The 119,869-nt window shown below is 38.3% G+C and overlaps 1 protein-coding gene across 1 annotated transcript; it reads right to left on the bottom strand.

The window, feature by feature from the left end:
- Positions 1–7,316: 7,316 nt before the first annotated feature.
- On the bottom strand, positions 7,317–70,163 carry IMPG1 (interphotoreceptor matrix proteoglycan 1; the record flags this gene model as incomplete). The annotated part of the gene is made up of 18 exons (XM_080615914.1): positions 7,317–7,348; positions 7,661–7,842; positions 7,942–8,118; positions 9,985–10,195; positions 12,918–13,137; positions 13,919–14,460; positions 30,270–30,780; positions 31,621–31,697; positions 33,151–33,404; positions 34,767–34,787; positions 36,803–36,861; positions 39,912–40,058; positions 41,576–41,667; positions 42,670–42,737; positions 45,573–45,601; positions 45,815–45,981; positions 51,743–51,976; positions 70,097–70,163. 18 exons carry the CDS (start codon positions 70,161–70,163, stop codon positions 7,317–7,319), a joined length of 3,090 nt encoding a protein of 1,029 aa, XP_080472040.1.
- Between the last annotated feature and the right edge of the window lie 49,706 nt (positions 70,164–119,869).

Here is a 119,869-nt window from a genome sequence, read left to right as displayed (position 1 = left end):
TCATTTCAGATTTTTACTGGGTTTTTTTACACATCAGGCAATATTGAGCTGCTTACAGATTGTTTCTATAGTCCTGTCTACAGTGTCAGATAATTATGCTGCTGCTTGATTTGGAGAAGAAATAAAAGGCGTGGGGAGAGGGTTGATCTGTAGGATTATAGTGTTCCTAATGCCCTTCTGATCTGTGGTTATAGCGAAGCATTTAATTTGTCATTTTAAAGTGCAGTGATGAGGTAAACATGTTGGCTTGGTTCTGTGTGTTTGATTAAAAGGAAAAATAATAATTCATCCTGCCTCAGTGAAGCTGCCCACCACAGTTGCGATCTTCTGCATGAAACACTCCTCAAAACACAGGAAAGGTAGAAAACTACCATGTGAGACTCCTCCCTCATTAGGTGACCCAGGAATAGGAATTTCCTAGAGAATGTGACTTCAAGATCACAAGGTCATTAAATACTTGTCTTTCATCCACTGATAAGATTGTTTTTCTTCACCTAGTTGAATTCTTTGGGGTTTTCTCCAAAATCTTTATTTAAAGTATTTAAATGACCTCCTAATCCTGTACTGAAAATTAAAATAAATAAATAAATAAATAAATTCCATGTTGAAATATCGGTTGTATCTCTCTTGCTGTTTTGTCCTTAAAGATTTAAAGCCTAATAAATTAATGGTAAATGAATTTATGAATAGGATAATAGGATTTCTGGGCTTTTCTATAAGAAATTTACGGTACTTACAGCTAACTGTAGTAGAGATTTCGTCTGTACCTTCGAAGATAAGTGTTCCTTTAAAATAACACTCTGGTATTAAAAAAGCTACAGTTTTGCTACCTCATTTCTCAGTATTTGTTGAAACAAGTATCTTCTAACTTTCATTACTGCTTTTGTAACCTTTGTTGCTATCACTTCCAATGTATGTATCACTTGCCATGCTGTGTTTTATGTGCATCATTTTTCGGTTTAGATCATGTGTCATCCAGTTACCAGTTTTGACTTTAGCATATCTTCCTGAGCTGGTTTGAAGATCTGAAAGCATAGAGACGAACGTCCATCTCCCTTCATTCTGTGTTCTTACTGATTAATTATCCTCCAAGTTGAAAGTTTGGGGTTTTCAATTTGTTTTGAGTTTTTTTATAAACCATTTAGTATGTCTTCACACTTTTGGTCCTTGGTTCCTCTAGTTTCCTGGTGTTTGCCAGTTTTAGTAGCCTCCAAATAACTGTGTATCTTATCTTTTGTATCACCTCCATTCTTTTGCCGTTGAAAATACAGGTACCAAAACCATATGCATCTTTTCATCATCAGGCTTGCCCTTCTTTTCCCTTGTCTTTTTTATGTTTCCTCAATATAACAAGAACATGGAACTGTTGAAACAAGTCCAGAGGAGGGCCACAAGAATGATCAAGGAGCTGGAGCACCTCCTGTATAAAGAGAGGCTGAGAAAGTTGGGGCTTTTCAGCTTGGAGAAGGAAAGGCTATGTGGAGTCCTCATAGCAGCCTTCCAGTACCTGAAGGGGACCTACAAGGATGCTGGGGAGGGACCCTTCATCAGGGACTGTAGTGACAGGACAAGGGGTAACGGGTTCAAACTGAAACAGGGGAAGTTTAGATTGGATATAAGGAAGAAATTCTTTACTGAGAGGGTGGTGAGGCACTGGAATGGGTTGCCCAGGGAAGCTGTGAATGCTTCATGCCTGGAGGTGTTCAAGGCCAGGTTGGACAGAGCCTTGTGTGGCATGGTTTAGTGTGAGGTGTCCCTGCCCATGGCAGGGGGGTTGGAACTAGATGATCTTAAGGTCCTTTCCAACCGTAACTATTCTATGATTCTATGACAATCAGTGACAAGTGAAACCACTTATGATACTTTGAGTTTGTGTGCTGCAGGAAAAGCTTTATGTTTTATTCAGACTTTGATACCTGGGAAGATATAATTTTGTTTCCCTTTTTCTACAGCTTTCAGCTGTAGCTTTACATACATGTAGTTTTAAGGTAATGTGATGTGTTTTAGAGTGAGATTAGATACCAGTTCAATACCCTGTGGAATTTTCAAGTAAATAGTTTTATTAGATTTTATTGAAATACAAAAGGCGTACATCCAGCAAATATATTTGGTAATTAATAGTTGAGAGTGATAAATACAGTCATGAATAATCATTATTAAAATACACATTTTAAAATGACTAATTTTTTAATCCGACTAGTGATAACTAGTACAAATCAAAATACACTAAACACATACAAAAATACATTTGTGGTGAAAAAAAATTGAATGCTTTCAGCATTCTTAATGCATTCTTAACTTAGGTGAGCAAGAGTGAAAAGCTGGTGTTTGTTGGCAGGGATGACATCCAGTGCGCTGCCAGAAGTATTTGTAGAATTTTATTCTGAAGCATAACTGTGTAAAACCACATTTTAGGTTTCAAAAACTCAACCTTGTGTTCTTGGTGCATTGCCTTCATTTATACACAATCACCAGCTGTGGTGGTTTTGCAGGCAGATCTGTGCAGTTGTTTAGAATTGTACAGTTCTTTTGAGCATAGGTAATACGGCAAACTAAAGATCAATCTTGGCTATGGTATCTGTGTGGTATGAAGCAAAAAGAATTGTCACTAAAATCAGCTGCTATTCTGAATGCATGGAAGTTTCCCATCTGAATGAGGAGCTGTCATCCAGCTTAGTCATGAACTTTGTAGAAGCTCAGTTTGAGCTGTAAGTACAACTTCTGGTATGCACCAAGCAGCAAGTAGTGCCTGGGTATTGTACAACACTGGTGTAACATAAATACAGATATACTCAAGAAAAAGATGTTCTAGGTAAAATAATACTCGAATCAGGATTGTGCATCCATAGAGCATAAATTACTAAGCCTATAAAATACTTAATGGCCACACATTGTCTGCTTAGATTCCTCCTAAAAAAACTAAGAGTAACCTCTCAAAATCATTTGTGTGTATACCAAGTTCAAAGCATGCATGCTCATGCACAGTTCTGTAACCTACTTCCTCCTGGGAGGGTACTTTTGAATAGAAATCTCGAGTTCTGAAAAGGTGAAGCTGCTGGTGGTGTGCCTCAGCTAAAAGTTTGACGTATTAGGATAACCTGGCAGTTTAACTGTCACCAGAAATTAAACAGTGAAGTGTGTATGTACATATGTATAAATAATGTGTTTTTACAGAAAAACAGGAATCTGATGTTCCTAGAAGCCGTTAAAAAATTAATCCCAACTTCTGTGAGATTTGCAGTGTGAGCGCTGTAGAGAGACAGAATGACGTTCCCAAGCACTTTTCATGTGGCCTTGGGTCAGTGTTTGGTTCACACAGCTCTTGGTTCTGTGTTTGCCTCTGTGTATGTAAGGGAGGTTAAGAAAAGGGCATAGACATGAAAAGTTTCATCCAGTTTTACCAGAATGGTTGTGACATACAGTATTGAAAGAAGCAACTTCTGTGCAAAACCTGTTTCTAGCACTTGGCTCTTACATAAAAACACCAATAAGATGTGCAAGCAGTGGAGGCTGAATGTTGGTGTCTTAACACTGGTGACTTATAACTAGGCAAAGCTGAGACATGATCAAATAGCTGGTCATTTGGGTCATGTTATTTTTCTTTAATAAAACTTTTTTTTAAATGTGTACTGATTTTAGAGCCAAAATGTTACATCTTTAGGAATCCTTGAATTATTTTCATATACGTAGTCAACCTGAAGTCCAGGCTTGAATCATGCAGATCTTCTTTTCTTTAATACCTGTAAGACAAACTCTGATAAGACATTTGAAAAGCATTTTTTAGTTTGAAGAGGTATTATTTATTTACTAGTAATAGGCAGGGTCTCACTACAATCTGTTGAGATAATCTCCAGTTCATGGTAAGGAGAATTGAATTAATCCTGAAGTTACTTTTTACATACCAAAACATACCACTACGTACCACTGAGCTCAGAGTAAAATTCCTGTTTTTCCTCCCTGACGTAACCATGCTGTGTTTCTGTATAAAATAACAAACAAGTGCTGCTGATACCTGAATCTGAAGAACATATTTTTGACTGTAAAGTAACTAGAATGCAGCGTGCTGCAAAGGAAGTTCCATCTAAAGTACCTGCAAGAGTCACAGTTACAGCAGACCTGGGAGAAAATAATCTTTAGGATGTTTGGTTTCTGCATGTCATTTTAAAGTGTCAGGGTGGCAACTGTGCCATGCAGACTGGAAACTGGTAGAACCTGACACGTGGTGTTCTCAAACAAAGAGCTTAGCACTTCCAGCTCTGCTCTGCACTTCAGGTCATCTTTCCCCTGTATTCTGGTAATGAAACACTAAATCTCTGATATTGGTGGGGGAGATCTAACGGGTTAACTTGTGTTGTGGTATTATTGTAATCCAAAATTCCAATTAGTTTGATGACCCAAGTGACTGACATGAGGGTGAAACAAATGGCAGTCTTTGGCTTCACCTCAAATATCATTTCAGTCATCTTTCTTGGTGGCTTAGAGTCAGTTTTTCAGAGGATCATGCTATGTGTCAGTTACTGGTTTTCATAAGCAAAGAATGATGTATTTTATGTATTTCTTGGGGAGAATCTATAATGACTTTTAAACTTCATCTGAATTAAGTCAGTGAAATGGTCTTTGTCCATGCCAATTAAATTCAGCATTATGAAACAAACTATTCTACCAGCTTTATTTCCAAAGCTTCTGGACTATATCATGTCAAATACTTCTTGGTCCTCTAAGATTTTATCTAAGGTTGTTAAACCTGATTTTTCTGTGGTATCTGTTGCAGCACAGTTCTTTCACAAGCTTAGAAAAGTTTGTGAAAACTCTTTAGATGAGGTGCTTTTTCCTTTCAAATGTTAGATCTGTTATTGAATTTTGCCAGATAATGCCGTGAAAAGGAAACCTACTCACGCGTGCTGTGTACAAGCACAAGTAAATGGTGTTTATACAAAAGCATCTGATAGACTAACTGAACAGTAACAGACTTTATAGACAGTTGGACCTAAGAGCCTTAGAGCTGTAAAGCAAGGAGCTCTATTTTTCAGCACCTTTGTCACTGAACAGAGAAGGTTCAGCACAGTCACTGACAAGGACAGCAGGTACTGCAAGAGAAAAGCTGTATTTTGAATGAAGTTGTGTCTTTGGCTTCCACTTCAAAGAAGAAGAGAGCACATGTGTAGGTGAGGTAGTCAGCAGAAAGTCAGGTTGGCAGGGTTTTTGAGAGCTTTAGCATGTTTGACTCCCAAATATATCAGGCCAACTAGATGCGGACTTGTTGGCCTTATGTCTCAGCCTCAGTGAACTGATTCACTTGAATAGCTCATTGTCATGTTCTTCTTTGGCCCAAAGAAAGATGACTCACAGTTGTTTTATACCTCATATTACTCTATTGGTGGAATTAGATGCACCAAATTCTCAGACACCTCATCATGTGTAGAGACAGCTATGGTTTTCAGCTGTTTGTAAGAACTTTTGTTTTCTACTGAGCTTAGAGAAAAGGAAGAGCAAGTTCTTCACCTGGACATGAAACATGCTTGTTAGTTTCTGATGACTAATTAGGTAAAAATCCAACCAAATAAACTCCCTCTGATAACCAAGTTTTGCAGTGGTTTCCATGTAGTGACCCTGTAATTGAACTGGAAACATTTTTCATGCTCAGGAAGAAACTGAAGGTTATTTTGGCTTCTGCTGGAATGTTATGCTTATTTTCCCATACACCTTTATAAATACAGAGTTGTATTTACTGTAGATATGTCCTAAAAAGCTGTCCCTGCTGTCATTGCACATTGCAAACCGTAATTTAAAGACTGGAATTTTCAATTTAGCCTGAGAGTTCTAGATATCCACCTCCTCCTGAAAACTGAATTCAAGAGCCCTGTTCTGTTTTTAGGGAGTTTTCTCAATTGTGGTATGGCAATGGTGCTCTTTGTTTCAGCTAATGAAAGCTGTGTTGCACATATGTTTTTCTTCCTCTACTGAATTTTTTCACATCATCAGAAATATGTTCAACATAAGGACTCTGATGTAAACACCCATTTTGAACTTAAGTAATGGTGAAAAATGGCCAAAACCACCTAATGTTTTTAAAACCCATTTCTATTTTGTGATTGCCTCACTTCTCATTAATTTCCTTACTAGATCTTGCAAAGAGCTTTGTCAATATGCTTCAGACAATTCAAATAGAGTCTAGATGACACAGGCCCAGTTTTCTCCCACAGATGAGCCATTTTATTCCTTTCATAAAATATGTAATGCTTTTGTAAGTAGTAATTTTAAGTAGTTCAGCTGGTGTGAAAGTTGCTTCACAATTACCCACGGTCACATTTCTTTAAGATGGATATAAAGTACAAATTGCAACCATCTGTGCTTTTTTCTCAGCAGTGAAGTCAATTCATTCTTATCCAAACTGCTGCTTCCTGCTGACTTGTCCATCTCTATCTCTGTGTTCCAGTCCCCACTTTGTCAGCTCAGTCTGTAACTGTGACCTGAAGAACCTGAGAGACCAGACCTGGGTATGATGAAGATCAGTGAAACTGAATCTTTCCACATGGTATCACTAGTTGTTCCTCCATTTGCATATCAGCTGGCTCAAGCCAAGAGTTCTGTGGATGGGGTCTCCCATAGTCTATAGCTAGTGCCATGGCAATCCTATACTGATACTCCTCTCAGTAATAATGGGTGCTAACAGCTGTTGTGAAACCGTTTTGCTGTAATTGGGCTGTGATTCAGATAAATGAAAATGGTGAAGTCAAACCTTTCTGTCTTTGAGAGAGCATACTCAGATACAGCAGGTTTAAGAGACAGTCTGGCAATTTTTAGAGACTTTCTTGACCCAGCTTCCCCCATCTCTCCTCCCTGACCTCAAAGATACAAGAAGTTTCATGCTGCAAAATGGATGTTTGAGATATGAACAGTATTATGCTCGAATTAGAATTCCTACTTTTTCAAACTCTGTGTAGCTTAAACAGGCAAAATTGCCTTCAGATGATCAGTTATTGCTATTTGAAACCTCCCCTTTGGATTGCATTTTGTCTTGGTTTGTTATTTTAGATACTCGTTCTTCTTTTATGTGGATCAGTGAATGCCACATTATCAAATGGGTTTATGGAAAGGAACTTTGTTTCATAAAAGCATGTAAGAAGGGATTGTTGTGGTCATATCAAGCATCCAAAACCGCTGAGCTTTCCTTTGTATGGAATTAGTATAAAGAGGCTTCCTGGTAACACTGATAAGCAGGAAACTGAACAGATTTTTAAAGCTCTTGAAAATGGTCACAAACCTTGGTTTTATCTGGCTGATGCTGGAAATGAAGAATTTCAGAGACTAACTTGTCAGTCTTGGCTTCGTAACCTCATCTGGTGACCTACAGCAGTTTAAAACAAAAACACTAGATTAATTATTTCACTAAATCATAAAGAGCACTCCAATAAGCCGGGCCACCAAAGCCATGCAAGAGAGCTGTAAGGAAAGCAGTTCTACAGTCCTGTTACAAAACCTATGCAGCAGTAAAAGTGGAAAGCAAGTAAATTAATTAGTATTTTTAGTCCTGAAATTACCAAGCAAGAGATTAGAATTGGATTTGAGTCAGTTGTAGAGTTAATACATGAAAGTAGACCTGTTATTTGAGGTGGGGCTGTTTGCTGCGGGGTAAGAAAAGCATTTCCATGCATTTTACCTCCAGGCTGAACTGTGTTTTCGAGTTCGGGTAATGCTTCGTGATCAATAATCTCTGAGGAACTGAGACAAGCACTTACACTGCAAGCCGTGTGACAAAAGCTAGTTATGGGTTCATTGTGCTCAAAAGCAGGATTAATTCTTACAGCATTTTCTGAACTGCAGCTGTTGAGAGTAGGACTTCTACAATGCAGAACGGTTTTGTTTAGGTAAGAGTTTAAATTGCAAAAGAAAAAAAATGAATATTTTGAAATGTGAAGAAAAAGATCGTGAACATCTTACTGCAAATTAGAGTTTCTTTTGCTTTTTCTTCTTAACTTAATAATTAAAATGATGACAAGAAAAATGAGGCTTAGTAAGCCAAGGAGGAGAGGTTTAAAAATGAATGGTTGTGTGGGTTCTGGAGCAAATTTTGCACAGCGCTGTCCTTGGTAAATCTCGTGTCTACGTACAGGGCATCTAAAATAGGGAGAGGAAGAGAAAAATGTGCAGAACTTGGAGGCATAACATACAGAGGACCTCAAATGAAAACAAAGGAAAATCTGCAATTAAATATAAGCACAGTATCCCCAATATGATTGTGTCTGTAGCAAATAATGTGTTAATAAAGGAAAGATAATATTCTTAAATCCATGACAGTGAGTGCTAAATAAAAAGACACTGATACATTCTTTGGCAGCCTACAATTTTTAAGGAAATTCTGCATTTGGAACATCTCTGACAAATGTCTAGCCCCACAGGTGAAGTTGAAATAACATTTGTGGTTTAGAACTGTAGAAGTTAAGTGTGGTCTTGAGGAATGTCTAAACACATTTTTGAGGCTTATAGTCTGTTTATTGGTGATCTTAATCTGAAATAAGTGCTCTACTACACATAAGTCCCTTTAAAGTAAAGGAGAAGATACCCGTATTTTACATGAGAGCACAGGGCTTCCAGTTAGTGGAAAAACTACTGTGGTTCTGAATAAATTCAAAAGCAGAACAAGTGCTTGACTAAAGCAAATAATAGGCCGTAATTTTCTCTCTGCACACTGTACAAGTTTGCACAAGCTGTCAGTCTGTGACTGGTGGCAAGTTTGTAACTTGCTCTAATTCACAAAATATTTTATTTATTGTATTTAATACTTTCATCCTTCTAAATGATGGTTTGGTTATTACTGTACATCAAGTCAGGGTTTTTCTGAAAGGGAAAGGTGTTGCTTTCCTTGGTCTTGGAGGAGTAGGTTTTATAACCCTTGCTACTTCAGTAAAGTTTGGAATAGGACCTTGTTAGCACAAAGGCACATCAGCTGCACTAATGTGACTCTGCAAGTCAGGGATTTAGCAATAACTGTGGTGAGTTCAGTATAATCTATTATAGTCTCTGTGATGCCCACTGCATAAAATGAATTGCAGCAATTCCGTTGCTGCAGTGAAAATATATGAATAATTTGCTCAGTAGTTTAATTTTTTGACGTTAACCCGAAGTACACTTAAAGATGTACCATTAACCTGGTAGTGCCAATATTAAGAGAGAATAAACAAGTGCAAGAATTTTAACTTCTCTCTTGCTTATACATGTACCACACAGTAGTTGTCTACTACTGTGTAGTCTAGTAAATAGTTTCACAGCATGCTCTGGGGAGTCCTATCTTTACAATGAGATGAAACCTGATGCTTTGAAAAGAAAATTAATATTTTCAAGTACTGTGGTAGCTCTCAATATTGGATTAACATCATTTCATGTAAAAGTCATTATGGAGCCTGTAATCCTAGGGTATATTTGCAGTTAGGAGGAGCTGCTAATCTTCAGGTCTTTCCCAGAAAGCCCTGCAAGCTGCCTCAGCCTTCACATGCTTAATTGGGTGGTCTGAAATCAAAACAGGGTTTATAGGTGTGCTTGTAAGAATATTGATTTCCTTTTTAGTATGTCTTAGAAAAATGTAATTTCTTGAAATACCGCTGTGAAATCAATAGCAATGTGAACGTGTTATTTCATTTTTCCAAGATGTATTTCAAAATCAGAAAAGAATGCACAGCTTCGTATGTGTCATCTCTGCCAGTGTTTCTGAATTCCTAATAAATTTCTAAAACATCTCTAAAAAATCTAGATTGTAATGTCCTGTGCGTACTAATAGGAAGAAAACGATTTGTTCAGAGCTAGGCCATTTATACTGAAGAAGGGAAGTGCAATGTAGATCAAAGTGTCTGAATGTTGAGGTCCTGGCTTATTACCCTTGGCTTATTTTCATTTGCTGTTGAAAAGTGTATATTCAGCCCTACTTGTTCGTGCAATAGATATACCAGGGTCTGTTAACAGAATTCAAGTTAAGTACTATTTATTTACCTGCAGACAGCTCCTCTTCCTGGAACTAACTCACATTTCCCTCCGTTGACGCAAAGTTGAGGTTCCAGCTCACACAGGCTCTGGCAGGGTAATCCATCTTGACTCGCGTAACCAGGTTTACAGAGGCAGTCGGCCTCTTTTGTCCACTCATTCATTATGCATTCGGAAAACTTGTCACATGCCATGAATTTGCATGGGTCTGCCTGATCAGCTGTAAAGGGTGGGTGAATCATTAATGCATTACCACAAAGAAACATGGCAGGCTTTGAGGCAGCTAGAGAAAACAATTCACATTTACTGGCCTCCTACTTGTGCATGGTAAGAGGATGTAGCCTAGCATAAAAGGGCACACACTGTTCTTTCTGTAGGTGACAGAGCGGGCATGCAAGCTTATATTTACTTACAATTTGTTTACTCCATCACTATTAAGCTTTGATTTTATTTTCATCTCACTGACAAGAATTTTCACGTTCAGATATTTTTATTATTATTTTACTGTAAGTGCTAGTTTTATACTCATGGATACTATGCTGCAGCTTTGCCTATGTGTTAGAAATATTTTCAGCTGTAATGACCTTAAACACATAATTTAGGACATGACAAGCAGAAGGGATTTGATTATTTAATATTGCACAATACTGTGAGGACTGCAACCTAGAAACACTGTCTAGAGAAAGTGCATGCTGTAAAGGCATGTACATGTAAACTCTAAAAGTGGGCATCAAAGTAACACAATAACTTACAAAATAACTTTATTCCCTTGTTTATATTGGGAAGGGGGAAAGAAAAAATTCGGGTACTTTGTTTTGATCATGGCTACTGGATTTTGGGTATTACATAATTTAGTTTCTAATGAAACAGAAAAGCGGATATTAATTCTTACAGATACTTACCCCACACAGAATTGCACTTCAATCAAAACCAGAACGCTTACAAAGGAAAAATGGTTAATAAAAGGGTTTGTATGATTAAGGACTTAATTAAAACAGTGACAGCTGCATTAATTGCATGCCTCTTGTAAGTCTCTCCCTAGTGTCAATGGTCAGTTTACCTTTATAGTATTGGAAATAAAGGTTGATACTGCTAATAAGGAGACATGGGCTCTGTCGAAGCATTACCCAGGGTACTGTATGCTGCGGTCCTGCAGTTTTCAGAAGCTGAAAGTTCTCAGTTCATTTCCATTTGACAAGTAGACCTCGGTGTGATTATTTCACTAGGTTACAGGGTCATTTTTTCATGGTAATGTTTCGTTTTCCTTAACAAAGCATTGGGCTACTTACCTGCCATACCTTGTCATCTCTTCCGTGTTTTCACTTTGTTTAGATTACAAAAATAGTGCATGCAGGTATTTTTAAAAACCCGCTATGTTATTCTTTATGGCATTACTTATGACCAGTGCTGTCAGCCCTTTGCAGATGCGGAGCCTTGATACATGTTTTGAACTGTCAGTTCCCATCAGTGTTTCAATTTAGTATAACGTTATTACCACTAGATGGCTCTTACTTTCACAAGAAATCGTAATTTGCTTAAATTACCTTAATTTACTCAGCAGGTTAGGGTTGGTTTGTTTGTTTGTTCACTGGTTTGTTTCTTTGTTTTGTAAAGTAAAAGACAGTAGGTCTTTGAAACACCTGTATGGGAATATACTGGCTTTCTAAACCTAATTTATTCTATTTTGATATTTTACTACTGCTCATAAGCCTTGAAAGAACAGCTCTTCCAGCAAACTCAGTGTGAGATCGTTTTCTGGAATTAATGTTGAAATACCACACCAGTAAAGCAGATGATATGGATGAAGGTCAAAGATTTTAATTTTTTTTTCTGTTTGCATTTTATAAGCTTTCTAATTCTAACATTTATTTAATGAATACTCGCTGCCAAAGCAGAGAACATGCAGTACCTCAAAGTTCACTCTTTCTAGTGAACTCATTTAATACTTTATTCAGCAAAACATCCATTTATCATGGGCATATTAGAAAGTTTGAATACTGTGGCTTGTTAACTTTCTTTACCACACACTACCTATGCTCTTCGTGGCCACATGGAGATAGGTAAAATGAAAATAGATTAGAAACTGCCTACATGAACTGTAAATGGATTTTTGCTCTGGAGTAGTCGGAGATCTGCACATAAAAAGACAGATTAACTAAAACTGCTAAAGGCATCTGCATGGTAAGGTATTGGTAAAGTTGTTCTCCATGCCCATAAAATTAAATTCAGCCCTGGAAATTATTACCAGACTCTGAAAATAGATTCAGACTTCAAATTTATAAAACAATATAGTTTGTGAAACTTTAAGTATCTGACATTACAAGTGTCCAGATGTGTTACAGACTTCTTACTGTTTAAGAAAGACTACAGACTTATCTGAAAGGTACTAAACCAGGAGGGATTCTGGAATTCCAGCTCTATGGAGTGCTGCAAATAATAGTCATGCTCTTGTCAGTGAGCATTCGTACAATCCAATTACTCCTAGAAATTATCTCCTTCTGTCTTGAACTCTGTAGCTCTTCAAAAATAGATTTAATGACTCTCTAAACTATGGTTTGCTTACAACATTGCAAAAATCATCAGAAATTATGTGTAAATACTCAAGTGCAACATTTCCATGGGTCGCTTCTGTAAGCTGCACATGACTTCTTCATACCTGCCTTTGCCCAGCCCTTATTCTAGAGAATTTTTAGTTCACTCTGTTTGGCTCTGAAAAGCAGTTGGTGTATATGGGCAGACCAACTCCTCCACCTAGCATTTCATTATAGTATGAAAATATGTCTGTAGATAATTTGGGTTTTTTTCTTATTAATCCTGATCACTGGGAGTCTCTTGTTAATACCGTTATTTCCAAAACAGTGATGCTTCTGAAGCTGTAACAATCTGAAAAAGATTATCTGCTTGGTTTTGGTTTTGTACATACGTTATTACCACAATCTTACCTGGCTCAATATCCAGGGAATAGCTGTCAATCTCCAAATTGAGGCGCTGGGCTGCAGCATCACAGAAATCTTCCAAAACACAATGTACTGCTTCTGTGATATTGTATGGCACTGTCCTGGCAAATTTCATTTTGCTATTCACAATCACACTTCCATTCCTGAAGTTAAGTATTTCCAGTTGCTTAAAACCTGTGAGGTTGGACTGAAGATATGGAAGTAGCTGCAAAACAGAAAATTGTGTTTTATTTTAACTTCCTGTTAATGTCTACCCACTATTAATTTATCTTATAGTAACTCTTTGTTGTTGAGTAAACACATCATGCATTTTTTTGTCTGAATTTAATGTAATTGTTAAACTCTACCACCAAATCCACTTTTCTTTTAGCACTGTCTTCTGACTTTTGTGTCTTTCTCAATAATATATTGAGACGGATGGACAGTGATTTTCCGTGTAACAAAATTCATAGCAGCTGGGGATTTTATTCATCTGGAAGAGAAAAAAATCACCTCACTCAAAAGCCAACTTTAATTATTTTCAAGCGTTCAATCCAGGCAGGTTAGAGCATAACACAGTAGGTGCATTACTGAGCTGACCTTCTGCCCTATTGTACCCACAGAGAAAATCCGGATCTAATCCCATTCCCCCTGCTAAACTATGATATGTTTTAAAAGGCCTGTTTTTAAATGCAGCATGTAGACACAACCCTTAGATGTAATCAGCACTGCTATACTGTTGATGTGAAGCTAAGAAAAAGACAAATAAATTACATGCCAGGCATATATCTGGAGTCTCTCGAACAAGTAGAAAATTTCATGACTGACTTCATGAACTTTCTTCATACCCTGAGGGCATCCTAGGCTTATGGAGCCTTTCAAAATACAGCTTTATCAGACTGAATTGTAGCAGGGTCTGATATTATCAAAGTGCTCTACTCTTCAGTATATTTCTTTAAACTGTGCCTGACTATTGCAATATGTTGTTCAAGTTGATTTTCACCCACCAGTTGCATGAACTGTTGTTCTAGCGCTTTGTATTCTGTCGAGCTCCTATTGAAGAGGTCATCAGAAAAGTGCATGTTGGTTACCCTCAGGCTGAAGAATACCACTAGCTCTTTGCCTTTGGCTGCAGTTGTCATGGAGCTGGTAGTTACATATTTCAGTGTAGGAGCTGGGGTGGCTTCTGCAGGCTCAGTTGTCAGCACTGGGATATAACCGCTGCCATGCTCCACTTCATCCACTGTGGCTGTGCTCATCACACCGATGTGATCTAACTCTGCAGCAATATCATGCACTCCTGTCCCAGGCACTGTGGAGTCTGGTACCTCAAGGGCCTGTTCAATGATCTCTGAGAGGCTGTAGGATGGGCTGGTTGCTGAAGGCAGCAGTGCTGTTTGATCTGATGGTAGCACAGCTGTAATAACATCTTCAGGCTGTGTGGTAGAGAGATCACTTGAACCAATAAAGAAAGGCAAAGTTTTGTAAGTGCTGGCTGGCACTAAAATGTCATCACCTGATGATTCTGGTTCATCCATGATCTTAACTGCTGCAGAAAAACAGGGAGAAAAGAAATAGCTACTTGAAAAGCAAGCATAAAAAACATCAAGCATGGAAACAACATGTTTATTGTATTCCACTGAAGCATTTTAAAAAACAAGTGTTAACACTACCTAAACATGAAAATTGTATTTCCATCACCAAGGAAAGATTACTGGAATAAAACAACTCATCCACATGAGGTGGATTGAGTAATGAGATTTCTGTGGGAGCTCTGTTTAAATAATAATTACACTTGGTAAGTATTTCCCAAATCTCTCCAAAGCACATTCTTGTTTTGAAGGTACCTACTCACACTGTCAGTTTATACTGACTGAAAGAGTAGATTGCATCTTTGAGCTGTCTGCTCAGATCACTTGTACGCTGGAGTCATTTTGTTCCCCTCTGCAAGAGGCTGAAGCTATTATTTGCCAGTAGTCATAAACAGTAATCACTGTTATGAAAAACAGTGCAGCCTCTTCAGATGCAAACTGAAGAGAGCAAAACTGTGTCAATTTACCTAAAAGACAGCAGTACCAGGGAAAACAAATTTAAACCTTAAGAAACCACCTGTTGCACGTGAAGCAGCCATTTAATCAGATGCTGAACTCTTGAGGTCCTCATGGAGGCCTGCTGTGGAACTAGGATGTGTGGTAGCTATAACTGAAATCCAAATCTAAAGCTTGATGTATGAGACTCTGAATTTGGCTTGCAGCTATCTGGCCACAATGACTTCACAGAACACTGTGGCCTTCAAGCAACTGTCATCAACCCAAGCTGACAGCTAGTCCTTTTCCAGTGATATAGTTACGTGGGCTCTTCACGTGGGACTTTCAGCGGCCCCCTCCTGGTAAAATTCACTTATCAGTTGATAGGAAAGAAGTTTGTCTCCAATTTGAACTCTTCCATTCCATATGCACTAATTTCCTCCTCTCAGTGGCCAGTGAAGGTAGTAAAGGAAAGCAAACTTCTGCATTGGGAATCGCCTCTACTGAAGATGTCAACTAACCTGTCCATGGCGCATGAGTTTCCCATGGATGTTCTTTGTGTCTCTTTCAGTTTCCTTGCTTCTGAACAAACAAGGTCCAATTTTTTGCTCACTGTATTGCTGATTTTGGGAACAAATTTGTATCTTCAATAAGGAAAAGCTTAGTACAAGATAGCTGTCTATTTTCTTGATGCTTAATTTAACAGCACATAAAAACTCTTTCCTTTCTCCCTGAAGGTACAATACCTTGGTCTAATGTGGATTATTTTCTATATAGCCCCATTCTGCTAAGCTGAGCCCCCTTCTCGAAACATCAAGGAATCCTTTTAAAGCACGGTATGTGGTTTTACTAGAATTAGACGCTCAAAAAGAATTTTCTCCCATCTGGTTACCACTTTGCATAAGCTTAAGTTAAGAGATGCTACATATATTTTTAATCCTCTTTATTGTTTATTTTATTATGTGTGTTATAGTGTGTATATATATATATGGTGATTCAGTGATAGAAGTATAAAGAGATAAAATACATGCTAATAAAATAAGTTAACATGAAAATAATAAATAGTATAATATCAATATAAATATAAAATAAATATTTATAAATAATAGTATCAATAGTAATAAATTAAGTAAAACACATAATAGACTGACCAGTGGTTATACTAGTAGAGTAGGTTGTGAGAGAGCTAGATTTACTTTTTGGTTCTACTTAAAATTCCTGCTCGGGAGTCTTAAGGATACACCTTCAGGTGGTACTGAACTCTCTTCTAGAAAGTATTTAAAAATGAGATGCATCCTCTAAGCCAATAGTTTTTTGCTCCCTTTTAAGTCAATAACGAGATATTTATCTCACTTGAAGAAAACCACCCAAATATTCTGCATCTTTTGGAGTGCCTTTATATATCTGTTGACTTCAGAACATATACAGCAAATTTATGAATGATGCCTGCTTTTCCACTTACATAGTCTCTGTTATGTAAATCCATCTCTTCAGCTCCTTGTGGCACTATTGTAAGGTCAGTGATTTCTTTGATGTGCTCTGATGTATGACAAGGACTACTGAAGTTTTTTGAAAATGGGAAACACTTTCCATTGTGCGGTAGTTTGAAACCCCGAGCAGGGCAGTGTGGTTCTGGCCCTGGAGAAGGCTCAGTGCATTTTACTCTGGAATACCACTGACAAGGTGTTACTGGAGAGTTGCTCCTCCTACTCTTAGTTCTAAGGTTTTCTCTTCCTCACAAGTGTTTTGCATGCCTCAGATAACAGAACTAGACTTTTTTTGTCTGTTCTGTGCAGAAGTGAACTTCTAGAAACAATATTCTGAGGCAGAACTCCTCAGGTAAAGCAGTCTGGAAGTAAAGTTACTACAGCTGTTTCTACTTACGCAGTCACTACATCAGTAACTAGTGCAAATGTTATTTTGTGATGTTCTTTCAGATGAGTTTATTTGCATATAAATACCTGGTTTTGATAGGTATTGAGTAATGGACACTAAGGTGCTGAGGAGTATAAGGCAAATTCTTGCTAGAGCAAATTTTAATCACAGCAGCAGTGCATGTTCTCATAGCTACACATAAAAAAGCATTCTAGAAACAAGATGTGCACTACTCTGACAGGGGTAATCAAGGAAAGAACAACTTCTACTTCACTGCTTTCTGGATGCATAAAACATTGCAACTGCCTCACAAGATGTTCCCCCTCTTTTGAAGACCAGGTTATTAGCTCCTGTTACATGTTCCCCTGTTATCTTGCAGCTCAAAGTTGGGTAGTCATCAAAGAATGTTCCCAAACTGTCCTGGGCAGCTGCCGCTGATGGACAAACATTTTGTTATGCTTTGGCTCATCAGAACAAATCAGTAGGCAGTGGGTGCAGCCAAGACTCTTCAGAGACCAGGTTTTAGGGGAGACAACTGCAAAACAATGGAATCCCACAGGGGGTACCTATTTTGCCTTTAACACTAGCTGGCTGATGGCAAGTTATTGAAGATCACACATCTCTGTCAATATTTAGTACCTCTTTCCCGTATGGGACAAGGCAAATTTTTATAGTCAATTGCTTGCATGAAAACATCTTCCCCCAAGAGCCTCACTTTAACTGGCAGAATATTTGGAAACCAGAATGATTTAGCTGACAAAAATTTCCACTTGATAAGGGACTAAATTTCAGCTATTTTGAGTTTGATATGTAGGATTGAGTTCTAATTCATATTTATCAGCAGTGAATTTCTTACCTTCCACATGATGAGCTCCTCCCATCCCTCTACCACATCCCCAGTGGCTGTGCATGACACAAAATATGTTAAATTTTGTATGCTTATGTACAAAATAACGAAAGAGCCTAGAGCACTGGGGATTCTGGAGAAGATGCTGAAGTACACTGCTAATATGGAGCATCTGTGGGATGGGATGCAGAAAAAGACCAAGCGGTGCATTCTCTCTTACTGCAAGGCCAGACTGTGCTGATCTGGAACAGGACCACAATGTGTGTACAGCAAATTCCCATTCAAAGTAGCACAGTTGTCCAGTCTCCTTTTATTTGTTGTAATACATAATTTGCACTGCTGACAGTGTAATACAAGGCCTACAGTCCTAGTCCCTCCAGCCCTAGAAAGCACCCAGAAAAGAATACCAAATTGCTGTATTGTTGTGCATGCTGCATAAAACACCAAATGCTCCACCAGAGCTTGATGCCCTAATACTTCTTTGAGAACTTGAGATGCTTTTCTCTTGTCATGTCCTTGTGTTTCTTGTGTAATCAAGGATACGGACAGATTAGAGAAGAAAAGCCTAGCCATGTTCTCTGTTTACAAAGCTCTTGATGTTACTTGTTATGCTGTTAGGGAGTGAGAGTCACTTATTAGTTAAGGAAACTCAGAACAGATTTCTTAGCATTAGTGCTTGAGGCATTAATGCAGGATGATCTACTGATGGGATGAACCTGCAGCTTCAGAGCAACCTTCTCTCAGCATGACAGCAAAACACATGGTCATGATTGATAGTATTTGTCAGGTACATTGTATTTTAGAAAAAGGTAACTACAGGAGAAAAAAAGTGCTGGAATGGCTTTGAAATTACAGCAAGTTTGAAGCAGAATAAACATACACATTATGCATTTGGCAAATAGCCGTGTATATGTGTGTGTGTGTGTGTATATATCTATATATAGAGAGAGATAGTCTATGCATAGATTATAAAGGTCTTCTGGCATCCTCTTATTACAAGCAAAGTAACTTGAAAGACCTTGGGGGGGCATACCAAGATGATCTCAGTGCATGTATCACCTGTGTTCATATGTTGCCATTTCTTATCAGTCACTGTCTCTCCAGCTGAGATATGTAAGACAGTGACCAACCATAGAGGTGGTGTTAGACTTTTGCAATGTGAAAGTAAATGGGCTCCCCGAAAAGGCTTCTGAGTGCTTAGTGAAGCACAGCACCAGCCCTGAACGCAGGGGTTACTATCCCCTTCTGTTGGTTACACGTTTTCTAATGTGTCTCACGTTACTGTTCCAAGACTTGCAACTTACTGAATTCAAATATACCCCAAAACTAACCATATTACATCGAGGTTAAACAATAGAATGGAATTAAAAATGTCTGTCAGCAATGAAAAATTCAATTTGAACTCTCAGCCACCACTGACCCTCCCAAAGAGATGTTCACTGAATTCTCCAAATGTTTTTTTCATATTACATGGATAATACTGTACTGAAGAGAGTTTAATATCTGAAGTTAAACTGCTGTTGGCAAAGATGTATAAACACTGAATTAAGAGGCCGCTTCCTGGGTGCATTGCTATATTAAATCTTTCTAAAAAGAGTGCTGCATGCAGGCATTTATTCCCAGCTGAGGGAATAAAATACATAGGTTTGACTTATCAGAAAGAATCAACTGCCATTTCAACAGCTTTATTTCATTTCAGGTATCTAATTAGTTGGTCCTCTTACATTTTTTTAAAGTGAGGAAACCTTTTATAATTGACCATGAATAAGGAGTTATTGTTGGGGAAAGGTCAAATTGTCATGAGACATTTTTCTAGTGGGTTTGTGTTAATAAGCAGACCCAGAAGATTATGTATTAAGAGGTCCTGGTATTTCATTTCACTCATGAGCTTAATAAGCATTGACATTTCCTATTGGCAATAGCAAATTTTCCAGTCCACTGACAAATATTTTTCTGTATATGAAGGTTACAGTACTGCAATGTGCATATATATATATTTGTATACATGCTGGCTGAAGAAATAACTAACAAGGGAAAAAGTGTGCAATGAAGAGACTGGTCCATAATGCAGGGTAAGAATCTCCTTATAGGCGGCTATGCTGATATAAATACCAGATGGACTGGTACATCAAGCAGCTGGATTCAAATCTACATTTTTTGTTGGTGCTTGAAATGCCACAAATCCCTGAATGCAGGACTGTTGTGTACAAACAAATAGATGAAGTGCTGAATTTGTGTTTGAGGTCTTTCATTTTTAACTAGGACACAAGTAAGATGAGGATTAAGAGATTTAAGAGTCTCATTAAGCCAGCATGTCACAACAAATGTCTTGCAGCACATAATTATTAACTTTGTTCTTTTTAACTGTAAAACCAAGGCGGAAAAGCCAGAATGATCTACGGCTATCATTCTGTCTGTCAATATGAGCTCCCCATAAGCCAGGTTCAGTGTCCAGTGAAACCAACAGACCTCTTTCTCCACTGACTCCAGTGAACCTCAGTGCACTGGAACTCCATCTCTTCTCTATCTCCAGTCCTAAAATATCTTGCATCTCTTGACCTTTTTTCCTTAGCATCCTCACTGACACTTTTTGAGGAGCCTGTGTTTTCACAGGACAGCTTGATAGCTGCAGCTCTAGCTTTACTTCTCTGTAGTGCTCCGTGTGACTTAAATAAGAACTCCTCAGATTATTCTGAAAATTTTCTTATCTTGCAGCTGTGCTTTATCATCATGTTCTCACCACCAAAGGTGCAATAAATGTCATTCTGACACGCTGCCACAAGAGGATAAAATCCTACTTAGTAATGATAATTTTCTTATTATTCTCAGAACAATTCAGTTCTACCTGACACTCTGAAAACTAAGAGGATAACATAAAATTTGCAAAATGCATACCTGAAAAGCTAAAATACTGTGAATTCAGGGTGTTGAGCAGCTACAGCTTGCTATTCTCTTGTCTATGTTAATTATGAAAGAATCTTCCAAGGGTGCTTTAGCTGGGCTTTGCACACTGGCATCAAGGCTCACCTTCTGTTTGGTAAAACTGGGTAGCCTCTTTTACTGATGCTTAGCTGAGTAATTTGGCCAGAGCATCAGACTGTGTTTGATTTGGAATGTTTGCTCCCACACAAAGTTATGATATGGCCCTCATCTCACGTCAGTGTCCTTTTTTTTTGCAGGTCAATAATGTTACACACTTCTGCAATGTCTGAACAAATGAAAAGCAAAGAAATCTTCACTTGTCCCTCAAAGACGCATAAAGATTTAAAGTAAATCATCAAGGACAAAGCCAAGCCCTGACTACTTCTACTTTCCTGCAACTTTGCTCTCAGTGCAGCTAATTCTGCCTGAGAGAAGCAGAATGATGCAGCTCATAAGAGTCTGACTGCCCATAAACTTTTCACTGGTGTAAATTAGCTGATCTTACTCAACTCATACAAAGTTTTCAGTACAAAGAAAGAATTCCCTCTATGAAATTAGGGTTAATATTTTCGTTGACCCATCTCTCCTTGGGAAATGAAAGCTCCATTCGGAAGTCAGTCAGTAAGACATCTGCCTTTAGCAACTTCATGTTTGGACACTGTACCTGTAAAAGCCCTCCAAAACATCAGACAAATTATTTTTCTCTCTGATTATAACTTTCACATGCACTGGCCAATGCATGGCTGAAAAATAATAATTCACCTTGCCATTATCTGTTCTGTTAAGGACTTTCTTTACTTCAATTAGCTATCTGCTAATAGTTTTCTCATTAAAGGTTTTTGCATGTTTTTTGAGTAAGCCTATTTCTTTAAAGCTTTGAAATAATGCAATAAATAGATAATATATACTTTTTTTTTCTTTTCCAGCTTTGAAGTAGCCATTTAAGCACAACAGGTGGAAATACGATAGATATACAATTAATAGAGAAAGCTTATTTTAGACCTGTGTCAAATTCATGTACTGACAGACTTGACTATTAAGCTTTAACAACTGTCATTGGCATTCTCCTATTTCAGCAGTTCTAGAGGTTTCAGTATTTCAAAACCACAGAAGTACTTTGAACAAGACAGAAATAGCTGGTGCCTAAAGCATCCCCAGAACTCGCAGTAGCAGTGTCTGATTTCATTTTGCACTGAAACTATGCAATGGGAGTATCTGCAGAAAACTGGAAAACAATCAACAATAATCTGTTAAACCTGGGTCTCAACCACCATCCCACCACAATTTCTCCCCTGAGTTCAACAGCTGTTGCACTTGATTATGGTGACAGTTCTTCCTCTCAGTTAAGATTCAGAAACATTCATTTGCCTCTTCCCTTCTCTGACTATAGCAGAAGAAAAGTCAGTAATTCCATATTGATTGCTTTAGGTAGTTAACGGTATTCACCCTTGTAATTAAAGTCAGATTATGAGGTTGTATTCCTGCTTTTTACATGAAAACTGTACAGACAGGTGTATAATAAGATACCTTGTATGGACAGTAGGTCAGTGGTTGTTTATTTCCATAATATGACAAGTCACTTTTACCATGTAAGAACTTTCACCTCATCTGCTACTGAGATCGTCAGATGAAAAGACATACTAGTGCTCAAGTGCTCTAAAAGTCAGTTTTCTAATAAAGTCCCTGCTAAAGAAATGATTCAACTGGGGTATTATACTGTAGTGAAGGAAGGAAATTAATAAGTGCATTTACAGTTTAAACGTGTAAAAATGCCAGAGACTGCTGGGACTGTTATTTATTGTAGGCTATTTTGCATTGAAATTCTGCACAGTTTGCTACCATACTAAAATTATATTAAAGTATATCTTAAACAATTAAAACATGAAGCTAAACTGAGAATTCTGAACTTCACTGGTGTTCACATTAGTGAATTAAATAGAGAAGAAATTGAGAAGCGTTGAATTCGCAAATATTAATACGTCTACATAGCAGTGAAGTCAAAGCTGAATATGAAATATCTCACTTAAGACCATAGTTGCAGAAGGATTAGCAGCTCTTATTCCCATTGTTGATTGTTCTACGGTTAAATTTGAAAAATTTATTTCATGAGTTTAAAATAATGAAATCTGTGTGAAAATAACCTAAACCTGGAAACATACAGAAGCATCCATCTAAACATTGGAAATACTCCTGCCATGCCACTGTACTGATTTTGGAGCACCATAAATGGAGAACCTGGAATATTATTTTTGATTCATTTTACTTTAGAATAATTAGAAACAAAATGTGACAGGTTGCAATATCTATCCTTTGGACATGGAAGCACCCTCCAAATCCCTGCCCTCTTTCTCTATTTTTCTCCACTGTGTGACAGGAAAAAATAAAGAGCACAGTTTTGTAGGCAATGGGACCATAAGACAGTGTTGTGGTACTGAAATTTATTAGTTTGCAAAACAGTAAAAACAAAATAGAAGTCACAAGATATAAATTCAAGAGATTTGTTGACCCAAGGACCTAAAAACAGAAAAGACAAACATGACATTAGAAAGTTAAAAAATGTGACTCTCTTGAAATCTTGTAATCAGATGAGCACTTTAAGATTTGTCCTGATGCTTCCAGGCATTCATTCTCCTCAAGCCACACTACTTTTTCTTTTTTTATTGGAGCTTTGCAGTATCATATAGGCTACTCTGCTTGAAAGCCCATCTTCCAAATTACATGGCATTAAAAATAGGTATTAGAGGAATGTTTGGCCATAAATAAAATTTTTACTGTAAACTCAGTTATCTGTTATTGGCACCACAATTCCGCAAGTATTATATTCTACAATACTTCAACTTAGAAAGAAAAAAATCCACCAAATGGGGAAGAATGAAAAGGAAACCTAAACATAAAATGAACAAAAAAGGAATCTTTTGCATCCAGGGTTGGTTTAATCATGTTCTTACTGATGCAGATAATGATCTTACCATTCTACAAAATGAAAGTGAAACTTCTACATAATTCTAATTTACACCTGGATATCACTGCTCTAAATTGTGTTTAGTCCTGTCCTTTACATACCTTTCTGTAACGTTGCATTGATAAAACAATGTTAAGAACTTGTTGGAAAGAATGCATTTTATCTTCAAGCAGAAGGCAGAACTTATTTCCCCTCTACCCCTCCCCCCCCTTTTTTTTTTAATTGCAGTATGCAGACATATGAGATTTATCCTGGCAGGAGCCTTGCACATTCTAGATTTTCACAAACGCAAACTCTATTGTATTTAGTATAAATATTATTACAAATATGTCTCCTTTTAAGGTTTTTATGTATTTTTGTTAGTTTTAAATACTATAGCATCTTTCAAACTGCAGAACAAACACCTTAAATAGATATTGGCATCAGTGCCAGTTATGTGAGTCATCTCAGGTGTGGTTGAGAAAAGCAAAGTTGGAAGGCTAAGCCCTCTCTCTAGGTAGAGATATATAACTCCATCTAGAGATGTGATTCAGAGCACCTAAGTTACAACTTGCCTATACTAGTCTAATACAGGTGGCATGAATTATCTGCTAACACGCAACTGACTATTAAAGATTCCAAGCTGAGCTCAGGTGGAGTTTCTGAAGCTGGAAGGAAATGGAATCCCTCAAAGTGAGAACTGTAATAATTATAGAAAATAAAATATCTGGTACCTTTTGATCATAATACATTATTTCTCAAATCCAGCATTTCTAGGAAGACTAAAAGTATTAGTGAGGGAAATGTATTATTTAGGGCATGATACTCTCAGCAGTGCCACTCTAACTGATATTTTTTCCAACAGGACCACGTGACATCTAAACTTAATTAGTTTCATTCATTTATGATGTGGCAAAGGGTAATCTTACTCCCCCAGCTCAAAAGTCTGTATTATTTGTTTTAAAGTATTTTTATTATTTTACTACTCTATTAGTCACAGGTTTTTATATAATTTTATTCAAGGCATTAATATATTAAAGTTATTTGTGATACTGGATTTTGAAATTCTGAACTTATTTCTGGCCTTTTTATATTCAATTTTTATTAGAGGATTAGAATTAGTTTAATCATGTCTGAAGACAATAAACTTCCTCAAAGAAGTTTCTAGCCCGTAAGTTCTAAAGAAAATTAGTTTTCTGGAGCAAAGTGCAACTAGACCACATGCAACAACAGCTGCATGCCACTCCTGGAGGAGAGCTCCTTCATGCACAGTGACAGAGATGAAGAAGAACTATGGGTGGTTTGTAGGCTTGTCAGGTTTCCAATGTTATCACATGGCAAGCACACCTCTCCTCTGAGTGTGGAGCCTTTGTGACTACTCCTGTTTTCATAGGAAACAGACAAGAGAACTTTCCCGTTTTTCCACTTTAGATCTAATCTCTGAACACTGCCAGAAAGGTGGGTTTTAGCACAAAATGGGATCTGAAACTGAAATGTATGAAAGCTTGCATTACGTATGTTACATCTCACTCATGGTGGAGGGCTACCTACAACCAATATAAAGCTTACTTAAATGAATTGATTTTAAGTCACCTGTATTACGGTGAAATTGGAGGGAGGGAGACGATGAGTTTGGAGAGAAATAACATGAACACGGAAGGGGACAATCCTCAGGGGAATGCTAATTATAGAAGAAGTGAAAGCATTCAGGAAACTAGTACTGAGGGATCGTTAGCGTTGAGAGTCTAAAAGGACACGTGAGGTTCATGAGAACCTCATTGCAGAAACAATGGAGTTGACTAGCAATATGCAGTGATGAATGTCTGAGAAAAGCCCCAGGTGTGTGTGTAGAATATGAGATTCTGGTCCTTGTGGAAACGATGGGATAGCAATGCGTGTCTGTGTCTAGGAAAGGGACTTAAAAATAAGAAATATGAGTGAACAAGTGCCAGAACACTGAGGTGCATCTTGCTGCTACCTATATAGGTGGAGAATGAGGTGTTAAATTTTTTCATTATACAGGTAGCTCAGATTTGCCTCTGGATCAACAATTTTCTTGCCAGGAATATAAATTGTTTTCTGTACTTTACACAGTAATTTCAATGAGTCGCTGGAGTTACCAATTGCATATAAAGATTCATTCCATTTGTTTTGGTTAATGTTTACACATTTATATCATGTATTTGGGGATGTATAAGAAATCATATTTGTAGGAAGCAAAGCTTAACTTTAAATTAAAACTGAAGTGATTGGATAGCTTAATAATTTAAACAAGTGATGTGTTAAATTGGGAAAATATTTAGCACTGTTTCTCTTGTATATTTTTTTTGGATTAGCCATTTCATTTTAGCATGTTTAATTATGTTTTAAGATGTGATGCAGGTTTTGTTCTATTCACATTGTTCCTGCTGTACCCCCCATCGTGACAGTTGAGCAGTAGGCTATCATTAAATTTTTGCTATACACTAATCACTTACTCCAATATGTTTAGGACTCTTCAGGATACTTGTAGTATTCTCAGTGTGCTATTCCAAATTTATCACAACAGTGAAAACACTATGCATATTTTCTTAAATCTGACATATCCTAATATGGGCCTGCTGAAACTTTAGTGTTCAGCCTCATCTTCAGTTCACAGGTAACTTTTAGGCTAATATCATACCTAATGCTTGAGAAAATGACATGGCTACACCTACCTGTTTACTTCTCCAACCATTGGACTGAAGCAGCACCTCCATGAAAAGCATTCTTTGCACATCTGAAGCAGCAAGCAACAAGTGAAAGGGCACATAGAGAAGCTGTTGAGGGAGAATGTTAAGAAAATCCTGTCAGTTTATGAAAAGAAAACATAAGAAAAGCAGAAAAACATGCAAGGAAACAGAGGAGTTCTTTACCTTGTATAACCATAGATGTGGAAAACTGCCCAGTCTTCCTGTCACAAAGGATGGGTGAATTCCAATCCTGGGAACATCCAGAGTGGTTCTTGCAAGAAGTAATGGGACTTTCTTTTCCATCGTAATGCTGGTTATGCCAAACAGAAAGCTATGCTAAGTACAGATGGCGCTTAGGGAGCTGGGGATGAACCAGTTGCAGAAAGAATCCCCAAACATCCAGAAAACAGTTTTTCTACAGATTGCTTAGAAATTGTAGTGAGTGAGGAGAGCACAACTGAATTAAGTGCTGGTCAGTAGGAAGACATGACACAAGGCTGTGTGAATATATGAGGGTAATTACAGAAATTAATGAGGCTTTTATCAGTTGCACATACAGAAATGTGACCGCCATCTATTCCTTATCAGTCAGTTTCTCACAGGAAAAAAACCTCTGTGATACATCCTGCAGAGTCTTCTCTTAGAGTCTTTCTGGAGATCTTGAGAATGATCCAGGCTTGTGAGACTGAGATGCAGTACAACAGAGCAGCTGCAGTGTATTACAGCTACCTTTATTTTGTCGTATGATTCTGGAATAACTGCTCCAGAAATAATGCTTCCTCCATGATGGTCAGGAGATTTACCTGTGTTGCATATTTGTTAGTAGCTACAGTTAAAACAAATTCAAATTAAAATTCTCTTTACTGTTTAGGAAATAGAGCTTTATCATTTATTGTAGTTGCAGACTTCATGAACTCTTTTATCACTTTATATATTTGTTTGCATTTGTTTTACTGATGAAATGTTATTGCTTTTTGAAATAACTATCTAATACATTACACAAGTGTCTTCCTTTCTGAATGGTCATACTGTTTTAGATAGAGTCACAAGAAGATCACAGAGGCATAAAAGAAATTTAACCATACTGAAGACATACTGATGAGTTAACTCCAGAGGGGGAAAAGTATGAAGAAGAGAGATGAATGCTAGAGAACAGTGAAGAGGTATCATCTCAGACAGTAGAAAAAAGCAGAGGTTTTGCAGTGGTTTTAAATGAAAAATGGAAAGAGCTGAGATTTTGCAGGAGCTACAGCAAACCTTTCTGAGCAGTCAAATGTTTAAACCATGACATCTGATCTAAGCATTCCAGAACTTTTCAGTAAGAGGGTTTGTCTCTGAATTCTATTGTAAAATCTCAAACAGAATTTGATATTCAAAGCTTAGGCTTACTTTAAAGCATCTTCCTAGTAGTTCTGGGCTACTTTGAGGAGTAGAGTAAATGCCATCACTATTTGGCCAGCTTGGCTGTTTAATCCTCACAGGCCTGCTCTTTACCTGCATCACAGACAGCATCATTGTCCTGAACAAGCACAGTACCATGTGAAAGAAGCTTCACAACTGCTTCTGGCTCGTTCCTCACACTGGTTTCCCAAGCCTGACAAATCCCATCCTGCATGTCTTAGAAGGATACTTCTTGTTAGTTCGACTCTTCATCCCTCACCTGTTTTTTACTTTCCTTTTCCTACATATTGTATGCAGAACTTTGCGTTTATTTGTTTGTGTAAAGCTGAGTCTGGTTATCTTTTAAGGGGCTGTGAAAGAATTTTTTTTATTGCTTTGATCAGTGACCTCACATAGGCATAATTAAAGTAGTTGGTGTAGGTTACAGACATTCAGTGTTCATGAGTCTGTAGCAATGTTCAACCTACAGTGGAATACATGATAACCGATGCAATAAAGTCCATCTGTGAAACACAGTTGATGGGGAGACCTAAAAGAATCTCAGATTGTGTTATTTCTTGTAGCCATGCCTTCCTTTCGTGGTAAAGAAGAGTGAACTTAAAGTTCTAAACATGTGATGAAGAAAATTTGCTCTACTTTCTGGACTGAAAGGTGAGAAAATGGCTGGGAATTAATGGAGTAGAAGTGAAGGCAGCTGTTCAGACCCTAACTCTCTGTCCAGGCTCATACAGAACTAAGTAGTTCGTGCTGTTTCACACCAGCAACAGTTAAAGGTTTGGGTTTTGTGGTTTTTGTTTGTTCGTGTTTCAAAAAATGCTACTAAGAAACACAGCTATGAAATGCAGCCAGGCACAATGTGTGAAATATTCTGTGCCTAATAGTGAGGAATTTTGCTTGCCATATTAAAATTAATATCACCAACACTGTTGAAATTAATAAGACCTCTCTCATAAATGTTGTTAAGTCCTGAATTTCCGGATCAAATTCTATCAGTTCCTACGAAATATGCAACATTTACGGAAAGAAAAAAATACAGGGAATGCTGTACTCAGAACTGTCAGACATAAAAAAAAAAAGCTATAAAGGAATTTTAAAGAGTATACATTATTTACTCTTCTCTAAACTTAGTAACTAGATTTTTAACCTCTCTCTTCTGTTAAGCATGTAGTATGTTTCGTATATTACAAGGTTTTAAACAAACATAATAACTCCAGCTTTGTGTCGTTGCTAATAAGGTGTCCTTTCTTTTTAGACAGGGAACAATTATTTTTCTCCTGCTACTCAGCTGCAGAGATAAAGAAGAAATTCTTGTACTGTAGTGCTTGTTTTAGACATAACTTGTGTTCAGCGAGGAGGAACAAGGCAGTGGGCCTTCTCTTGGGGGAGTTCTTTTTTACGGTTCTAGTCAGTTTGTTCTGTCTTGCAGATTTACAGGTTCCACCCCAAACGTGCAACAAATAATTTCTTATAGTGTTTAAAGGGTCAGTACCAGCTGTTTACAGGAGCAAACATGCAGTTACAGAAGATCCATACCTCTTTAAGCAAACAATTCCATGCTGTGTGGGCACAGGCAATAATGGCTTTAGGAAAAAGAAAAACCTTGATGTAGCTTTTTTTACTGCATTTCAAATTATATGAGAAAGTTTGGAGAAAGTTTGAAGTAATTTGTGTTAGTAAGCAAGTGGTGAACTTTCCATTTGTATAATACTTGCTAAAATTTCCTTTGGTACTGATATTTGCCTGATGACATTGAAATTCGCTAAACTGTTTAATATATTATCTCTGAGGATCATTTAATAATCCAGAATGTAATCTTCATTTTGAACTGACATATCAGAGCCTGTGCAAGACTCAAATGAACTGTGGTCCTACACTCTCACTTCGAAACAATCAAGCAAGCTTGAACCCTGGGGCCAGGGAGAGGTCCATCTCCAATATCCTTCCTCCCATCCAGTGAAAAACAGTGAGGCAGTAACTGTAATAAATTACAATAAGGAAATTCTGTACGATTTTAGGTCTGAAGACAATGAATAAGACTAATATCTTCAGAAAAAATTGCTCTGCATTTTTGGTAAGACTCTGCTTCTCTTCAGTCATTTGGAGCTCTTAAGATACAAGCTTTTTTCAGCTTAATAGCAAATTGCAAAATAGATATGCGACTTTATGTGGGTTTTATGACATCAAATCCTTAACCCAATGAGTGAACACAATGAAAAATGCCTATAACTTTTTTCCTCCTGCAAATGTAAGACTTTTCAACAGTTATAATGGATGCTATTAATAGGTATACAATGCTGGTATTTGAAGGTATGATATACTTGTATCAGTAGGACTACAAGAATTTTTGCCATAATATCCTGTACAAGGCGTGCCTCATCTTTAGGCATTTGTTGCTGAGTTGTTGTTGGGGTTTTTGTTTGCTTGTTTGTTTTTTTCTTTGACAACCCTGAAGTCAGGTACCTTAGGATTTTCCTCAAGTAAGCATCAGAAATGTGAATTTTCACTTTTGAAAGTCCAAAAGAAATATCTGTCACAGCTGAAAGGAATGATTACTGTACTTATATGAGAACTCTATGTATATTAACTACTGGATCTCTTCTACTCTCTTTTATAGAAAAATCTTTTGTGTCTTACCTTGTCCAGACAGACTATCTTGGTCAACTTCTTTGAAAGGTGGTCCTGTTGTATCTTCAGGTTCAGTTTTCTCTTGCAGAAGACCAGGTGGGATAAAGCTACTTGTGGTATAAACTGCCTGTGTGGTGGCCTGCTCTACTGGAGACTCATAGCCATCGGTGATTAAGTCACTGCTAGCAGAATCATCTGCTGGAGGAGGCAAATAGGAATCCTCTGGTTTTGGAGGACTACTAGTGCTACCCAGAGCACTGAAAGGCACTGTGAAACTTTGGTGGTCAGCAGAGATACCTTCTGTGTCTGGAGTAGATTTCTCCTGAAATGGTTCTCTGGAAGGTTTGGTAGGGAACACAGGTTCAGATGAAACAAAATTGTTGAAATATTCAGGATCACTGACGTCTCCACTTAATACAGGGATTCCAGTTGTAAATTCACGGAACAGGATGCCTCCAGTTTGGCCCACTGTTGCTGTGCTGGGATAGCCCAGCGGGAGTTCCACGCTCATGGAGTCCTCCTGAAAAGGTTTATAAAAAAGCAGCTTTCATTATTATGTTTAACTTACACTGCTAAAAGCCACTAATAATCTTTAGCCACAGGAACTTGCAAACAGCTAACTCAGCATGAAGTCATGGGATGTATGAAATGTTTGGCATGCGATCCTAATCGCATTTCCTGTAATTTAAAAAATGGTCAAAGAAAGATGGCTTTCACTATCCCTGTCAATTGCTCTCTTTCTGTCATTGAAATGTACTACTGAACTGGTGAGACAGTGTAAACTTAGTAATTACAACACGAAAAGATAATCAAGCAGTAATTTTCACCTATAAATGCTCTAAACAATACAATGAATACTACAAATAAACATTCATCTTTACCACATTATAAAAGGCAGATATGTATTTTAGCAAAAGATCCTTTTTCTGTATATTTATGTACATTTTAACACTGTTTAATTAACAGCCTTCCAGTATCTGAAGGAGGGCTATAGGGATGCTGGGGATGGATTAGGGACTGTAGTGATAGAACAAGGGGTAACGGGTTCAAACTTAAACAGGGGAAGTTTAGATTGGATATAAGGAAGAAATTCTTTACTGTGAGGGTGGTGAGGCACTGGAATGGGTTGCCCAGGGAAGTTGTGAGTGCTTCATGCCTGGTGGTGTTCAAGGCCAGGTTGGACAGAACCTTGTGTGGCATGGTTTAGTGTGGGGTGTCCCTGCCCATGGCAGGGGGGTTGGAACTTGATGATCTTGAGGTCCTTTCCAACCCTAACTGTTCTATGATTCTATGAATTTCATGTTTTTCCTCAATACATGGAGAAATCAATAAATAAACATACCAACCAGTATTAACTTACCAAATCAGGGCCTGCCAGAGAAATAGTGACCATGGCCTGGATATCATTATCAAAATCACTAGATGGTCCAATAGATTCTGGATAAAAAAAAAAAAAGAACTAAATTAGATAGTGCACAATATCTCAGCAGTGGCACCCTGAAAACTGATCAAAATGAACTCAGTAAAAAACAGTATTAAAACTGTCCTCCATAAAAAAATTACTTTTAAAAATCCGTGCTAAGAGAAAAAAGGCATACATTTCCATTTAAGCTGGAAATTATGAGGAAACTAAGAACTTCATATACATTATTCTTTGTACTCCTTTATTTAGAATAAATGGGATAGGTCTGCAGAAAGCTGAACCATGGATGAATACTTAAAATCAGCTGAAGTGTGAAGCACTTGGTTAAATCCACTTGGGCTATGATGACTCATTCTGTTGTGTTGTTCATTAAGCATAAATTCTTTTCAGTTTTACCCAAAGTCCACACAATTGCTACACTCAAAGTTTCGGCTTTAGTGCCCAGTGGTTCCCTTCACCCTCTCAAAGAAGCTCTTTAAACATAGCTGCAGGCAAGCTGTTTTCTAAAACTGGTTATTAAAAATAACTAGTGGGAGAAAGTTGATTAAAATTGTTATTATTAAAGTGTTCTATAGCCACTTTTTCCCCCCCCCTCCTTATGTCTTTTAATCTAAATTAAAAGATGAGATTTTATTCTTACTGAAAACATTAGTTCATTTAAATTTGTTTCTTTTTTTGCAAGAAAATGCTGCTGTTTGTAAACGGAACACTTTACAATTTGGTGTGTGGTTTAAGATTGTTTTGGTAAACATACATATGAAAAAATATTTTAAATTATTTTCCCCATTTTTAACTCACCTCCCCAAAACTAGGGCTATGTTAGCTTTGAGAAAGATCACTGATGGACTAAATGGGGGTATTTATTAAGCGGATTACTGAACAGGATGAAGCCTTTAAATGTTCTGCTGGAGGTCTTCATGGCCAGCTACACTCCCTCTGTGTTTCGGAGAGCAAAATGCAGTTTTATAGTATGTTTCAAACCACCGATTTTTGCTTGAGATCAAATGCTCCTTAAGGTGCCTGTTTCTCTGATTTCACTGGGATGTTAGATGCCTTCCTTACAATTGAGACTTAGCTTTCAGAAAGCTATATTTATACTAGAGGAAACCCTCACTTCTTATCTCATCAAGGAGACCGGGAAATTAAAATGATACTGTGAATATACATAATGTTTCTCACTCCCCACCCCTCCCTTATTTTTCTTAGCATGCAAAATATCCAGCTTTTCTAAACAAACAACCAAGAAAAGCGGATTCTCCCATATGATTGGAAGTTAGGCTGTATAATTATAAAGGCATTTTGCTATGAAGTTTAACTTAGATCTGTGCATCCTTGGGACACTGCAACACTTAGGAGAATGAGATACATCAAATGAAAACTACCTGTTAGAGAGCAAAGGAGATCTTATTGAAATTGCATCAGTTTGAAAAGGTGAAACTTGTGGCTGGCACTGGCCTGCCTACTGACCATCAGTAAACTGAAGTGTTCCAAGGTCCACTGGCAGGGATTGGTCTTCATGGAGTGCTATGGCAACCAGTTGCTGGAGGTCTGTTACTGTGAGTTTAGTTGCTGATATCTCCCTCTCTTCCTTTGGAGAAAGTGGAATTTTTTCATTTTCAACCTTATTAGATCCAATAGTTGAGATGTCACCTGCTGTTCTCCTGATTTCTGAGCCATCTCTCTCAAAGTTTACCACATATCGCGCTATAGTGCTGCTTGATCTGCAAGAGGAAGATGAAAAAATGCCCAGTGCAGCAAAATCAGTTACTGGCAGAGGGTTGATTTTACAAAAAACAAACAAAAATACACGTAACCAGAACATATTACACTCTGTACAAATAATGCAGATATAGTTCTTCCTAATGAGGTTGCCATCTTCAAATTACTTTTGTAATGCTTAAACCTTTTTTTTTCCTATGTGTAATTTTTAATTAAAATTACAATAGTGAAGAAAATTATAAAAATGTTCTAACATAATCCAGTTTGATCTGACCACCCAGGGACCTGCAGAAATACTAATGTAAATTGAAGTCACAGATTATTGGTTCAAACAGTCGTAAATGCATGCTGGTTTCACTAGAAGCCATAATCACCTATTAATTATGCAGGAAAGGGATTAGTTCATAAAACTACAGACAAGCAAAAACCTTATCACATCTGGGGCTTTTCTTTTTTTTTTTTACTCTTTTTTGAAGAACAACAAGAATGTTAACTAATATGGCAAGGAAATCACTTTTCACAATGGCAGTTAGTTTTCCAAGTCCAAATAAATGGATATAGCTTCTCTCTAGAGGTCCTCGTTTAACAGAAGTCTCAAACTTTCACCATTATTAATAAATCAATTTACATAAATGCTAAATTCACCTAATTGGAATGAAAAAAGGAGTACATTGGAAAACATTTGTACTCCACTATGTTGCCTTTTATGATATCAAATAACTATATAGAGAGGAATCTCACTTTACGTAGTATGTGCTATGTATTGACGTTTGTACTGCATTTCAAGAATTCAGGAAAAGCATTAGACAATTCTTCCTTTCAAACTGCAAATTAAAAATTCTGGGAGCTGCTGGACAAATTATTCCTCAGCAGCACTTTTAAGCAACAACAGGCTCTGTAGCTGTTTGCATTACCAGTCAAGAACTCCCTGCATTTCATCAAGCTAGTAACTGGTCTCTTTGCCATTCTATCTGGACTGATAATGGAGATAACAAATCAAATTTTACATACTTACTGAAGATAATGTGTATATGGGAATACTAGGAAGCAGCAGATCAAAAATGAAAATTTAAATATTGTTTCCCTATTTATTTTTTTCACTTTCAGTTTATTACTGATAGAGATCTGTACTCATCTGTATGTTAATTTTCTTAGATTAAACACTTTCTTTCAGAGGGATCCTGACAAAATTTGATTACATGAAAATTTCAAATTAAGGTAAAAGTTATCCCTGCTGCTTTCTATCACAGATTATGTACTTAAGCAGAACACAGTCAGTTTGTTACATCATTTATTGATGTATCTATTGACGTTTAATAGTCTATAAAATGATTAATCTTAATTATGAATTACAGACAAATTACCCATCTTTCTCCTTCTTCTGTCTTCATTTCATCACATAATGAAGGGCGTGATAAAGGATTGCAAAAGAAATAAAAAAAGATAAATTCACGTATACCAGGAAATCAATCAGTCGTACATCAAAAAACATCTTTTGACAATTTATCTTCTATGCGTCATCTATAATTTTTATCTCTGTGAAAATGACAGCCTACTTTCCATCGTTTAGCTGTTTGTCTACCAAACAACAGGGATCTCCATGTTCCGAATGGGGAAACAGGATTTTTGCTTTACTTTGATAGTTTGAAATATCTACTTTCATATTTCCCACTATAAATGGTGCAATTTGAGCACTGCCATTGTTAATCTGTATCTCTGTGGTGGCAATGAACACCTGTGACAATAGTAGCAACTATTGCCATTACCACATATAATGCCTACTCAGATCCTAGTCACAGGGGTAACTTGACCTAATAATTACCTCCAGAAGACATGTCTATGTTGACTTTCCATTATATAGTGCCATTATTTTCCATGATGAATTCTCTAGCATATCTCTGATGTTCTCCTTCCACATTGTCTCAGAGGAAATGCTGCTAAAATATATATAGTAATATGGCTAAGGGAGAATGGACACCATCACCTATCTTTGCTGACCTGAAACTCTCAGGAGCTAACTAAATTACTAGATGATGGGAAACAGTCCTGGTCTTCCACACTGATGAATGTACATTCATATCAGCTCCTAATCCAAGATACTAAACAGAAATGGATCTCTGATCTCCTGAAGTCACAACTTGAAGTGGTGAGGCACTGGAACAAGTTGCCCAAAGAAGTGGTAAATGCTCCATCCCTGGCAGTGTTCAAGGACAGGTTGGACAGAGCCTTTGGGCAACTTGGTCTAGTATAAGGTGTCCCTGCTCATGACTGGGGGGTTGGAAATAGAAGATCTGAAAGTCCTTTACAACCCTAACTATTCTATGATACTATGATTCCAGGAGGTTATTTATTGCAATGTGTAACTCTAAGTTATTACTGCAGATTTTCTCTGCTTGCTCTGCAGTAGCCAGTTTTTTGTTTTGTTACTTCATAATAAAAATGTAAGCAACTAATTTTTACTTTATTTTGCTTTTCTCTGTCCTTTCCTCCAGCAATTTAGAAGAGAGAAAAGCTAGGAAGGTGCATGCTCTTGTCTAAAATTGGATTGCAATATGAAAGTTCTTCAACATACATTAAATATTACCGGAAGCACTGAATGATCCTGATGCTGTGCCAGAAGCCCATGTGAATTTATATCTTTTTTCCTGCTCTTTATTAGCTTTCAATTTTTGTTATTTCTTACTGTTGGTAATTTGTTTTTCCCTTGATTGTTTACATAATGTGCTCTTATCTATGGTTATGCTTCTATATGGTTAGAAGCATAACCATATAAAATACCTAGGTTTTGATTCCTCTCACTTTCCCTGTAGATTCCCTATTGAAAAAAAATGCACAGTAGCTTGTATTAGCAGTAAACATACAAGGAAGCTGAAAGTAAAAGAAATGACAAGATAGAACATGAAGTTATTAAAATATGAATCCATTTTAATTGTTTGAGACACCGGGGAAACACCTATTGGAAAAGTTTTTATGTGTGTAAGCATGGATCCTCCTGCAACTTTCAATTGCTAAGGCACCTTCACTGAGATCTATGAAGGGCACAGCATCTGCACACAAAAAAAATAGCCACCTTAATAATCATACTCCTAGCTCTTTTTGTCTTGTCATTTAAGAAAATCCTTAATACAATATTTCTAGCAAACAATTTCAAAGGATTTATTAATTACTTCACCCATCAGGGAATTAAAACCAGTTCTACTTAGTAATTCAAAACCTCGTAGTCTTACTTGGAACATGTTTGCATTTCCCTCCACATTGTCTCTGGGTTGTTTCTAGAAAACTATTTTTTGTTTACAGCAATACACCCACCACTATTCTATGTCTATCCATGTTGGAAGGATAGAAGGAAGAGGAGAATCCCAGCAGCCAATAGAAAAATGAGTCCCATTTTCTTACTTACTTAAATCCTAACACGTGGATTTCTTTGAATCCTGGAAGTTTCTCAAATATTTTTTGCATCTATAGAAAATATTAAAATCATTAATACGTTGTAAGTTCTACTGTTAAAAAGCAAGCACAGGTGGACTATCTGGACAATATTTTCCATATTTCAGAAAGAGCTTTGGGAAACAGTCTCAGCTATTGCCCTCTGTGGTATCATCATTGCTGAACTCAAACACAGTATGTAATTTGTATATGCTTCCTGTATTACCTGTTAATAGGCAAAATAAAGTATGAAATGCATCTTTTTTAGTAATGTAATTATGTAAATAAGTGATAATCTAGTTTATAATAAAGAAAGTCAAACAAAATGAATCAAATATTTTTCTCATTTTCAGCAGTTTTGGTCTATGAATAATTTTGTGTTTCACTTCACCTTAACTGTAAATAATTAATTATTTAGAAATAGTAACCAAATACAGGTGGATTTAGATTATTTGTCAAATCATTTCTAAATTAAGCAGTTATAACTGTCTTGTACAAATAGAATAACTTTGTATATTTTTAATTCTGATGTAAAAAATGTGCAGTTACATGATTTGAATAGAAGAGATGGTGTGAAGAATAAACAATGAGCAGAAAAGGTGAACTGAGTATACATTTTTCAGAATTTAAGATAATAAATGTTTTTATCAGCACCTCAAAATTAGCAATGTTTTGAGACCCAGCAGATTGATCTAGTCTTGTCTCTTTTCCAACTGCAGCAGCATTTATGCAGCTAAGTCAAATGAAACGTTTTATGTAGATTTACTATGTGAAAGGAACAGGATTTTTTTTAAATACATAGTTCCACAACTCTTTTCTGTTTCACTTTCTGGTCCTGATAAGTACCAGGCAACAAACACATCACCTAAGCCTTTCATCTGCAAGCAAAGCCTGTGGGTTTAGGGGAATTCAGCACTTGAAAAGAAGTGAAAAAGCCTTTTGAGGAATCAGGTCCTTTTAATTCAGCATATCATTTAAAAAGTGCATGAACTAATGTGGTGATCTTTCCTCTTCCTTGACGATATTATTCTGTACAAACCCAGGATACATTTAAAACTCATTCATTCATGCATGAGCATTTGTCAGAGCAGGTAGGGAATGGGTGGCCAAACCCACAGGTTTCTTTGCATCTCTCAGGTTAAGTGAAGAAGTAGCATAAGATCAGTGTGTTATCACAATAACACGTATCAGCCACACCGTATAAGCCTAGATGTCTTTTTTATTACAGCAAACAGAAGAGACTGTAATGGCTAGCACAGAATATAGCCCGCCATCTGCCCTCCCCATGTCCATCTCTTGGAAGAGGACAGCAGGAAAGGAACTGAGGTAAATAGTTCATTTTGAGCTTGGTCTGACTTAGTAAAAGTGGTGCAGAAGTAGCAATTAGACTGTGGGAAGATTTAAAATGTTCATGTGACTAATGCTCACTTAAAATAACAGAGATTAAGGCCCTCAATCACTAGGATGCAATCAGTTTCCCTAAATTTAGACAAGCACTATCATTTTAAATGCTTTAAGGATGTCTTCTGCTCAGTTGCTGGTTCTAAAGAGTGCAGCTCTGTCATATTTGAGAGGCCCTTGCAGATGTATTGGACAACCTGAAGCATCTTAAATGACACCAGATATCCATGTTTAGGTAAATGAATATCCTTTTAGACATATCCTGCTAGCTGACTATTCTTGGCCAGTCTCTTCTTGCTTCTCTTTATATCACAATGAATTTGATGCCTTTTTTAAAACTGTATGCATATATATGGCTTCCTATTTCCTGCTTTTGACAAATTAATCTCAATTTACTGAGTAGTGTAATGCATCTGAATCTGCATTCCATTCTCTAGGTGATTTTAAATGTATGTTGTGGTATACAGATGTACTTCTGAACATTTGCACTCTAATGTCTGCTGTTACTGTTACTTCTTGCTGCATCCTGGAACTAATTATAAACTGAGCTTGGAATTCAACAGCATCAACATTCACAAAGCCTTCTCTGGAATTTGTACAGGAGCTCATGTAGCAGGACAAGGTTTTTATTCTGAATCTAATCTCCTCTTTCTCACCTTTTGATTACATTTGTAAAACTGTCTTGTATCAAGATTGCTCTCTGCCTCCTCCATGGCCTATCTTTGGAGGAAAGCACATCGGGTGTATTTCATGTTACTGGACTACAAATAATTTTCTCTTCCACATTGAATGTCAAGAACTGCTTTGGAACCTTTAAAGTGGCAGATAAAATTTGATGACAGTGGAAAATAATTAAACAGTCACGAAACTTTGCATTTCTCCCCCTCCACTTAATGAGGTAACTTAAAAGCCAGATTGTGAAATTACATCATTATATGTGTAGTAAACAAAATTGGCAGGCAGTTCTGTCGAAGGATAATCTGGAAATCTCCAGAGAAGGAACTTTTTATCAGCTCCGCCAAAACGTCCTTCAACATTTTTCTATGCATATCTGAAACTGAAGCAGGATAGTTAAATAGCTTACACTAAGGAATGCTCATGAAACAAATAAGAAGATGCAGTTAATTTTACGAAGACAATCTTTTAGAAACCTCAACTTATTAACTGCTATCTATTAAATTGACAGCTGAGCAGTCAATATTATTAATTATATGAAAACACCGCAGATGTTCCAGTTCTTACAGAAACTATGGTAATGCAGAACAAAATGACTGGAAGTCCTTTGAAGAATAGTTCAGACAACAGTAGCTAATTACTTTTAACATTTATATTACATTTCTCTGTAGGTTTATTGTAGAAATTAAATTATAACAAAGTACTGTCCATGAATTTCTGATTAAGCCCAAATGATATTCCTAAAGTTACTCTGTTCATCAGTTATCTGAGCCCCTACTGCTGACAAAGATATTGACTTGTTAGCTTTGTGGCTGAACAGATGGCCTAAATGAGGGAAAAAGCTGACTATACTTGAAGGAAAAGTGAAGGTCTTAAGACAACAATAATTACCTATTTCAAGTGAGGGCAGTAGATTCTAATTCTGTTTCACAGTGAAGGTAGTTTCAGAATATGAATCTCAGCCAAGGTACAAAGCCAGCATGTTGGCATTCACTCAGCCTCCTTACCTGTAGCTGAAATTTGGCAGCTAGTTGTCTGTACTGTGGGGAGTTGGGATCATTAAGTTCAGCTGTGTACTCCTGATCAGTGAGAGTGATACTGAATTCTACCATTTGCTCCACAGGCAGTTCTGGGACTGTATTTGTTCCCAGCTCCTGGAAAAAGAGTGTAGAGGAATTAAAAGGAAAAAATTAAACTAGGTATGTTTTTTCCCCAGTATTTAATAAGTGGAAGGGTTACCTTTTAAACCCATCCCCAAAATAACTTCATATATAAAAATGCAGCTCATCAGTTAGAGAAAGTGAATTCTGTAATGTTCTATCACATAAACAGAAGATTAAGGAATATGCACTTCATTGTACAGCTCCCCTGTAGCTTTTGAGGAGGCAGCCTTTCAGGAGCTGATCACGAAGGACTAGGCCAAGGAAGAATGAGAAGACCAACAACATGAGAGAGCTGATTAATCCCAATCTCCCAGTACATCTCAAATATCATAAATAAGTGATTTTAAAACCATATTTTCCCTTATATTCTACCTGTTCTTTTGCTCCAACAACTGTAATACAGGTGGGTAACACACAGTTGAGAATATTAGCTTTATATTGCTGTCTTAAATTCTGAGGTTGTAATTATTTTGAACAGTAAAAATAGCATTTATATGGGAAAACTCCAGTGCAATTCTTGTGCCAAAGCTGAGAAACTTGTAGAGGCAGGATGGAGAAGAGTGGAGATTTGCCGGGGTGCAATGGATAAGGCTTTGAGCAGCATTTCTGCCCTCAAATTCGTGGCAGCAGCAGCAGCATCACCAAGACTTTGAGTTCATCCAAGCAGGGAGGAGGTGACATGAGCCTCTTCGTACAGCCAGTATGTACAAAAGAAAAAAACCCAACCCTGGAACAACTCTCCAAGAAGCTGTTTTAGCAGATAAAACATCTAGAAATTGAGAAAAGGCTCAGAGCAAAACCCAGAGGAAACACAAGAGGCAAGCTTCCACCTGTGGCTCCTCAGCAAGAAAGTCCACCCTCATACCCTGGTAAGACCTTGGTCTTTCTCTAGGGGAAGGTTCTAGAAGGTTCCCTGAAGCAACACAGCTGTGCTGAGACCAGGGCCATCTCCCTGTCACCACAAGGTGCAGCAATTAGGAGACGGAAAATAACAGCCCTTCCTATCATCCCTTCCCCTGCCTTAGACATAACCTGTGGTTGCTGCTATATAATTTTAGATGAAAAGATATCTGTGCTGTATGGCTCTTGTGAGGAGATTTTTGTGGATGTCCACTGTTTGGCAGCTGGCTGCCTGGCAAGTAGGTCCAGTACCATCTTCTGTGTTATAAAAAGCTCAGAAGCTATTAGTTTTTACATTATCTAATGAGGATCAAGGTCATAAAATGGTGCAAAATAAGTAATGGGCCTTTCATTAAAAGAATGAAGGCTTTGCGTAAAAACTGTTGTAGTACTTTCATACTTTCTACCGTGTATGCAAGAAACATAACACGCTGTTCCGGTACAGAATGGATGCTAATAAAACCCTCTAGTCCTATTAGCAGTAATAGAGAGGAGCAGTCAGGATTTATACGTGCTAACTGTTTATAAGATTTCCTTCTCTTTTCTTCTAGCTAGCTCAAAACCAAGAGGTAAGTGAAAAGTGGAGTAGGAAAATGGACTGTTCTCACCTTCACAGGAATCTTTGTGTCATTAACAATTTCATTGAGCAGTGTGCCATTAGGTGCAGTTACATTTGGAGTCATGGATGTGCCAGGGAAACCTGGGGGGATTTAAAACAAAATCAGGCAAGAACAGGTTTGCACATCAAAAGTCATTATCTTTCTCTGTTGGTCAGGTGTCAACTCATTGAGAAGCTTTTCCTTATAGAGGATGTGTTTGAGCACAAGACTCTGCTAGTGAAAGGTGCTCAGGACTTATGGCGTAGGTGAAACTGCTGCTTTTTATATAGTAAACAGCCTTTCTTTCCAGGTCAAAATATCAGTAGTATTGTATGTGTGTGACTAAAGGCAAAAATGGCATGGACGTCAATGAAATAATGTGAATTAAATTTGATAATTTCCTGTCATATTGTGTTGTATGTCACCAAATGTCTAAGCTCAATTTTGCCAATTGAGATCTTTGTCTCTGTAATAGCCACCTTTCTTAAAGGCTCAATTTAAAGCAACAAGAAGCTTTGACAGAGTTTTCCAGCTAGGGACAAAATTACTATGCTGTTGTTTTTAATAAGATTCTGTCATATTTTCCCCTCAAAAATATGCATGCAGGATGTTTTGTCCTTGAACCAAAATACTTATATTTACAGAGTTTTACCATTGCATAAATTTATAATATTATTTTTAAGAACTATAGTACACAACAGTTTTGGTAGGTCTATTTGGAATAATCTGCTCAAATGAGTGTCTTGACATCACTGTGACTTTTTGGCTTGTTTGTTTTGGCTAACAGTGTGGCAGCTGACACTTTAAATGTTATTTCATAACTGAAGCAAAATTAGTTCTATTCTCTACAGGTGAAAGTGGGAAAATGGATGCATATAAAGACTGAAACAAACTTTTAATGCTGCATCTGAGTAGCAGACATGGTGTAAACAAATAAAAAATGCTTCTTATAGCTTATTTTGCTAAATCATGTCATTGTACTTTACCCTACTTGTCCTGCTTCTACTGCATTCATTAAATTACAGCCTTCTAAGATCTGTGAATCACTGGTTTTAATAATTCTATTTAATAGGCAGGCACACAGCAAGCAGAATTGATTTTACCTGTAGGAATGGAAGGAATGTCTTCTATCTTTTTGCCACCTGTTTTCTCTGTGGATATTTCATCTTTCCTATCAATCAAATAGAGAGGAGTGATTTAAAGATCAGCATGCTGTACTAGCAATGGCAAAGGTGTAAAAAGAAAAAAAAGAAAGAAATAACCACTATATTAAGTGTACTTTAAATGAGAGAATTTATTTCTAATGGAATATTTGATAAGCTCATTAAATAGGCAATGAAACAGTAGACCATGTTTTATGTTTAACAGTTTATTTATTTCCTTTCCTTTTCTTCAATATGATATTTGATTTTACAGTGAATAAAAATACTGATTTGATATATTCCTCCACCAAAGACTACCAGTCCTGTCAGGAGTCTGCTCGTAAGGTTTCATGACTGATTTTCACCAGCAGTTAGAGGGATGGTGTCACAAAGATTAAATCATTGCAGAGGGTCTTTTTCTCTCTTTGAAGTCTATGAAATGTTGACCACTGACTAAAATGGAATCAAGACTTCTAGTACATTATCTAAACAACAATTGTTTCCTTTGCTGTATCTCCTCCTATTAAGATAGTTTAATGAGGGCTACAATTTTAAAACTAATGGACATCTCATGGTTTCAAGGGTGTCTCGTATGGTTTGGTGTGAGGAGAGGATATGTGACTTATTTTTCATAGAAACATTGAACAGTTAGGGTTGGAAAGGACCTTAAGATCATCTAGTTCCAACCCCCCTGCCGTGGGCAGGGACACCTCACACTAAGCCATGCCACCCAAGGCTCTGTCCAACCTGGCCTTGAACACCACCAGGGATGGAGCATTCACAACCTCCCTGGGCAACCCATTCCAGTGCCTCACCACCCTTACAGTAAAGAATTTCTTCCTTACATCTAATCTAAACTTCCCCTGTTTTCGTTTGTCAGCCTGCATTATAATATCATAAGAATGCTTCCAACTAATGATAGTTTCAAATCAGATTCCTGGATGAAGATTATTATGAATTTTAGGAATGTTTATGATTGGATCTAGATGTAATATTCATGGATTAATGCCTGCCATGGTCCCCATGGTAGGCAGCTGAAAACTCAAGAATATGGTGGGTGTTATGTACAGATTTTCTGCCTCACATCACAGGATATGTTTTTGTATTGCTGATATTATTTTCTGTTGCAAGCTTTATAGTCATGTGCTGATGAATAAATTGTGTAACTGAAACTGTTAACTTGCCTGAAAAGCAGAGGTGGTATGTATACATAAATACATTTTATAATAGATGTGTTAAATTTTAGTGCAGGTAAGTCTATAGAATAATTTCTGCTCTAAACCCAAAATGTTATTAATTTTTAGCTTTTGGAAACATTTAGAGTCTTAGATTAGAATTTTGCTATTTTTTTTCTGGAATTGTTGGGTGACGAATTTTGGCTGTTTCAGGTTCTCAGTAGTGTGATAAAAACCCCACAGCATGAAAAAAATAGCCCAATTGTATAAATACATGAGGACAGAATTAGGATTTCTATAGAAACAGTTATTATTAAGGCAATGCACTCATGTGGTGGGTTTGTGAAAACTAATAGGAGTGAAGGAACTAAGGGCACTGCAGATAATATATTATGTTAACTGAGACAATGTAAAGCTTGTAGCATAGACAGAAAAGATAGCTGGTCTGTGTTTCTATACAGGACCAAGCTAGCTGTTTAATAACATAAAGAACATGAAAAAACTGTATTTACCACATCCTCTGGATGCCTTGTGTGGTGGGAACTAAAATATTTGCAGAGTTTTCACAATATTAACTAATTATGTGTTATGGCTTTAACTGGAGACTGATTTCTTTAAGTGGCATCTACAGAAGACACAAAATGTTTCCCAAATCACAGAGTTCTAAAGATGAAGTCCAACAGTGCATGATCATGGCTGCCTGTATTTCCAGTTAGAATATCAGTAATTTCATAGAATTTACTTCACCTTCTGAACCGTGTCTAGGGAAAACTGTACTGTACACAAAGAGCACAAGAACTGAGATCAGTCACTTCGCTTACTGTCTTGCTGCTGGTGTTTGCACTAGACTGAATGAAAAGACCTCCCTTTGGAGTTCTGGGGAGTTTAATTAGGCCCTGCATTATTAAAAAAAAATTTCTGAGAAAGAATAATGCTCAAAGCTCCCATGTCGTGATGAACAAAGATACATAATGCCTCTGTGATCATGAGACAGTGTAATTAAGGAGCAGGAAAGATTATTTGCTGCGCCCTAAAATCTAAGAAAATTCAAAGAAAAAATAATGTAAATCAGAGAAACTGTGGACAATGATTTGTCTGGCTGTATTGTAGTATTTACATTGCAAAGTGACAGAATTCAGTATTGCAACTATAATCCTGCCATTCTCAGATTTCTGAGCATTGCCAGGAGCACTTTTTTCTTTTTACAAGGATTTATGGAATAAAGCATCACCTTAATTAACACTATGCTGATATGTAAAAATATAGGGCAAAGATAAAGTGAAGGCATAGTGTTTTTATATTACTGCTCAATGTAACCTCCAGATAAACTTTTATTAAAGGCTGAATTTCTTTTTCAGAATGATAGATGTTGTGGGTAATCTTTTGTCACACTCCCAATCAACACTAGTCGAATGCATAGCCCTTGCTCTGTCACTGTTTCATGCTCACATTAGTCAAAGAAGACATTCTGTAGGGTCTCAAAGTGAACAGGCAACTCAGACATTTGTCCACCTTCATTATTTGTTATTCAGTCACTGTGCACCATGATACCTACAACACAGCTCTCACAGCACACACTAAATACATCACAGTGCTATCTGTATCTGTTCACATCCACGCACATCTACACGTATCTTTTTCACAGAAGCCAGTTGCATGAAGTGGCAAGGTTCTGCTTGTGCTACTTACCTTTCCTGGAAGGTTCTATGTTTTACTCGCTGCAAAAAGATTAAGAAAAACAGCATTTTACTAGTTGGTGTATCCAACCATTGAGCAGAAGCCTGTTAGCTCTTTTGTTTATTGTACTTTTATGTTTTCCTTCTAATAAATGCCCCCTCCTCTTCTTGAACATTACTTTGCCTTTATATAAACAGATGGGGAGGGACTTGGGAGTCTCCCGCAGTTTCTAAACAAATGTCAGTAATCCTTACCCGTTGGATTATTTCCAGGTGCTCTTGGGAGTTGCTGAAGTTTTTGCCAATGTCAAATATGCAGAAGGTTTCCCTCTGGCAGGCAGTAACCCAGTTCTGATATTCAGAAGTATCAGGAATTCGGTCCAAAAAAATACGAAAGGCTTCCCACACAGCTTCCTGGCAGACTGAGTAAGAAGAAAGGGGCTGCAGATGGATACTTTGTACCAAAAAGTAAACTTGAAAGCCTTTTTTAAGTGATTTGGGATTTACACATTTTATTGTAGTTAGTAAAAAAATCTAGCTTCTAGGTATTTTTAGAAATTTAGGTCTTTTAAGCATTTCTGAGTTGACAGTCATAGAATCATAGAACAGTTAGGGTTCGAAAGGACCTTAAGATCATCTAGTTCCAACCCCCCTGCCATGGGCAGGAAGACCTCACACTAAACCATGTCACCCAAGGCCTCATCCAGCCTGGCCTTGAACACCACCAGGGATGGAGCATTCACAACCTCCCTGGGCAACCCATTGCAGTGCCTCACCACCCTCTCAGTAAAGAATTTCTTCCTTATATCCAATCTAAACTTCCCCTGTTTCAGTTTTAACCCATTACCCCTTGTCCTGTCACTACAGTCCCTGATGAAGAGTCCCTCCCCAGCATCCTTGTAGGCCCCCTTCAGATACTGGAAGGCTGCTAGGAGGTCTCCACGCAGCCTTCTCTTCTCCAGGCTGAACAGCCCCAACTTTCTCAGCCTATCTTCATAGGGGAGGTGCTCCAGTCCCCTAATCATTCTCGTGGCCCTCCTCTGGACTTGTTCCAACAGTTCCATGTCCTTTTTATGTTGAGGACACCAGAACTGCACACAATACTCCAACTGAAGTCTCATAAGAGCAGAGTAGAGGGACAGGATCACTTCTTTTACCTGCTGGTCACACTCCTCTTGATGCAGCCCAGGATATGGTTGGGCTGCGAGCGCACACTGAAGCCGGCTCATGTTCATTTTGCCATCAACCAACACCCCCAAGTCCTTCTCTGCAGGGCTGCTCTGAATCTCTTCTCTGCCCAACCTGTAGCAGTGCTTGGGATTGCCCTGACCCAGATGCAGCATCTTGCTCTTGGCTTTACACTGAAGGAGTAGCCATCTTTAAGTTAACAATTGCTGATTTCTCTCATTTTGAAAGATTAATTTGGCTTAATATCATCATCATGATGAATAAGGGGCAAACACAAAGCAGACTTTCTTCATCTCAAAAGTACATACATCCAAGGATACATATTGGGTATTCTAGTAATCTAGCAGTCATCATACTTGAATAATCGCAGTTTTAACTCTTATTCAAAAATTTTGTACATTACTATGTTAGCTATGTTAGAAAAGATAAGCAGAACATATTTAAAATTTTTATATTTCCTACACAGGTAAAAAATATCTTAATGGAAAAATATACTTTAAATGCTGCAGGCTAAAATGATTTCATTATATTCTAGATTTTCAAAGTAATTCAGTGTTTCAGAATCTTAAGGGTGTTCTACAGCAGGTACATAATTTTATGTTTCTTTAAACAAGTGTGAAAAAATTGGATTACTTAGTATCCATTTTTAATAAAAGTAAAATTCTTTTGAAAAGAAAGAACATGTTTTCCTTCCTCTTTACACTACTGTACACAGTTATTTGTTCAATGTTAGATATTTCCTCCATGGTGATGAATCACCTAGCAAAATGCCAGGCTACATCAGGCAGATTAACATGTACTTTGGCTACAGAGTGAACAGTAGTGCTCTGCATCATTTGGGGAATGAGAATGAATATAGAGGGTAAGACAGAGTGGAAGACTTTAAAAAGATGATATTTAGGAATGGGTTTAATGGAACTTAATTTATTGGATGCAAACTGATTATGTGAAACACATAATATAATAATGGAGACTTTTACATATTCAATTGGCTCACTGCTTCTGCAAGAAAGCTGTGAAGTTCAGATGCAGTATGTTCCAAAATACATTAGAATACCTATTTCGGCTTGGCATCCAGTTTTTTGATCTATTTTTCTAACAGTCAGAATTCTGTTAGGCATTTAAGGGAAAACTTGCAAAAGGTAAGTTCCTGCTGCAAAGACCTTGCTCTCTAGCACTGAGACATGCATGAGTATGTGAGGGAGAGGAGAAAGCAACAACAGCAGCTAGTTCATAAGGTGATTGCTCAGAAATGCTTTATAAGGTTTACTTTCCATTGATGATTCTGGAAGTGCAGGTCTTGGATATGTTTGCAGAAGTGAGTTTTTGAGAGTCACAGAGGTGGATGGTCAGGAGAGCCTATGCTTCTGAGTACAGTTTTGAAAATGTCTTGCTGAAGTTTCCTCTTCTTTGTAAATTGAAAAGATCCTGGAGGATGAACTGTTTCCTCCTCCAGACAGCCACTGCCTACCTGACTAAACTATGCTAATATGTATTGGATTATAGTTCAGATACCACTCCACACACAAAATATTTGGGCTTCAGCAATTGCAGCTGGAGAAGATTGGAGAGTGAGACTAGATGAGAACAACAGCTCTGCAGACACCAAGAAGGAGGAGGAGAGGAGGTGCTCCAGGTGTTGGAGCTCAATTTCCCCTTCAGCAACCCACATTCCCTGTCCCTCTGTGGTGGGGGGGAGGAGATAGAGAAATCAGGAGTGAAGTTAAGCCTGGGAAGAAGGGAGGGGTGGGAAGGAATGTGTTTTTAAGATTTGTTTTTTATTTCTCTTTATCCTATTCTGATTTGATTGTTAAGAAATCAAGTTTTCCTCAAGCAGAGTCTGTTTTGCCTGTGACAGTAATTGGTGAATGATCTCTCCCTGTCCTTATCTTGACCCATGAGTCTTTCATTATGTGTTTTGTCCCCTGTCCAGCTGAGGAGGGGGGTGATAGAGTGGCTTTGGTGGGCACATGGCATTTAGCCAGGATTAACCCACCACACACAGGTTGTCCTCTGCAATCTCTGTGTGGTGGGTTCACAGGTAGTCTACAGTGTCTGTGAACTCAGTAGTGTAGGATAACCAACATGGCTCTGTGCCTGCTAGAACCAGTGTCTTTTGAACAGAACCAGTTCAGTTTATCTCAGCTGTTGCTATACCTTCCCATTCATGGGTAATGACTGCCTTTGTCACTGCTTGTTGATTGCTCTGGTATTGAGTCAACAAAGCCAGCTATACTTTTGGCTTTGTGAAAATATAATTTACATTCAATATGACAGAACACTTATTCAAAATGTTTTTAAAGTTAAATACTTTTGGAGAATGATATTTTCAAACATTAGAAAAAACATTTTAAAAAAAAGCTTGCTAGCAATTTAAAAGCTGTTGCCTTTAGCACTTTACAAAGCTCAATACTGTGAGAAGGGACATTTATTTTCAGTACTTGATACCTGCTTTGTCTTAGAGTGAGATAATTGTCTGCATTTCATAAAACATTGGTGTGCCTGAAATTAGTATAATCAGTTTTTCTAGGTATTTTCTAAGCTTGCTGTAGGGATGAACTCACCTAGCTGTGTTAGGGCACCTCAATAATATCTCAGGAACAAGCTGCCCTCTCAGTAGAGCAGCTGCATGTGGAGCAGATGTGGCCAGATTGTTAAAAAGGAATACGCTGTCTTTTGAAGAGACTTGTTTGTTATCAGCAAGCAGTTAAAGCCGCGTTCTATCATCTTTTTCTCACAACTCTGGTATCTGATCTTCTGAGCATGAACTGCTGAATAAATACATAATATTTGATGAAAAGTAATCCAGTTACCAGAGTTTAGTAAACATGACACCTGGATAGCTGAGGAGGTGTCGCAGATGATTCCACGCATGAGGGACTGTCTTCATGGTGACTTAAGGTATGGTGTCTTATTGGCATAGGGTCACATTAGGCTGAGGTTATCAAATAACAACTGTCTGTGCCGCTTTGTGTTGTGTTTCATTCCTGAAAGCACAGAATATATATATGCAAAAAAAAATTAGGAAAAAAAGTGTACTTTTTCTTAGGAAACAATGAAATGAGGGCAGGTATGATCCATAGTGCCATTACAATTCTAAATGAAGGGATGGAAGTGGTCTCCTAGACTTTAGATACAGAAAAGAACAGACCTAAAGGTACGTCTATGAAACAAAATTATTATTCCATGGATAGGCATATGCTATGAGACCTCATTGTGCCTACCAGAGTATCTTTTCATGAAGGCTTGTACTGTCATTACAGCTTCAAGGATAATGCTTGCATCACCACATTTTCACTTCTACCTTTTTTTGTTTACCACTTTCATCAGGTAAATTGATATGCTCAGCTGGGAGGACAGAAGGCTTGGGTTTGGATCTTTTCTTGAAGGAAAGATTTTTTTTGAGTTTTTAACAAAAGACATTGTAATGGAATATATGCAGCTATTCAGGGGAGCAGAAACATCTTTTTCTGAATGAGTGGACGAATTATTCAGCTGCAGTCATCTGTTCTCTTTTATACTTTTGGGAAAGTACTCCAGCTTCAGCTTCAGAACCGGATGATGCCTACGCAGAGAATTTTGTGAGTGTAAGACACTGCTGAGAAAGAGGAGGCGTAAATTTAAACCTGCTTGCACTACAAGACTCAGAGAGCCCAGTATTCCAGCTGATGGGTTGCTCTCCAGAAAGGTGGTAGTATTATCATCAGTTTTTAAATGAAAATGTCATAGTTGCAGTTCTTTGAGTTTAGGTCAATGATACCAGCCTTTCCCAGGATAACTTACTTTCGGGGATGTGACCAGTGAGTTTCAGAAACTTTGAGGATTGATTACTATTTAAGAAAGGCTTCTTGGATCAGCCTCTTTAACACATTTCAGAATTCTGTCTAATTGTGTTGGAATTCGCTCCCACAATGGATACCAAATGTGTTTGTATCTATAGGAAAGGATAGAGACATTGGTGTAGTTCATCTATCCTGCCTATAGCAAGTGGCTGATGGAGGAAAATTTTTGCAGCTCTGCATCTGAGTTTTATATTAGAGGGAGCTAGCTGGTTCCCTGAAAGAGAACTGAGGAGCAGACAAGTTAGATACATGTAACTTGTATTGGTTGGAGACCAACATAGAGGTCAAATATGTGAGCAAAGTTGATTTAAGGAATATGTTAGTTGATTTAGAGTGATGTTGCCTTAGATACTTTCATCCTAGAAGTGCTGACTGGATTTTAGAATTAGCATTGGACCATCTAGCTGCAGCACAGAAATATGCATTTTTCTAATACAAATTGGAACAACCACAGAATGAAAGCCTGGGAGAGGTAGAGTGAGGAAGAGAGGAAACATGAAAAACACGGGCTTATTTTCACTGTGATCTCTAGGGACTGAATCAGACTGGTAGTTCTATAGGCTTTCTACAGTCAAGAGAGATAAAGAAAGGGCTGGAGAGGGAGTGAATTAATTGGGAAAGTGCAGAAAGACATTCTAGACATTTTACAATTAAGATTGAGTTCTCTGAACTCCTTGACAGTTATCTCAGTGTTTGTACCATACCAACACTGTGATGGACTTTATATTAACTACATATACACCAACTTATTTATGCAATGACTGATGAGTAGTTTCATCACTTGTCTTGAGCTGGTGGGGTTAATTCTGAGTAGCAATGATGGTACCTGCTGCACTTTTGAGAAAGCTGGTACATCTTTACACAGTAGTGCAAGCATAATTTGGTCTTCACATTCTGCCATGCTAGAACACTATGCAGTTACACTAAGTTCATTAGTCTTTTGAGTGCATTGTTTGTTCTGGTCTGGTAACTGTCTGCCTTGAATGATGCTGATGTACAGGAAACATTTGATTGTCTGCGTAAAAATAAAGCATAAAGCAAATAGCACGTACATTGCCTGGAGCAAGAGAATAAGATTCTGGAAAATTGTTGTTTCTTCAATTAAAAAGAAATACTTTCAGGAAAGAAGTATATACTGCAATCATCATCTTACCTCTTAATCTATAGTAAGCTTGGTGACTTGCCAAAATCTGCTTCACTGATTCTTGCGGGCAAACTTTCACACCAGTTGAGAAAAAGGATGACCTCTTTGTTCGGTGCTTTGCCATGTCAAATATCCGCCTTATGGTTGATATTCTGGACCTCTTTGCTGTTCTTTCTGTTTTTTCTGACCCTGAGGCCTCTGCAAGATGTTTGGCTTCACCACGGTTTAGTTTATTAGGGATTTCTGGAAAAGATGAAAAGCAAGCATGTACATAAACATACATTGCATAGGCAGTAGGTATCCAACGCAAGACCATGTCTGGAAACTGGCAAGAACCTGAGTGTTCTTTTTGTTACATTATATTGGTGTCAGTGACTTGACTGAATTGCTATGCTGAGGAGAAATGTCCTGTGATCACATGGGGGAACTGGAACTCAAGAGACCTGGTATCTAATTCCCTTATATCTCAACACATGATTCCAGGACACACAGGGCAAAATTTTTCAGAAGCCCTAAATTTTGTTTTCCAAAGTGACTTTGGATTAGATCCACAAAGGATAGTTAAGTGCTTGAACTTCATGCTACAGCATCTCATCTGTGAACATGTCACCTTGTAGGGAAATTTACAGTACAGTGATAACTAACAGTCTGGAGCTTGGGGACAGTGAAAAATATCTGTGTCAGCTTACAGTATAAAAAGGTGTCTATGCTAGCAGGTAAGTAAAATGAGAAATAGTTGTACCTTAAATCTCTACCCTTTTAAGATATTCTTATCTTTCCTTTGGGCTTCAAAGCACATCTCCCTTCACACCAGGTTCATGGACTTGAACCCATCCCAAGAACTGGACCCTGAAACACTTTTTTTCAAGAACTGAACAGAAGTTTTATTGTCTTTTGGGAAAGAAAAAGCTGTTTCTAGTCTTCCTGTGTTCTCCACAGTACGCTTCTCTCTCCTTCCCCACATAGACCAGAATATGAATCAGAGGAGACTGCAATTATATTTCTTTGCACTGGATGATTGGTGGTGTATCTCAATAAACCTCTATTTTTGATAAAGTGGAACAGCTACAGTAGAAAAAAGTGAAAACAGTGAGTGAGAATTGAAGATCTAGGCTTAAGTTTTGCTTATGGGGCTATTCAGTTTTGAAAAATGGAAATGCTTCTAGGGTGTCAAAATAGCCTCAAGCGTAGGAACCCCCATCTTAAAAGGCACATAAAAATTCAGGACTTATTTTGTTCACTTCCAAAGTGTTTGTGATGCAGTATTACATGACATAGCAGCTAAATTTAATGTAAAAATTTTGATGATAAAACTAGCATTTCAGGTACACATTTAAATGAGCTGGAATATGGCATTTTGCAGGATCATGTGATGAGCAACTGGTATCTTTGAGATAATCTTCTAAAATTTTGCATACATATTAATAAAGATGTTAAAGTTAATTTGGAAATACTTTTGTTGGGTTGCATTTTCATATATTTGATGCAGTTATTACAGAAGAAAAATAAAGAAAAAATATAAACGGAATAAAAGATATTTTGAAAGATCGGTTTTGAAAGAAAAGTGTAAAATTTGCAGATAATTGGAAAATTTTAAGGGAGAAAATGAAAGAAAGACACAGAATATGTGTATCTGAATGATGAATTGACTGAAAAAATTGCTTTGATCAATGGTTTAAAAACTTGTAAAAGAAGAATAAAGGGAAATAATAGTGCTCACTGTTGGAGTAATGCTATAAAAATAAATTATTATTTTGCTGGAAAAGAAGGAATGTCATGCTGCATATAACACTAATTATCATGTTCTTAGACAAATCAAGAGAAAATAAAGAATGAAAACACATTATCTTGGTAATCTGGAACTGTGTTAAATATTTAAAGAAAAGTGGGCAGATGAAGAGAAAAATAATTGAAAGGCATGAAATGCATGCTGTTAGAAAAAGGATAGCACTTGGAGTAAGAATGAGAAAAGCTGTACCATATATGTCGGTATTCATATGTGTATGTATATATGCATGTTTCAGTTCTTATTTAACTTCAAAATGAACACCTAATCCTTACTGTGTAGAAATCATATATTTATTATGAGATAGTTGGTACTCTAGTATGGAAAAAAGTTGACTGCTTGGTTATGATATATATTATATGAAAGATGGGGTTATACAAGGAAGGCAACATGTGGTTAGTGCTTTATAAAGCATATTGGAGGCAGCAACTTCTGCACCTATACTGTTTAATTGTTGCAAGGTAACTTCAAATGATGATGCACTCATATAATATTTGCCATTAAATGAACTGGAAGTAATTTTTCCACAGTAATGTCAGATCATGAAACATAAATGTAGACTGCATAAAAGGCATTTCCCCTGTGAAAACAGGGCTCTGGGTTCATCAGAAACCACAAGTGGCCAAACATCGAATCAGTTAGACATTAATTATTTGAATGATACATGGGGTGCGAGAGGAAGATCCAAATGCCATTGAAATCTCAAAGCAGATTCCTGAAATCCTCTAGGAGAAAATACCAAAAATTATATAGAAAGTAGGCAGTTGTGAGTCTGTTACCTTTTACAAGATATATTAACCATGATAGATCAGCTCCCCAGGCAGTCTGACCAACTGGGGCAGAGGATTTTGTCACTAAGCTCTTTGGTAGCATTCGCATGGAGCAGAGGCCTTTCTTGAAGGATTTGCTTCTTCCCCAGGATTTACCCCTAAGTTCTTTACTTGAATTAAGAATTGCACTATTCATAACACTGACAAAGGAGATTCTTCTCAAATGATTGTAACAATGATTTCAAACTCTGATATGATAGGTTCACTGTTGGGCTTTTTAATCTGAGAAGGTGACCATGCATTCTCTGCTTCCAGTTGTCACTGTTCTGGTAGCCTGTTCAGGGTAGGTAAATTTTTTTTCTCTTTTCTTGCTTTCCTTTTAATTTCCATATTTTCTTTTTTTTTTTTTTTTTTTTTTTTTTTGTGTGTGTGTGTGTGAGGGATCTGTTGCTTAAGTATACTTATTGTAATAGGTTTAATTTAATTTATATCTTGTGGTTAGTAAATTTCACATGCTAGGGTAAACTTTTGGTAACACCAATTCTTGAGATCACCTTTTTACTAAATTTAAGCAAAATTTGAATTGGAGAAATCATCAGCCCCTCTCTCCACATGGGTGTCCAATACTTCCTAATATTTGCTGAATATGAATAAAGAAACTGTCTTCTGGTATGAACAATATTTGTTCATAATTCTTCAGTCCTGTGCTTTCTCATGCACCTGTGTAAATTCTGAACTGAGAATTCTTACTTAAGAGTGACAGAGAGCTCAACCACATAATTTTGTGTAGTATGCATCCATCTACAACTTTTCAGATGCTTTGTTTTCACTGTCCTGGGCTGGGGAAAACAATATCTAAAAAGACTTGTGCTATTATGAAATTGAACCCGTTAATTTTAGCTGATCCGTTTTCTTTTTACCATGCAACACAGTAACTGAGTAAACTGGAGTGGTGCAAACTTTACAAGGTACACCGCTTGATCATATAAAAAAAAAATCCAATAATACTGGGCTGTTTTACTTAAGTAATTTTTGTCATTTTGTTCTTGTTCTCTTTTCTCAGTCATATGCTGTTAATACATTTAGTGTTTACCCTGTCCAATTTGACCTTTTATTTAAGTCTGTTTCACAAAGGTGAATGTCTCAGTTTTACCTTTCAAAAGTATGTCTGAGATTTTCAGTTTTCTTTGACAGTTCTAGGGCAGAAGAGCAGGTAACTGTAAGAGTCTGATACAATTTACTGTAATTTAGCTTAGTCCCCAAGGTGTCCTAAACAAAGCTGTAATTGTACTTTATTCTCAAATGAAAGAATTTACATCATTCACCCCACTTTCTAGATGGCATACTTGAGGAAAAAAGTTGATATTGTTTTACCAAGCTGATCTACAGGGTCACTGTCAGCCATTACTAAAATTTGGAGTTCTTGACCTCTGGGCCTGAACTTAGAAAAGTACAGCAAAAGATTTTGAAAATATGACAAAGTAATTTCCCAAATATGACATAGCATTCTTATTCATATGGGGCCTAATCAAAGTACTTTGATGTTCATACAGGTCTCTCAAGCACATGGTACTGTTCCTCAGGTTTTGTTTTCAGACAGGTAAATGGTATTTATCTCTTAAATTAAAAATCTAAAATCACTTGAATTAGGCCAGGCCTCATCCCTTTTTCTCTTGACACCTGCATTATTAAATTTATACTCTCACTAAAAAAAAACAAACAAACCAAGTCAGGAGAAACAGATTTAAAAAGAGACAGTTCCTATGTGGTTTTAATAATCTGCATTGTGAAAAGGGAAATTACATCAATATTTAACTGGATTCTAGAAAAAAAAGAGTTTAAAGCCATTCAAATATTTGGCCAGTGTTTTGTTGTTGGGTTTGTTTATTTTCCTTCTATAAACACAGGAGCAAGAAACTTGTATTCATACTATTTTTTTTTTATAACTGTAGAGGATGCTTTTCTACACAGCTTTATTCATTAGTAGCTGTTGATAGTATCAGTTTTGAGCAGCCTTCAATTTTATTCTGGGTTTTTTGTTTGTTTTTTTTTCAGCAATCTCAGTGTAGCAACATTTACCTACAGTGTTAATTTGGAAGTACACTTTTGGTTTCATTTGACCTTAGGAAGTTAAGATGTCATTGTATACAAAGAGAAGAATTTTAAATATGGTAACTAAAGTTTTCAGCAGCAAAATTCAAAGTGACATCAGGACAAAACTGTTGAAGGGGCTTAGATGAACAGGGACAGATTAAAATATGGCATGGCCTTATCACCAAATGCAGCCTGAATCCTCCATGAGTACTAGGAGCAGCACCCATCTTCTCCTAGAGAAACATGCAACAAGTTTTATCCTCCCATGCAGATGTGGAACTGTCGTGGTTTAAGCCCAAGCTGTAAATCAGAACCACGCAGTCTACTGCCCCCCCCCCCCCCCCCCCCCCACCTTTCTTCCCTCCGCTTCTGGAGGGACGGGGAGGAGAATCAAAAGAATGCAGCTCCCACGGGTTGAGATAAGAACAGTTTAATAACTAAGGTATAACACAAATCACCACTGCCGCCACCAACAATAACAACGACAAGAGAAATAACAAGGGAAGAGAATACGATACCGCCCGCCGGAAAAGACAGCCCGCCCGACCAGCGGACGTGCCCTTCCGGGTAGCTCCCAGTTCCATCCCCTGGCATGACGTGCTGTGGTATGGAACACCTCCTTGGCCAGTCTGGGTCAGGTGTCCTGTCCCCGCTTCCTCCCGGCCCCTCCTCCTCCCTGGCAGAGCATGAGACTCACAAAATCCTTGGTCAGTCTAAACATCGCTGTTATCAGTTTTTTTTGTTCCCAAGCCAAAAGTCAAAAACACAGTACTGCAACAGCTACTAAGAAGGAAAAAAAAAACCAAAAAACTGACTGCCACTGCTGAACCCAGGACAGTATCCACCCCTTGTTCCATACCATTCACGTCATGCTCAGATCCCACATTTTCCATATACCCTCACTCTCATCTCGGTGCACTGTTATCTTAGTGCACGGACCAATTCCCATAAAGCTACTGAGTCCATTCGGTTCATGATGTTGGGCTCCATCTCTTGGAACAGTCTTTCAGGGCAGAAGAAGCTGTATACAGTGTTGGATCGTTGCCTGCTGATGCTGATCATTCCTTTACTGTAGAACTCATCCGGTTCTATCAAAGTTCATTCTCTGTTGGGATGATGGTCGGAGGGAAGTCAGAGCCAGTCGCTGGTGCCCTGCAGACTTCTAGTTGATGGACTATAGCAGGCAACAGCGTACAATTGAGTTCATTGTCTGTTTTCCCCTAAAATCAAATCCCCTTGAGGTACGCATCGGACTTCCCCATCTTCCCGCATTACCCACCAAGTATATCCAGGTCCCTGAGCAAAAGCAATCCCACGAGTGGGTTTGCCTTTACCTGAAGCAGGAATAACCCAGACTGTCTTCCCCAGCAAATTCTTCATGTGCACCACAGGAACTTTGTCCCCCTCTACAATATGTAAAAGTTCTGACTGTGCTGGGCCAGCCCTTTTGGCAGATCCTCTGGTGTTGACCAACCAGGTGGCCTTTGGTAAGTGTGTATCCCAATGCTTGAAAGTTCCCCCACCCATTGCTCTCAGTGTAGTTTTTAACAGCCCATTGTACCATTCGATTTTCCCAGAGGCTGGTGCATGGTAGGGGATGTGATAGACCCACTCAATGCCATGCTCTTTGGCCCAAGTGTCTATAAGGTTATTCCGGAAATGAGTCCCATTGTCTGATTCAATTCTTTCTGGGGTGCCATGTCGCCACAAAATCTGGTTCTCAAGGCCCAGGATAGTGTTCCGGGCAGTGGCATGGGGCACAGCGTATGTTTCCAGCCATCCGGTGGTTGCTTCCACCATGGTAAGCACATGGCGCTTGCCTTGGCGGGTTGGTGGGAGTGTGATATAATCAATTTGCCAGGCCTCCCCATATTTATACTTCAGCCATCGTCCTCCATACCAAAGAGGCTTTAACCGTTTGGCTTGTTTAATTGCAGCACATGTTTCACACTCGTGAATAACCCGGGCAATAGTGTCCATTGTTAAGTCCACCCCTCGATCACGGGCCCATCTGTATGTTGCATCTCTGCCCTGATGACCTGAAGTGTCATGGGCCCACCGAGCCAAAAATAATTCACCTTTATGTTGCCAATCTAAGTCCATCTGAGCCACTTCAATCTTAGCAGCTTTGTCCACTTGTTGGTTGTTCTGGTGTTCCTCAGTGGCCCGACTCTTGGGTACATGGGCGTCTACATGGCGTACCTTCACCACCAGGTTCTGCACCCGGGCAGCGATATCTTGCCACAGTGCAGCAGCCCAGATGGGTTTACCTCTGCGTTGCCAGTTGCTCTGCTTCCATTGCTGCAACCACCCCCACAGGGCATTTGCCACCATCCATGAGTCAGTATAGAGATAAAGTACTGGCCACTTTTCTCGTTCAGCAATGTCCAGGGCCAGCTGGATGGCTTTCACCTCGGCAAACTGACTCGATTCACCCTCCCCTGCAGCAGTTTCTGCAACTTGTCGTTGAGGACTCCATACGCCTGCTTTCCATCTCCGATGTTTTCCCACAATACGGCAGGACCCATCAGTAAACAAGGCATACCGCTTTTCACTTTCTGACAGTTTATTATATGGTGGGGCCTCTTCAGCACGCATCACCTCCTCCTCTGGTGACATTCCAAAATCTTTGCCCTCTGGCCAGTCCATGATGACTTCTAGAATGCCTGGACGACTGGGATTTCCTATTCGAGCTCGTTGTGTAATTAGTGCAGCCCATTTACTCCATGTCGCATCGGTTGCATGATGTGTAGAGGAGACCCTGCCGTTGAACATCCAGCCCAGAACGGGCAACCGGGGTGCCAGGAGGAGCTGTGCTTCAGTGCCAATCACCTCCGAAGCAGCTCGAACCCCTTCATAGGCTGCCAGTATCTCTTTCTCAGTTGGGGTATAGCTGGCCTCAGATCCTTTGTATCCCCGACTCCAAAAGCCGAGGGGTCGACCTCGAGTCTCCCCTGGAGCTTTCTGCCAGAGGCTCCAGGTAGGACCATTCTCCCCAGCTGCGGTGTACAGTACATTTTTTACATCTGGCCCATTCCGGGCTGGTCCAAGGGCTACTGCATGAACTATCTCACGTTTAATTTGCTCAAAGGCTTGTTGTTGCTCAGGGCCCCATTTAAAATCGTTCTTCTTCCGGGTTACATGATAGAGAGGGCTTACAATCGAACTGTAATTCGGGATGTGCATTCTCCAGAACCCCACAGCACCCAAGAAAGCTTGTGTTTCTTTCTTATTAGTTGGTGGAGACATTGCTATTATTTTGTTGATCACATCTGTAGGGATCTGGCGACGTCCATCTTGCCATTTTATTCCCAAAAATTGAATCTCCTGTGCAGGTCCCTTGACCTTACTCCGTTTTATGGCAAAACCAGCTTTCAGCAGGATTTGGATTATTTTCCTCCCTTTCTCAAAGACTTCTTCCGCTGTATCACCCCACACAATAATGTCATCAATGTACTGCAGGTGTTCTGGAGCTTGCCCCTGTTCCAGTGCATTCTGGATCAGTCCATGGCAGATGGTAGGGCTGTGTTTCCACCCCTGGGGCAGTCGGTTCCAAGTGTACTGGACGCCCCTCCAAGTAAAAGCAAACTGTGGCCTGCATTCTGCTGCCAAAGGAATTGAGAAGAATGCATTGGCAATATCAATCGTGGCATACCACTTGGCTGCCTTTGACTCCAGTTCATACTGAAGTTCTAGCATGTCCGGTACAGCAGCACTCAATGGTGGTGTGACTTCATTCAGGCCACGATAGTCTACTGTTAGTCTCCACTCTCCATTAGACTTTCGCACTGGCCATATGGGGCTATTAAAGGGTGAGCGGGTCCTGCTGATCACTCCCGGACTCTCCAGACTACGGATTAGTTTATGGATGGGAATCAGGGAGTCTCGGTTGGTGCGATACTGCCGCCGGTGCACTGTTGTGGTTGCGATTGGCACTTGTTGTTCTTCAACCTTCAGCAACCCCACAACAGAGGGATCCTCTGAGAGACCAGGCAAGGTGGACAGCTGTTCATTTTCCTCAGTCTCCAAAGCAGCAATACCAAAAGCCCATCGGTACCCTTTTGGGTCTTTGAAGTACCCTCTCCTGAGGTAATCTATGCCGAGGATGCATGGAGCCTCTGGACCAGTCACAATGGGGTGCTTTTGCCATTTCCTTCCAGTCAGGCTGATCTCAGCCTCCAGTACAGTCAACTCTTGGGATCCTCCTGTCACTCCAGAGATATAGATGGGTTCCACCCCTTGACAGCTTGACGGCATCAGGGTACACTGTGCACCGGTATCTACGAGAGCTTTATACTTCTGCGGGACTGATGTGCCAGGCCATCTGACCCACACAGTCCAGTAAATCCGATTATCCCCTACCTCCACCTGGCTGGAGGCAGGGTCCCTCTAACAGTCATCACAACGTTGGACACCTAAGTCGTGTTGAAAGGGATTATTCTTCGTTATCACAGGAGCTGGAGTAAAATCAGCTCTTCCGCTCCATCTGGGAACCTGCTCACCAGAGACTGAAGCCGCAGCTCTCATGGGATGATTAGTCTTGACCCTTGTTCCTATTTTCAATTCATGCACCCGTTCCTCCAAAGCTGAAGTAGGTTTTCCATCCCACTTCATCATGTCTTCTCCATGATCCCGCAGGTAAAACCATAGGGTGGCCCGTGGTGTTTGCCTTCTATATCTTCTGTCTTGAACAATAGGACGTCTTTTGTTAACAGCTGAGACGTGTGTTGGTACACGTGAGGAGCTGGATAAATCAGATAGATCGTCCCTCAATTGTTTGACATCCTGGGATAGTTTTTCCACAGCTGAGATGATGGAAGGGGTGAGATTGTCTTTGAACTCTCGGAGTTTGTGAATCATTTCATCCACTGTTGGTGTTACTATGTCACCCCAGGTTACCGTTGCCAATGAATGGGCATATGATGACGGTGCATTCCGTGTAAGTTTTCGCCACATGGGTCGTGTACATTCGACTTCATCTGGGTCTATGGGTATATCTCCGTTATTCGGTTTGGTGTGATAGATCATCTCTACGATGGCTGATTCCCTCAGAGACTGGATGCCTTTGTCTAAAGTAGTCCACTTGGCCGAACGACTCGTAACATCATCCTTGTATGGAAACCTTTCTTTCACAGCTGCCAAGAGCCGCCTCCAAAGACTGAGGGACTTTTTCTCTCTTGCAATTGCTTTGTCAATTCCCCCTTCTCTAGCAAGTGATCCCAGCTGCTTGGCTTCCGTACCTCCTAGTTTGTGACCATCAGCCCCATTGTCCCAGCATCGGAGCAACCAGGTGATGATGTGCTCCCCTGGTTGACGGGTAAAATCTTTTCGCATATTCCGTAGCTCGGTTGAGGTCCGAGGTCGAGAAGTCACCTCTTCTTCTTCTTCTTCATCATGGGATGATGACTCCTGATCAGGTGGTGGCCTGGGTGGTGAATACATTGTTTCTTCATCTTGCTTCACCCTTCTTGCCTCTTTTCTGCTTTTTCTCTTGCTTATGGGGGCAATCGATATTGGTACGAATTGGTCCTCTGGTTTAGCTGCAGTCATTATCACTGTGCTTTGAGTAGCAACAGTACTTGTCGCTGGGGGTGGTGTAGCTGCTGTGGTTGGGGCTGGGGTAGCTTCGCTATCTGTTGCAGTCGAAGTTTGAGTAGTGGCTGTACTTGTCGCTGGGAGTGGTGTAGCTGCTGTGGTTGGAGCTGGGGTAGCTTCGCTGTCTGTTGCAGTTGAAGTTTGAGTAGTGGCTGTACTTGTCGCTGGGGTAGCTGCACTGTCTGTTGCAGTCGAAGTTTGAGTAGTGGCTGTACTTGTCGCTAGGGGTGGTGTAGCTGCTGTGCTCGGAGCTGGAGTAGCTGCGCTGTCTGTTGCTTCGCCCTCAGATCCAAGGACATTTCCTTCCTTTTGAAGGTGCTGGATAGTGTTGAACAAGGCCCGGTAAGCATAGGCCAAGCCCCAGCACGTTGACATGATTTGTCCCTCTCTGGTATGACCAGGATGACAGCACACCTCATTTAAGTGTTTTACTAATTCTTCTGGATTTTGCACTTGTTCGGTGGTGAAGTTCCAAAACACTGGAGGGGCCCACTGACCTAGATACTTGCCCATACTATCCCACACACCCTGCCACTCATGGCTGTCCAGCCTCGGGGAAAATCTCTCGGTCCCCCTATTTTGTCGTCTAACCCCAGACAAGGCCCAAACCCGACTCTGCTTAACTCTTGAGATCAGACGTAATGGTTGTGGACAAAACACACTCTGTATGCGTGCCAACATGGTGACCCCCATCACAATCAGCAAACAGGTCTCAACAATATTAAAAGGCCACTCAAAAACTTCAAAACTCTCAAACGATGCTGTAAACGGTCTGGAAGGGGCACTGGGAGGGTAAAAGAATGTCTCCTTCATAGGTTGACCACCCAGGAAGGAGAAAAAAGATGTATAGTTGCTAAGCATTTGTATTATATACCTCCCAAAGTATAAAGGTGGTGACCACACTGGGAACATAAGCCAGATCAGTTTCATGATCAATTTTTCTATTGTATTACAAGTCATTACCATAAAATATAATGAGACAATAACCTTAGCCCAAGCCCCACACTTGAAAAACACTAACACAGCAAATACCGGCTCTAAGTAACCTACGGCATATTGAGACTGTGAGATCAAAAACAACAACTTTGAGAGCCAATAAATCAGCATTGTGACAAGTGACTATCAATCCAAAACACTGAATGCTTATCACAAATACTATTAGACACACTCCGGTCAGATCTGTCGTTATCTCAACCCTTCGTGCCCCACATTGGGCGCCAAAAGAACTGTCGTGGTTTAAGCCCAAGCTGTAAATCAGAACCACGCAGTCTACTGCCCCCCCCCCCCCCCCCCACCTTTCTTCCCTCCGCTTCTGAAGGGACGGGGAGGAGAATCAAAAGAATGCAGCTCCCACGGGTTGAGATAAGAACAGTTTAATAACTAAGGTATAACACAAATCACCACTGCCGCCACCAACAATAACAACGACAAGAGAAATAACAAGGGAAGAGAATACGATACCGCCCGCCGGAAAAGACAGCCCGCCCGACCAGCGGACGTGCCCTTCCGGGTAGCTCCCAGTTCCATCCCCTGGCATGACGTGCTGTGGTATGGAACACCTCCTTGGCCAGTCTGGGTCAGGTGTCCTGTCCCCGCTTCCTCCCGGCCCCTCCTCCTCCCTGGCAGAGCATGAGACTCACAAAATCCTTGGTCAGTCTAAACATCGCTGTTATCAGTTTTTTTTGTTCCCAAGCCAAAAGTCAAAAACACAGTACTGCAACAGCTACTAAGAAGGAAAAAAAAAACCAAAAAAACTGACTGCCACTGCTGAACCCAGGACAGGAACTAAAGGCCCAGCCCTTGTACTCTTGCTGATGTCAAAGGCTGCTTTGTCAGACACTGTAGCTCTGACTGTTTTTGCATTTCCAAGCTTGTTTTCACAACCATGAAGGCTCACAACATAAAGAACTGGAAAGTATGGAATCCCATATTAGAAAAATTAATACTAATAATTAATCTGCTCATGTCTTGTCTCTGAGAGGTCAGTGCTCTTAAACACAAGGTTATATGTCTTGCCTGTACTTATATTTGGGTCTAATATACCCTTTAACTATTTGATATACACATTGGAAGAACTTTGAGAGGAATTATTGAGGGGACTCTGCCCCCACAGTTATTGCATTCTGGTGGGTAATAGGTCTTACTTGGGAGCTAAGTGTGGTAGCTGAGGCACAGTAGAGAACTATGTTTGGATCTCACTTCTCCAGGTTTAGTGTACTTAGCCAGTGAACTACTGGGGAAAAAAGCAGTATCCACTACTGTGGGAATGTTTTGCTGAAAGACAAGGAACTGATACTGATGCCTATCTTCAGAAGAAGATGAACAGTGGCCAGGGAAGAATGCCCACATTCCTAAAAGAGAGGAAGAAAGCTAAGGCATTTATATTAAATATAATTAATTTTAATTCCTCAAATGAATATTGACAATGATAAGGTTCGTAGTCCTGTTTGGTATGTTGGCTTGTGTGAATGCCATTCTTAACTGTTACTAAATAGCAACATTGCCCATGGAATGAAGCCTGGGTATCTGACTGGCAAAGAAAGAGCTATGGGGGCCAGGTCCAGGACACAGCTGGGAAGACCATGTTCAGCTGACCATTGTTCACTAGCAGACTTCCTGCATGAATACCACAAAGATGGTGTCTACACACTACAGAACCTTTCATGTACCTAATATATTGTGTTGTGCAAGACATGGCATTGTCTTACATGTCAGGGAGGTGCTAGGCACTCACTGCCTGTACAGTGGGGACTTGTACTGAAGACAAAATACATCTGATCTTTGTTTCTCTTGCTTGGATTTAGCATGACAAAATGTCACCTGCACTTGTTCACAAGCCATGGTCAAGCTCTCTATGACACAAGAGAAGAGCTCCAGGCTCCTGGTTAAAAGGTAAGTTCTGTAATTGTCAGCCTTTTAAAGACTGCGTTCTTGTTTTGAATTAGACCTGTACCAAGGGCTTTTCTTTCTTGAGATTTCAGGAAAGTGGTTGGTTTTCATAAATCCTGCTTCTTGGTGGGAATGCATGATAATACTCCTTCAAACCTTTATGGAAGATGAAGAATTTAGTTACTGTTAAGTTAGTATCTCTTTCAGACAGATAAGTGCAAATTCTGGTCAAGAATCTTCGTTGTTATTCATCAGCTGTGCTAACTTCTGCTGCTGGAATTCATAAAAAATATCAAGGGCCATCTATGGTTTCATGCCAACATCTAAATCCTGTAGCAGTCTCTTAAGGTCCATGACCCAGGCTAGAAACAGCATTGAAGAAAAACTGGTTTTAATGTCGACATATGAAATGTGTCTATTCATATTTCCTTGACCATCTTAGAAACATTTGACCTGAAATGCCCATCTATTATCTGATATGGTTTGCATCAAAGGATGCAAGAAATTGCTTTCCATTTCTAGCATAGTTTTTGGAGGGATGTGTCCAAAATGATGGTGTGAGTCAAAAAGCTGCAGTGCAGAATAGGCTTATTGAGGTAACTCCATTCAAATATGATGACAATTAGGATGATTGGCATATGAGAAAGCTTCAGGAGTCAGAACCCACAGTGCCATCTCTTTGCATTAACTTGTGTAATTGGAACTGGTCAAATTTACTCATAGTTTGGGGCACTCATCCTGCAATATAGTCTGCGCTCTCTGGCTAATTGACTTCATCTCATTTTGACTGAGAATGACTTGGACTTAACCTTTCTTAATTATGTGTCAAGTTGCATATACCAACTTAGGTTGGGAGGATACCTGGAGGTCACCTTGTCCAGTTTCTTGCTCTAAGCATGGCCAGTTTCTGGGCTAGATGAGGTTGATCAAGTTTTGAGGAAGAGAAAAGGGAAAAGAACTTGATTACAACTGTCTTCATTTTGTGCTGTAACCACAAAATCACAAAATGAAAGATTAGCGCATTATTGCTTCTTACCTGAAACTACTGGGGCTTCTATGGTCTCTATCGAATCATATGTATGAAATATATATCTGAAGCATACCCACTAAAGCTGGTATTTCGGGTAGCAGGGTTACTAAGACTTAATATTCAATTGGGTGAAGTCTGAGAGAGTACTGAAAGATTCAGAGGAACCAATAAGAAGGAACCAATAAGAAGGTAATTTTGGCTCTGCACAGAAGTAGAAATTCATAAGCCCATAGAATCTCATCACTGAAAAGATAAACATGGTGGTCTAAGTACAGTTAGCTTTGTAACAGTGAGTCTGGGTCCTTCTGCTTTGCAGACATCTATGTGACTAGGTGGCTGCTTTGAGAATCAGCCTGCTGTTTCTAAACCCAACTGTCTTAGCATAGGAACCAACTGCTGTTGTCTTCTATGACTGCAATGCTTCTTACAGGTCAGGGCTTCAGTTTCTGTGTTACACCTGAGGTCATCTTGCTGTTGTGAAATGAGGATGGCTGTTACTCTGTCAGAGAGGTATATTATAAGGTTTAAACTGCTGGCATGCTTGCAGAAAATGATAAGACATGCTACAATTATGTAAGGATATATATACATACATACATTCTGTCAGGTGTCAGTGTACTCCCAAGTGATTGTTAATCTTACGTTTCTAGATGTGTTACTATTCTGGAGTGTCTGTCCAGTAAATAGCAGCTGATAGTGACTAAATGCCAGTATATATGTATACACAAGCAGACAGGTCAATAGATATTTCTTTTTAGGAAGTGTGTTGCTCAATATCACTCATTTCTGAGGGGAAGAAAGTGTTTGCAATGCACCTGGGATTGCAAAGAGCAAAGCACGTGGAATGTGCAGGATAGTGCACTTAATTCCTCATAAAGATGGAAGGATTTTGTGATCTTATTGTGAGCAGAAGACTCATTTTAATCACAGAGGGATTTGGAATATGACAGAGGTACAAAAGCAGAGAGGAAAAAATATATTTAAAATATTTCAAAGCACCAAAACACATACACAGTTTTCCTTCTGGGAATAAGTGTGTGTTGCATCTGATGATTGTTGGCAATATCATTTAGTGCACTGCTGAAGCCACTAGGACAATTAGTTGAGAAATTAAGAACACAATAAAGAGTAGTCTGGATTTCTAGCAGGTTAAGACTCCAAGTAAAGTTACATTATTGCAGCTTGTAAATTAATGCCCTGTAAAGAGGAAAACCCTGTTACTATTAACAGTGATCATTTTGACCACAGCTGTTTTCAGAGAAAAAATCCCACATATCAAACTGTTCATTCACACAGAGTTCACTAATCATTATGGTATGGGTGTGATTATATCTGGATTTAGTCTTTAAGTTTCAGCAACAATATTCTAGTATTTTTATTCAAGTTTGGCTTTTAGCCAGAAAATAGATAGGATTAAAACCCGCATACAATGCAGTGTTACATTTTGAGAAAGGGAAAAAAAAGTTTACTTTTCACAGTTTAATTTTCACAACCAGGAAAGATAACTTTAACTTAGTAGTTCTTATTTTGTGGATGAAAGTAGAAAATTATCTTAGTTCAAAAAGCAAATGTCTTCTTTTTTTTTTCCTTTTCTTTAATTTTTGAAGCTTTATATTCTTTGACTTCCCTTTCCCTTTGGCAAAAATTTGCTTAACCATTTTTTCAAGTGCAATTATGGTAATGAACATCTTCAACACTTAGTGTTGAATTGGAACAGCTGAGTAGGAAGAGGTAAGTCAGAATGAATTAAAATGATTTCATAGAGCACACAAAAAGCCTTTGTGTCCTCAAGGATGGCTTTGTAAATAGCAGATATTTGCTTGCTGAATTAAAAAATAACACTAAACAGCCTTGGACAGTCTCTGGCCCCCTTACATTTTCAGTATAAAGTGCTAAGATCTAGTGCTAAGATCTAGTGCTAAGATCTAGTGCTAAGATCCAGCAACAGTGTATATTTTTGGGAGTTCAGAGTTTCTCTGTACTTTGCTAGTTGGTTTGGGTTTTCAGTGGTTTAGAATTCAACAGTTAAAAATTGCTCTAGTGTCTTATTTTGTGCATAGATTTTTTGTTATTGCAAAGATCTTATCCCCTCACTTTCCTTTCCCATTTTTAGAGACAATTTATGTCAGGACAGTAGCAAAGACCTGAGTTCAAGTTCTGAAGTAATATCCTGGATTCTGGCACTAGTCATGGCCAAGGGTAAACACTCTATCTCTAAAGACTTTATTTTGTTTCCTACAGTTTCCTGTTTGTTTACTGTGGAATTGGAGGTGCTCCAGGACAGCCCCCAAATGGCAGCATCCTTGATCTAGTAAGAGTTAAATACAAGCATTAAGTCTTTTGAGATGTGTGTGCATATATTTGGGAAAACATAATTTTAAAGTATTATATATGTTATGACTATGTGGCAATAAAAGGTAATTATTATACATTTATGTATACCATATGTACTTTATAAAACAGGTGGGATTTTTTCCAATTATTATTTACATTCGTGCATGGAAAAAATATCTTTTTACCCTGAAAGCTATGAAAAATGAGAAAATTCCAACACTGTTATGTAAGCAAGACCTTACCTGAAGCTTATTATTGGTCATTGTTTCCTTACAGTTGAAAACATTCTATGCACCAAACCTTCTACTACAGCTCTTAGGAAGATAACACATAGTTCTGTATTTCTCTCTGTCAGTATAGCCTCCCAGGATTTTGCTAAAGTCTTTTATGGGAAATGAATTGTAACATAGAGTCACGCTGTACAATGGTTGAAACTATGTGACCCCACTTTTTACATTATCACATTCTCAGATTGTAATTATAAATGTGGACTGTAATGATACCATCAAGCATGCACAAATTACCTGGAATTCATTCTAGCTCTTTCCATCATAGAATATACAACTTAAATACAAAAGTAGTGCACTTTGATATAACTTTTCTTCTTGTCAGATATGAATTGGTACTCATTCTCTCACTTTTTGTCACATTTCCAAAATACCATTAATGGTTAAATGACAATATTTACATGGAATTAACAAGTAAACTCAAAGAGCAACAGAATATAAACCTAGTGTTAATTAACACATGACTTTTTCCCAAGGATTTTTTTTCAGCTCCGTAATTGTCCACTAGGAAAGATTTACATCATTTCAGTGAGATACAAGAACTGCGTTCTTTATTTTTTCTTTAAAGAAAATCTGTGCAATGAAAAACGGGACCAAAAACCAAAGAAGTGTAAATAAAAATTTCCGAGTATTATTGACAGCAGATCATGTTTTGTTTCACACTGTCTCTTTAACAAATATTTAAATGCCATTGAGGAGACTTCCCTTTTATCACTTTGCATTCTTTGCATTTAATTAATGAGTGAGATTGACATAAAATAGGAGGTCATTGACTTGAGCAAGCATAAAGCAGCTGTAACGTTGACTTTTAATTCAATTATGTAAATATCAAAGCATAGATGGAAAAGTTAGTAAGAAACCTCTCCCAAAATTAAATATGTTCCCCGAGGCTCTAAGTGTATTGAATATGGAACTGAACAGGGAAAACTCATGCCATCATATTTTGTTTTTTGTTGTTAATGAAGGTTTAAAATTACTATGGACTTTTTATTGTTTTTAAAAGGAGCAACACTTAGCTGTTGTACTAAGTACAGGAGCTGTCCATATTTGTTTTCTTGCAAATATTTTTACAATTATAGCTACAGTAATCCTTAATGGTATTGCATTTTTTTTTTTCTATATTTGCCGGTATGTTTGATTCCTCCAGAATTTGTATATATAAAAGTTTTAGATGTTTCTGAAAATGGCTAGTAAATACAAAGATATACTTTCTCTTCATTTCAAGGAAAACAGACCATCTTTAACAATTTCATCACTGAGATGTTTTTTTAGCTATTATACCCCTTCCCTACAATTGTTTCTGAAAATGTATTTTTTCATAACAGAACATGTGCAGATAAATCAAAACTAAATGGCATCTCATACAGAGATTGTAAAGCCTGGGAAACACACATAAGAAGTCTTGCTAGTGTTTCCTTTCCAACTTTATAGCAGTGTCAGTAACTGTGCTGTTTCTAGCTGAATTGTCAAAATACCAAATTCCAAACAAAGAATTCTGTAATATGAAAATAGCCTGATATTTCAACTTACTTTTTTTTCAAATATAAATTCATATAAGCGTTTAATATATGAACTTACCTCTGCTTCCCTGAACTTGAAGAGCAAGGCAAATGATCAAAAATATTAATCCAGTTTTCAAATGCATGCTGTCTACTGACCATTCACAGTTTTCAAGATCAATAATGCAGGAAATCAGAATATTTAAGTCAATTAAAATATTTTTTTTCCTTAAAGAACTAAATAAAGCTCCCACAAATCTTCCCTCTTGATTGTTTTTCAGGTGTCCCAGCCTTGTACTGCATTGACTTGCAACTAAGCGAAGAGTGCAACAGGTGCCAGAATGCTGGAGTTGGGCAAACCCCTGCAACACACACACTTCTAGCCTGGGGGGCTGGAGTGGTAAGACAAGAGTGACGAAGTTTTAAAAAAAAAACAGTGTCTGTTTCTGGAATAATCTGTTTATCTGCTGCTCAGACATAATCCCTCTTACGGTCCGGCTAGAAGAGCTTTCTTCATCTTATTAACCTTCTGGAGCAGCATCTGTCAACCCCAGGAGACTTCAGTGGCACCATGATAAACAACGGAAGTCTCTTCTACTGCTCATTGTCTTTGAATGTTGATCCTTTGGGCATTCTGGAGGTATGGCATGTGAGCAGAGGCGAAATCGTGGCAGGAACTAATTGTGCTATTTCCAAAAGAGTGATCATAAACCCCAGAGAACTTCCTCTGAAGAGAGCTTTTTCTGAAAGGACATTCTATACTCAGCTTTTTCCACTGCATGTGTCTTGGAAGCCGCTCTCCTTTCTCATACCAAAAGGTTGCTGTTGCAATGTTCCTGTTGGGGCAGTGATGATGATGATCTACGACAGCAGGGCAATGATGATTCAGCAGTAAATTGCAGCAACATTCAGGGTTGGCACAATCTGATGTCAAACTGGGAATGGGGGAGGGAAGGTGTTTCAGGGACGAAGAATAAGAAACAGTGGTAGGAAATGCTGTTTCAACCACATAGCTATAACCAGGACAAGAACTGGCAGTGAGTGAATACACTTTTCAAACAGCTTTGTTCCAGTTTTCTAAATAACTATTCTGGTTAAATATTTGGCAAGTGTATGAATTACAGACCTACTTTTTGTTTTCCAGGACATTTTTTACTGTTTCATTACACCTAAAAAAGCTACCATGTGGGCATTCTTTACTGAGAGGGTGGTGAGGCACTGGAATGGGTTGCCCAGGGAGGTTGTGAATGCTCCATCCTTGGCAGTGTTCAAGGCCAGGTTGGATGAGGCCTTGGGTGGCCTGGTTTAGTGTGGGGTGTCCCTGCCCATGGCAGGGGGGTTGGAACTAGATGATCTTAAGGTCCTTTCCAATCCTAACTATTCTATTATTCTATGATTTGTAATGGTCTGTACCCCTGAGAGATTTTTGTGAACTGTGCTTTAAGATAGGAAGTATCTAGACTGGCAGCAAGAATCTGTAAGTGCAAGTTACTTTAAGAACAACCTTCATTTGAACTCAGTCAGTATTCTATTTTTACTTAGGATTTAAACAATTGTAACCTTCCTCCCTTCCCGAGATTGCCTAATTTTAACTGCTAAGACCAGGCAGTTCAGAGATTGGGCTGGGACTAAATAAGATCTGCTTTTGCCAAATTTTATTTTCACAATCTTCTTATGATGATCAGTGCTCATATTAATGCTTTATGTTTATTGCTTCATGCATCTTGTTTTATTGTTCAAATAAGACTAATTAACAATACCTTGTCAGCAACACAATGCAAAGTAATGGCAGAGATAATCAGGACTTCCAATGGAGATAATTTGAGTAATACTTAAGGATTATTCTTTAGGAGTAGCAATATTTGTTTTTTCATATTTTATATATCATAATCATATGCTATGTACTGTAATCATATAAGTACCTCTACAATCCATGTAAGCTTACATAAGCATGTTACAGTTGAAAGGTGAAGTTCCACCTAATGTGTTATCTAAATTTTAGTTTCAGCTCTCAACCTGCAACAACTGGTAGTGTGGGGAATTTTTCTGAGGTGGGATCTGCTGTTTCATGTGACATCTGAAAGTGCAGGATTGGCATAAATCAGATTATTTCCTCAGATCACCTTAGGTTCCAAACTCCACATTGAATTTGATAGGAATGTGATCCTTTAATTCTATTATAAATTTAAAAATAAAAAAATAAAAATAAAAGCATCAGACTACATTTTGAAAACGTGTAATAAAGAGATTTACTTAATTACTCTGCAGAGACTTGTCAGTGAAGCAAGAGCCAGGAATTAAAAATCCTTCACCAACATTTCATTTAAAAACATGTTTTTGAGTCTTTCATGTACTGGATGAGACAAACATTTAATAAAACACACTTGTATCTTTCAAAGACAAAGGAACACGAACAGTCCTCGAACACATCACAGTGTTCAGTGTCAGGTATGGCTTAAGGAAAATACTGAGCTCCATAGGTAAACTGTGACTAAAAATTTGTAGGGCAGGAGTCTGCACACTTTGAGATAATGTTTAAATCATGAATATTTTAAGCTCTTTTCTGTTAAGGCAATGCCTTCTATGTATTTCCATTTAATTAAGAAATTTTGTAACTAACCTTGATAACTGCCACAAGGGAAGCAAACAAGAATGATAAACACTCATTAAAGCTAAAGCAATATTCTCGAGGGACCATTCCATCTCCAAGTGCTGTAGTGCTTAATTACAGGTCACTGTTAATTAATCTAAAAGTATTTCTTCTAGTTCATGTGCTGTCAACAATAATATATATTGTTAAAGAGAAGAGGCGATTAAAAAAATTCTACTGAAATTCAATAGTGCATTATAAATATACTACCATGACATGGAAAGGATGAAACTGTATGCTAAAATATACATTCACCCAGGATAAGTGCTTGTAAATGGATTAAATCAGAGCTGTTAATGGTCATCTCAGTGAATTGCTGCACATACCTAGAACAATAAACTGATGTGCCATTTAAATACAACTAAAGCTGTTTCCTTTGCTTGAAGAAAAATTACAGTTTAGGCAGTCAAGGACTCTGTTTAGAAGAATTTTGATGTAAATTGTTGGTAAGTCTAGGGCTTAAGGCATTGTCTCATAACTATGATCTAAAAGTTGCTATGCATAGTGCTCAATTTTAGGTACCCTATATATGTATATAAACCAGCCAACTCATTTTACACATAAAAGTGAGTTAGATTCTATACCATCAGTCAGTCTGTAACACCTAAGTTTGACTTCTGGTTTTAGCTCTCTCAAATAATTTCTCCTAGTGGTCTAGCCAACTGTTTTCCTTATAATTTCCATGCTGTGTTTACCTAAGAGGCCTGTCCAGCCCTGAGGAAGGGAAGATATATAATTACAAGGTACATTACAAGTCTTTCTCTGGCATTCTTTATTTCCAAAGAAGCCAGATTGGCACATGGCAGACAGCATGCAGCAGGCATAGCTTTAGACTTCTGATTAAAAGTGAGGAAACCTGGGTTCTTCTGCTTCCTTCTTTGCTGTTGAATCTGCACAAACCAAGCCCTGTGTCTCAGCCTCCGTATCTGCAAATGGAGGGGATGACCCTGGGAGACAGAGAAAAACTTCTGTAGGAACAAACAAGATAACACGTGTAAGGAAGAATGGTGGTTTTTTCCTTGCCTTTCTCAGGCATTACAATGTAAATAAAATATTTCACAAATTATTATTTTAAAGGCAGTATATTATTTTTGATGTTCTGATGTACCTATAATATATAGGCATCCTGTAGTGGATTTAAATAGCTTGTCATGAACAATACGTCTTTTTGCTCTTGAGCTTTTCCAATTGGGCAGTATTTGTATTTTGCCCTCTACTGCTGTGCAGCCACCATTGAACTAATTCAAGATTTATATTTACTCAGTCAGTTAAATAAAAAAACCCAAACACATAGCTCTCAAGACAGTAAAAAAATACCTTTTTTTTTTTTTCTGTTTTTGTTTATATTTTGTAGACAATCCCTCTTTCTGGTGTCTCTTTTTAGTAGCAGGGAACAAATACGATCAAATCAGGGAAAGCCAGTTTGAAACTAAGCAAAAAATTTTCTCCCTGAAGGAACTGATCAGTGTCCACACGTTGTGCTTGCAAATGTTCTCTTGTGTTTCAAACCAAATTTTGTTTAACCCATGTCTTCTGGAAATTCTTACATTTTGCCTTCAAAACAGAACTTAGCCAGTATATCCTGGAAGGCTGCCGTATAACTCATTTTGCTGATGGCCATAGTGACAGCACTGGGATAATGCACTACATTTCTATTTGGCTGTCTTTTATATTTTTGTTATCTGCAGCTTGCTGGGACAATAAATTTTACAATTTAATTATGCATTTTATGAAAATATATTTCCTTTATATACGAATCAGAAGGAATTTGACAAAGTCATGAGCACTAGATCAATTGAAGAATAGGATATACATGCTGTTCCAATTGCAATCTGTTGCACAAAGTCTGTTAATCACCAGTTGTCAAACACTGTGAGGGCAAGCTAAGAACTGGATCACTTTTTCTTGCCTGTTCCTTGTACTATTTCCCTACCCATTTATTTGCTATAAATATAGATAAATTACTAGATTAACTGGGTCTTTAATCAGATCCCACATGACTACTGTTACGCATTGAGTTGTGGTACAGACTAACCTGCCATTAAAATCACATTTACCCAGTAGTTATAACAACTCCTGCTCAGACTGAATGGTGCTGCATAGTCACCTGTTTTATCCAAAACAAGGAGCCGGATGCTCTTTTCTACAGTTACAGCAAACATTGTGGAATTCTGGTCTGAACACAGAATTGAAGCAGGTGATAATGCAGTTCTTTGTCCCTTTTCATGAACATAAACCTAGACCTCTTCTGCAGTTGAAAGATATTTTCTAGATTCTCTAGGGTCTTTAAAAATCTTTGCTGTTTTGCTGTTATTACCACAGTTATGAAGTCCTAGCACCCTTATAATTTAGAATGGGAAAAAATATTATATGCATACATTTACATGATGAGTCACCGATGCATCTCTGATGACTGCTTGACCCAAACATCTGTGCTTTCTTCTAAAACTTCTGATACTGTACACTACCAATTAATGTATTTAGATGCTGTTTAGTGTGATAAGAGAGAGAAGGATGTGGAAAAAGAGTGGTATTAACAGAGTAATTCAACATAATTATGAGGAAAATACCCCACCTGACCTCATGCACTTGCTTACGTACTAAAACACAACATTCTATTATTCTTGGAGGTGCTTAAGCATATATCACGGGGGTCATGTAATGAGCTGAGACATGTTTCTTCCTGTGCTCAATAAATTGTTTTTCTCTTGATGCTCAGAAAGGATCTTCCTAGATTTAACTGATGGAGTTATCTGATGGAAGCAAGCCTGCAGAGATGTGGCCTTTTACAATAGGTGTTGTCCAGTCAGAAGCATGAACATAGAAGTAGCTGGTAGGTCAGTTTCTTCTCATAGTAATGGGAGAACATGTTTAGTCATGAGTGGGAAGGCAAGAAGGGAGATATCTAAAGTATTAGGTGTGCTTGTATCTCTATAGAAGTTTAGATTTTCCTTCTTTGAGAGAGTTGGCACGAGCTAATAGAATCATAGAATAGTTAGGGTTGGAAAGGACCTTAAGATCATCGAGTTCCAACCCCCCTGCCATGGGCAGGGACACCCCACACTAAACCATGTCACCCAAGGCCTCATCCAACCTGGCCTTGAACACTGCCAGGGATGGAGCATTCACAACCTCCGTGGGCAACCCATTGCAGTGCCTCACCACCCTCTCAGTAAAGAATTTCTTCCTTATATCCAATCTAAACTTCCCCTGTTTAAGTCTGTTTAAGTTTAGTTACTCTTTATTGCTTAGCCTAATGCTGTTCAGTTTTTTCTTTCACAGTTTTTCTTTCAGTTATTCCTTGTCACGCACAGGGACTGCATTTCTTCATCTGCATTTTACTTTCTAGATTTATCACAGGAAAATGAATTATGAAATGACCATCTTTCCTGTGCACAGGACTGACCTGGTAGGCAAGAGATTTTGGCCCAAGGAAAGGTCTTGCAAAAAGTCCTAATTTGTGCTCCAGTGTTGTGTGGTGCTGAAGCTGTTGAAAAGAGAGCAATTAAAAACCTACCAGGAAAGATAAAAAATATGTGTAAGCATATGGAAATTATGGTGGAAACTACATAATTTTTTTATACTTATCTTTACTGCTTCTGACTCATTTTTTCAGGAGAAGTGTGTGTTGCTTTTGTTTTCAGTGTGGGACAGGTAATAGTCAGCAGGACTCTTATGGACCTGACCATCCCGTGGAACTTCCTGATCTGTGTGTGTGACGATAACTGTCATTAACAAAGTTAATGGCTGTGATAACGTAGTTTCAGCAAGAGTAAACATCTAAATTCCAATATTTTCTTAACAAAATGTAGAAAAATTGGAAGAATTAGTGTGGAGGCTGCATTTAACTAGACCTGTGAAGGCTCGGAGAATTTTTTAAGTGATGTAAAGACTGCTGTTATCCTTATTATTGGTCTCTCTGTTTCAGTTACTTTCAGTAATAAGCCTACTGTGTTTGAACTCTGAGAAATGCTTTGAGAAACATCTTCTGTCAAAGATGCTTTGAGAAGCAGGTTATATGTCAACTTGGCCTCTCATCTAGTAAGCTTGTTTTATGCTTTTGATAAATTCCCATCTCTATTCTATTCAGCTGACAATATCATACTTGTCATTGTTTACATAATGGATTCAGTGTATGTGCAGAAGGTTGTTTTCCCAGTACTGTTGCTGCTGGATCCCTCCATGGAATCTCTCAAAGTTAACTTTGTTGTAGTTGCCACCAACAAACTTGTTCATGGTTTATTCAGTATAACACTACCAGTATAACTTTGCCACTGTTCAGATAACATTTTGTTTTCTTGTATCACTAGCCACATTGCCTTAGACTGTTAAATATAGTTTTATTATTATTATCTTACATTCTTTCCAAAGGCCTCTGTGCCAGTTGGACCATCTTCCACATCTTATAGCTATAGTTTTGGAAATACACCTGGTGCACTCTAAGGATTTAGAAATATTTGCTCTAGTTCTTTCAAAGCATGTTATAGTTCTTGTTTGAATTGCCCAGTTGCCCTTTCTGATCTTTATATTTTGGTGTTGATAGACTTTAAGGGAAATAAAATTTAGATGAGTTCTTAACCAGTGTCTATTTCAAACAGAAACTATTTGAACATGTTTTGACTATTTCCTGTGAAGACAGGCATGTTGTTGTTTCCAAAAGTGGTAATTGTAAAGTTGTTCTTATGTTTAAAAATTGCTTTTTCGCTTCCATTAAGCAGCTTGAGACGCTGTCATGTATTATTTAGTAAGGTTGAGACCTTGCTTTTCTATGAAGGTTCCAATTGCCTCTCCCATTTAGTTTTCCTTTTTGCAGATTTGTATTTCTGGAAGTGTTCACAGTTTCACTGTACTATTCTACAAGAACAAATGTATTATACATGCGTTACTGTGCATGCTGAATAGGGCTGAGATCATTTAGCTTTCAAAAGAGAAGACTCAGGGACAAATCGTAACATTTTTAAATATTTGATGTGAAGGAGTAAAAAGGCAGAACCAGATTTCTTGTTGTTGCCCAGTGAAAGGATTAGGGGGGTAATGGGCACAAACTGAATTGCAAAAATTTCCATGTGAACAGATTTTTTATTTTTTTATATATGAGTGATTCAACACTTGGACAGTGCTCTCCAGAAAAGTTATACGGTTCTTGGAAACACTCAAAACTCAACTGGACACAGTCCTGAGCAACCTCAGACCAGTTCAGACCACAGTAAGACCAGTTCTAGACCCTGGTCTTGTTGTAGGATTGCACTAGGTGATGTCCAGAGGCCCTTCGTACCACAGCCATTCTGTGGTTCTGTGATACTCTCATAGTGAGTGAACAAAAACAACTCCCTGTAAAGGGGCAAGTAACTATTTTTCAAATTTATTTGAGCACCATTTCAGCCTTTTGTAGGGCCTGTATAAGCCACATTCAGCTCCAAACAGAATTTTCGGTGAGATTCTTTGATGTAGCAAATATATTTACACACAAAGATTGTAGGCTATAACCCACACAGAAGAGGTAGAATTATTCCATGTACAGTTAGGAGTTTATCAAGTCTAGAAAGCTGAAATTACATTTTAAAGACAGAAATCTTAAGACTGAATGAGGAAAAAAAACCCTCTAGAATTTGTTCTAGAATTTCTGGAACAGAGTTCTGTAATGTGAAAAAGTTTCTTTGTGTGTATTGTTAGAAATGGCCTTAATATCTTGTTCAGGTTTTTATTTTCTAGTTATCATTCTTACTGTGATTCCTAAACTAGGCTCCAACAATTCAAGTCACGCTGTGCAAATGTTCAATTAAAGATGTCCTATTCCCAGAAAAAAGAATTCACAAGATTGATTAAAATATAAGGGTGGGATTTCAGAAATATTTTCACAGTATAAATAGGATCAATTGTGGTTAAGTTTCTTCCAATTTATAACCTGCATCCTTTATAATCTGCATCCTTCAGTTGGGGTACAGTTATCCTCTGCATAGTACTGATGGTATGTATGGATAACAGGAAGGGAGAAGCTGGGTCAGATGCAAATCCTGTTGTTCCTTCCCCTTCAGTACAGAATCAATCGTAAATATTCAATCGTCGTCTCATCTTCTGCTCCATTTTTCAAAATCATGTTCTCAACCAAGTTGTTATTTACACAAGCACCATTTTTTGATCCTCTGCCGTCGGGACCATGTGGGTTCTCGTCTCATCAGTTTCCACCAGATTTTCCATCCTCTCCATTTCTGCTTTCTCTTCTTTGCGATCTTCCAATTTCATCCCATCTCCTCATTTCATTCTGCTTCTTTCCACAGTTTTCTCATCTTCTCCAGGTCCTTGACTTGCAGTTCCTTTCCAGCCCATTACTGTGTGTTATTTTGAAAGCTAAGTGTAGAGTGGAGGTTTGTTGTGGTGTTTATTAGCTACCGCTGGTGGGTAACTCCAAGGTAAGAAGGGAAAAGCTACTTATTTTATCTTATACAATACCACCCTCCACTGGCAGTTCCTCCTTCCTTCCTTCTGCATTTCACTGATGGGTACCTCAGTGTATAGGTAACTCCTGCTCTCAAAAGTCACAAGAGAATTATCATTTTGAAAGGTTAAATTGCTTATCTTTTTCTTAGGAAAAAATAAACAACAGCACTGTGCCTTCTTTCCACCCCCTACATTGTATTGTGTTAACATGAGGGTTAACATGAGGGTTTATTTAGCTTTTTTCATCCATTCTCATTCTAACTCTTTCTTCACTGCTACTTTCAGTTTCCTACAGTGCTCCCCAGATTCCCCATGCCACGACAAAATGAAGCCTTTCCTGGAGCCAAAGCAGGCTCCATAAACCTGGCCCTGTTGTCAACTGGGCTTTGTGCTCTACTCGACACTGATGGAAGAGGATGTGTCATGTTTATTCCTCCCATCAGCTCTGAGACGGCTAAGCAGTGGACTGGAGGTCCCTGGAATTCCTCAGCTGTCTGAGATGCATCAGCTTTTTGCACCACAGAGATTCTCAGCCAAACAAACGGTTTTGGAAGAGCCAGCTCAAAGCTGATTTTGGCACAGAAGAATTTAAACCCCCAAAAGTTTCCACATAACATCTATGCAAGACACCCTGTAGTCTGGCTGAGTGTCCCGGGTTCAGCAATAACAGTCATTTTTCTCCTTCACCTAGCTGGTGCAGTGCTGTGTTTTTGACTTTCAGCTGGGGAACAACGCTGATAACACTGATGTTTTTAGTTGTTGTTCAGTAATGTTTACTCTGACCAAGGACTTTCTGAGTTTCATGCTCTATCAGGGAGGAGGGGAAGCCGGGAGGAAGCAGAGACAGGACACCTGATCCAAACTAGCCAAAGAGGTATTCCATACCACAGCACGTCATGCCCAGTATATAAACTGGAGGCAGTTACCTGGAAGGGTTAGATCACTGATCAGGTCTGGCTGGGTATTGGTTGGCGGGTGGTGAACAGTTGTATTCTCTTCCCTTGTTATTTCCCTTATCATTATTATTATTGGTGGTAGCAGTAGTGATTTGTGTTATACCTTAGTTACTGGGCTGTTCTTATCTCAACCCGTGGGAGTTACATTCTTTCAATTCTCCTCCCCATCCCTCCGGGAGTGGGGGTAAGAAGGGGTGGGAGTGAGTGAATGGCTGCGTGGTACTGAGTTACCGACTGGGCTTAAACCACGATGCTGAGTATCCTTATTACCCATTCAGAGCTATCTCTTTACTATGAATTTATTAGAGGCAAGACAAGATAGTGCCTCTATCCTATACATTTAACACCAGAGACGTCAGACTGCTTTTACAGTCCTGGTTATAAATACCTCTCCTCTGAGTTTCCTTTGGAACAGACTCAGCCTCACTCCAACAACTTTCTGTGTGCCTCTCCTCATTTCCTCTGGTCATTGCATTACCTCTTTCATGCCTATCTTTAACATCCCCTGTCCTTTGTCTTTCTGTCAACTAATCACTTACTAATTAAACTTTGCCCAAAGGACCAGTAAATAAAAGTAGCTGAACTGACATGAAATTTGCAGGCTATTACTCCTCTTTCTCTGTTTGCATACTTAATCCTTCTCTCTAGCTTTTATCTGCTTGTCTATTTAGATAAGAAGCTATTATGGAGTAGAGATGCTGTGTGTGTGTGGTACAAGCCCTCCTTTCACAAGCATTGTGGCAATACCTAATAAGTGCTACTATCACATTAAATTTGAAGGTCATCAGAGGCTGCTGTTGCCATACCTTCAGGGTGCTAGTAACAGCCATTTTACTGCTGTCTGTTTGGGATCCTGCTTCTGCAAACAGGTCCTGCTTGTGAAACAGACCATCTTCCAACAGGCTGGAAGCTTTTCTGAGGCTCAGATGCTTTCCTAGGTGACAGCTCCCATGAAAATGTTCCAGGAGCATTTTATAAACTAGCACTTTAAAACAAACTGTTTTTAAAACACTATTTTTAAAACACTGACCTGTTGTCACACGTGAGGACATGGGGGCGTGCTGCACTGGTTGGCAGCTCCAACTTAATTTCTCAGGCATCTTGAATAGCTTGGGATGGAAGGTAGCGTATTTGGAGGGACGCCACTGCCCTGTATTTCTTCCATTTACCACAGAAGCTTCTGGTTTCAGATTGAATGAGCAGTTTTGAGAACTTTTCAAACTTGTGTAGCAATACCTGAAGTTCATCTGCGCTTATGTGTAGGTAGCAGTGGAAGCGCAGCAGCACACACTCACTATTGCCTGTAAAAGCAAGGCAAGAAAAAATTAAGCTGTCAGGCAGTGCAAAGCTCCATATTACTTTTTTTTTGGCAACGACTGAATTGTCTAGTTTAAAACAAGCATGTTCATCCCTATTTGAAACATAGGACATGTGGAATCCCAGGCTACAGTATGTTGTAACATCTCTTATAGGGAGCCCATACAGGGTTTTAGCAGCTGTCTTGTCCTGCATTTTCCATGTGGGTAAGTGCACTTACCATATATGAAGAATCTCCTGCATTCTTGGGACTTAAGTTTTCTTGAAAATAATTTGTGGGCTGTCCATATAGGCCATTTGCTCAAAAACCTTTGAGGAATTCATCAGTCAAATGGCCCTACTTTGCAGGAATCCTTTCTATAGCGCATTTGATTTACCCTGGGAAAGTGATAAGTGTGATTGTCTAGACTACTATAACAAAGTGAACACAACATTCTGTTCTGCTTTCATGTGGAATATAATGTCGAATTCCTATTTATCCCAATTATTCTTTTCATATATTTTGACCTGATTCTCATTTTCATCCAAAGAAAATATGTCTACATATCTTAATGTTGAAATTGACTCTCTGTTCTTAGCTGGAAAGAATTAACTATTAGGAAGCTTAACAATTTTTTTGAGAACAATGCAAGGGAATTTTTCACCAAGCTGAAATTCCTGAACTAGCATTGTGTCTTAGGAGTAGTAATGTAATCTAGACAGCTGATTTTAAAATGGAACCGTAGTTAGTAAGAAGCAGCCTTTTTGCTTGTTTATCTTTTGAATGATCTTGTTGGGATGCCTGTGGTTGATCTGAGTTTCAGGTCAGGGTTTCAGGTCAGAGATACAGCGTAGGGTGCAGTAAAAACTGTTGACACTCAGGCTTTCTAGTGTCAAGTAGGGCAGTTTCCCATACTGATATCTTCAGGACTGCATTACTGGGATTAGTGCTGTCTGGATTTGGGGTCAGACATCTGTCCAATCTACTCCTGCAATACAGAGGTGAGACACAGTTTATACCATTGAATGGATTTGTGTGAGCTATTCCCTTTCCCAGAAAGTCTAACACTATGTTAGGATATGGAGAGATTAGTGGCCACTTCTGAGAAGCATTACGTCTTTTAAACTCTGTGCTATAAAATGTATCTTGCCTAAGTTAGTAAAATCTCCAAACAAGTTAGGCAAGAAGACACATGAAGGTCAGAAAAGAGAATTTAATTTGCATAGATTAAAAGACTGAGTTCTTGGTGTTATGGAAGTGATTAGAAAAAATCCCACTATGATTAGGAAAAATCCCTCATGGTGACCAGGATTTCATCCAGAAGCATAATGTGAAAGTGAGTGTAAAATCCCCAACAAACCTAAACAATAAAAAAAGGATGAAATGTAGATATCACAATGAAATAAAATGGATCATAAGGCAGAAGTAGAGGAGAAACATTAGTAGCAAACAATAATAATGTGAGAAATAGCAATGTTTAAAAGAATGGAAAATAGTGCTACATATAAAGACCCAGGAAAGAGAGATAATTTTTTCTTAAATATTCTACAACTTTTCTAAACCAGGCAAGACGGGAGACATGGACTGAGATCCAATCTTTCAAATATGTTACAAGTCTATGAATAGGACCACTATCATTGCATCAGCTGAGAAAGGGAGCGAGTGTACTCCATGTTCTTTTTTAATGTATTTTTTTGACTTAAGAAATGAGCTTCTGTTCTGCCATAATATGGCAGTCTGAACAAATTTTCGTCATCTGTAATAGCCTCTTATTAGTATTATGTTTTTTAATGTAGTAACAAAAGCCTTATCACAAGTGACAAAAATATTCCTGATAACAAAGGTAACACAGACTAAGTAACATGGTAAAAGAATTTCAAATACATTAGAATTCTCTTAGCAAGATTTTTGACATTGATTTCCTGTTGTACCTTGGAATCACTGCTTACCCAGCAAATTTCACAGTGAAATGAATAAATGAGCAAAATTGGTGAATAAAACATCTCACTATCTAATTTGTTTAAGCTGTATTGAAGCCTTGTGCGCTGCACGTTTCACAGGAACAGACTGGATAAAAATGGAATTCACTGTGAGGAAAATGCTAATTGCATATACCTAGATCTAGAGGTGTAAGTGGTTTATCTGGCAGAACTAACACTTGTTTGTAAGACAACCTTTTGGCTACCATTGCTAGGCTGGCTGAGAAGCATAAAACAGATACAAAGCCCCTCATTCAATGTTACCAAGCCTACCAAAATGTACAGAAAAGTCTCTGTAATAGGTCACCATTACTTCAAAATTGGGTCTTTATTCACAATGGAGGAGAAATGTTTTCAAATTATATTTTGCTTTACTGCACAAAAGTGGTTAATGTCACATACCTTTAAATTGTTTTGTATTAAGCTAAATGCTTAAATGTATTGCATTGGTTAATTTATATTACTTTCCACAAGGAATTGTGTGCTGTAGAATAGTTATCAGCTTAAGTGTTTTGCAAGAGTAACTGTAAAGTCCCACATGGGATTTAATAATTTTCTTCTATAAAGATATGAATGCAGAGAGTTCTACTGAAAACTTGCAGAGACTAAAGGTAGGGCTTCTGCTGAACAGGAAGATAGCTTCTGCTTCCAGAAAATTGCACAGAGCCAGCAACTTCAGATAAGTATCTTATATTTTCATTACTGATTCTTCTCGTAACCATCTTAGTAGACTGGATTTGTGCTCTTTTAGTGAAAGTCCATAGCCTTTAAGCTCTTAAATTAGCTTTATTCTAATTCCCATTAACAAGCAACAGATGGAGATCTGTAACCTGAAAGGCCCTGTAACTAAGTGTGCAAAGTGTATTCTTAATAAAGGGCTTATTCCATCATTTTTCTGGCTTCAGCTCTACATAAAATTATATAACTGACTTAAAGAACACAATTTCACTGTAAGCAGTGTAGCACACATGCATATTTTTGTATGACTGAAGCCGTCAATATATATATTTTTCTTAATTTATGTTCATAGTTTTCTATTTCAACATAATAAATGTATTAGTCTCCTTAAATTGTCAGCTACAATTTATAGAGGCAGAAATGTTAAAATCATAAATAAGTGGCAAAGACATTGTATAAATAATATACCAAGCCAAACTAGCTATTTGTTTTGAATTTTGAATTTGGTTTTTTTTGGGTTGTGACTGGATTCTAAAAGTATGTTGTAGTTTCATAGACAACTTAATTTTTTTTTTTTACATAAGAATTTAGATGCGTCTGGCCTTTGAAAAGGTTGCTACAAATTTAGGGTGGGAATGTATCATGACACACACTTTGTCAGAACATCTTTAAAAATATATAGCTCATTTATGTCATTTCATACAGAATATAAACATAGTGAAAAGATCAGCAAGTAAAAGGTTCACCAAAAATCTTTTTGCTGAGACTCTTGTTGAGGGTAGAGAAACCTGCACAGTCCTACACATGTTCGTAATACAGAAAGCAATATAATGGAAATAAGAAGAATACACATCTTTGATAAACTGCAGAGATAAAATTTCCATCAAAACACAATCATTTATTTCAGTGCTACAGAAAAGTAGTTAGAATAATTGCTACAGTTGTTGCTTTTGTTACATTTACAGAGACTTCATTACAGAAATATTTAATATCAGGAAATCCTGATGCTTCTGAATATATTTTCCACTTTGTAATATAAAAGGGCTTTGTGAAATTTACATGACAGCTACTGAAGCATTAGGGAATATGAAAATATTGTGAAATATCCATTCAGTTTGCCAAGTGATAGGGTAGAAAAGCATCTTTTCTCCCCTTTTTTTGCAAGGCTTATTTCATGTCCATAAATGCAGAATGGATACTTTGATACTGGCATTAAGTGATGGAAATTCCACTGGTTTTTGAGTGCACTGCAAAAATGCATTCCTCTTGTTGATATGCCAGATAATATTGATTCTTTTGATATAATACGAACTAGCGTGTTCTGCTTTAATTGTGCAGTCAGTGTTCCTGTTGAAATTGTTATGGTCTCAAGGGAATCAGTGTGTAGTATTTCATAACCATGTTTGTATTTTCCAATTTATTGTGTTTTGTTTTTTTTTTTTTAAGGCTTCTTAACTAATTTGTAGTGAATGTGAGGGGAACTGCTTATTAAATTGCTGAGTCCAGGATTCCAATCTAATGAGGAACTGCAGACTTATGAGAAAATGAGCAGGTTTTTGTCCCCACAGAATCTACTCCATTATTCAGGAGACTGTATATTGCACAAGGAGGATGGGTAGAGAGCAAAAGCCAGAAAGCTGTACCAAAACACAAGCTTAAGCGAAGAAAGAAAGGAAGATACAAAGATGCTCATGGTACACGAGCAAGTTAAACTGATCTTTAGTTCTCATTGACAAAGCTATTAATCTAAACTGGACAAACTGAAGGGGCTGACTTAAAGGACAGTTGACAGCATCTTGTCCTACTGGGCAAGCGAGCGGGATGGTGAGCACTCGTCATATGACCAGGGCCCGGTCTGGGAATTCTGCTCTGGCTGCCCAGGAGGTGGCCAGTGTAGGCACCCAGACAGAAACATCAAGAGAGGAGGCTGCAGCGCACAGCTCGGTGTGTAGAGAGTGCCTGCACTGGTCTCGTGAGGGAATGGTGCCCAATGGGCAGGGCTGCACCCGGTGCTCCCTGGTGGAGGTCCTCCTGCAGCAGGTGGCTGAGCTGTGGGACGCTGTCAATAGGCTGCGAGATGTCAGGGAAGCTGAGAGGAAGAAGGAATGCTTGCTCCAGGCCCAAACTGTGCAGGAGCCTCAAGCATTCGCTGTAGTTCATGAATCATAGAATCATAGAATAGTTAGGGTTGGAAAGGACCTCAAGATCATCTAGTTCCAACCCCCCTGCCATGGACAGGGACACCCCACACTAAACCAGGCCACACAAGGCCTCATCCAACCTGGCCTTGAACACCGCCAGGGATGGAGCATTCACAACCGCCGTGGGCAACCCATTCCAGCGCCTCACCACCCCCACAGTAAAGAATTTCTTCCTTATATCCAATCTAAACTTCCCCTGTTTAAGTTTGAACCCGTTACCCCTTGTCCTGACACTACAGTCCCTGATGAATAGTCCCTCCCCAGCATCCTTGTAGGCCCCCTTCAGATACTGGAAGGCTTCTAGGAGGTCTCCACGCAGCCTTCTCTTCTCCAGGCTGAACAGCCCCAACTTTCTCAGCCTATCTTCATACGGGAGGTGCTCCAGTTCCCTGATCATCCTCGTGGCCCTCCTCTGGACTTGTTCCAACAGTTCCATGTCCTTTTTGTGTTGAGGACACCAGAACTGCACACAATACTCCAAGTGAGGTCTCACGAGAGCAGAGTAGAGGGGCTGGATCACCTCCTTCAACCTGCTGGTCACCCTCCTTTTGATGCAGCCCAGGATACGGTTGGCTTTCTGGGCTGCGAGCACACACTGCCGGCTCATGTTCATTTTCTCATTGACCAACACCCCCAAGTCCTTCTCTGCAGGGCTGCTCTGAATCTCTTCTCTGCCCAACCTGTAGCCGTGCCTGGGATTGCTCTGACCCAGGTGTAGGACCTTGCACTTGGCATAGTTAAACTTCATAAGGTTGGCATCAGCCCACCTCAGAAGCGTGTCGTGGTCCCTCCGGATGGCATCCCTTCCCTCCGGATGGCATCCCTTCCCTCCGACGTATCAACCCAACCACACAGCTTGGTGTCATCAGGAGACTTGCTGAGGGCGCACTCAATCCCACTCTCCATGTCATCAACAAAGATGTTGAACAAGACCGGTCCCAACACCAATCCCTGAGGACACTTGGGTGGTGTGGGCAGAGCCTTTGCCAGTGAAGATCGAGGCAAAGAAGTCATTAAGAACCTCAGCCTTCTCCAAATCCAGGGTAGCCAGTTCTCCCAATAGCTTCCGGAAGGGGGCCTACATTGTCCCTACTCTGTCTTTTATTCGTTATGTACCTACAGGATCCGTTCCTGTTATCCTTAACATTCCTAGCAAAGTTTAATTCTAACTGGACTCACTTGGAGTATTGTGTGCAGTTCTGGTGTCCTCAACACAAAAAGGACATGGAACTGTTGGAACAAGTCCAGAGGAGGGCCACGAGGATGATCAGGGAACTGGAGCACCTCCCGTATGAAGATAGGCTGAGAAAGTTGGGGCTGTTCAGCCTGGAGAAGAGAAGGCTGCGTGGAGACCTCCTAGCAGCCTTCCAGTATCTGAAGGGGGCCTACAAGGATGCTGGGGAGGGACTATTCATCAGGGACTGTAGTGTCAGGACAAGGGGTAACGGGTTCAAACTTAAACAGGGGAAGTTTAGATTGGATATAAGGAAGAAATTCTTTACTGAGAGGGTGGTGAGGCACTGGAATGGGTTGCCCACGGCGGTTGTGAATGCTCCACCCCTGGCGGTGTTCAAGGCCAGGTTGGATGAGGCCTTGTGTGGCATGGTTTAGTGTGGGGTGTCCCTGCCCATGGCAGGGGGGTTGGAACTAGATGATCTTGAGGTCCTTTCCAACCCTAACTATTCTATGATTCTATGATTCTATGAATAAAAGGAACTCTGCTACTTAACTGGGATTAGCCAATTGATGTTTCTGGATATGTAATCACTTGGTTTACATCATCAAAATGGTAAACAACAGGCCTTCTTAGAGAGAAGGCCTGTTAACAGTGTAGTAACAAGCATAAATACCACAAGCTGACTTCCCAGAACTGATCCAGCTCAGGTCTACAGTTTACCAGGGATTACACCTGACTCAGAATCCTTCACAGTGCACAGGGACATCTAATGACTGAATCAGAGACTGCAACTAAACATACCAAAGTTACGTGAGCACACAAGAAATAAGAAGTTCATAGAGGAAAGGCTGGGGTGGGTGCAAGTAAAGCTAGTGTTCAGAAAATTACAACAAATATATGCAAATCTTGCATTATATAATAAAAAAAATTGAACGTTTTCTGAATACAAACCCCGAATGAGGCCGTAGCTGAGATTACCCTGACCGATGCAGTATTAAATAATGCTAACTGAAACAATTTGTAACCAACAGCCCTCATCCTTCATGTTATTGCCACTGAACAGTGTGTAGCTTTAAAATGACAAGATGTATCTATATGTAAAAAATCAGAATATTTCTCATATAGGAAAATTATTTCAGTAATCTACTTAAGGCACAGGATTCAAGGAAGTGTTATTTGAATATTATTCTTGGAATTTAGAAAGTTGGATTGAATTCTGTGCTCATCTACAGGCATCTGTGTGACCTTCAGCAAAGTCCTTGGGTCAGATCTCCAAGGCTGTACTCATGGGGAGTTAGAGGCTTAATAGCCTTTGGTGATCTGGAGCTTTGTTTATCAGTCTAACTCATTTACATAAAACTTTTCTATCTCAAGGCAGTATTGGGAAGGTAAAAATGTTTAAAAAGTGGGCTTTTGTGATAATAAAAGAAGTACTTATTCACAGATATTTCAAAACTAGGAGACTGACGAGCATAGTTGCTATCCTTACCTATAACTTCAAAAGGTAAGTGAAGACAGTTAACTGAATCATAACCGTATAGATTTCTTTTCTTGTGCAGAAGAAATTTTCTTGAGGACTTTAAACACCAGACAAGCCAACTTCAAATCAAGGTTAATGATCTAAATAAAAGCTCTAGCAAAGAAATTTCTATCTGGTCAGTTCTGTTTTCATCAAGAGATGACTGTTCAGTTAGTGGGAACTGTTATGAAAGATTTCCTGTAACTCTGATATTATTAAATTTGTCTGTCATTGAGTACTTAACTTTAATATCTTTCTCAGATTTATATAACTCCCATTTGCCACCAAGAAAAAAAAAAAGAAAGAAGAATCCCTGACAGATTTTCTCTGGGTTGGAAATTTCAGTGGACTCTGGGGTGTTTTCTCATACTTTACAGGACTCCTGTTGCTTTTAAATCATCGATGTTGTTTCTCCATACAATTTTCTTTCATTATAAAAATCTATTAAGAAATTTCTCTGCTCAGGAAGGAAAGTAAATTCCTGCCTTTGAATGTTCTCTCTGTATGTGTCTTTCTCTTATAAAATGGATTTTTAGGAGTAATATTGTATAATCTTTTCAGTGGTTCCTGAAGCACGAATGATAGCTTATTTGTCGAAAAGATAAGGGCTGTTTTAAGTTTGTTTATGTAAGACTAGAATAGGAACCTTACATTTAGATTCAGAGAGATTGTTTGATTTTACCAGCACTTATCCAGTTTGTGCACTTTTTTCAAGCTTGTCCCTTATAATTATTAAAAGCCTTGCAAACACTGAGCTACAGACACAGACAGCAGAAATATTATGGGAGAATATTTATGCTCTGGTTCAGAATTATCAGTTTGTCTATGTGGTTGGTAATTAAAAGACAAAAATGAATGCTATATTAAAAAAGGAAACTATCCAATATATTAATAACACTTTTCTGCTGAGAAGGGTTGAATTGATGACAGCAATGTAATCTTTTCCTGACTAAAATTTTAAAAGGTTTAATTCTACACAGTAGTAAATGTGTTGTTTCTTCGACATAAAGGAGACATGCCATTTTACATTAGAATAGAATTTGTCCCAATGTATTTATATAAAAATACATGTAGATATATTGGCCACAATAAAACATTATTATTCAGATCTGTCATGTTTGTCTGTGATTCTATAGTTAACCTTTAGTGTAGCTCCTGATGAAATTAGGAGCAGTAAGATGATAAACATAATTCATGGCTGACATATACAGTGTAGTCAGTATTAGAAGAAATAACAGGAACTCCTCACTGGGGTCTGCATACAGAGCCACCCAGATACAAAGACCTAACCATTCCTGTTGCCACCTCAGTTAAAACTACGACAGGATTGGAGAATACCACCAATAGAAGAGAAATTATCCTGAACTTATGTAAAGTTTTCATGTAACTTGCTGAAAATACTGTTTGGTTCTATCATGCTTCTTCCACAACATTTCTTGAATAACCTTTAGCAAGACATGGAGCCATTCTTTTCCTGTTTCCTCTGCAGCAAAATAATATGATGTAACAATAATTTTTTTGAGTTTTAATTTATGGATGCCTGATAACAATCTGGAGACTGGTAATTGGAAGCTGATACAGTAGGTGCAAAGTGTTATTATTACATCACATTAGTGTTTAAGGCAGCAAAATTTTTTAATGCTTAAAGAGACACCATGAATATTGATTAATTCAAAATGTTAATCCACTGTCTGAAATTCCTACGAAACAAGTTTTCTGCTCATCCTGCACCTATTGTAGCTCCCAAATTATATAAATCATTCATAAAATCCTAGTATCTGTAATGAGGCACCTGCTGAAAATAAAATTTCATAAATAAAGTGCTGAAAATGAAAAATAAAAAGAAAGTATTTTTCTCTGTGTATACAAATTCATCTTTAAGACTATTTATGTGACTGATTAACCTCTACTGTTTTTATGAGCTAGTAGAGCATTAAGCACTATGGCTATGAAAAATTTGGAAGAATTCTGAAATTTTTATCTCTCCTGAAAAATCTTACTGAGAATTACTTTGAGAGTTTCAGATCTCTCTCTCTCTTTTTTTTTTCTTTTTTTTTAATACAGCTAATTGTTCTAGTACCACTCATAAATAATAATTATTACTGTGTGTCATATAAGGGACACTGCATTGCTTAGGTGGAGGAGTCTGTTTAGTCTTTGGAAGGGACCTTCAAAGGTCATCTAGTCCAACCACCCTGCAAGGAGCTGAGACATCTTCGACTAGATCAGGTTGCTCAGAACCCTGCCTAAACTGACTTGAATGTTTCCAGGGATGGTGCATCTACCATCTCTCTGGGCAAACTGTTGCAGTATTTTATCACCCTCACTGTAAAAAAATTCTTCCATATGTCTAGCCTGAATCTCCCCTCTGAAAACTTACATCCAAGATTTGTATTAAAAGAAGGAATTTGATTACATTATAAAACTATTATGTTCAAAATAAAAAAAGAACAAACACAGTATTTGAATATATATATGTTGTTTGGTGTTTTTGTTAACAGATGTCTTTGCCCATGACAAGGGGGTTGGAACTGGATGATGGTAAAGTCCTTTCCAACCCAAACCGTTCTATGATTCTATGATTCTATGATTCTAACATCTTCATAAAACCCCAAGAAAGTTACAAATAGGCAAAACGGATCAAGCCAGATATTTTTTTTTTATTTGTCTATCTCTCACCATTTTGCAATGGCAAATATTTAGCATCAAAATACAAAAATAGAGTAAGTAGTAGTAATTCTCCACAGAACTTTCTAAACCTCATAAATTATGCATGACTGCAATGAAAGAGTTGTAAGATACCACATGAGCTCTGTTTAACTGTTTTCCTTGTAAGTCACTTATCATGAAAAATATAAATCTGTTCTGGATGTTTGTAGTACTTTAGGGATAGATTATGTTCTTAAAATATACCAATCAGTATAAATATAATAAATACACTTCTTTAAGTACATAGCTGTAGCTATAGCTATAAATATGAATTACTTAGCACAATGATTAAGTAAATTGTTAGGTTTTTTTCTCACTACAATTAAAGTCTTAATGAATAAGCACTATCTGTTCTGCTTTTACAAACCTTTACATATGTTCAGTGATTACTGCTGTATGGAAGTGTATCACTTTTAGTATTAGATTCTCTGTTGTGGTATTTGAAACTCTTTAGTACTGTAACTCTGACACATATATGAACAGAGTCATGGAATGATGAGGGTGTTAAGAGGTCTCCGAAGGTAATTTGATCCAGCTCTCCCATCAAAACAGATCCAATTCGAGGCAGTTGCACTAGACTTGGACCAGTTGAGTTTGGATATCTCCAAGGATGGAGGCTCCACAATCTCTCTAAGCAAACTTTTCTAGTATTTTATCACCTTCATAGTGTTTTTTTTTTTTTTTTTCCCCCAAATATCTTATTGGAATGTCCCTCACTGGAGCTTTTGCGTGTTGTCTCTCATTCCTTACTCTTAGCTTCCAAGAAGGGTTCATTTTTGTCCATTATATACCCTTGCAGTGGGTAGTCGTAAACAGCAATACAATATCCCTTGAGCCTTCTTTTTTTTTTGTTTAATTGATAGGTACAAGTAATTGTGTGAAACTTTGCTGAAGTAAAATATGTTCACTAGATTTTATTCATGTTGCTGTTGCTATTTTAAAAATGAATCTCCTGGAGCCTGATTGACCTAGAGAACTTTATAGTCTTAACCAAGGTCTGACTTGTTGAGTTCCTCAAGGGAGTGCTGCCTCCATTCCACTTGAGGCGTATCAATCTGTACATAGATATTGTGGGTTAATAACCCCTCTTGAAAATATCGGGGAAAAAAACGAAATAGCTTCATCTGGTTTTGTGGGGATTAATGTTGATTTAATTAAATTTGTCTGCATTTCTGGCGTTTAAGAGGCCACATCCTCAGTGGCCTTATTCTCAGAGCCTCTGAGGCCACATCCTCATAGGCTGTACTACACTCTGGCTTTACTTGAATTTCTTAGAGTTGTAACACACTGGAGCTATGTTTCATCTAAATCATGTCTATCACTTTCAGAAATTACTGGTTTTGCAGTTCACTGTATCAGGGAAGTAAATTTAGAAATCACTAAGACTTTGAAAAAGTACTTAGACACTGGTCTCAGCTGAGTTGCCTGAGTTACTTGCAATAATATGACTTGGAAATAGTTTATCTGAGTATGTTGTGGTAAACCTCTCATCTGTTAGATCTATAAAACATCTGCATATTTTTCTTGTAGTTAGAATTTGTCAATAGCATGTACACAGATTCTATACATATATTATCTACTGTCTTCATGCAATTGAAGGAAAATAAATTATGCATTTTTTTCCATTCTGGCACAAGTAGATATGCTTTTAATAATTTCTTGAGATTGTTTCCATCCCAGTGCAAAATTTTTGGCTTCAGGCTGCTTATTTTCTTGAATTATGTGTTTCTTAGTCATTAAAGTTAAGTGGAGACATCTCCATGTCTGGGAAAACTAGGAGTTGAGTGAAGTACTTATCCACATTTCGTGGTTTCAGAATTGCTTTTTAAAAACATTCTTTTGATATTTTTTTCAGCAAATGTTCTATGAGTGAAGTTTCTTTATGTAAATTTTGTAGAAAGTAGAGTTTTGATTAATGAAATCACTGTTTAACTATACTAGCTAAAAAAATATCATTATTAGAATCACCTTTGAAGCTGAAAGACAGCATTATGTTGAGGATTTTATGCAAGACCTCAATGTCATGAAAGAAGAATTTGTCAAGTTTAGTTCATGTTTGTGTTCTGTTTTGTTTTCTGTTCAGGGGCAACACTTTTAGATCTCAGATATGTAACTGAGCACTGACCTATCACTCTTGTTTAGCATTTCTTACATTCAGATGTTGTGAAAGATTGAGATAACAAGACATTTCTCTGGGGTGGGGTAAGCACTATTGCTACAAGATTCCAGAGTGGTTTAGGTGATGATTTAGAAATTATTTTTCTTTTCCTGAATTTGAATTCATGAAGTAGATGAAAAGGACACAGAGACTCTAATGTTTAAATGTGGCAATTTTTTAGCAGTATGCAAAAGTCTCAGAAGAATAAATGTTTTAACTTTATGGCTAATTATTTTGTCCCATGTTAGAACTTGATTGCAGGTTTGCAGTTTTGGATGTCATACAAAGTATTTTCAAACATGTGAGACACACCTTAGCACTCGGTAGGTAAGCTGGGAAATTTTTAAAGGCTGTAGAAATCTATTGTCCAGTACTCAGAGACATGGAGTGTGTTTTCTGAAAGGTGGCTCACACCTCTTAAAATTTACTTTAAATAACTTGCTACTCTTCAGTCTAAGTTTAAATAATGTGAGGAAGAATTTACAGAAGAATTTACAAGAAATGTAATAGGTTAGATGATTCTAAAACACTGACTGACTGGAGCTTTATTGCCAACATCAGGCCAGTTTTGCTGTATTGTTATTCATAGCAAGCTCTTAAGGTTCATCTGGTTTTTAATTCACTCATCAGGTACTGATGGTGTGGGGTTTTTTTCCACAAGATTCTTGTCAATCTTCAATGTTAAAAGATATGCGAAATAGTGTCTTTCCCATCCTTCTTTTTCAGTGGTTTTAATTTATCGATCATTTGAGTTACTCTTTTCATAAGTTTTTTCTACTATAAATGTTAATTATTGAGTTTTGACAATGTACTTAATCTTGCATAAGAATGCAATTGTGACTCACAGGCAGTGCGAAAGTCATAACATACTGCCAAAAAGCCAAATCATGAGGCCTTTTCCCTCAAGAGAAAAATGATACTCACTGGATTTCTAATTTGAATATTTTTACCCTAAAATGCTTTTTAGTTTGAGACTGACTTTGTAGACACTTCTTATGGCACTCAGTCATTCACTCCAAGCCATTCTGTTACAATGCTAAGATGTGCTCTGAAGAATGCCTGCAGAACCTATGTAGTAATTCTACTTTTTCTAAGAATTTATATTAGGCAATTTTTTTTGTATTGCTGCAGATCAATATACATAATGTGTGCCTCCTTTCATCAGACCTTTGTTCTTAGATATGTTGGCTAAATAAATTATTAAACTTCAATCTATTGGTAGCTATTAGTACTTACGCAAGTGAGAGCCAAATCAGGATCATTATTTCCCTTAAAGGTTGCTGAAGAGATGTATACATCTTTTTTATGATTAATATGTATTAAAATCTTCAGCAGCTGAACTGTGGAACTAGATCATACTCTCAAACGACAGGAGAGGAAAAGTTCTTTGCTATGTCTACGGAGCTTGAGCAGTATTTAAATAAATGCTGAAGTCATTCTTATGCTTTTCAAAGTAAAAAGTTTTTAAGATTTCTGAATGTGAAATACAAATTTAATTCTGTTCTCCCACATAGAAAGTGCAAACTAGTTTGAAGAATGCACAGTGCACGTTGCAGTATTTTCAGAAGGGGGATATAATAACTTGGTTTTGGCACATGATACTATTTTGGTACTTTATTTTAAAGACATCAAATTTAAGCATACATATAGCCCTTTTACCTTAGTTTGGATATGAATGTGTCAAGTCTAAGAATATGATTTTAAATGCACACAAGGACCTGTTCACATTTATATACCATTTGATCTTCAGGGCTCTTGAATGTTTAGAGAAGTTGCCTGGTCTATTGCATCCTCCAGTATGAAAATGAACTAGTACAGAATGAGAAGAGCCAAATGTTTTCCATATTTACTAAAGTACCTCTAGGAAAATTTTCAAAGTATGATTTTAAATATACTTCTTAGATGCTGTGAGGAAACAACCAATGTGTTCTTAAAATCTGATTAACTGAATCTGCAGCAGTGTGATTACTGACAAAATCAGGGTATATATGGAGCTATCAATCAGGAGAGTTACACTTCCTTGCTTCTCTGAGCCAAGCATAGGTCTATTAATACTGAAGAAGCTTCTGGAGAATTACTGAATGTTGTATTGTTACTGATAAGTGTGTTTGAAGACAAAGCACAAACCTTTTGGTGTTACCAGAGTGTCTGATTAAATTAGGGGAAGAGCTGACTGCATCAAATCATCAATGGAAGAGCTCCATCAGGCAAACTGAAAGATGCCTCAAGACCTGCAGAATTTCACCTGCATTGACATCTGCCACAAATTCAAGTACCAGGGAGAGACTGAAGTTTATTGAAGTGTTAATAACTGTTCGCTCCTTCCACTTAGCTAAACCAAAATAATAGCAGCAAGCTACACCAGTTTTGTAGGCCTGTCATCTGACAGTTTAAAGTGATGTCATTGCTACTACAAATCAATTAAAGATTTCTTTATGAAAGAAGGAAAAATTTAGATATTTTATAAGCAAATTCCTTTGACTGATATGAGAAAAACTTTATATTGCAGGTCAAATATATGACCAGCACTCAGAAAACTATGCTAGCATGCTGCAATCATAATACCGTAATAGGAGTCTGATAATTCCTGAGAATCGATAAAGATCTGACAGGCTGATATAAGCTGCAACTAAAGGTCTGAACAGTTTTGCACCTGAAAATATTTTGTCTGAAAAGTAGAACAATAAAGTTGAAAGTAAGCCCTCTGTGTTTTTACTAATAATATGTAGGAAAAATCTGTACAATGACTCCGAGTTGTATTTTATTTCGCACACCACTTATAATGCCAATTTATTTTGTATTAGTGTCATTTCATTTCAAGGGTCGTCGCCATGTGACTCTGTGCAGACCCATGCTATCTTGCCAGTGCAGACAGAGGTGTAAGACACATCTAGACATATAGCCACAATATGTAGATGTTGCTACAATGAAAGAACATAGCACACTGGGTAAATTCTCCCTCCTTCTGAGTTTTTATCAGCCTTCACTAAACTCTGCCTTCATTATCAGAGTGACTCAGTAAAAACTGTTAACCTCTGAGAAGAATTTAGCTATCTGTCCTCTGTATACCTGCCTCTTACATAGCTGATGACAGCTATGAAATCTCCCCTGTGTCTTCTCTTCCTAAGGCAGTACAGGGCCATTTCTTTCAGCCAGTTTTTCATACATCTTGTGCTCTGGCCCCTGAGTGGCTCTCCCTGGACTCACTCCAGCTTGTTAATGTTTTTCTTGTACCCTGAGAGCACCAAACTGGGCAGAGTATGCTGTATGTGGTCACACAAGTACTGAACACAAACAGAACTGATGCGTTTAGTAGCAGATGAAGTTTACCTCTGCCTATACAGGTAAGTATGTCAGCCTAGAGGGGAATGCATCCTGCACGTCACACTTTTCATCACACAAAGCTCAAAGGCTAGGCATTCAACCAAGGTAGATAACTACATCAGCCCCTAGCTGTTCGGGAAAATATTCTTAACTGTAATAATATTTTTCCCTTTGCTAGCACAAAAAGAACTCAAGTCACTATCTAGTTAAGGGCCTTTTCTAAAGTCAGTATCACACAGTGATAGTGACAACATGTTCTTTGCTTTGCTATGGCCTTGGCCTAACCACTGCCTAAGGGAGACAAATAAATTGGTGAAAAATCTGCAAACCCAGCTTAATTTTATATTTAAAACTCAGAGTAACTGTTTTGTTTATTAATGGTGGTTGTATTTTTATAGAAAAAATAGTTTTACAGCTTTCCCTTTGTAGAATAAATTTTAGGTTTTGTTTCATATTTTCTTCGCACTAATTGGCTGCAATCTTCCAGTTAGGACTAGCTCCCATTTCTCTCAGTAATATTGAATTTGTCATTGTATGCCTTTTGATTGAGCCTTTCTGTGGCCATCTTCGTGAAGCCACCTCTTCCTTGAGGAATTCTTTCTGGGATATAGCTACTTCTGAAATAAAAAGGATAGAATCATAGAATCATAGAATAGTTAGGGTTGGAAAGGACCTCAAGATCATCTAGTTCCAACCCCCCTGCCATGGGCAGGGACACCCCACACTAAACCATGCCACCCAAGGCCTCATCCAACCTGGCCTTGAACACCACCAGGGATGGAGCATTCACAACCGCCGTGGGCAACCCATTCCAGTGCCTCACCACCCTCTCAGTAAAGAATTTCTTCCTTATATCCAATCTAAACTTCCCCTGTTTAAGTTTGAACCCGTTACCCCTTGTCCTGTCACTGCAGTCCCTGATGAACAGTCCCTCCCCAGCATCCTTGTAGGCCCCCTTCAGATACTGGAAGGCTTCTAGGAGGTCTCCACGCAGCCTTCTCTTCTCCAGGCTGAACAGCCCCAACTTTCTCAGCCTGTCTCCATACGGGAGGTGCTCCAGTCCCCTGATCATCCTCGTGGCCCTCCTTTGGACTTGTTCCAAGAGTTCCATGTCCTTTTTATGTTGAGGACACCAGAACTGCACACAATACTCCAAGTGAGGTCTCACGAGAGCAGAGTAGAGGGGCAGGATCACCTCCTTCAACCTGCTGGTCACCCTCCTTTTGATGCAGCCCAGGATACGGTTGGCTTTCTGGGCTGCGAGCGCACACTGTCGGCTCATGTTCATTTTCCCATCAACCAACACCCCCAAGTCCCTCTCTGCAGGGCTGCTCTGAATCTCTTCTCTGCCCAACCTGTAGCTGTGCCTGGGATTGCTCCAACCCAGGTGTAGGACCTTGCACTTGGCATGGTTATACTCCATAAGGTTGGCATCAGCCCACCTCAGAAGCGTGTCAAGGTCCCTCTGGATGTCATCCCTTCCCTCCGGCGTATCAACCGAACCACACAGCTTGGTGTCATCGGCAAACTTGCTGAGAGTGCACTCAATCCCACTGTCCACGTCACTGACAAAGATGTTGAACAAGACCGGTCCCAACACCGATCCCTGAGGGACACCTCTCGTTACCAGTCTCCAGCAGGACATCGAGCCATTGACCACAACTCTTTGCGTGCGGCCATCCAGCCAGTTCTTTATCCACCGAGTGGTCCACCCATCAAATTGATGTCTCTCCAATTTAGAGACAAGGATGTCGTGTGGAACAGTGTGGAACACTTTGCACAAATCCAGGTAGATGACGTCAACTGCTCTACCCCTGTCCATCAGTTCTGTAGCCCCATCATAGAAGGCCACCAAATAGGTCAGGCAGGATTCCCCCTTAGTGAAGCCATGCTGGCTATCACCAACCACCTCCTTGTTTTTCATGTGCCTTAGCATGTCTTCCAGGAGAATCTGCTCCAAGAGTTTGCCAGGCACAGAGGTGACACTGACTGGTCTGTAATTTCCCGGATCATCCATTTTCCCCTTTTTGAAAATGGGGGTTATATTTCCCTTTTTCCAGTCGTCGGGAACTTGACCTGACTGCCATGATTTTTCAAATATGATGGCCAGTGGCTTAGCAACTTCATTCGCCAGCTCCTTCAGGACCCGTGGATGGATTTTGTCAGGTCCCATGGACTTGTGTACGTTTAGGTTGTGACTTACAAATCTGTCAATTAAAGGAAAATTTTATAGAGTTTTTTTCATTACGACATGATTTTTTAAGTTGGTAATACTTAATCTGTATTATATGTGAAGGAATTATTTTCAAATGGTTAATAAATTACACAACTATAAAGTATATTTGACTTTGTGATAATCATGGGTATGTTAGAAGGCATTCATATTGAAATTTTGTGTAGTAAAGTGACTGAAGCCACACATCAGGCATTTATATAATCAAGTAAGCTAATTGAAAAAGAGAAATAAATGTATTGATCTCAGTCACCTAATTACACCATGGGAATTGACAGAATCCCATTTTATAATCTCAAGACTGTAAAAGCACAGTTTTATTTCTCTACAGCTTTTATTTATATCCAGAGATATTAAAAAACTGTTAAGAAGGGACGAGGTTCTCAGTGCTTTCTTAAGCTGGCACTTTGTTGTATTTCTTTTTTCAAGTCCTTGCGCTCAGAATAGCTTGCAAATTGCAACTCTAGATAAAAAGGATCAATCTGGAAGTCTTTCTGCCTTTCATGTGCAAACTGCTTCTTTTCAGGGTTCACAGTACAAGCAATGATATTATTATCTGCTAGATACAAATGCATTCTGAACTTAAATGGACCTTCCAGAAAATAATAGGGGTTCAACATGGTGTTTAATACAACACTGTTTGAGAGCACTCTTTTGAATATGTTTAACTTTGTCCAGAAAATACAGAGGCACATACTAATCTCATTTCATAAAAGATCAGACAGCTTCTAGTTTGTTTAGATCAGTGGCTTGCTATTGAAGTTTTATTAATCAGTGAAGCTATTATTTAGTATATGTGGTACAGACATAAGCAGCTAATTTACACATTTGTATTAAAGGTCAAGTGTTTAACATACTATTTAGAATTAAAAAAAATATTTCTGATTAATTTTATGCATAAGAAAAAATAATTTTGTTGCAAGAAATAAAAGAACTGACAGAAAAAATCATTATTTTTTTTCTGTGTTTCACTTGTTTTTATTGAAAAAATGTGTATTTGAATTAGAAATCTTTCTTCCTAGATATAACTTAACACAATTTCTTTTGCTACTGCTTGAAAGGCAAATTCTTTTTTATGGTCTTTCAATCTATTACTATGATAGACCGTAAACTTGGATTGATTAAGGGCATTGCAGGATTAATCAGAAAAAGATAATTTCTGGAAAATAAGCAAACACAAAAACATTATTCTGAAATTAACAGTTAAAATAAGAACCCTAAAAGTCAAAAGTATGATTCTACAACTTGAAGATAGGAAGAGAACTGAAATTCAGTGTCTATTATTTCATTATATAGTTTATTGTCTTAAAATCTGTTACTGAAGCAATGTATGTGTGAAATTCATACTTCAGCTCAGTTGTGGTGAAGGCTAGAATTATGAAAATTGCTGCTTAGTAACATGGCTGAAACTAAATTTTTACCATCTTGGGCTTGTTGTAACAGGGTATACTCCATCTGCACTTGCTGAATGAAGCTCTGCTCACCCTAGAAATAGAAGAAAAGGAGTAATGCAGGATAAAAAAATGGTTGGAGGTCTCACAGCTTGTAAAAGTAATACCTAGGAGTAGTATTTTATTTCAAGTAGCAGGAAGGAATATTAGGTGAAATGATCAGGCATCATGTTCAAAACAAATAAAAAGAAGAGCTGTTGATTAAACTTAATTAAGTTTTGATATTTACTGCATTTGGGATCCTGTACAGTCCAAAAGACTATTCAGGTTTTAATAACGTATGAATTTATGAAGCAGCTGTTAAACATGATAAGTCTGTCTATAACTTCTGATTGAAGAAATCCTTCAAAAGGCTTTTTTTTTTAGGAAGCTAGGGAGTCCCCTAGGGAAATGATCAATCTTTAGTAACCTAATCTTTTTTGTATTTTTTCTCTAAGCATCATCACTTGCTTATGGGCAGAGAAAGTGTGTTTGGCTAAGCAGCGTTTTACTTAATTCTGTGCTCAAATGTGATTTTTGCCTAATTTGCAACCCATGAGGCTTTGATGGTAAGATCTCTTTAGCATACATCTATCCATACAGCTGCTTCTTTCAAAGACTTCACTGCTGTAAACACAAAGGATGGCTGAAGTAAAATATTGGTAGAAAGACATAATATCTATAAATAGTCATAGTGAAGAATATTTACACTGTTTTCATGTACTCTGCAGAAGTGTATTTACAATTTCATTTAGCTGAGAATCATTTAGCTGTGGAAACAGGAAACATCTGCAGAATATTTTTAACATATTCTTGGTTTCTTCTTATTTTTTCCAATCTGCCCGCCAACAGTAGTTCAGTATTGTCCTTTAATTATAGTTTAGTTTGGTTTTCCTTTGCCTTGGAGGGGATGCTGAAAACTGCAATAGCAAAGGCAGAAAGAAATTGGAAGAAATATGTGAAACTAGATGCTTATGTAAAAGTGGTCAGTAACAAACACTACAGTTTGTTGGGTTTTTTTTCTACACAAAGAAAATTGACTGTACCAGTGAGTACAATTGCCAGGAAGTTGTTGTTGTTAAGCTCCCACTCTTAACTGTTTTGTATTGCAACAGATAGACATATGTAGAGTCTTCTTTTCTGTAATGCTTCTGTAAGATGTTTCTGACTGTATAACTTTTCGTTCTTAGGTTCTATTCTGGGCTAGGTTAAGAGGTACAAAGGCATGTCAAAAGACAGCCAACATGTGTATTCTTTTCATTTACATAGTAATACACATACATAATACACATGTATGTAAATTTGTAAATTATGGTTTGTTTTTTTTTCTTCTTAAGAAAGCTTTTGTTGTCTACTAAAAAAATCTAAGTAGCAAGGCAACTAAAATGCCTCATCCTTAATGTAAAGTTCTTTCCTGCAACATGCCATAATGGACTATTCTGGAAGCATCTGCTACTAGGTTACAGAAAGAGTCATAAAAATTGCATGTATTTCTTTTATTTGTCTCATTTTCCTAGTATTTGGTTATTCCTCAGCTGATGATCACCTCTGGAATGAAAAGAAGTGCTTATATTTTTTTGATAAGTATTGAGGAAAAAAATGCTATGCATGAAATCCCTTATGCTTGTTGAAGTTAATTCTAAATGTTGCATTGCCTAAGAGCTAGGGTTTTAGCCCAGCAGCATCAACAGGTGGCTAGGTTCCTTATTTAAGCATTAAAGAAATTGGGACTGTTTTAGGGCAATCTCAGAAAGCCACACATTGAGCTAGATGGATGCAGATATAACTTAAATATATGGCTCTGAGTTCCTTCTCTCTGAACCTCATGGCTCATCTCCTTCAAAACTTAAGAAGTGAGTGGGAGCAGTGGTGGCCAATGCTACCACAGTGCTTCTTGAATGAATGTTATCACTATGCTCTATGTCAGTGCTCCCTAACAGCACAAACGTGGTGCCTACCCTTTTACAGAACTGCCTATTGTCACCATCTTCCCTTCTTGACTTCTCCAGAGACCTGGAAATGAGACTTTGTACTCACTTTTCTGCATGAAAACTTCAAACAATAGATTTAGTATGCAGAACATAGCTGGTCCATCTTCAGCAGTGATCAATTTCAATTTTGTTTTAAATGATCTGCTGCTGATCTGGGTTGTGCTGAATGACATCCATATTTACTTGTGTTCTGAATGTTCATAATGTGCTCTACACATTAGACCAGTGATTAGTTGCTTTATCTCCAAATTGTACAATTATTCAGACATCAGTGATGGTGTCAGAAAGATAGGACCTCCACAGGTGGTCATGGGATCTGTGTCAAGACTGTCCAGCCTTTTTACTATTCTTGAGGATATCATGAGGTATCGTGGTTGACATAATGGAGAAGAAGCACAAAACATTGCTTGCACTCTCTCTGCCTTCAGTTATGCCCTAATCTTGGGTCAAGTTTCTTCTTATATGATCTATAGGCATCTGCTGGAAATGTACCTCAGATGTCTCATCCAGCAGGTCAGGAACTCCCTGACCAATGCTCCATTCTCTCTTTTAAAGTCCATCACATTCTGTGTACACACTAAATGGGCATTCAGCTTCTCTTAGGTTAGGCTCCGGTGTTAGCCTCAGACCATGCAGTCTTCTCAGGGAGGACTGGACAGTTTGTCTGCCATTCCTTTTGTTAGTGGTATTCTCCAAGAGTACTTATTGGGAAATGTCTCCTTCTGCTCCACATCTGTTAGTGGATGTTAGAGGTTAGGCCAACCAATGTGCGCCTGGAGAAATATCCTATTGAAATATGACGATAACAGTGAGCTTTATTTTGTCACCATTCCTGTCATGTAATTCTGGGGAGGGACAAATACTGTGGGTATCCTTGGAAGTACATGCATTCATGTGAGAATTAGAGTTACCTATGTAGCTTTTGTGCTGCAGTTCATGTAGGTAGCCAAGGAGATGATTTTGAAATTAGTATATCAGGGAATTCATCACTGGATGATGGGTTAAAAAAGACAAAGGAGATATCTCTATGAATGCTGGGCTCTTTAGATAGCTTATCTAGCTCTTGTCTTTCTCTGGCCCGAGATTCTATGTGTTCTGTCCTCTGAAAGAGGCAACAAGATCATTTTCCAGGGGAACTATTTCAAATCCCAGCCTCCTTTATCCTGTTAATCATTGTATTCACTGTTACGTAGATGGTGACAATGTAGCAGAAGGAAGACTTCTGTCCGTCCTTCACTCACCAGCAAATTCCACGTGAGTGTTTCCAGTGACAGCAGAACTGATAAATCTTGAAAAGCGTCAACAGACTTGGGCCCACAGTATTTCAGTCCACAGTTTCAGAGCTGTGACTTATCATGGATTTGAATCATTAGAAAAGCAAATAAAACTATCATCAGTTTCTAGAATATTTTACTGTTTGTGAAAATTCCTTTTAAACATTAAAGCTATTTAAACTATATTCTATGACTTTAAGGGGTACTTCATCTCACTATAAAGAATGAATCTTATCTGTGTAAAATATGAAATCATAGAAAAACCTGAAAGATTTTTCACAAAGTGACCTTTCTTTGTTTCTGGGAATCATTGTCTATTTCTGCTAATATCTGATTAAGCAGAGGAAAATGAACAATGAACAAAATATTATATTTTTAATATACAGCACCCCCTGCAGAATCATTACAAACTTCATCCTTAGATCCAAATAGGACAAATAATACGGTTTTGTAAAAAAAAAGAGAAAATAAATGAATCACATTCTTTTCTGTTTTTCTGACTCCGTCTCACTAACGCAGAATTAAGCTAATAATGCAGAATCAGTATGTACCTTAAGTATGTATATGTCTTGGGAAGCCAATATGTATGTTTCACAGAAGAACTCTGAACTTCAGAGAAGAACTCTGAAAGTAAGTGGGGGTGTCTTTGACACTGATCCCAGCAATGCAGGGGCATCAGTCTGTGCTGTGGAGCACAGTAGAAACGGCAGAGATATTTAAGGTTACTTGCATTGTCTTGTTGTCAATGCTTACAGTAGTTTCTCTGGCTGAAGTCTGGGAAAAAAATTATGATATGCAGATTGTTCATGTTGGGATTTTGCATCTTTTTTTCCATTTCTGTCTGGATACATCAAGGGTGATTTCCACAGGTAAGGTTGAATGGAATCTGGCAGTCTAAGAAGAAATTAAATTACTTTCTGCTTATTTAACTCAAAATTACCGCACCTGCCTTATTTTCTGAGTGAAGAAACATTTTTCTAGGGTTAGACAAAAAATATGAGTATGATTTAAATTGGATCTTTCAGAAATGTACCCCTTTGTGTCAGTTCATTTTCTGTTCTGACTAAATTCAGTAGCAACCACCATACAACACGGTAGTCTGTAACTAAAACTCACTTCACTCCTGTATACCTACAATACCGATGTATTTTATCCATTGTAAGGCTGTTATTCACTACTATTTCAAACAACTGAAATAAAATCCTTACACACAGACTGCCAAAAACTATTTTTTCCTACAGCAAACGTCACAAAGACCTGCCTTCCTTCCTTTGTGGGCCTTTACCTATGTCTTTCCTTACAGGCTTTTTGCGATAGATGCTCTGGATCTCTGTGTTAAACACCGTTGCCAGCTTCATGGTCATTTCACTCCTTTTCTGACTGTGCAACAATATTTCATTCTTCTACCTTCTCCTTTGCTTTGTTTTTATTTCTTTTTTCCCCTCTTTATTCTTTCATTTCATTGATCCACACTCTAGCACACAGAGAAGAAGTCCCACCAACACCTATCGTCCCCATCTGGAAAAAGCACCAAAATGATAGCATGATAGTTTCCCTTGTAAATTTACTCTGCTTTTTGTAAGTATCAAGAACCTAAGATTCATCTATTCTGTTCTGTGAAATGGCCTCCAGAATGGGATCCCTTATTAATATAACTCTTCCAATATGTGTAAAACAGGTAGCAAAATCTCATTTTACATTCATGAGATACTTGTTTAGACTTGGTTGCATGACTAATTATGTAAGATAAATAACTCATTTATAAATTACACATGTATGCAACATTTTAGTGTATTTAAGTAATTGCTTAATTTGTTCATGTATTTTTTTATAATCCAGTGAAACTATTATAATTAATGCTATTTTAAGAGCAAATGAGTGTAAAATTGCACATGGTTTTGCAAGAACAGTCTTCATTTAGGCAGGGGGTGGTAATTGAAATAATTGAAATTCACATTGTATTCAAATTTGACTCCTGCTTCTTTTAACAGTGACAAAAGAATAAGGAATTAAGTCCTTTAAACTTTGAGATGAGATTAATTTCTTGTCAGTGTACCTGGGAAAAAGGCAAAAGGAAGAAGAGTGCATGAAATGGAGCTTCCATGTTCTTCCTCACAAAACAACTTCTGCTAGAACAAATCTTTCTGTCAGGATTTTATTTTTGGATATATAAAAAGGCATGGCTGCATAGTTTTAGACACTGACCAGCCTCAGGACAGGCTTTTCCATACGTTTCAAAGTGCTTCTGTCTGTGCAAGGCACTTTCCTTGGAATGGAAGGGACATACCACCCTGAGAGCCAAACGTCTTTGCTGTGAATGGCCCCTTGCAAAGCTGAGAGGACAAGCCTGAGTGTGGGGGGGACATAGAATTGCCCAAGCTGTGAACCTCTCCTGCCCCTGCTTCGTCCTTGATGTGCCTGCCTTGCTCTCCAGGATAACATCTGAGCAGACTAGATGAGTATTTCCATTTGTCTATGGCAGCAAAACCAGCTGATGAATCTTTGGTCTTGCTTTTTGTCCTTCTTCAAACCATTTCTCGTGCCATAACTCTCAGCGCCCATTGCTTTGCCAGTGCAGCTATGCTGTAATGGTCTGAGCTAAAGAAGTCTTCCAAAAAGGATGGTTTTTGTTCCCTTGCATCCCGTATATTGCAGGCTGTTATCAGTCACTGATGCTTCTAGAAGTACTCCAGCATACTCTCTGCTGACTGGAAATAGCTGATTCAATGGTTCAGAGTCCTGCTGAGGACTTGAAGCATGTGAGTGACTTCTCCTGCAGATGAAGCAGAAGCAGCTATGTAAGGGCCCTAATGATTGTGCAGTCATCATAGGCACCCATTTGAAAGCATATGTCTGAGCCTGAACAATTAGGGGTATGGAATAGAGAGGGAGTGGAGGTTGGCTCTGGGTCAGCAAAGAAGGTTAGGAGAATATTGGTTTTGGAATGAGGTGGGGGATATGGAGGTTACAGCAAAATGGAGTGAAAAATGGAGTCAGAGGATCTCTTCTTAGGATAGCACTGAGATCCTGCAGAGTAATTTAACAAGAGTTATTAACACTTTTGTGCTTAATGCATTAGTTCCCAGGCAGAACCCTCGAGCTGGACAATACTGATATCCATTCGTTCATCTTATTTTTTCCTGTATTGGGTGAGGTTTCCCTGACTTTCTGACTATCTCAGGGTAACCTGACAGAATTTCACTTAAACAAAGTTAATGTAATACAGATTTATACTGCATTATGTTGTATAGCAGTTGTCTGGTCTAGTTCATACAGCACAGAGCTCATGTAGTAGATTTCAGATGCTGACAAGTTCTCCTCCCTTGGGAAGGATGAGTTGCTCTGAAGTTATTAAGGTTTCAATGTGAAACAAGAAGTGGTGCTTTAGAAGAAAATAATCCCATTGATTTTGTGTAGCTTTTTGGCTGAAAGGTTGTTCCAAAGACAAAAGAAAACACATTTGAGTAAAATGACAAGACTGAGAACAGAAAGAATATTTCTGCTGATTGTTACAGTTTTGGCTTTTAAGCATTTGTCAAGAACCTCTTGTTAAAAGGAAAAAAACGAGAAGAGAAATTGGAAAGTTTCATGGATAATTATCAAAAAGCCTCAACATAGTCTTTCCTGATTGTAGTTTCCTGCTGTTTTTATGTGAAATATGCTATTAGTAACACATTTGAATTATAAACAATTTGAATTATAAATGGTAAACAAACTCTAACGCTTTTTATTGGAATCCTAGAAAGCACAGGCCCTGTGTGAGATCCAGTAGAGCTGTATTGGGGTCTTCTGATGTGGCTATAGGTGAATTTACGTCACATCCTTGAAGGTAAAGGGGCCCAAGATACTTGGTTGGCATTCAAGGATTCCTTATTCCGAGCTCAAGATCAGAGCATCCCAACACGTAGGAAGTCAAGGAAGAGGGCCAGGAGACCTGCGTGGCTGAATAAGGAACTGCTGGGTATGCTCAAGTGGAAGAAGAGAGTTTACAGGTCATGGAAGGAGGGGCTGGCCACTTGGGAGGAATATAAGGCTGCTGCTAGAGGATGTAGGAAGGCAGCTAGGATGGCTAAGGCCTCCTTAGAATTAAATCTGGCCAGAGGGGTCAAGGACAACAGAAAGAGCTTTTTCAAATACATGGCAGATAAAACTAACACCAGAGCCAATGTAGGCCCACTGATGAACGGGATGGGTGCCCTGGTGACAGAAGATACAGAGATGGCAGAGTTATTGAATGCCTTCTTTGTCTCTGTCTACTCTGCCGGAGGCAGTCCTGAAGAGCCCTGTACCCCTGAGACCTCAGATGAAGTCAGGTCAACAGAGCAGTTTGCCTTAGTCAATGAGGAATGGGTTAGAGACCAGTTGATCAATCTGGACATCCATAAATCCATGGGTCCAGATGGGATGCACTCGCGGGTGCTGAGGGAACTGGCAGAAGTCATTGCTAGACCACTCTCCATCATCTTTACCAAGTCTTGGGAAACGGGAGAGGTGCCTGAGGACTGGAGGAAAGCAAATGTCACTCCAGTCTTCAAAAAGGGCAAGAAGGAGGACCCGGGTAACTATAGGCTGGTCAACCTCACCTCCATCCCTGGGAAAGTAATGGAACACCTTAACCTTGATGCCATCTTAAGGCATATCAAGGATAAGAGGGTTATGAGGGGCAGTCAACACGGCTTTACCAAGAAGAAGTCATGCTTGACCAACCTCATAGCCTTTTATGAGGAAATAACACAGTGGATGGATGACAGCAGAGTGGTGGATGCGGTCTACCTTGACTTCAGCAAAGCATTTGACACAGTCTCCCACAGCATCCTCATAGCTAAACTGAGGAAGTGTGGTCTGGATGATCAGGTAGTGAGATGGACTGTGAAATGGCTGAAGGACAGAAGCCAGAGAGTTGTAGTCTATGGGGCGGAGTCTAGTTGGAGGCCTGTATCTAGTGGAGTGCCTCAAGAGTCAATATTGGGACCAGTATTATTTAATATATTCATCAATGATTTAGATGAGGGAATTGAGTGTACTGTCAGCAAGTTTGCTGATGACACTAAGCTCGGAGGAGTGTCTGACACGCCAGAAGGCTGTGCTGCCATCCAGCGAGACCTGGACAGGCTGGAGAGTTGGGCAGGGAATAACTTGATGAAATATAACAAGGAAAAGTGTAGAGTCCTGCATCTGGGCAGGAACAACCCCAGGTTCCAATATAGGTTGGGGAACAACCTGTCAGAGAGCAGTGTAGGGGAGAGGGACCTGGGGGTCCTAGTGGATGGCAGGATGACCACGAGCCAACACTGTGCCCTTGTGGCCAAGAAGGCCAATGGCATCCTGGGGTGTATTAGAAGGGGGGTGGTCAGTAGGTCGAGAGAGGTCCTCCTTCCCCTGTACTCTGCCCTGGTGAGACCGCATCTGGAATATTGTGTCCAGTTCTGGGCCCCTCAGTTCAAGAAGGACAGGGACCTGCTGGAGAGAGTCCAGCGCAGGGCAACTAAGATGATTAAGGGAGTGGAGCATCTCCCTTATGAGGAAACACTGAGGGAGCTGAGTCTCTATAGTTTGGAGAAGAGAAGGCTGAGGGGTGACCTTATTAGTGTATATAAATATATGAAGGGGGAGTGTCACGAGGATGGAGCCAGGCTCTTCTCAGTGGCAAACAATGATAGGACAAGGGGTAATGGGTACAAACTGGAACACAAGAGGTTCCACTTAAACTTGAGAAGAAACTTCTTCTCAGTGAGGGTGACAGAACACTGGCACAGGCTGCCCAGGGGGGTTGTGGAGTCTCCTTCTCTGGAGACATTCAAAACCCACCTGGACACATTCCTGTGTAACCTTATCTAGGTGTTCCTGCTCCGGCAGGGGGACTGGACTAGATGATCTTTTGAGGTCCCTTCCAATCTCTATCATACTGTGATACTGTGATCCCTTCTTGATGACCCCCTTGTGGGGGAATGAGGACAAGTCTGCACACCTCTCTGTTCATTGGGATATGAAGCCAGTTTTCCCCCTCTCATTTGAAGCTGGAGAGTCAAAAAGTGACTAGTCTGCCAGTAAAGTGGTAAATGCACATAAGGGGTAGGAGATTTCCCTTTTAAAAACTTTTCTTAGAGTTTATGGTAGATGACCAGCATTACATGTTAATATTAGGATGGATGTTAAAGCACTTAAGTGTATGTCAACTTCAACAACAGCTGTAAAACACAAGCTTTATTTATATAAAACTCTTTATTCCTTCATCTAGTGAGTACTTCTAGAAGACAAACCCACCTGGCTGACTTGATTAGGTAGTTTTGAGGGTGATAATGACTCTTAACTTCATTGCTGGAAGACTGCTACAATAGCACACTCCAAAGCTGAACAAATCTGTGCTGGTCACATTTTGCTGAGTATTACTTCTAGTCCTTCACTAACCATGAACTCAAAGGATATTTCGAAAGAGATATTCCTGGTCTGCTAAGAAAATAGATTATGTCTATATGCCAAATATGCCAAATTAAAAAAAGGGTTAGAAAAGTGAAAAGAAAAAACATAGGCAGGTGATATTAAGAGCACAGCTACAAGTCTGCACACCATTCATAATTTAGTCCAGTCTGACCTGATCTACTGTCAATGCCTCTGAAAGGCAAGGTCTATGAAAGCATGAACTGAGCTGAAGGGTTTCAAGATTTGGGTATGGTTACTATGATGATAAAGCTCACAGTAAATTCCAGCCACCTCCTGTGTTTCCACAGATTGGCTTATAACCATTTTCAAGAGGGATAAGTAGCCTCAACACAATATCAATGTACACAAAAGGTATCAATAAGTGGCCTCAGTTCTGCTTGTAGTCTCCTTTTGCTGGCAGAATCATTCAGTCCAGAATCATGCTCATCTAGAATCATACCAGGTGCTTTTAAGACCCCTTTCTCAGAAAGGTTTTAAACCATGCAGTTTGTACCATTCTGTTTGACTTGGGCTTTGGCTGACTTTCATAAACCCTCCAGTGGTGGCAGATTTTCTTTTCTAGTTTGGCAATATAGAAGATTGGCTTTTACATAATATTTTGCCCATACTTGGCATTTCTTAAACCTATATTCTGAAATTCTGGCTTTAAAGTCTAGCACTGGAATTCACACTTAAAAATGAGTTGAAAAATTGGTATATATTTAAGAAAGAAACAGAGAAATTATTTTGTATCTGGAAAAGGGATTACACTCATACATTTAAGGAAATTATTTCTATCTGAAGGAAAAGTTAAGAATTTATTTGACTACAGTCTACAGGAAAAAAAGGGAGCAGATATTGGAAAGTAGGGAACTTTTTAACCTAACAGACAAAGAACAGAACATTTTCTAATTATTAGAATACACAAGATGAATATGGTGCTTTTTTATCATAAATTAACTATCGGAGTAAAATTTCTTTTTTTGCATTTGAATCTTCTGGCCCTGGTAAAACAAAAGAATTAAAAATCTTTCAAGCCTTTGTGACAGAGACAGAAATATGTCAAAGAAATAATATCTGACCTAGGATATGGATCAAGCATTGATTCCTTTTTACTGAACTGGCCGTAGCTGGGCAAATTGGGAAGGTTGAAAAGCTGGTCAGAGACTTGAGTCTTCATCATACTATTTTTACATATTTGATGAACACTATTTTTTAAAGTTACAAGTTTTGCTGTAGGATTTATTATTATTATTATTATTTCATTCTATGGAAAAGTAGAAGGGAGAAATATCTCAAACCACATAGTGAGCTTCTCTTTAAGATCTGTAAGGGTATATTTCCATGAGGCTCAGTACAGAAATAATGGTCTGCTTGAAATTTCATGTATGCTTGAAAATTCAATACAGAAATTATACTCATTAAATCAAACAAACAGCTCCCCAAACCCTTCCACACACACACAGGTCACTTCACCCACACTGGATAAATAAGCAGAGGATCTCCCTTGCTCATCAGAAGAATTAATTTATATGCCTTATTTGGATAAGAGTTACTCAGACTGCAAGCATTATAACTAACACAATACATATATTTACATCAAAGCTTTCTCTTAAATTTTTAGAATTCAGTTATAATAGGGACTTCTGGGAATCTAGAAATTGGTAGCTTCTGGCTACCCTACAAGAGTTTGTAAATCCTTCATGTCACAGAGTCCACCCAGATTCTCTACATCTAGCCCTGCATGACCCCAACAAAAAGTAAAGTAGGTTTTCTCTTGCTTCAGTGTATCTGGAGAGTTCAGCTAAAATGCTAGTCACAAATACACAAGTTACCTAGCTTATCCAGATAAGGTAGCAGTTCCTGGCAATTCTTTAAAATGTTAAGAATCATCCCTTATTCACCTGCCCAGAACTGGAGAAAGTAGTTGGTAGAAGAAAAGAAAACAAATGAACAAACAAAAACATTTGGAAGAAGAAAAGAAAAGAACAAAAAAAAGCAGTTGGAAGAAGAAAAGAAGAAAACAGAATACTGGAATTTTCTGTGGTAGCTGGATGAAGAAAAATGGAGATCCTGCTGTTAGGATAGGAGAAGGGGAAATAAATGGGAAACTGGGAGTTGGCTGTTCAAAAGCATAATGATGAGAACAGGAATTAGAGTGGAAGAGACAGAGAATGAGCCAGGCTTGCCAAGTACATCAGAAACCAATTCATACAACAGGGTAATTACTTCAGGATCTTCTGAGTGAGGAAGGCCTGGAAATGGTATAAGAAAAACTATGACTTTATCATCTGCTTCAAGTTCAGCCATACAATGTTGATGCCACTAGTCTCTTTCACAGATGTGCTTTGGGAAGATGATTGAATGCCCATAGAGTTCTCAGAAATTCTATTGAAGACCTCTGTAGGAAGAATAGTGAATAAGTTAATCATACTGCCTATATTACGTGAAAAGGTTTGAAGAGTGTGCAGGAAATAGGCAAGCCATTAGCTGAGCACAGTCCATTTTGTACGTCAAGTCAGACAGGTTCTGCACCTGAAGAGATGATATACGTCTCACTTTTTTCCCCCTCTCAGTGTACTCAATCCAATACATCTGGACACCATGACATGAAGTGGACCACAGTGGTAGAGCACTGGGTGGCACATTACTCACCAGGCACAAGTCCTCTCCCTGTGCTTCATTCATGGGCTGTACACAGACTGCCTCAGATCCATGGACCTAGGGAAACCTAATGCAAAATTACAAGACAATAGGAATGTCTAATGTTGTGCTGAAAGGTATAGAGCTTGTAGTGAGAAAGAAAGTGAGAAAGAAAGTCCATTGTCCGAGTCTAAATGTTGATTATAATATGATTATGCAACAAAATGTTGTGGCAGATGATATATTCCTGGGGTGGATGAGAGGTCAATGATGATGTCTATGGGCAGTTCTGTCATTTCCTAAGTCTGAATTTCACCATGGCAACTTTAATAATGTTCATTTAACAGATTACTTTGTGGGTCATTATTTTGTAATTTTGCTATTTTTGTAATTTTTGTAACTCAAGACAATATATTTGCTTAGTTTGCTTCAAGAAGATGAGAACTTGCTTGTGATTAATCAGGTGACTTTGTCTTCTTCATTCTGTGAGGAGGAAAGTATTTCCCCCAACTCTTTGTTTCTTTTTTTGCATTTGTTCCAACACATCACTATCTTTCCAGATATTGTGATGTGAGAAGCAGCCCTGCAGAAGCTATTCCTTTCAACCCCCACTTCCTCCCCCCCCCCCATCTTCCAGATCAGGCTTTGACAACACAGATAGCCGAAGTAGTTATCCTGATTTAAACAATAGCTATTTATCTTCAGAAAAGTATATTAGAGGCTTACAAGCAACCCAAGTAGGAATACCTCAGGCACCTTTGTCCTTCCTTATGTAACTTGCTCTTTTTCCTTAAGATGGCATCTCTTGAGTGTTGAAAGGAAAGAAGGGGATCAGGTTGTACTTGACCTTGAAAAAAAGAAAAGCCTCTTGAATTAAGAATTCCCTTTTTAGATTCTGCAGACATGGAAATCTTGAAGAGCTGAAAATGTCATTAAAAATATGATTAAGCAATAAGTTGAGTGTTTGGACCATTCCGGAAAGCTGTATTTTCCAAAGAGATGAAGTTTGAGAACCTCAGAGAAACAGCTCTGATGTGAAAATTTTAGACTGAGTAAAAGAAAAAATTCTCTTAAGTACAATAGGAAAAAGAAACCAAACCAACAAACCCCAGACTCTGGGATTAGGTGGCTCTGTGATTTAAATGGGGTTTGAATTAAGATCACTAACATAACCTTGAATTCAATTTAAGCAGGAGATTGTCTCCTGTCTACAAAAAGAAGAGTTTGAATGTCTATTCCCTGTTTGTTTACATCATGAAACAGCTCACACAGTATCTGGTGTGATTTACAGCCTGCAGGTTGCACTGGGGAGGGAAGAACCAATGTTATAGGGAATGCTGAAGTTTGGGAGGAAAGTGTCTTAGTAGTGGTCAATGACAGAGCTAGCTTACAGCCCAATTAAGCCAGTATTGTCAGGGAAGCAAGCCTGCTATTCAGGGAAATTCTAATTATCTTTTATTTCAATCAAACAGAGTGTTTATTTCATATTCTTTATCTCTTCAGACATTATGCTGAAGAGTCTTGTATCTTGCCTGATGCTGCACATTCAAGTGCTTGTGAGGCTAAGTGCCTCTCTGCTGAATTGTCTTTAAACAAACCTTGAATAAGACTTTCAGTTTGTGGCCTCTGAACACTGAGACTCTTAATAAAAGGTTTGGGAAAGAAATGTTCACAACTAATGTTCTAGTCAAACTGTCATATAATGCTTTTATGAAGACTTCATGGTTCTAGCTAACTTCCTTCCTTAGTACCTGATCATAGCCCACAAAACAGAATCAGCATCAAAATACTTGAGCGGCCATTTGAATTTCATCGCTTTGAGAGACCAGTTTAGTGTTTTATAGTATTTCTGTTTTCTTTTCCTTACTACACATCCTAGAGGCTTAAAAATAAATGCCCAGTGAGCCACTGAAGTGCTTAAATTACTGCAAACACCAACAGCTGGTATAAATAGTTAGTTTAGTATTTATAATTAACAGTGTGCAAATATTCCCTTTTTATCCCTTGTGAAAGGTTTATGCAGCTCAGTGTCCAGGAGCCAGTGTAGAGTTCAGGGACCTGGTTTTAGAACAACATACTTAGACCATGAGTTGTCACCTTTCAGTCAAGCCCTTGCCTTCAAGTGGTGGTGTGGTGGCTTTGCCAGAGGAAACAGTAGTTTGGACTTTGGCTTGGTAGGTAGGGTACAAGCTGCTTTTATCACAGGAGTCCTGACTTTATACCTTAAAGCATACACTCTGAGGCTGTCTTATAAGGTAGTTTCAAGCCCAAGAGTTGATCCTGTCAGTGTTTCCTTTTGAATTTATAATCTGATCTGCACAGGTGGGTTCCCCTGACCACTGCCTGAAAATACTTCTGCAGAGCTCTGTGTGGATAATATGTAAAGCCTTTCTGTAGAATAAAGGGATTTGTTTTTGAAGGTTCGAGTTTATTCATATGCTATGTCCCTTTTAAGGCAGAGGTCATGAGCTACAGCTCAGATCACTGTGCATTCTTGGAATATGCCATGTAGCTTCACCATTTTAACATTGAATATATAATTTTGCCTCTAAATTTCTTTTTCACTTCAGTTTTCCATTGCATACTCTATTTTTGTGAGCAAAAAAGTATGTTTTAGTAGTGGAGTTAAATACACAGAAAATAGTGTCTCATCAGCTACAACATCTGATCAGCTGGCAGCTGATCTGCTCTGGCTGTTGCTGTGGAAATGCTGTGGGCTTGCCAGCTGTCTGTCTTGCTAACATCTTGATGAGTTGTCTTGCTTTTTGGGCGCTCTGGAATGATTCCTAAGACAATTTCAACAGGTACTGTTTATGTTTTCCTTTGTTGATACTTGCTCCAGCTCTTTGGGAAGCATTCTTTATTAAAATGACTGTGTATACCTCAGGTGCTCCACCTAACAGCATCAATGCAAAAATATTTACTTTTAAGTCACAACCACTTAGAAAACAAGGGTGGGCTATGGCGGTTCCGCTGAAAGTCACTGGGAGCTGTCCCCCTCAGCTCTTCGGAGCATGCTCATGTCATGCAGTAGAGTCCAGTAGAAACAACCCTGAATTAGTACTCGCTTGACTCCTTCCCAACAAACTAGAGTTGGAGGCAATGCAGCCATGTCTCAGGAGTGGAGTACTTACGCTGAGCATCATTTATTTGCTTATGAAGCACAGTTCATTTGTGTAACCAAGTGTTACTTGTTCTCTTTTTGGACCAGTAGCTAAAATCATTTCACTGTGTCTGCCTGTGATGTTTTGCCACACAGAGGGGCTTGGCTCTTTCAGGGAATGCACTGCTTTGGGTTATTCTGCATTCACAGCCCCCTTTGGCAGTTGCAAATATTTTATCATCCGAAGTTTATTGTGTGATCTAACTAGGGTTCAGTGTGATACTTAAAATTTTTTCTGCTAATTCATTCTGGTCAATATATCAGCTCCTTCAACACTTCAACAGAAAAATAGAAGTGATTATCTTTATTATTATTTATCTTTATTATTCTATAGCCTCTGATGGTTATCCAAGTTGACATGGAGACACACTGTAATATTTTGTGAGTGTGGTGATTACCAAGCTGTGGGAGTGTTTCTTGTTTGTTTTCATTTGGTTTAATATGAGTCTGCTACGAAAAACAAGCAAGAAGAGGAAAAATTATAGCTGAACATAAGACAGACATCTGCAAACCCTTGCAAGTTTTTCAAGTGCAAACTTCAACTAACAACAGTAATATTTTTAGATATGAGCCAACTTGTTATTTGAAACAGTGAAATAGAGGTGTCTTAAAATCCATCTTTGCAAGTGTTTTGCTTCAACTGTCAAAATAACAATGTTTTCTCAGAAATATCTAGGTGGCCTTTGGATCAATGATATAGATAATTTAAGGTGATTTTATTTATTTAAGATTCTAAAAATTACTTTAGTGGAAAACTGTTTGTGATTTTTGAACTGGATTTTTCTCTTTGTTTATAAGAATTATATTTCAGAAATATAAGAAGGAAGCAGCACTTTTTAACCAAAGATTGTTTTGTAGCCGTTTTTTGTCTAAATTTTCCATAGGCAAATTGCAAGCATGCTTTCTCTAGTGGTCTCTCCTGCTATTCCACTTGCAGAAAATGTATTTTAGTTGAGGCATTGACTGAAAACTGGGTTTTGCAAGTAAGATATTTATCATCTGTAGAACAGTTCTTATTCCCTTTCTAATGCATTATATATGGCTGTTTTCTATAAGAAGTGTTGATGTCAAGAAAAGGGATTGAGAAGAATTTACAGAGAAATATACTGGAACCTGTTGATAAAGATGCTGTTCTGGGATATAAAGGTCCAAATCCTATCAGAAAGAACAGGTATGTGCTTGAACATGAGTCTCACATCTGACTGAAAGGCCCTGTTTTGGCTTGCTTGGAAAAAAAAAAAAAAAAGATGCCAGATCTTTCCCATCATTTCTGTGAATATCTTCTCCATGTATCCCATGAGTTGTTAGTATTTAGGTTATTAAAAAAATGAGGGGAAAGAGAATCTTAATTCATCTTGAAATAAAAACAAAAAAAGAATCCTGCTCTTTTTTGCTTGTTGAAGAAAACAAAGATTTACATTTTAAATCTAAATATATATTTTTCCACCTTTTTTTTTAATTGTCATTAAAATGAAAAATCATTTGAAGAGAGATTCATAGATTTAAAATCTGTATGGGAAATGAATTTATCTATAGAAAGAGTAGATAGTATAGCAGATAGTCTAGAATGCTCTCGATTTCAGAATAAGCAGGAAGAGAAATATGGAGATGCAGCTTGAGAAGAACAGTGCTGCTTCATTCATTCTAATTTGCACTGTCCTCAGGATGGACTGGGCAAAACAAGCATTTCCCAGCACATCCATCTGTAACAATACTTGGTAATTTAATAAAGTACATTTGCAGGTCAGGGAAGTTCCATTATAATTGCACTAACCAAAACACATATCTCCACCATAGTTACAAATAATGCAAGATTATTCAATTTTTAACTATTATATTGAAGGATTCATAGCACTGAAACCTATTAAATAAAAACACTTTAACCTGTTTAATACTGGAGCTTAAATGAATTATATATGAATGTAATTTCATCTAGACTGTGCTAAGTAGCAGAAATGTATTTTGCTTTTTGTTTGTTTACCCTTTGGGTTTTTTTTTTTTTTTTTTTTTTTTTCTCTTTTTACAGAAAATCTTAGGTAAAGTATTTCCAGAACAAGTTTTAAAACCAGGTTTTGACTTTGTGCTACCGTCCACTGATTAACATAATTGATGTGTGCACAAACAATAGGATTTTGACTTTCAATATACTGGGATAAGATAGAAAAAGACACATATGATGCCAGATACAGTTAATGTCAGAAATTGTCTTTCTGAACATAAGCTTAAGGTCTGGATGGTGTTGGTTCTCAAAATTTGGCTGTAAACCTTTTACCAGAAATTAATTAATAAATGACGACCTAATGAGATATAATGTTATTTATAAATTCGGTATATATATATCACTAATATATAATAATTTTCTTTTGTTTATTTTAACTGAACTCAGAAATATTGCTTTTGCCTCCTCCCCCGACACAGCCACATATAAATAAATTTCTTTTTTATTATGTATGTACCTTTGTAGCACTAGCAGGTTAGTAAAACCAGATTTGCACAGATATCTGCAGCAAAATCAAGACTGTTGTTTTCCCTCGAAAGCGTCTTATTCCTTTCAGTTCATCTTAAAAGAACCTGCCTTCATCGAGTCAGCCCCATTTTGCTGAATGCTCCACATGGCAATTAAACAGGAAGTCTAAAGAGCCTCCTGTTTTTGCAAAGCAAGACTGATATTAAATCTCTTTTGTTATCAGGCTTGATTAATGCACCTCTCTTATGCAGCCTGCAGTCTTAAAAGTGCACTTATCAAGATCAAGTCTGGTTAAATAAAATGTTAGAACAAAGCACAACTGTGTTGATATTTGTTTTAGCATTTTTAACTAAGTTCCTATGAGAGTGGGAGCATGGTCAAAAGACAGAAGAAGATGAGGGACATGCTCACCTCAGTTATCTATCAAAGATACAGCGCTATGTAACCTGAAAAAGAGTTCTGAAGGCTTGTAACCAAGAAAAGGGAATGGCATTGGTAATACCCTTCATGATTAACAAATTTGATGCAAGGGGTAAAAAGAAAGTGTCTAATCAACAAGGACCACTAGATGTAAACTTTCCACATTAGCTTTTCACGTAAATGAAAATGTAATTTTATGTGCATAAGCACTTTTTGAAAACGTTAGTGATAAATTTTGGGTGTCAAAGTATGTCCCCTTACATAGTGAATAGCTTAACATGTTTGGTCACACATTTTTTGATTACTTTTCTTAATGCCTTTTTAAACTAGAAGACTCAATGGAATATCTCTTGTACTTCAACAGGTAGGGCTAATTGCAATATCTATATATATATTTTAAGAGCTTTGGTTTGCTCATTTTTGCACATACTGGGTCAGATTCCACTTCAACTTTGTTCTGCTTGTTGAGCTATCTTTTCTTGACAGCACAGCTGTGTCTAATTTGTGATAACTCACTTGTTTAAAATGAAGATGCACTTGTGTATGAGAACATTACCAAATAATATTTTATATCATCAATGGCTAATGTTTTTTTGATATTAACCACCTGTCTTTTTGTTACTGCTTCATAGTGCTCTCCCACTGCAGTGAACTATTCTAATTTCTTTTTTTCCTCTGGGATTTCTGCTTTCTTAAAGTGCTCCTTATATTAACAAAATTATTTT

The sequence above is a fragment of the Psittacula echo genome (genome assembly GCF_963264785.1).
Source record: "Psittacula echo genome assembly, chromosome: 4".
Classification (NCBI taxonomy): domain Eukaryota; kingdom Metazoa; phylum Chordata; class Aves; order Psittaciformes; family Psittacidae; genus Psittacula; species Psittacula echo.
Note: the sequence above shows the minus strand (reverse complement) of the source record. Positions and strands in the feature narration are given on the sequence as shown.